General features: G+C 42.9%; 1 protein-coding gene across 1 annotated transcript; it reads left to right on the top strand.

Moving 5' to 3' along the window:
* Positions 1-46,401: 46,401 nt before the first annotated feature.
* Positions 46,402-142,419, top strand: PAPLN (papilin, proteoglycan like sulfated glycoprotein). The gene is made up of 29 exons (XM_077261712.1): positions 46,402-46,608; positions 75,516-75,732; positions 78,719-78,780; positions 82,738-82,853; positions 94,043-94,103; positions 98,538-98,640; positions 102,351-102,481; positions 107,889-108,012; positions 109,744-109,824; positions 110,057-110,229; positions 110,852-110,975; positions 111,062-111,188; positions 112,617-112,676; positions 114,323-114,530; positions 114,631-114,807; positions 115,439-115,595; positions 117,033-117,107; positions 117,339-117,408; positions 123,393-123,483; positions 125,037-125,142; positions 126,105-126,576; positions 130,393-130,530; positions 134,710-134,837; positions 135,269-135,407; positions 135,671-135,802; positions 136,441-136,568; positions 137,462-137,570; positions 137,660-137,835; positions 141,594-142,419. Exons 3-29 carry the CDS (start codon positions 78,724-78,726, stop codon positions 141,755-141,757), a joined length of 3,627 nt encoding a protein of 1,208 aa, XP_077117827.1. The 5' UTR covers positions 46,402-46,608; positions 75,516-75,732; positions 78,719-78,723; the 3' UTR covers positions 141,758-142,419.
* The last annotated feature ends 1,760 nt before the right edge of the window (positions 142,420-144,179 follow it).

The raw sequence follows: 144,179 nt of genomic DNA, 5'->3' as shown, positions 1-144,179 counted from the left end.
GTCTGCAGCCGATGTTGGTGTTCATGGACCCAGGAAGACACCCCTGTACATGGGTAGTTTTCTTCTGGATCCAATTCCAGTTCTGTAATCTTCCGTCCTTTTCGCCCAAACAGTAGAGTATACGGAGTGTATCCAGTTGTACACCCAGACCAATTCAACCACATACTCAGGACATCGTTCTTTCCGATCTTCAAGTATTCTCAACATCTGAATTAGTGTCCAGTAGAAGCGTTCACAGGCTCCATTCCCCTGAGAATGATAGGGTGTCATCCTGAAATTATCAATCTGGTACAGATGATGCAACTCCTCCATCACTCGAACTTGAAAACAGGCACCTTGGTTGGAGTGAATTCTCTTTGCGCAACCATTCACCCGGATGAAGTCTTGGCAGATAGCCTGAGCGGCTAACTCAGCAGTCTGATCCCGAGTCAGTCACCACAGCAAACTTGGTGAAGTGGTCGGTCATCACCAGACAATGTTCATACCCAAGATGAGCTGGTCCCACAGTCAAGTGGTCGATCATCAATAACTCCAAGGAGGCAGAAGTCACGATGGTCTGTGTGGGGGCTTTCTGCTCCGGGTTTAGCCAGCTCACAGCTCTGACATTGCTGACTGGCCTCTTCAACTGCAGTCTTCAATCGGGGGTGATATACCAACTTCTGCAACCACTGGAAGGTCTTCTCTGGGCCAAAATGAGCTCCTCATCTGCCTCTAGCCACCGCATGGATCAACTTCTCTGGGAGCACCACTTGCCATGTGATCCCCAACTCTTGTACCAACTGCACTTTTCTATACAGTAAGCCGTCCTCTAATTGGAGCCTCTCCCACTGCCTGAGAATCTGCAGAGTCCCCAGGAACAGAATTTCGCTCTCACTCTGGCTGGGGAGGCGTTTCAGGGCTACCCGCTGTTTCACTTGGGCGAGTTCCCTATCTTCCTGTTGGAGCTTCACCCAGTCATCTCAAGGTCATCCCAGCACCTGCTTTCCTTACGCCACTCCAATCTGTCACTGCGTTGCCGCCAATTACCTGGCGAGGTCCCAAAAGCCAGGAATCTCTTCTGCCTCCAACTCTTCGTCTTGGTCGCGTCCAGGCCGCTCATGGGTCACTCTTGACAGAGCATCAGCATGTGTGTTCTCGGCTCCTGCCCGATATGCGATCTTGTACCGATACTTCACCATGCGAGCCACCCATCTTTGTTCCAAGGCCCCCAGTTTCGCATTTTCCAGGTGGTCCAGTGGACTATCGGTGCGCACCAAGACTTCGGATCCGGACAAGTGTTTGGCAAACTTTTCAGTCATCGACCACACTAACACCAGCAATTCCAACTTGAAGGAACTGTAGTTATCCGGGTTCCGTTCTGAGTCATGGAGAGACCGACTCACAGGTAATCACTCGTTCCTTCCCTTCCTGCATTTGGGATAGCATGGCCCCCGACCATGTAGACTTCCATCGGTGTGTAGAATAAAGGGCTGGGAGAAGTCTGCATAGGCAAGTATTGGGGCCTCGGTCAAGGCCATCTTTAGAGCTCGGAAGGCTTCCTCCTGGCTAACTCCCCACTGCATGGTCCAATTCCTTGCACCAGTTGGCACTCCTTTTAATAGTTCCAGCAGCAGATTAGCGATGCGAGTGAAATTCTTCATGAACCTTACCCAGTAAGCCCCAGAAATGCTAGAACGTCCTTCGGGGTGGGCCAGTCCTGTACCGCTGCTATCGTCTCGCTAGCAGGTCTCACCCCTTCAGCAGATACGATGTGTTCCAGGTACACAATCTGCTTACTGAAAAGGTGACACTTTTGGGGCTTCACTTTCATGCTGAGCTTCTGTAGTTGACTCAACACTTGTTCCAACTGCCGGAGGTGTTCTTCGAAGGTGGCTGCGTAGACGATGACATCGTCCAAATAGATGAGTGTAGCTACAAAGTTCAGATCCCCAAACATCTTTCCATCAGTTGCTGAAACATCCAAAGAGCGTTAGGCCGAAGGGTGTCCGATTGAATTCAAACAATCCCATGGGCAATTTGAAGGCTGTCTTCGGCCGATCGTGTTCAGCCATGGGCACCTGCAAATAGCCGCTGGCCAGATGCAGAGATGAGATATACTTCGCCTTACCCAAGGCGGACAGTGACTCCTCAATTCTAGGTAGGGAGTAGGAGTCCCGCACTGTGCAGGCATTCAGTCACCGACAGTCGACACACAGTCCAGTCCTTTTGAACTAGAATGATGGGAGCCGCCCACGGGCTCTGACTCTCCCATATGACTCCACTCTGCAGCATGTATGCCAACATTTCTTTCACCTCCTTGTAAATCTGGGGTGGGATCTATCGATATCTCTCCCGAATCGGTACGATACTTCCTGTGGGTATCTCGTGGGTTATGGCTGTGGTGCACCCAAAGTCATCTTCGTGACAGGTGAATACATCATGATAACGCTCCAGTAAAGCTTCCATCTATTGCACCTGTTGCGGTGAGAGTCCCGTCAATTCAGCCCACATCTATTCCAGAATTCGATGCCCTTCCTTCATACTTCCAAGCGGGTGCTCTGGGGTCATGGTAACGGCTACAGTCCATGGATCTCCTTGTTTTATGGCCAACTGGACAGCCTCCGGCTGCATCAGTTCTTCCGGCATGCCCAGCACCTGTGCCACTTCACTCTTGGGCGAGATAGTAAGATTATCATCCCCCAGGTTGACACACCGCACCACCACGTTACCATCATGGATGATGGCTAATGTCCAAGCAATGAGGAGTCCTGAGGGTATTTGGTCCATTAAGGTTGCCTCTATCTGGACTTCCACCCCTTTGAATGTACAAGCTCGTACGTCCAGCACGAGCACAGTCTGACCAAGCGATAGAACAAGTTTAGCAGCGGCAGGGACTATCACTTTTCCTAAGACTGTCCCTTCACTCGACATTTCTTGGGCTTGGGCAACCCATATAAATTGTAGAAACACTTTCCTCTGGGGCGTTCGGGGGCTCCATCGATTCAGGAAACCTCTGGTGACTCGCTGGTCAAGAGAGTCCCGAGTTCCTTCAGCACATTCATCCCCAAAGTCACTGCAGAGCCATTGCCAGGGTATCCGGCGGTCAACAAAACTCCTTTTTGGCCCACATCTTTGCCGCACACTGTAATTTGCATCCATACCACCCCTGTGACTGGGATGGGCAACTGAGTGGCCACCGTTAACTTAATCACTGGGCACCATTTGGGTCACGTCGCCTCAGGAAAATGACATCTAAAATACGTTACTGGCATGATGGTCACTTGCGAATCGGTATCAACTAGACAGCGGACGGCTCGACCATCCATTTCAGCCCATACGAGGGGGCTCAGGGAAATTAAACTTTCAAGACTGCTTTTCTTCTCCTTGGCTGCTCAGGCTCCGGGTGTTTTCCACCGGCCACGGAGCCCACTAGTTTAACGGCTGCCATGTAAGAGGTCTCCCCATTTTGCACTCCCTCGGGCATAGTGTCCAATGTCCAAACACTTTAAAGGGACTCTGTCACCTGAATTTGGAGGGAACAATTTTCAGCCAAGATTGCCTTGTGCAGGCATGTACTACGGAGGACAGAGAATGAACTTCAATCCAATAATTGCAGCCAGCACGCAGCCAGCGGGTAAGGAAAGGGTGAATCAAACACCCGAAGACCCCGCCCCTATGGCTGAAAATTGTTCCCTCCAAATTCAGGTGACAGAGTCCCTTTAAGAATGTGGCTAAGTAAAAGTAGTAAAGATAAAAGAAATGCACTGTACGGTCATAATTAGAAAAGGATAGGAGGAAAGGACTGAATGTGCATTTCCTTGTCAGATTGCAGATGCTAAGCAGGTTGAGGCTGGGTCAGCACTAGCATGGGAGACTGGCTTGGAATCTCTGGTTATGACATTAATAAAGAAAAGATAAAAGGGATCAATTCATATTTTCTTTGTGCTCTTATAGTTTTTGAATAAGAATTTTATATACTACCGTATAATCTGTTATTAGTATTTTTAGATTGTGTATGAAATATGTAAAAAATGTTTTGTAGGTGATTAGGTGGTTGAATCACTCTTAAATATATTATCTTTAGGTCAAATTTTATATTTTATTTTATCATGATACTGCTATATTTCACATTTTTATATTTATATATATATATATTGTACATTTTATATTATACATCACTTTATTTCCTGATAATTTTTTTTCTTGGTTTTATTGCTGCATTTCTGACAGCTGACTGCTTGTATAGAAAGGGTTAATTGACATAATTGAATCCTTCCATCCCATTGGTCACCACCCCTATTTAATGTGTCACTTCCTACACTGTCTGTAAATCCACCTGAGGAAGGTAGCAGTCCACTGCCGAAACGCGTAGTGGTTCAATAAAAGGTTTGTTCACCACTAATCTATTGCAGTGTGCTCTATAGCCATAGCGCTCCTTAAATTGACCAAATTTTTCAAAAAAAAGTCCAAACACTTGAAACAGGTCGGTTGTCTCTGCTCGGGATTGCCCCATTTCCTGGCGAGGCGCAGTGGGTAAGTGAGACTTGGGGTCAGTCCTGTCTCTGGATGGATTTGGATCCACGGGGGGCTCTTCTGAGGCCAAACCACTTTTCCTGCATTTCCTTTATTTCCTTCCGGATCTCTCTGGCTCGGCATCGGGCTTCCGCCATGATTTCTAAGAAAGTCAAGCACGGATTAGTACCCAGGCGCTCCCTCAAAGCTTGCTTCAGCAGCGCATCCCTGAGGCCTGCTACAAGTTGATGTCTCAAGATCACATCAGGAGGCCCCACGCCCACATTGTCCCGCTTGGTGATCGCCGCGTGCACCTCTTGTAATGCATTCATGTATTGGATCTCGGATTTCCCCCCCTCTAAATGCAGCTAATCAATCGCATACTCAATTCGCCGACATCAGGGGGGTCCCCATGCATCTCCTCCAAAATTTGCAACACCTTGGTGAAAGTGTTTAGTTCATGCGGGGGCCCAAACATTACGGAACAGCTTCTCCGTCCAGGGCCATCACAGTAATCTCTGCTTGCACAGCGGGTGTCATAGGTTGCATCCTTAGCATGCCTTTAACCCGCTCAGTCCAGTCCCACAGCAGTGAATTGCTCTCTGTAAACTTTGGGAGATTTCTGAGCATGGTCCCCAGCGGCAAGCTGGCCCTTGGGGCACCCATGACAGCTTGGTCTGCTGCCTCTGCACCCGTGAGCTGCATCCTGCCAACTACGCCAAATGTAAGCAAGTTGCGAGATGCAGTGACGTAATGGAGGCAAAGCAAGGGTTAACAGATAAACAATTTAATTTGGAACAATAAAGAGGCTCCTCGCAGGGAGATAATAGTTAAATTGAAAGAGAGAGTTTATACTGTAACAGTCTAGTTATGAAACTTATCATGTCCTTAGGTTCCTCAGCCACAGATGATCCATTGGGGGTTGTAGCAGCGTAATGTCCTCAGATGGGGTCCCAAAACTAACAGTTCAACTTCTGGCGGCAACGGGCAGTCTCTGGTTTTGCACTGTGCAGCTAATGTAAAGATAGCTGCAGAGATCCTGGTATCAAACATGGGCTGATGCGCGCTGTCCAGCAGAGGGTACCGCAACTTAAAGGGAACCTGTCACCCCCAAAATCGAAGATGAGCTAAGCCCGCCAGCAACAGGGGCTTATCTACAGCATTCTGTAATGCTATAGATAAGCCCCCGATGTATCCTGAAAGATGAGAAAGAGGTCATATTATACTCACCCAGGGGCGGTCCCGCTGCGGTCCGGTCTGATGGGTGTCGCGGTCCGGGGCCTCCCATCTTCTTACGATGACGTCCTCTTCTTGTATTCACGCTCCAGCGCAGGCCTACTTTGTCTGCCCTGTTGAGGGCAGAGCAAAGAACTGCAGTGCGCAGGCGCCGGGAAAGGTCAGAGAGGCCCGACACCTGCGCACTGCAGTACTTTGCTCTACCCTCAACAGGGCAAAGTACGCCTGCGCTGCAGCGTGAAGACAAGAAGAGGACGTCATCCTATGAAGATGGGAGGCCCTGGACCGGACCGCAACGCACATCGTACAGGGACCGCCCCTGTGTGAGTATAATCTAACCTCTTTTTCTCATCTTTCAGGATACATCGGGGGCTTATCTACAGCATTCCAGAATGCTGTAGATAAGCCCCTGATGCTGGTGGGCTTAGCTCATCTTCGATTTTGGGGGTGACAGGTTCCCTTTAATGTCCTGTAACCGGCTCACGTTCTCCTGCACAAGCACGGTCTTATCCTCGTCTGGGCGCACAGCGCATCCCACTCTCAAAACCCTGCTGAAGTGTCCGGGAGGTCTCCGCCACAATGCATCACGGCGCTGCTGCTCTGGGTGCAGAGCGCACTGCTCACCCTCCTGCACTCTCCCTGATGGCGGGAAACTGTCTGCACATTCGCACGCTTTTTGCTCTGTATTCTGTATAGACCCGCCCCCTCTTCCCAGGTCATGGGGCCTGTAAGGTCACCTAGTCCATACCCTGGGCAACCTGGGACCAGCCTCTACAGTTCCAGACCCGGCTCAATACAGGTACCCGCAGCCCGGTCTTCCTCCTTACACCTTTAGTGGTATTCCAGAAGTAATTTAACATGCAAGAAAGCATGTATAATATGACAGAAGCTCTATTAATCACTTTTATGATAGATTTATTTTTATGAAGGAGAAACCAGTTTTGTGGCAGTTTTTAAATTTTGAACATTTTTTTTTTTTTAAAAGGCAGGGTGTGGGAAATATCACAAATCTCAAAATACTGGAGTTTCAGATGACTTTGCAAATAGCAATTAATTTAAAATAAGTTGGCAACCAAAAAATGAGAAGACTTTTAATTTTTTTTAAATGTTTACCCTTTGTCATAGCAAAGCAGTTTCTGATTATATATACCAACCACTTGCTCTGATGGCTAAAAGAAAGGGGTATGGAAAATCATAATGGACCTTTTTGCATTTTTTCTGAAATTTCTCCGTTACCGACTTTGGATATATAGAGATTGCAGCAAAGGCCAATTTGCCAAGGAGTTGGTAGCATGTGTTCCTCCGAAAGATTGATCTTGCAAGGGGTGGATGTACCTGCCATTTAGACAATGCTTTGGTTCACCTCCTGTTGAAATAGGAGACCATCTGCTGAGAGAGTGACTATTGCAAGCATCCTAGTCTCTGGGAGGGACTAAGCATAAGGTACAAAGGTATGGCCAGCCTAGTCAGCAGCAGCAGCAATTCCTGAGGAACAAGCATTGTAGGAAAGAGGGGGCATATCTAAAGCAGAATATAATGCTGTCTACAGAGCAGGGCCGGAGTCAACACCCGGTGCACCCGGGCAAGTGTCGGGGCCCTGAGCAGGCAGGGGGCCCACTTGCTGTCGGGGACACTGGCGTGCTATAGTGCCGGCCCCCGTGAGTGGACCCCCCGCCTGCTCCGGTGTTATGATCCTTAGTGGTTGAGGATCACAAATTACTCCAGCTAAGTAACAAACATAGGACAAGCTCTAGGGAGGTGGCAAACTGGACTGACCGCAAATCTGAACCTATCCAAACACACTAGAAGTAGCCGGTGAACGTGCCTAAAAATCCTAGACGTCTCGAGCCAGCCTGAGGAACTAACTACCCCTAGAGAGAAAGAAAGACCTCTCTTGCCTCCAGAGAAATAATCCCCAAAGATATAGGAGCCCCCAACAAATAATAACGGTGAGGTAAGAGGAAGGCACATACACAGGGGTGAAAGCAGATTCAGCAAATGAGGCCCACTAATACTAGATAGCAGAAAATAGAAAAGGGAATCTATGCAGTCAGTAAAAAACCCTTACAAAATATCGACTCTGAGATTTCAAGAACCCCCACACCAACTAACGGTGTGGGGGGGAGAAACTCAGTCCCCTAGAGCAACCAGCAAGCGAGGAAATCACATTTTAGCGAGCTGGACTAAAAACATAATGAACGCTGATAATCAAAAAATGATCAAACAAAAACTTAGCTTGTCTTGGAGAGACTGGAAGCAAGGTAGCCACAAGGAATCTGAAGAGCAATGAATACATTGATAGCAGGCAAGGAACTGAGTATCCAGGTGAGCTAAATAGGAAACCAACCAAGGATAACGAACCAGCTGATGCTGCAACCTGCAGAAAGACAACACTACACAGTACCGCTTGTGACCACTAGAGGGAGCCCAAAAATAGAGTTCACAACACTCCGGGCCCCGGCACTTGCGATACTTACCTCTCCCGGTTCCAGCGATGCAGCGTCTTCCATCCTCTGACTGTGACGTTTAGGTCAGAGGGCACAATGACATCACCAGTGCGCGCCCTCTGCCTGAGCAGTCGCAGCACAGAGCAGGAAGACGCTGACGATGAGGAGTCCAGAGCAGAGCAGCGACAAGCAACGAGTGGTGAGTATTTCATTTTTTTTTATTATTTTTTTTTTTTTATTTGGAGCAATATATGGGGACCATCAGAAAGGGCCCATATATGGAGCATTATATCAGGCTAATTCTATATGGAGTATCTTATGAAGCCAATTCTATAGGGAGCATTATATGGGGCCAATTTAATATGGAGCATCTTATGGGGCCAATTCAATATGGAGCATTTTATATGGCCAATTATATATGGAGCATTATATGGGGCCCATTATACATGGCATTGTACTATACCTATATTTCTCTGCCGTATCTGTGCATTATGAATTGTGGTATGTGTTAAAGGGGCCCACCGGGACTCTTTCGCCCAGGGCCCATGAAAACCTGGAGCCGGCCCTGCTACAGGGAATGCAGAGCAACAGAAGAGCTAAAGCCAGTAATGAAGTGAGGCTTGCAATGGAGACCAAAATCAACAAAAAAAAGTATTTTGGGGGGTATGTCAAAAGCAAAAGAAAAGTCAAAGATACCATAGGATTTTTACAGGATGAAAAGGGGGAAGTGGTCAAATGTGATGTTGAGAAGGCCGAACTTTTAAATTCCTATTTTACATCTGTGTTCTATAAGAAAGCAATTGTAACATCAACTGACCTTCACAGTACTATCAAAGGAATAAAAGAATCCACACTATCTATAAACAGAGAGATGGTTGGCAAACGCTTCGCTAATTTAAATGACTAAATCTCCTGGTCCATATGAATTACATCCTAGGGTACTGAAAGAGCAGAGGAAATTGCAGAACCACTAGCCAGGGCCGGCTCCAGGTTTTCATGGGCACTGGGTGAAAGAGTCCTGATGGGCCCTTTAACACATACCACAATTCATAATGCACGGATACGGCAGAGAAATATAGGTATAGTACAATGCCAAAGCTTTCACTTACATTACACGAGTGATCTATATTGTGCATTCTACATTAGCTCAGAAACCGGACAGTATAGTCCTCTATACAGAATAATGAGCCCCATATATTGCCCCATACAGTATAATGGCCCCATATAGTGCTCCATACAGTATAATTGGCACCACATAGTCCTCTATACAGAATGAGCCCCATATATTGCTCCAAACAGAATAATGAGCCCAATATTATGTTCCAAACAGAATGAGCCTCATATAATGCTCCATACAGTATAATGGGCACCACAGAGTGCTCCATACAGAATGAGCCGCATATATTGCTCCATATATAATGGGCCTCATATAATGCTCCATACAGTATATGATCGGCCCCATATTTGTAGCAAACAAGTCATGCCAGACCAATCTATTTTCCTTCTATGATGGAATCACTGACTGGGTAGATCAGGGAAATGCAGTAGATATAGTATATCTCAACTTCAGCAAGGAGAATTTTATAAAGTATCTTATACTATCCTTATTGAAAAAATGACCTAGTTTGGGATTGACAAGGCTGCGGTCTAACAGGTGGAATCATAACTTGCTCCGTTATTGTGCTCAAAGAGTGGTAATAAATGGTTGCACATCCAATTGGAAGTATGTTTCAAGTTGAGTACCGCAAGGCTTTGTCTTGGCCCCAGTGTTGTTCAACATTTTTATAAATTATCTAGATAAGGGAAACTTATCTAGAGAAGGTAAATTAATCAAAGATACAGACAATGCAAAGCTAGGAAGGATCGCTAATAGTGATCAGCGAGTATACTCGTTGCTCAGGTTTTCCAGAGCACACTCGGGTGGTCTCCGAGTATTTGTGAGTGCTCGGAGATTTAGTTTTCGTCTCCACAGCTGCATGATTTGCGGCTGCTAGACAGCTTGAATACATATGGGGATTCCCTAGCAACCAGGCAACCCTCACATCTACTCAGCCTGGCTAGTAGCTGAGACCACTCGAGCGTGCTCGGGAAAACCTGAGCAACGAGTATACTCGCTCATCACTAATCGCTAACACTATAGAAAACAGAAAGGATTCAGAAGGATCTAGATAAGCCTGAACAATGAGCAGTCACTTATAGAATGTTATTTAATATGGAAAAATCCAAGATTCTTCATCTGGGCAAGAAGAACAAAAATGACAACTACAGAATGGGAGGAATAGAACTAAGCAACAGCACATGTGAAAAAGACTTGGGTATACTAATAGATCAGATACTAGATATTAGACAACAGTATGATGCATCAGCAAAAACTGCAAACACAGTTCTGTGATGTATTAAGAAAAGCATTACATCTAGATCATGTGAAATAATTAACCCCCATTTACTCCTCTTTGGTCAACCATCTTCTGGAATTCTGTGTCCAGTTTTGGCCACCACATTTAAAAAAAAAAAGACTTTGAAAAACTAGAGCAAGTTCAGAGAAGAGCTACTAGGATGGTGAGCGGACTGCAAAGAATTCCCCATGAGGAATGGTTAAAGGATGTAGGAATGTTTAACTTGCAAGAAAGAAGGCTAAAGGCTGAGTCACACATAACGATATCGTTGCAACGTCACGCTTTTGCTGACGTAGCAACGATCCCGCTATCGATCTCGTTATGTGTGACAGCGACCAACGATCAGGCCCCTGCTGGGAGATCGTTGGTCGTTGAGGAATGATCAGGACCATTTTTTGGTCGCTGATCACCCGCTGTCATCGCTGGATCGGCGTGTGTGACGCCGATCCAGCGATGTGTTCACTTGTAACCAGGGTAAATATCGGGTTACTAAGCGCAGGGCCGCGCTTAGTAACCCGATATTTACCCTGGTTACCATTGTAAAAGTTAAAAAAAAAAAAACACTACATACTCACATTCTGATGTCTGTCACGTCCCCCGGCGTCCACAGGGTTAAAACTGCTTTTGGCAGGAGCGCTGCTAGTGCACGTGCTCCGGCTGAGAGCTTCCCTGCACTGACTGTGTCAGCGCCGGCCGTAAAGCAGAGCACAGCGGTGACGTCACCGCTGTTACTGCCGGTGCTGACACATTCAGTGCAGGGAAGCTCTCGGCAGCACAGCGGCCCTGCACTTTGTAACCCGATGTTTACCCTGGTTACCCGGGTGCTGCAGGGGGACTTCGGCATCGTTGAAGACAGTTTCAACGATGCCGAAGTCGTTCCCCTGATCGTTGGTCGCTGGAGAGAGCTGTCTGTGTGACAGCTCCCCAGCGACCACACAACGACTTACCAACGATCACGGCCAGGTAGTATCGCTGGTCGTGATCATTGGTAAGTTGTTTAGTGTGACTTAGGCTTAAGAGGAGACATAATAGCTGTCTGCAAATATCTGAAGGGATGTCACAGTGTAGAGGGATCATCCTTATTCTCATTTGCACATGGAAACAAGAGAAGCAATGGAATGAAACTGAAAGGGAGAAGATACAGATTAGATATTAGAACAAAAGTTTTGATGGTGATGAATGAGTGGCACAGGCTGCCACGAGAGGTGGTGATTTTTCCATCAATGGAAGTCTTCAAACAGAGGCTGGACAGACATCTGTCTGAGATGGTTTAGTGACTCCTGCATTGAGCAAGGGGGTTGGACACAATGACCCTGGAGGTCCCTTCCAACTCTTAACATTTTATGATTCTATGAGACTTGACAGGTCAAGTAAGCAAGTGGATGCAATTCCGTAATGGACCTTTTTGGGGGGGTATGTTTAATTACATGTATTTGGGGCTAAAAGTAATTTTTGCAATTAGGTTTCTTTAAACATTTTGCACCATTGCCTTTCTAAAACTTATATGATGCACTGCCTATTGCTGGATGCAGAATGAGTTGACTGAGAATCTGTCTTGGTGTCCCTTCTGACATAGTTTATGATGACTTCTCTTTCCTTTACTGAAGTTTTCTTAGCTGAGTTTTGGTCACATGAAACTGCAGTTCCTTTTTTAGTTTAATAATAAATTGTAACAGGGAAACTCTGAAAAAGAAAAATGTGTTACAGAATTTTTGTCACACCCAGCTCACTGCAACGTGCAGGGAAACAAAAAGTCAGGAAAAGCCAAGTGGTGCAAAATTTTTAATTGAATGCAATAGCAAAAGTTATTTTTAGCCCCAAATATATGCATTTAAGTGGGGGGAGAGAAAGTTGCCCCGAAAGTGTCCACATCCTTTAACCTCTTTACCCCCAAGGGTAGTTTGCATGTTAATGACCGGACCAATTTTTACAATTCTGACCACTGTCCCTTTATGAGGTTATAACTCTGGAACGCTTGCATGGATCCCGGTGATTCTGACTTTTTTTTATTTCATGACATATTGTACTTCATGTTGGTGGTAAAATTTCTTTGATATGACTTGCTTTTATTTGTGAAAAAAAAAAAGGAAATTTGGTGAAAAATTTGAAAATGTTTCAATTTTCCAACTTTGAATTTTCATGCCCTTAAATCACACAGATATGTTGCACAGAATACTTAATAAGTAACATTTCTCACATGTCTACTTTACATGAGCACAATTTTGGAACCAATTTTTTTTGTTAGGAAGTTATAAGGGTTCAAAGTTAAACAGCGATTTCTCATTTTTACAAAACCATTTTTTTTCTAGGGACCACATCACATTTGAAGTCACTTTGAGGGGTCTATATGATAGAAAATACCCAAAAGTGACACCATTCTAAAAACTGCACCCATCAAGGTGCTCAAAACCACATTCAAGATGTTTATTAACCTTTCAAGTGCTTCACAGGAATTTTTGTAATGTTTAAAAAAAATGAACATTTTACTTTTCTTCACAAAAAATTTACTTAAGATACATTTTTTTCATTTTACCAAGGGTAATTGGACCCCATAATCTGTTGTGCAATTTGTCCTGAGTACGCTGATACCCCATATGTGGCGGTAAACCACTGTTTGGGCGCATGGCAGAGATCGGAAGGGAAGGAGTGCCATTTCACTTTTCAATGCAAAATTATCTGGAATTGAGATCGGACATCATGTCGCGTTTGGAGAGCTCCTGATGTACCTTTACAGTTTTTACCCCCACAAGTGACACCATTTTGGAAACTAGACCCCCAATTAACTTCTCTAGATGTGTGGTGATGAGCACTTTGAACTCCCATGTGCTTCACAGAAATTTATAACATAGAGCCGTAAAAATAAAAAATTATATTTTTTCCACAAAAATTATCTTTTTGCCCCCAATTTTTTACTTTCCCAAGGGTAAGAGGGGAAATTGGACCACAAAAGTTATTGTGCAATTTGTCCTGAGTATACTGATACCCCATCTGTAGGGAAATACTACTTTTGAGGTACAGTGCAAAACTCAGAAGGGAGGAGGTGCCGTATTGGAGTTCAGATTTTGCTGGAATGGTTTCAGGGTGCCATGTCACATTGGCAGAGCCCCTGAGGTGCCAGAACAACAGAAATCTTCTATATGTGAACTCATTTTACAAACTACACTCCCCAATGAATTCATATAGAGTGCAGTGATCATATTAACACCACATGTGCTTCACAGAATTTTATACCACTGAGCGGTGAAGAAAGAATAAATTAAATTTCTACCACTAAAATGTTGTTTTAGCCTCAAGTTTTTAATTTTTCTAAGGGCTAATAGGATTTTTTTTACAGCAAACTGAGGTTCATTTTTTCCTGAGTATGCCAATACCCTACATGTAATCGGGAAATATTTTTCAGGCACAGTGCAAAGCTCAGAAGGCAAGGAGCTCCACATTTTACTGTTATGGTTAGCAGGTGCCATGACCTACTGGGAGAGCCCATGAGCTGCCAGAACAGCAGAACCCCCCGTAAGTGACCCCATTTTACAAACTACTCCTCTCAATGAATTCATCTAGGGATGGAGTGATCATATTGACACCATGGGTGTGTCACAGAATTTTATACCATCGCGAAGTGAAGACAAAATAACTACATTTTTACCACCAAAATTTTGTTTTAGCCAAAGATTTTACATTTTCACGCAAAAAGTGGGTAAAAATGGCACCAAAATTTGTCTCACAATTTCTACTGAATGTGGCAATACCCCATATGTGGCTGTAACAGTACTACTTAGCCATACGGAGAGACTCAGGAGGAACGGAGCGCTATTTGCCTATTCAAGAGAATGGATCTGTGCACGTCAGTGTGTTTCCAAGGGCCGTGTGTCTAAGCAAAACACGCTGACATGTCAGTTTTTTAATGTCCGCACGGACCACAAAATGTCCCGCATATGTGCATACGCATAACACACATGGATGTCATCTGTGTGACATGCATTGGCGCCCAGGAAGAAGCGTTACAGTAAGTGCTGTTCCCTGTCTTCGGGTGCTGAACATGGCTCTTATCATTCTCCCCTGCTCTGCGAGCGAGAATGATGAGAGTTACATTTAAGTGATAAAAGAGCAGGCGGCTGCTGATGGGACTATTACTCCCATCAGCCTATCCCTGCTGCTGCTAATAACAGTGACTGCAGGAGTGGCTGATGGGGGTATTTTTCAGCCACCACCTGCGCTATAAATAAATAATTGAATAAAAAAAACGGCTTGGGTTCCCCTGTATTTTCAATAACCAGCCAGGCAAAACTCACAGCTGGGGGCTGCAACCCTCAGCTGTCTGCTTCAGCATGGCTGGTTATCAAGAATAGTGGGGTCTCAATGCTGTTTTTTTTAAGTTGTTTAAATAAATAATTTTAAAAAACGGCATGGGGTTCCCTCCATTTTTGACAACCAGTCTTGCTAAAGCTCACAGCTGGGTGCTGGTATTCTCAGTTTGGTAAGGGGCCATGGATATTGCCCCCCCCCCAGCCTAAAAATAGCAGCCCACAAATGCCCAGAAAAGGCACATCTATTAGATGCACCAATTCTGGTTCTTTGCCTGGCTCTTCCCACTTGCTCTCTAGCGGTGGCAAGTGGGGTTTATATTTGTGGGGTTGATGTCACCTTTGTATTGTCAGGTGACATCAAGCCCATTTAGAAGACACCTATCCATTACTAATCCTATAGTTATATGTTAGATAAAGACACAGCCAGAATAAAGTCCTTTAACTGAAAAATTACACAGACTCCATTATTATTCTCAATTAAACCATACTTACTGCAATGCCTAATTCCTGCAACGCCCTCGATCTCCTGTAATAAAAATAAAATTAAAAAACAACAATATACCATACCTGTCAGTTGTTGTGTCCCACGTCGTAATCCATGTCGACAAACCAGAATAACAGAAAACTCAATGCAGATGTGAACAAATGTGCCACATGTGGACATGACCTTCAGCTCAGAATATAACAACAAGTAAAATCGGCTAGAAGAGGTTGTACCAAAATAATTTACGCTATTTTTGGATAAAGTGAGTTTACAGATGCAGTAATTGCTTGGCTACATATTTATAGAATATAATTTCTCTAGTTGCAGAGCAACAAAGAATTGAGAGAGAATATATAGAAGCTATTCACAGCAGAAAGCTAGCAATGAACCCTTAGGACCTTCAAGCAAAGGGAGGGCAACATTGGTTCCCTGGAGACACATAAATGGTAAAAATATGTAAGTCAATCCATAATTGACTAACTGTCCAGCCGAGAAAATCTCCCAATATTATGCGCGCAAAGGTTTTAGGCAGGTGTGTAGAAATGCTGTAAAAAAAACAGAAGAGTTAGGGTACCGTCACACAGTGCAATTTTGATCGCTACAACGGCACGATTCGTGACGTTCCAGCGATGCATTTACGATATCGCTGTGTCTGACACGCTACTGCGATCCGGATCCCCGCTGAGAATCGTACGTCATAGCAGATCGTTTGAAACTTTCTTTCGTCGTTTAGTGTCCCGCTGTGGCGGCATGATTGCATTGTGTGACACAGGTTGTATACGATGTGCGCACAGTAACCAACGGCTTCTACATCGCAAATACGTCATGAAATTATCGCTCCAGCGCCGTGTATTGCAACGTGTGACCGCAGTATACGACGCTGTAGCGATACTTATACGACGCTGCAACGTCACGAATCGTGCCGTCGTAGCGATGAAAATGGCACTGTGTGACGGTACCCTTAGTTATTTTTATTCACGAAATGTAAAGGAAATGAACAAAAGAGAAATCTAAATTGAATCAATATTTGGTGTGACCTTTTTTTGCCTTCAAAACCGCATTAATTATTCAAGGTAAACTTACACAACGTTTTTGAAGGAACTTTAAAGGAAGGGTGTACTAAACATCTTGGGGAACTAACCACAGATCTTCTGTGGATGTCGTTTGTGCAAATCCTTCTGTCTCTTCATGCAATTCCTGACAGAGTCAGTTTTGAGATCGGTGCTATCTAGGGGCCATATCATCATTTCCAAGACTCCTTGTTCTTAGGGTATGTGCACACGTCCGGATTTCTTGCAGAAATTTCCTGAAGAAAACCGGAAATTTTCTGCAAGAAATCCGCATTTTTTTTTGCGTTTTTTTCGCGTTTTTTTAGCATTCTGCAAGCGTAATTAGCTTGCAGAATGCTAAAGTTTTCCAAGCGATCTGTAGCATCGCTTGGAAAACTGACTGACAAGTTGGTCACACTTGTCAAACATACTGTTTGACAAGTGTGACCAACTTGTTACTATAGATGCTGCTTATGCAGCATCTATAGTAAAAGATAGAATGTTTAAAAATAATAGAAAAAAATTAAAAATGGTTATACTCACCCAGACGATCTCCTCAGCGGCGTCCGTTCCTATAGATGCCGGTGTGGTTCAGGACCTGTGATGACGTCGTGGCTTGTGATTGGTCGCGTGAGTCACATGAGTGGTCACGAGACCAATCACAAGACAGTGACGTCATCACAGGTCCTGAACCACACCATCTATAGGAACCGAAGAGAGAGCATGCACCGGAGAGGCGGGAACACTTCGGCGGCCATCAGAGGGTGAGTATAGGACTATTTTATATGGTGCCCAGTCCGTGGAGGAGAGTCTCCTCTCCTCCACCCTGGGTACCAACCGCACATAATCTGCTTACTTCCCGCATGGTGTGCACAGCCCCGTGCGGGAAGTAAGCAGATCAATGGACTCCTAGGTGTGCGGAATCCCCGCAATCCGCATTTTTTAATGAACATGTTGCTTTTTTTTCCGCGATGCGATTTTTTCGCGGAAAAAATCGCAACATTTGCACAAAAAATGCGGAATACCCTCTAAATAATAGGAGGCATATGTAAGCGTTTTTTTCGCGTTTTTATCACGTTTTTATAGCGAAAAAACGCGAAAAAAACGCGAAAAATCCTGAACGTGTGCACATGGCCTTAATTACACTGAAGATAGTTCTTAATGACATTGGCTGTATGTTTTATGTCGTCTCCTTGATGGTATTGCATGATGGCTAAGTATCTGCCTGCAATTCTCAACATTGAGGACACCAATTATCATGGCCAAATCCCCAACCACATTTGGTGAAATCCAGCTCCAAAGAACCGCCACCTGCTTCACTGTTGCCTGCAGACTCTCCTTACTTTGCCGCTTTCCAGCTCTTCATTGAACAAACTGCCTTCTATTACAGCCAAATATTTCACATTTTGACACATTGCTCTACAGCACCTGCTGACATTTTTCTGAACCTCAGTTCCTTTTATCTCATGCATAGTTGAGTCACTTGGCTTTGTTTCCATGTTGAAGGTTTGGTTTTTGGCTGAATTTCTTCCACAGAGACTAGTTCTGGCCAGACTTTTTCTAACATTAGATTGATGTAGTTGAGTTCCACTGGTTATTGCCAGTTCTGAGCTCATGCCACTACTGGATATATTCCAATTTTGAAAGGAAATAAACATGCTGCATCTTTCATCTGCTGCACTGTTTTCTTGGCAATTCTTGCCTCTACGTACTCAATGCTGCCCATTTCTTGGTGCTTCTTCAAAAGAGCCATACTTTGCTTTGCAGACATAGTAAGATTTGACCTCCTATAGCGTTTGTGATGTTTATCGTGTACTGAAGAATGGTCTTATGGTTGTGCAGGTGCCACTTAATGAGTGTGGAAACTCTGCATTGTATCTTAATTAACCAGAAGACTATTTTTAGGAAGCCAGATGGAATAGACTATCTATACGTTGACTTTTTTAATTTAAGTGTTTGTCTGGGTGGTCAAGAAAATACTTTTGTTTGCATTTAATTGTAACATATTGTGCTCTTATCCTTGATGACTAGTGATGTTTACTGATATGCTAATTACTCATTGTGTAGGCCAGATAGTTCATTGATTTTTAAAACCGAGGGGAAAATCTATGAAAATAGATTACATAATCAAACAAGGCTATTCTTCCCCTTATATGTTATACAGGACTAAAGGACACTTATTAAACATAAAAAGAGGTGATATGCCTCTAAGAGTCAGAGAGACAGCCAGAGATTCAGCCAAGAAATCCAAAGGGCCAAAGACAGCACAGTAGCCAAGACATCATGGCTCCATCACGAGGGACACATTTATTATTGTATAGGATGTCAACCTAGAGGACTCCGACCTCGGTTGGATGAATACAGATCTGTGTTGTGAATTCTGCTTTTGGGCTCCCTACGGTGGTTGTAGGTGGTAATGCAGTTGCCCCTGAGTTGCAGTCCTGGTCAGGTGTTTCTGCTGATTGCAGTTCTGACTGGGGTATTTAGGCGTGCAGGATTCATTAGCCCTTGCCAGTTGTCAATTGTTGTTGGGAGGTGTAGGACCTCTGCCTGGTTCCTCCAGCCTTTCTGCCAAATCAGCAAAGATAAGTGTCTGGTTTTTTTTTCCTGTGGCACACATGTTGTGTGCTTCACAATTCAGTGCTATTCTTTGTGTTTTCTTGTCCAGCTTAGATTGTGTCAGTATTTTCTCAGTCTTGTTGGATTCTCTGGAGTGGCAGATATACATTCCATGTCTTTAGTTAGATTGTGGAACTTTTTGTATTATCTGCTGTGGATATTTTTGGAAGGGTTTTAATACTGACCGCCTAGTAATCTGTCCTATCCTTTCCTATTTAGCTAGAGTGGCCTATTTTGCTAAATCCTGTTTTCTACCTGCGTGTGTCTATTCTTCTCCTACTCACAGTCATTATTCGTGGGGGGCTGCCTATCCTTTGGGGGTCTGCTCTGAGGCAAGGTAGCATTCCTATTTCGATCTATAGGGGTATTTAGTCCTCCGGCTGTGTTGAGGTGTCTAGGGTATGTTAGGCACACCCCACAGCTACTTCTAGTTGCGGTGTTAGTTCAGGATTTGCGGTCAGTACAGGTTCCACCGACTCCAGAAAAAGTTTCATGCGGCTCCAAGGTCACCAGATCATAACAGATCTGCTCCATTGACCATTGCTGAACCATGGATACGTTTGGAGAAAGCCAGAATTGGGACCACCGGTTGTGTGGCTCCATGGAGATGTTTGGAGAAGCCAGGTTGTGCCCCTTGGTTCAACTGGCCTTATACGTCAATGAACTGTCATCTTCTTAAGCTTGTCGTTACCTCCTCTCTGTGTGTGCCAAAAGTGGGGTCATCGACCCTGGAAGATGAAGCCAGGTTGTGACTGGCCTTGTATCTGAATGGACTGTCATCTTCCTATGCTTGTTGTTACCTCCTCTCTATGTGGGTGCCACAGGTGGAGTAGTCAATCCTGGCGAGTCAGCGGAAGGGTGAGACTGTAATGTGCACCATCTTGGGATGTTTTCCTGGGACTGTTCTATGTGTTATCTGCCTGCTTTGTGGTTCAATGAAGCATTGCCACACTGTCTTATCCTCACCATGTGTTGTCTGAGTAGCATTATGCCCACGTTAAAGGGAGAGCGTGTGTTCAGCGGGACGATCCCTGGTCCATGCGGTTTTGGCTAGCGGACTGGGGCGCCTGCCGACCCCCCGTCATGTCTCCACATTATGGTATGAGCCTATATGCCAAATACTGATAGACTGTTTTGGGGACTTATTGAGTAGAGTTGAGCGAATATGTTCGGAATTGGTCACCAAATCTTAATTTGCCATACTTGTGCCATATTGTTACCCTATTCGTGCTGAATTTGTTTGATGATCTGTTCCAAATATATGCAGTTATTTCTACTCCCATTGACTCCAATGACATTCGGCTGTTTTTGGCGAATATTGCAAAAACAATATTCGCTGCCGATCATAATTAGAACCGAATTTTGAAAAATTTGCTCGACTCTACTACTGAGTTCATTATTAATTGATTCTTTTTTTTTTTATTTCATATTAATTACCCAGTCTTGTCTGGCACATCACTTTAAAATTATCCACCATTTCCCTTTAACCCCTTCATGGCCCTAGCTTTTTTCGTTTTCCGCTCCCCTCCTTCCCAGAGACATAACTTTTTTACTTTTTCGTCAATATGGCCATGTGAGGGCTAATTTTTTGAGTGACAAGTTCTACTTTTGAACAACACCATTGGTTTTCCCATGTCGTGTACTAAAAAACAGGAAAAAAATTCCAAGTGCTGTGAAAAAGTGAAATCCCACACTGGTTATTTGTTTGGCTTTTTTGCTAGGTTCAATAAATGCTAAAACTATTTTTTGCGTGCCGACCTGACTTTTCTAATGATGCCATTTTGGTGCAGATACGTTTTGATTGCCCGTTATTGCATTTTAATGCAATGTCGTGGCGACCAAAAAAATGTAATTCTGGCATTTCTAAATTTTCTCTCGCTAGGCCGTTTAGCAATCAGGGTAATCCTTTTTTTTATTGATAGATCGGGCGATTCTGAATGTGGCAATACCAAACATGTGTATGTTTGATTTTTTTTATTGTTTTATTTTGAATGGGGCGTGATTTAAACTTTTTATATTTTTTTTATTTTTTTCATATTTTTTAATAACTTTTTTTTTACTTTTGCCATGCTTCAATAGCCTCCATGGAAGGCTAGAAGCTGGCACAACTTGACCGGCTCTGCTACATAGGAGTGAAGCATAGATCGCTCCTATGTAGCAGAATTACAGGCTTGCTATGAGCGCCGACCACAGGGTGGCACTCACAGCAAGCCCGCATCAACAGCCATAGAGGTCTTCAATAGACCTCTGTTTGTCATGCCGATGCGTTACGTGACCCCCGATCACGTGACGGGGTCAGCGATGCGCTCATTTCCGGTCCGATGGCCGGAAGCGCTAGTTACATGCGGCTGTCAGCCTTTGACAGCAGCATTTAACTAGTTAATAGCGGCGGGTGAATCGCAATTCCACCCACCGCTATTGCGGGCACATGTCAGCTGTTCAAAACAGCTGACATGTCCCGGCTTTGATGCGGGCTCACCGCCGGAGCCCGCATCAAAGCGGGGGTTCTGACCTCGGACGAACTATCCCGTCCGAGGTCAGCAAGGGGTTAAGTGACAAATATTTCTATGCTACGCTGAGTCTGCATTTTAAGTAATTATTCTTAATGCAATTGCTACTTTTGCAATGCGCATGGTAACACTTGCACTACTATGGTTTGATATAGGGTATTCCCAGCATGGAACTACAACATGGGCACTGACATTTTCCTTGCTGTTCCCATGACCAATCTGATGTACACTACCTTATTATGTGATGTGCATGTGCGCATGCGCACACAGGTGGAGTGATTCAAACTAACTATGGTGACTGAGCCATCATGCGCACTGTATACTAGTATGATGTCTCTTGATGTGTCTGGATTAGGCCATTAATCTCTTATTTCTGTACATGTAATTCATTTTTACATAATGTGAGGAGATGGCCTCTTACTAAACACCATAGGACAAATGAACGTAGAGCGGAGTCCACAGCTCTAAGAGATACAGACTCTTTCTAGCACGTAGCACTGGTTACATCAATATTATTGTAATTTAATAGTTACCGTATTTTCCAGCATATAAGACGACTGGGCGTATAATACAACCCCCCAACTTTTCCAGTTAAAATATAAAATCTTCTTAAAAGTCGGGGGGCTTCTTATACGCCGTATGTCATTTTATAGGGCCGGTGAATATGTGCCTTTTGGCGTGGGGAGTGGTCCCAATGACGAAGAGAGGGGGCGTCTCACAGTAAAGTGTGAGTGGAGTATATCCCCCATTACCTCATTGCGGCAGCGTGGGGGGTCTCTGTGCTGGGAGCGGCAGCTCCTCTTCGTGCCGTGGGTGCTCTGTGCTGTGGGGCGGCGGCGCATCTTCGTGCCGTGGGTGCTGTGGGGCGGTGGCGGCGCATCTTCTTGCAGCGTCGGGGCTCCTCCGGCATCTCCTCCAGGCCCGGAGGCACCGGCAGCCCCATTGCTCTGATGCGGTGGCCTCCGGGAAAATGGCCGCTGCTCAGATTCAGATCTCGTCTCCCGAGATCCCGGGAGACGAGATCTGAATCTGAGCAGCGGCCATTTTCCCGGAGGCTGTGATGCGGTGGCCTCCGGGAAAATGGCCGCTGGGGGCGGCGCATGCTCAGATTCAGATCTGAATCTGAGCAGCGGCCATTTTCACGGAGGTCACCGCATCACAGCAATGGGGCTGCCGGTGCCTCCGGGCCTGGAGGAGATGCCGGAGGAGCCCTGATGCTGCAAGAAGATGCGCCACCGCCCCACAGCACCCACGGCACGAAGATGCGCCGCCGCCCCACAGCACAGAGCACCCACGGCACGAAGATGCGCCGCCGCCCCACAGCACAGAGCACCCACGGCACGAAGAGGAGCTGCCGCTCCCAGCTCAGAGACCCCCACACTGCCGCAATGAGGTAATAGGGGGATATACTCCACTCACACTTTACTGTGAGACGCCCCTCTCTTCGTCATCGGGACCACTCCCCCCCCACCCACTATATGCACATTTTATCTGTACCCGGCGTATAAGACGACCCCCGACTTTTAAGAAGATTTTGAGGGGTTAAAAAGTCATCTTATACGCCGGAAAATACGGTAATTTGCTTGATGAGTTTTATTAGTTATTTGCTTGCTCATCAGTTCATTCTCAGTAATCAATTATTATATTAAGTGACGGCAAGTAGACAAAGATGAGCAGGTTGGATCTTATGTATACCTAAGGCCAGATTTGTCCACATTGAGTTTGAGGAAGCGAGAGAAGGAGGATATGGCTGATAGTCACTCCGGGATTCTGGATAGCAGGGAGGTGACGTCTGGGCCAGAAAGGAAGATCTGAGCGTCATCAGCATAAAGGTGGTATCCATGAGACTTTGAGTTGTCCCAGGCCAAGTGTAGAGATTGAGAAGAGTAGGGGTCCTAGAACAGAGCCTGGGGGACTCCAAAGGTATGAGGAGATCCAGGATAGGGCGAGGTCTTTGATGCCAAAGGAGGAGAGGATCTGTAGTAGGAGGCAGTGGTCAACGGTGTTGAAAGCAGAGGACAGGTCTAGAAGGAGGCGTACAGAGTATTGTCCATTAGCTTTGGCTGTAAGTAGGTCGTGAGTGATGGGGCGGAAGCCAGATTGTAGATTGTCGAAGAGCAAGTTAGATGAGAGGTGGGAGGAAAGTTCAGCGTGGACGTGCTGCTCCAGGAGTTTGAAAGCAAATGGGAGCAGCGATATTGGTGATGGCTGGACATAGCTGTTGGATCGAGGGTTGGCTTTTTAAGGATAGGCGTGATTGTGACATGTTTGAAAGCAGAGGAGCAGGTGCCAGAAGTTAGTGATAGGTTGAAGAGATGGGTTAGGGATGGGATAAGTGTGGTGGTGAGGTTGGGGAGGAGGTGGGATGGGATGGGGTCGAGCGCACAGGTGGTAAGGTGCGATTTGGAGAGGAGACGATTAAGCGCCCTTCAGTGATGTTGGATAGGGAGGTTATGAGGTTTAAGCATTGGTCTGGTATCCAAAGGGGTTGTGGTGGTTAAACAACAAAGACTTGCCTTGTTTGTTTGATCTTATTTTTAAAGTGTGTGGCAAAGTCCTCAACAGAGATGAGGGAGGTTGGAGGGGGCAGTGAGGGGCGGAGGAGGAAGTTAAAGATTTTGAATAACTGTTTGGGATTGTAGGATAGGGAAGGGTTGTGAATTAGGCCTGTTTAGCAGAGGTGAAAGCAGATTTAAAAGCGAGTGTTGCCTGTTTGAATGCAGTGAAGTTATCTTGCGAATGTGTTTTCTTCCAATGCCGCTCTGCAACCCTGGACACTTGCCGGAGGTTTTTAGTGGTGTTATTGTGCCAGGGTTGTCTATTGATACGTCGCACTCTGCCATGAATGAGAGGGGCAACCGTGTCAATAGCTGATGTGAGAGTGGCGTAAAGCAGAGTCCACAGCTCTAAGAGATGCAGACTTTTTCTAGCACAGAGCGCTGGTAACATCAATATGTATCAATTGTACCGTATATACTCGAGTATAAGCCGAGATTTTCAGCCCATTTTTTTGGGCTGAAAGTCCCCCTCTCGGCTTATACTCAAGTCATACCCGGGGGTCGGCAGGGGAGGGGGGGCGGGGGCTATCTAATTATATTCATCTACTGTTGGCACGGTCCCTGCGCATCCCTGCTTCTTCCAGCGCTGCATATTCTTCCTGTACTGAGCGGTCACATGGTCCCGCTCATTACCGAAATGAATACGCGTCTCCACCTCCCATAGAGGTGGAGCCGCATATTCATTTCGGTAATGAGCGGTAACTGTGACCGCTCAATACAGGAAGAAGATGCAGCGCTGGAAGAAGCAGGGACGCGCAGGGACCGCGCCAGCAGTAGGTGAGTATACAGCGCTGCGCGATATTTACCGCTCCTCGTTCCGGAGCGGCTCCATCATCAGCATCCTCTGGCTGTGATGCTCAGGTCAGAGGGCACGGTGACGTAGTCAGTGCGCGCCCTCTGCTGAACGTCAGTGCTGAAGACAGAGCCGCACGAGGAGCAGGTAAATATTGAAAGTGCCGGGGGTCCTGAGCGAAGAGAGGTGAGTATGTGATTTTTTTTTTTTAGCGCAGCAAAAGCATATGGGGCAGTGACTGTACGGATCATCTGTATGGGGACATAACGATTGTGCAGCACTATATGGGGCAGTGACTGTACGGAGCATCTTATGGGGCCATAACGATTGTGCAGCACTATATGGGGCAGTGACTGTACGGAGCATCTTATGGGGCCATAACGATTGTGCAGCACTATATGGGGCAAGTGACTGTATGGAGCATCTTATGGGGCCATAACGTTTGTGCAGCACTATATGGGGCAGTGACTGTACGGAGCATCTTATGGGGCCATAACGATTGTGCAGCACTATAATGGGCAGTGACTGTACGGAGCATCTTATGGGGCCATAACGATTGTTCAGCACTATATGGGGCAGTGACTGTACGGAGCATCTTATGGGGCCATAACGTTTGTGCAGCACTATAAGGGGCAGTGACTGTACGGAGCATCTTATGGGGCCATAACGATTGTGCAGCACTATAATGGGCAGTGACTGTACGGAGCATCTTATGGGGCCATAACGATTGTGCAGCACTATATGGGGCAGTGACTGTATGCAGCATCTTATGGGGCCATAACGTTTGTGCTGCACTATAATGGGCAATGACTGTACGGAGCATCTTATGGGGCCATAACGATTGTGCATCACTATATGGGGCAAGTGACTGTACGGAGCATCTTATGGGGCCATAACGATTGTGCAGCACTATATGGGGCAGTGACTGTACGGAGCATCTTATGGGGCCATAACGCTTGTGCAGCATTATATGGGGCAAGTGACTGTATGGATGATCTTATGGGGCCCTTATTACCCTTTATGCAGGGTTATATGGGGCATATTTTAATATGGAGCATCTAATGGGGCCCATCAAACTTTATGGAGCATTATATGGGGCTCCTGATTCAATATGGATATTCAAAAACACTTAACCTACTGATGTCTCAATTAATTTTACTTTTATTGGTATCTATTTTTACTTTTGAAATTTACCGGTAGCTGCTGCATTTTCCACCCTAGGCTTATACTCGAGTCATTAAGTTTTCCCAGTTTTTTGTGGCAAAATTAGGGGGTTGGCTTATACTCGAGTATATACGGTAATTTAATAGTTAATTTGCTTGATGTGTTTTATTAGTTATTTGCTTTCTCATCAGTTCGTCCTCAGTAATCAATTATTCTATTCAGTGACAGCAAGCACAGGAAGACCAGCAGGTTGGATCTTAGGCTAGGTACACATTTGTGGTTGAGTCCACAGCTTCTCATCCGCAAACGTAAACGCATTGCAAAATGCATTCAAACACATGATAACGCTGCATGTTTTTATCCGCATCAACTTATTCATGAAGGATAAAAAATGCAACGTTTGCATGCGTTTTTGCATGCATTTGCATTTTTTATGTGCATGCGTTTAATAGGAAAAATGGTTTCAAGCAGAATTTCCTTCAAACAAGCCACGCCAAATGAGCGAGGTTCATGGGATTTCTCTATATAAAACCTTGTACAGATGAAATCCTCACATTTTGCTCCTGTATCCTGGGTCAAGATGGATCTTCGCATGGAGAGTTTCTATCGGAATTTGGATGTCAACTTGTTTTTTTCCTTTGCATTTGCTTGAGAGCAAGAACGGAAAAGAGAAAAACAGAGAAGACGCGTTGGTTCTTTTGGCAACACCCAATTCTTGAACTACGACAGAGCCGTGGAGCCTACCACTCCTTATTCAGTGAGCTCCGTGAAAACCCACAGAAATATTTCGAGTACACAAGGATGTCTCAAGACAGTTTTATGGAATTGCTGGACCAGGTACAAGGAGCCATCAGGAGGCGGGACACCCAGCTCCGTAGAGCAATTCCTGCTGAGGAACGTCTGCTGGTGACACTAAGGTACATAATATTTAAACATGAACGCCTGTCATAATTATTATTGCTCTGCAATGTACTTAATATGTTTCCCTTTTTTTGTTTTGCTTAAATACTGTCCTAAATATTATTGTTATAAAAGCCATGTTCTTTCTTTTTTTTTTTTTTCTTACTTTCTCTGTTTTGCAAAACTCCAAGTCATAAAAATTATTGTTCTGATGTATATTTTTCTTTCTCTTTTCGGCAGATTTCCTGGTTACAGGAGAGAGCCTATCATCGCTCCATTTCCAGTTCTGGATAGGAATTTCCACACTCTCTGGGAATATTGCAGACACCTGCCGGGCTTTGTGGGATATTCTCCATGCAGAATTTATCCCCCTACCCAACACGGAAACCTGGCAGCAAACTGCAGACCAATTTTTTAAAGTTTGTAATTTCCACAACTGTTTGGGAGCAGTGGATGGAAAACATATCAGGATTACCAAACTGGCTGGAACTGGATCCAAGTTTTTTTTAATTATAAAAAATATTTTTCCATAGTGCTCATGGCGATTGCAGCTGCGGACTGTAGGTTTGTCGCCGTGGACATTGGATCTTTTGGCCGTGGTAATGGGCCAACGGTTGTATGGGAATCATTTTAATTTCCCCCTGCTACAACCTCTTCCCAACACTCGAGGGCTGCCAGTGCCATTTGTTGTGGTTGGGGATGAGGCCTTTCAGATGTGTGGAAACCTCCTGAAATCATACTCCAGTCGGGACTTGAACCACACAAACAGGAATTTTAACTACAGACCGACCAGGGCACAAAGAACGGTTGAGTGTGCCTTTGGTATAAATGTCTCAAAATGGTGCATTTTAGGGACAGCCATTAATCTCAAAATTGAGACAGTCAATGAGGTGGTCAAGGCGTGTGTGGTTCTGCACAACTACATTATGGCTAAAGAGTGACCCAACATTGAATTTGATGAGCCGGTTTCTAACCCATTTCCAGATTACCATCATCACCCTTTCAGGACAACAGTTGAAGTTGCCCAAATGAGGGATACATTTGCGTCCTACTTTGTTTCTGAGAGTGGACGTCTGTCCTGGCAAGATTACATGGTTTAGTGTTCTTGTAATGTTGTGCAATGTTATGTACCTGTAATTATTTAAATTTACTTTAATGTTTGCTGACAATAAAACCCCTCTAGTTAAACTTAAACACCTGTTCCAAGTGTCCTCTATATTAGAATAATTATTTTTAAAGTTTTAATGAGGTGATCACCGGTTCGCAACTACAGTTTTTATATAGTCCACTCGCTGTATCATGCAGATTGCATGAGACAGGGATTGGATTATAGCCAAATTGGGTTATGTAACCCATGCTTTATACTACACCTCTTCTCTCTGAGGTCAGTGCTATTATGGTAGGTGACATTGGATTAGCTCCATCGTCTCTTCAGTCTGCATTTCTATATTTCTATATATCACTGCAGACTGAAGAGATAATGGAGCTAATCCACCTCATATCTTTACTCACCTGCCCGTGTGTCACAACTAGTGCAATCAGGATGCAGAAAACACTGCATCCTGAGTGCACTAGTGCTGACACCTGGGCAGATGAGCATTGTTGACCCCTGACCTTTTTTGTTGTATTAATATATATTTTTGGAGGATTTTTAGTCCTCTTTGTGTTTTTGCTACCTCATAGCTCCGATACACACACAAGAAGCAAAGCTGCTGTGTAATGCAAATAAAGAAGAGGGGCAATAGATTGTGTGTCATGGAGCTATGCGGTGGCTAAAAACACAGTGTGTATACACGGCAACATGTGTGTTGACGGCGCACGGTGTGTGCTGACGGCGACGAAAGAGACAAAGATCAAGCAGTGATTGGGGAAAAACACCACAAATTTATTTAAAAAAAAAACATAAAAAAACAAAAAAAAAATATATTGAGAAAAAAAAATTAACTTTTACGAACCGATGAGGGGGAAATGTTATGGACCTGGGGTGTGTGGAGCAGGGAGGATTGGCTATGGGTGGATGATGAAGGGGTTCCAGGGGAAGGGGTAACTAAACTTGTGGGGTCTGGGAGGTCAAGGATAGGTGTAGACACATTAGGAATGGAAGCATGGGACGGGAGAGACATATTGGAAGGGAGAGAAAAACTGGACAACCCAGACACATTGGGAGGTGAGGGTGGAGGTAGAACAACACTTCTGCTGCCTCTAGTCCTTTTTGCTTTTTGTCCATTTTTTCCCCCGACATCCTCCTTTTTTTTCCGTCTCCTTGAGAAGGTGGGAGTGGTGGGGTCAGCAGGGCGTGTATGAACTGGACCCAGCCTGGTGGTGGGGTGGACAGCCATGCAGGTTCTTCTGGCGGCCTACTGGTGGTGGCGGTGGGCAGCCATGCAGGATCTTCTGGCAGCCTACTGATGGTGGCAGTGTGCAGCCGTTCAGGAACAGGACTCGGCATGGTGGTGGTGGAGTGGATTGCAGCAGCACCCGACATGGTGGTGGCGGTGTAGTGGTGTGCGGCAGGACTGGGCATGGTGGTGGCCATACAGTGGTATGCAGCAGAACTTGGTATTGAGGTTAAGTATGTAATTGATGGCACAGGATGAAATACCACCAGTGCCTGGTGGAAGTACCAAGTCTGCTGCATAGCCTGAACCTAAGCAGCGTTGCAGGCCTGCATCACGTTGTGCTGGAGTACAGGCGTATGGTGTTCCGACATGCCCTGCTCTATCTTGTTAAAAAAAAAAGTGTGCTGATCTCTGGAGGTCGGCTTCCAGACGGTTAAGGTGTTGGCTGACATCCTGGAAAAGTGTGTTAATATGGGTCAGACCACTTTCCAGTCTATCTCCCAGCGTCTTTAAGCCCATTCTGGAAGACCAAGCTCAAGTGAATAAACTCGAGCATGAGTGACCTGTCCGAGGCCTTCTGCCGCTGGCGGGAAAAGCCCCCCCAAAAAAGAGGCAGAGGACTGGGACAGGGGAACACCTGAAGGACCAGCTGCCTGTTCTCCAGCCTGTGACGCCAGCCCACTTGCTGCTTCGCTGGTGGATGGCTGGGACTGGTCTGTGGCAGTTCGATGAGGGACTGCTCCAGAGGATGATCCAGGTTCGAGGGTGCTGCTACAGGTTCTGTGAAAAGAAAAGTAAAACATTACTACCAAAAAATAACAATTGTAAAAGCGCCAACTCCTGTAGAATAGAAAAATTCAGATTAGTGAATACAACACAATGGAACACAAAAATATTTATGTTCTCTGAACAAGGACAGGCCTCAGGAAAGCCAGCAGCCGGTGGTACTTGTATTTCCCTATCCTTGCTGCAGCACCACTGCAAACTTGGATCTCCTGTCTCATGTCCTTGTTGAAGCGATCCTTCATCGAACGCCAATGGGTTTTTACTTTGATCACTGTGAATATGGATACAAAAAAATGTTAAACAATGCACTTTAGGCAGAGATCACACAACAGTGTGTGATGCGACAAACTCGCAGGAGTTTATCGCATCACACTCGGTTGTGTGATCCTGGCCTTTAGGTTCACTGCTGCATCAGACCACACTGCAATACTTACGAAAAGCCTTTCTGACTCTTGACGTGCCATTGTCCCAGTCATCCATCAGTGCTTGGTCCATCTCATTCTACAGCTACTGAATCACCACAGTGCTGCTGCTCCCGGGTGTCCCACAACGGAACTTACTCCTGCACCATGGTGATGAGGAGGTCGTTATCCAGGAATTCCTCCTCCCATTGTGGGACCTAGAAGTGAAAAAAGACATTAATGTTGGAAAGATAAAACACTAGGGAAGAGGCACACTGCCGTATTTCTCATGCGAGAATCACATTGTAAAACTTGTACTGCCTGTCGGCTCTCCGGACCTGAGGTGACAGCTGCATAGTAATCCATCATGCTGTCATGCTTGGGTCAGGAGAGGTGTCGGCCAGTCCGTGCAGTGCGATGCGATTATCGCACAAGAAATACGGCAGTGAGTCTCTGCCCTTAAAATAAAAACAGTCAAAAAGAAAAAAAAAAAAGTCAAGCGTCCCAAAAACAGTCAAGAATAAATTAAAAAAAAGGCAAGAGTACCAACAACAATCAAGAATAAATAAAATCAGTCAAGAATATTTACACGCCGTCTTGCCACCGGAGCTTGGGCCAGAGTCTGCTGCTCCTGCTCATCTGCACTGGAACCGTTCTGTAAAAATAAATATTTTGCCACATGTGTAATAGTAACAGTGAATACTTACCAATCAGCAGCGAATGTACTCACTTCAGTCTCCTGTCCACTGTGTGAGCTGTGATCTTCAGAGGAGGACATGATGAGAAATGCTGCAAGGAAGACAGAAATGATTACAGACTACAGGGAGAAAAACAGACAGGCAGACATATAGCTTGTATACTTATATTTTGATAGTCTTCCAAACTTGATGCTGCAATGCTATTATCACTTCCAGAGCCTTGAGAGTAATGGACTTCCACTGCCCACACCTTCTTTTATAACCTTTGTTTGGGGGTGGCTTAAAACAAGTTCCTAGACATGCTTACTCAGAAGAACACATGCGTACGCAAACGCAAGCGAATGCAAGTCATTGCGTTCGCATGCGTTCCCTGTTATGACCTGGTGGTTACGGAGAAGCACTGATATGACCTGGTGGGTAAAATGAGTCATGGGACAAGCTCTGTGAGGTGGTAGCTTTACTGACCGCAGTTCCTAATCCTAACACCAACACTAGAAATAGCCATGGGACGTTCCAGTCACTCCTTAGACGCCTCGTCACAGCCTAAGAACTAGCTACCCCTAAAGATGGAAACAGAAAACTATCTCGCCTCAGAGAAATTCCCAAAAGGAAAGATAGCCCCCCACAAATATTAACCGTGAGTAGAGAGGGAAATGACATACACAGAAATTAAATCAGATCTTAGCAAAGGAGGCCAATTCTAATCTAGATAGACAGAAAATAGAAAAGGATACTGTGCGGTCAGTATTAAAAACTAAAAATCCACGCAGAGTTTACAAAAATGATCTCCACACTGACTCACGGTGTGGAGGGGCAAATCTGCTTCCCCAGAGCTTCCAGCTAGCCTGAATATTTCATAATGACAAGCTGGACAAAAGAAACATAACTTAACTGAGCAGTAAGGTCCAAAGCAAATGGACAACCAAAGAACTAGCAAGAACTTATCTTATGCTGAAATGGACAGGCCATCAGAGGAATCCAAGTAGAGATCTGAATCCAACCCAGAGAACATTGACAGCTGGCATGGACTACAGACCAGAGCCAAGTTAAATAGCAAGGCCAGTGGAGCCGATTAGTGAAAGCAGCTGCTGCAGAACCTCAAGGAGCAGCAGCTCCACTCGAAACCACTAGAGGGAGCCCAAGGGCAGAACTCACAAAAGTACCATTCATAACCACAGGAGGGAGCCCAAGAACGGAATTCACAACAGTGCCCCCCCTTGAGGAGGGGTCACCGAACCCTCACCAGAGCCCCCAGGCCGATCAGGACGAGCCAAATGAAAAGCACGAACCAAATCGGCAGCATGGACATCGGAGGCAAAAACCCAAGAATTATCCTCCTGGCCATAACCCTTCCACTTAACCAGATACTGAAGCTTCCGCCTCGAAAGACGAGAATCCAAAATCTTCTCCACCACATACTCCAACTCCCCCTCAACCAACACCGGAGCAGGAGGGTCAACGGAGGGGACCATGGGCACCACATATCTCCGCAACAAAGATCTATGGAACACATTATGAATGGAAAAAGAAGCTGGAAGGGCCAAACGAAAAGACACAGGATTGATAATTTCAGAAATCTTATAAGGACCAATAAAGCGAGGCTTGAACTTAGGGGAAGAAACCTTCATAGGAACATGACGAGAAGACAACCAGACCAAATCCCCAACAAGAAGCCGGGGACCAACGCACCGACGACGGTTAGCAAAATGCTGAGCCTTTTCCTGAGACAGCGTCAAATTGTCCACCACATGAGTCCAAATCCACTGCAACCTGTCCACCACAGAATCCACACCGGGACAGTCCGAAGGCTCAACCTGCCCCGAAGAAAAACGAGGATGAAAACCGAAGTTACAAAAAAAAGGCGAAACCAAAGTAGCCGAACTAGCCCGATTATTAAGGGCAAACTCGGCCAACGGCAAGAAGGTCACCCAATCATCCTGATCAGCAGACACAAAGCATCTCAAATAGGTTTCCAAGGTCTGATTGGTTCGCTCCGTTTGGCCATTTGTCTGAGGATGAAATGCTGACGAAAAAGACAAATCAATGCCCATTCTAGCACAAAAGGACCGCCAAAACCTAGAAACGAACTGGGAACCTCTGTCAGACACAATATTCTCTGGAATGCCATGCAACCGAACCACATGCTGAAAGAACAATGGAACCAAATCAGAGGAGGAAGGCAACTTAGGCAAAGGTACCAAATGGACCATCTTAGAAAACCGGTCACAAACCACCCAGATGACAGACATCTTCTGAGAAACAGGAAGATCAGAAATAAAATCCATGGAAATATGCGTCCAGGGCCTCCCAGGGATTGGCAAAGGCAAAAGCAACCCACTAGCACGGGAACAGCAGGGCTTGGCCCGGGCACAGGTCCCACAGGACTGCACGAAAGAACGCACATCCCGCGACAAGGAAGGCCACCAAAAGGACCTGGCAACCAAATCTCTGGTACCAAAAATCCCAGGATGACCAGCCAATACAGAACAATGAATCTCAGAAATTACCTTATTAGTCCATCTATCAGGAACAAACAGTTTCCCCACTGGGCAGCTGTCAGGTTTATCAGCCTGAAACTCCTGAAGCACCCGCCGTAAATCAGGGGAGATGGCAGAAAGAATAACCCCCTCCTTGAGAATACCAGCCGGCTCAAGGACTCCCGGAGAATCAGGCAAAAAACTCCTAGAAACGGCATCAGCCTTCACATTCTTAGATCCCGGAAGATACGAGACCACAAAATCAAAACAGGAGAAAAACAGAGACCATCGAGCTTGTCTAGGATTCAACCGCTTGGCAGACTCGAGGTAAATCAGATTCTTACGGTCGGTCAAGACCACAACGCGATGCTTAGCTCCCTCAAGCCAATGTCGCCACTCCTCAAATGCCCACTTCATAGCCAACAATTCCCGATTGCCGACATCATAATTACGCTCAGCAGGCGAAAACTTTCTGGAGAAGAAAGCACACGGTTTCATCAAAGAGCCATCAGAACTTCTCTGAGACAAAACGGCCCCTGCCCCAATCTCAGAAGCGTCAACCTCAACCTGAAAAGGGAGAGAAACGTCTGGCTGACGCAGTACAGGGGCAGAAGTAAAGCGACGTTTAAGCTCCTGAAAGGCCTCCACAGCCGCAGAGGACCAATTCACCACATCAGCACCTTTCTTCGTTAAATCGGTCAAAGGTTTAACCACACTAGAAAAATTAGCAATGAAGCGGCGATAAAAATTAGCAAAGCCCAAAAATTTCTGAAGGCTCTTCACAGAGGTGGGTTGAGTCCAATCATGAATGGCCTGGACCTTAACAGGGTCCATTTCAATAGCCGAGGGAGAAAAAATGAAACCCAAAAAAGAAACCTTCTGAACTCCAAAAAGGCACTTAGACCCCTTCACAAACAATGCATTAGCACGAAGGATCTGAAATACCATCCTGACCTGCTTCACATGAGACTCCCAATCATCGGAAAAAAACAAAATATCATCCAAATATACAATCATGAACTTATCCAGATAATCCCGGAAAATATCATGCATAAAGGACTGAAACACAGATGGAGCATTAGAGAGCCCGAAAGGCATCACAAGATATTCAAAATGGCCTTCGGGCGTATTAAATGCTGTTTTCCATTCATCGCCCTGTTTAATACGAACAAGATTATACGCCCCTCGAAGGTCGATCTTGGTAAACCAGCTAGCCCCCTTAATCCGAGCAAACAAATCAGAAAGTAAAGGTAAAGGGTACTGGAATTTGACCGTGATCTTATTGAGAAGGCGATAATCTATACAGGGCCTCAAGGAGCCATCCTTCTTGGCAACAAAAAAGAACCCCGCTCCCAACGGTGACGAAGACGGGCGAATATGCCCCTTCTCTAAGGACTCCTTTACATAACTCCGCATAGCGGCATGCTCTGGCACAGACAGATTGAAGAGTCGACCCTTAGGGAACTTACAGCCAGGAATCAAGTTAATAGCACAATCACAGTCCCTATGAGGAGGCAGGGAACTAGACTTAGGCTCATCAAATATATCCTGGAAATCCGACAAAAACTCAGGAACTTCAGAAGAAGGGGAAGAGGAAATTGACATCACAGGAATATCACTATGTATCCCTTGGCAACCCCAACTAGTCACAGACATAGATTTCCAATCCAGCACCGGATTATGTAGCTGTAACCATGGAAAACCCAGCACAACTACATCATGCAAATTAGGCAACACCAAAAAACGAATATTTTTCCTGATGTGCTGGAGCCATGTACATGGTCAACTGTGTCCAGTACTGAGGTTTATTCTTGGCCAATGGCGTAGCATCTATCCCCCTCAAGGGAATAGGACTCTGCAAAGGCTCCAAGGAAAAACCACAGCGATTGGCAAATTCTAAGTCCATTAAGTTCAGGGCAGCGCCAGAATCCACAAATGCCATTACAGAAAAGGACGACAATGAGCAAATCAGGGTAACAGACAAGAGAAATTTAGGCTGTACAGTACTAATGGTAACAGACCTAGCGACCCTCTTAGTACGCTTCGGGCAATCAAAAATAGCGTGAGTAGAGTCACCACAGTAAAAACACAGCCCATTCTGACGTCTGAATTCCTGCCGTTCTGCTCTAGTCAAAATCCTATCACATTGCATAGGCTCAGGACTCAGCCCAGAGGACACCGCCATATGGTGCACAACCTTACGCTCGCGCAGGCGCCGATCAATCTGAATGGCCAGAGACATTGATTCGTTCAAACCAGCAGGTATGGGGAACCCCACCATAACATCTTTAAGGGCTTCAGAAAGACCCTTTCTGAAAATAGCTGCTAGGACATCCTCATTCCATTTTGTGAGCACAGACCACTTTCTAAATTTCTGGCAGTATACTTCTGCTGCTTCCTGACCCTGACACAGAGCCAGCAAGATTTTTTCTGCCTGATCCACAGAATTAGGTTCATCATACAGCAGTCCGAGTGCTTGAAAAAATGCATCTACATTGAGCAATGCAGGATTCCCTGGCTCTAGGGAGAATGCCCAGTCCTGCGGGTCTCCACGCAGCAGAGAAATGACAATCTTCACCTGCTGAATGGGGTCACCAGAGGAACGGGGTCTCAAAGCAAAAAACAATCTGCAGTTATTTTTAACGTTCAGAAATTTAGATCTATCCCCAGAAAACAAATCAGGAATAGGAATTCTAGGCTCCAGAACCGGAGTCTGAACAACATAATCTTGGATACTCTGTACCCTTGCAGCGAGCTGATCAACACGCGAGAACAGACCCTGAACCTCCATATCAGCACCAAAATCCGGAACCACCCAAAGATCAAGGGGAAAAAAAAGACAAAACAAGCTGCAAAGGAAAAAAAATGGCTCAGAACTTTCTTTTCCCTCTTTTGAGATGCATTCAACACATTGTGGGCCAGCTGTACTGTTATGACCTGGTGGTTACGGAGAAGCACTGATATGAACTGGTGGGTAAAATGAGCCATGGGACAAGCTCTGGGAGGTGGTAGCTTTACTGACCGCAGTTCCTAATCCTAACACCAACACTAGAAATAGCCGTGGGACGTTCCTGTCACTCCCTAGACGCCTCGTCACAGCCTAAGAACTAGCTACCCCTAAAGATGGAAACAGAAAACTATCTCGCCTTAGAGAAATTCCCAAAAGGAAAGATAGCCCCCCACAAATATTAACCGTGAGTAGAGAGGGAAATGACATACACAGAAATGAAATCAGATTTTAGCAAAGGAGGCCAATTCTAATCTAGATAGACAGAAAATAGAAAAGGATACTGTGCGGTCAGTATTAAAAACTAAAAATCCACGCAGAGTTTACAAAAATGATCTCCACACCGACTCACGGTGTGGAGGGGCAAATCTGCTTCCCCAGAGCTTCCAGCTAGCCTGAATATTTCATAATGACAAGCTGGACAAAAGAAACATAACTTAACTGAGCAGTAAGGTCCAAAGCAAATGGACAACCAAAGAACTAGCAAGAACTTATCTTATGCTGAAATGGACAGGCCATCAGAGGAATCCAAGTAGAGATCTGAATCCAACCCAGAGAACATTGACAGCTGGCATGGACTACAGACCAGAGCCAAGTTAAATAGCAAGGCCAGTGGAGCCGATTAGTGAAAGCAGCTGCTGCAGAACCTCAAGGAGCAGCAGCTCCACTTGAAACCACCAGAGGGAGCCCAAGGGCAGAACTCACAAAAGTACCATTCATAACCACAGGAGGGAGCCCAAGAACGGAATTCACAACAGTTCCCATAGACTGTAATGCGTTTATTTGACGCACTCCTTCCGCAAGCATCCGCATGGGTATGGCGGCGGAAATTTGCCTCCACAAAATTCTAACATGGTGCTTCAGCCACACCCAGCCGCACACCGTGAAAATACGCATGCGTAAGCAAACGCGGACTAACGCATGCACTACAATGTCTACAATGAAAAGATAGGAAATCAAGACGCATGCAAATGTATGCTTCCGAAACGCTGCGGACGCAAATGTGAAGCCAGCCTTATGTATACTTAAGGCCACACTCTATCAATTTCACCTGAATCAAGGTCTGACTCCCATTGTACTCCCAACCCTAGACCCATTGTGTGGATGGAGATAGTAGACCTAGGGGAGCTGTGACCACAGGGGGTCTCACTTGCAGTCCCAGGAGATGGAATATGCTTTGTTCTGTGAGCTAAAGGAAAATGTTTAAGGGGTAGGTGGAAAAAGACACATGGGTTGAATCAGTTAGTTGTTGGAGGGACTTCAAAGGGAGAGGATCCAAGCTGGGATGGATGATCTATAGAGTTTTGGAGATCAGTTGCTGGTGGGAGGGGTATCCATGAGCTACGGTTGTGATATCCGTTGTCTGGAGGAACATAGGCTGTGACTGCACACTATACTGGCTGGAGATACCAAAAGTTGGGAGACAGTGGGTATCGCCTGGTACGGGGTCAGTGCAACTACCGAACTCAGATCGGGAACATGTAGACTCAGGACATTGTATGTTGGCCATCTACCTGGATTTGTTGTACAAACATGGATGTATGGAATAAAAAATAGTTGCATCGTCAACCTGCCTATGTGATTTTTATAACTCACAATCTTACATCTTCACACATAATATTGCGTTTATATATTATGTGAGATAGATGTTGTATAACTTTACGTGGTACATTATGCATTATTGCACTTTTCTGAATTGCACATGATTTTCTTAGCTTACACAATATTTTTATAATCATGCGATTAATGTAACTTACTTGATTCTTATCCCTGGTTGGTTAGTGTACTACTGGACTTATTTGAAAAGGACTCATTTTTGGAGCTGTTACATAATGTGAATATTTTAGATATTTACTAAAACATATTCAAGACGCAGATATATAATAATCAATATGGGCTTAAAATGTAGACTCTCAGCTTTAATTTGAGGGTATTCACATACTAATTGGAAAGAATAGTATCGCCAAGCATAATATAGTGGAAGAAAATGGAAGAAAAACCTCCACTAATATCATAAATATCAATGAATAATGTAATAAATAATTCCACATATCATATGGACTAGAATAAGGGCCAACTGCAAAAAACAACATATACAAAAGGACAAATGAGAAAAAGTCACAAAGCCCATTAAAAATAACCAAATATGAATCTTTATTAATAACAAATATTGGAAAAGCGGCAAATGGGGCTAAAAGAGTAAAATTGATGTTAATACAGCATCCAGAAATCGCCATAGGGAGGTAGGTCACAGATATCAAGTACACATGAAAAAGATAAGTATGTACAATCCATAGTAAGAGGCACTCCAAAGTATAAGCAAATAGTAATGAATACTAGTACCTTAATAAATTGCAGTAACAGGATCGCTATGGCATACCCACCTACCCCGATGCGCGTTTCGGTCAAAAGACCTTTCTCAAGGGGCATGGAGCATGTACTAAAGTCGCAAGTTTAAATATATAGAAGCTGGAAATAGAATACCGGAACAAAGCGCCGCGTTGTCATGGCCACCACCACAACCATCAGATCACACACAGCGCAGCAGCCTTAACCGGAAACACGTGGGGCCCCATGTGATCCAGAAGCAGACGCGTCACTGGAGCACAAACCGGTGAATGCAGGGGGAGCCACGAAGCATGCACATTGTGATACTAGAGGACCAGTAGCCATGCCAGTCACTGGTAAATAAAGCAAACACAATTAACTCCTATTTTTTACAGAATACATGTTGAAGTATGCAAAAAACAATATAACAAAAAATAATAATTAGCAGAAGAATGCATCAATGGCTACTTATATCTGGACAACAATATATGGAAAACATACATTAAACAAAACAACATGTATAGTACAACTATTAACCCACATAGGAATATTAGATATATGGCATACAAAGATAATCATGATAGTATGGTAGCAGACTCAAAAGATCTTCCAATGGGAATATATAGTGTAATATAATAATGATGTCAATATTCTGGTATAAAACATATCAATATTCTAATCAATCCCAAAAATCTATATATATAATTGTCTAAGGTCCACTTGTGTCTGTTTGTCTGTCACGGAAATCCCGCGTCGCTGATTGGTCGCACCCAGCCGGCCAATCAGCGACAGGCACAGTCCGGCCGCGAATTGGCCCCTCCCTACTCCCCTCCAGTCAGCACTCAGCGCCCACATAGCGTTTTAGCAGTCCGTTAAACGGACTGCGTTACACAGCGGCATAACGCGGTGTAACGCAATCCGTTAACGCTGCCATTAACCCTGTAAGTGTGACCAACTCTTTACTATTGATGCTGCCTATGCAGCATCAATAGTAAAAACATATAATGTTAAAAATAATAATAAAAAAATCATATTCTCACCTTCCGGCGTCTGCGGCAGCCTTTCCCGCTCCTCGCGACGCTCCGGTCCCAAGAATGCATTGCGGCAATGACCCCAGATGATGTAGCGGTCTCGAAAGACTGCTACATCATCACGGGTTATTGCCGCAAGGCATTACTGGCAACGTAGCGTCGCGAGGAGCATCGCTAAAGGCCTTGGCTGGATCCGGGGGCCGCCGGAAGGTGAGTATATAACTATTTTTTATTTTAACCCCTTCACCCCCGGAGCTTTTTCCGTTTTTCCATTTTCGTTTTTCGCTACCCTCCTTCCCAGAGCCATAACTTTTTTATTTTTCCGTCAATTTGGCCATGTGAGGGCTTATTTTTTGCGGGACGAGTTGTACTTTTGAACTACATCATTGGTTTTAGCATGTCGTGTACTAGAAAACGGGAAAAAAATTCCAAGTGCAGTGAAATTGCAAAAAAAGTGCAATCCCACACTTGTTTTTTGCTTGCCTATTTTGCTAGGTTCACTAAATGCTAAAACTGACCTGCCATTATGATTCTCCAGGTCACTACGAGTTTATAGACACCTAACATGACTAGGTTATTTTTCACCTAAGTGGTGAAAAAAAATTCCAAACTTTGCAAAAAAACAAAACAAAACAAAATTGCGCCATTTTCCGATACTCGTAGCGTCTCCATTTTTCGTGATCTGGGGTCAGGTGAGGGCTTATTTTTTGCGTGCCGAGCTGGCGTTTTTAATGATAGCATTTTGGTGTAGATACGTTCTTTTGATCGCCCGTTATTGCATTTTAATGCAATGTCGTGGCGACCAAAAAAACGTAAATCTGGCGTTTCGAATTTTTTTCTCATTACGCCATTTAGCGATCAGGTTAATGCTTTTTTTTTATTGATAGATCGGGCGATTCTGAACGCGGCGATACCAAATATGTGTAGGTTGGGGTTTTTTTTTATTGATTTATTTTGATTGGGGCGAAAGGGGGGTGATTTAAACTTTTATATTTTTTTTATTTTTTTCACATTTTTAAAAACTTTTTTTTTTTACTTTTGCCATGCTTCTATAGCCTCCATGGGAGGCTAGAAGCAGGCACAGCCCGATCGGCTCTGCTATGCAGCAGTGATCATAAGATCGCTGCTACACAGCAGATTTGCAGGTGTGCTGTGAGCGCCGACCACAGGGTGGCGCTCACAGCCACCGGCAATCAGTAACCATAGAGGTCTCAAGGACCTCTATGGTTACCTTCCTGACACATCGCCGACCCCCGATCATGTGACGGGGGTCGGCGATGCGCTCATATCCGGCCGCACGGCCGGATGCGGTAGTTAAATGCCGCTGTCTGCGCTTGACAGCGGCATTTAACTAGTTAATAGCGGCGGGTGATCGCGATTTCACCCGCCGCTATTGCGCGCACATGTCAGCTGTAAAAAACAGCTGACATGTCGCGACTTTGATGTGCGCTCACCGCCGGAGCGCACATCAAAGCGGGGGTCCCGACATGTGACGTACTATACCGTCACATGTCGGGAAGGGGTTAATTATTTTTTTTAACAGGGATATGGTGCCCACATTGCTATATACTACGTGGGCTGTGTTATATACTGCGTGGGCTGTGTTATATACTGCGTGGGCTGTGTTATGTACTACATCGCTGTGCTATATACTACGTGGGCTGTGCTATATACTACGTGGCGGTGCAATATACTATGTGGCTGTGCTATATACTATGTGGCTGTGCTATATACTACGTGGCTGTGTTATATACTGCGTGGGCTGTGTTATATACTGCGTGGGCTGTGCTATATATTACGTGGCTGTGTTATATACTACGTGGCTGCTGTATACTATGTGGTCTGTGTTATATGCTACGTGGCTGGGTTATATACTGCGTGGGCTCTGCTATATACTACGTGGGCTGTGCTATATACTACGTGCTCTGTGTTATATACTGCGTGGGTTGTGATATATACTACGTGGCTGTGTTATATACTACATGGCTGCAATATACTATGTGGCTGTGTTATATGCTACGTGGCTGTGCTTTATACAACGTGGGCTGTGCTATATACTATACTATACTACGCAGCTGTGCTATATACTACGTGGCTGTGCTAATACTACGTGGGCTGTGCTATATGCCATGTGGGCTGTGAGACTCTTTCGCCCGGGGCCCTCAAAAACTTGGAGCTCGCCCTGGCTTCACTGATTGGTCGCGCCCGGCCGGCCGCGAACAATCAGGGACAGACGCAGTCCGGCCGCGAATTGGCGCGGGATTTGAACCACGCTTCGCTAATTGGTCGCGCCCGGCAGGCCGAATCCTGTGTATTCATTGCATTATTCTGAAATCTTCATAAATAAACTACATACATATTCTAGAATACCCGATGCGTTAGAATCGGGCCACCATCTAGTAGATAATATGCAGATAATAAAAATCACCAAGAATCATGGCCATATAAGGAGCATATGAGTTGAATATGCTCAGAATATACGGGAAAGTAGTGCAGAAAATATGCAAACATCATTTGTAACAAACAATAATACCAGATATAGCCAAGAATGTAAAAAAATATTATGTGTTCCATATTGCTTCTTCCAGTAGTTTATGCATAGTATAGTCCGTCTCGGCATATTCAACAAAATTCAAATACCGGATCAGATCACTTACAAACCTATGCAAAAAATAGCAAAAATTAAAATCACATAAAATAATAGGATGTGGGAAGATACTCAAGTGTGCAGCAGTCGAACAGTCAAAGGAATGGCACAAAGTTTAAATTTTCATTAAGACCTAGGGGTTGGGTCGTGCGGAGGGTCCAAACCCATCGCATTTCCATCTGTCCAAGCCTTTTAGAAAGATTATCACCTCTGATACTGATATTCAGAGAATCAATACCACGCGCCCTCATCAGGGTACCATCGCACCCATGGAAGTACTTGAAATGACGCGGTATTGTCTTAAGGGTGGAGTCATCCGTGTGTGTCTCAGCAGCCTGTATCCCAAGGAAATGTTCTCTTATGCGGACCTTAAGCTGTCTAGTTGTAAGACCAACATAAATAAGTCCGCATGGACAGGTGGCATAATATATAACGTACCTAGTGGTAAAGGATATCCGTTTTTTTTATCTTAAACTGTCTTGTACCACTAGAGTTTGAAAATGAATCACACCTGTCCACATTGGAATAGTTGATGCAGCGACCACACGGAGAACAACTACCCCTTACAGGAAAATCATCCAAAAATGTCGTCATATATTGCCCTATATAGTGACTATGGGTCAAACAGTCACGTAAATTATTTGCTCGTCTGAACGTAATTGATGGCCTAATTGGAAGAAATTTTTTAATAGGGTCAACCTGTAAATGGGCCATACCTTCTCCAGTGCAGATCACACCCTGCCGGAGTGCGGATGGTAGTTGGTAATGAATCTTAATTGTCCATCCCTGTCAAGATTGGCACAGGGCTGAGTTTTATATAACAGATCATGCTGTACTGAATATTTGGCCCGATTATAGGCTTTTTTGATTATACGTCTGCTATATCCCCATGCTAAAAAACGCATTTTTAGTTCCTCCTTCCATTTCTCAAAATCACTATCGGCTGAGCATATACAACGCAAGCAGAGGAACTGGCCAACAGGTATGGATTTAATCATATGATGGGGATGACAAGAGGAGGTGTGCAGCAATGTATTCGTTGGTGTTGTCTTCCTGAAAATGTCCGTCTGGAAATTCCCAGCTAAATCCTTTCTGATGGCAACATCCAGAAAGTCAACCTTCTCAACATCACACGTAAAGGTGAGATGAATGTTGAGGTCGTGGTTGTTCAGATTGAGGATGAGCTGTTGAAGGTCGACGGCTGTGCCCTGCCAGACAAGCAAGATATCATCGATGTACCGCATCCAAAAAGGGACGCGGGCCATCGGTGTCTGGTTGTCTGACAGAAAGAGATCCCTCTCCCACAGCCCCAGGAACAGATTAGCATAGGACGATGCAAAGGCCACACCCACAGCTGTCCCCTGGAGCTGTAGGTAGGAGGACCCCTTGAAAACAAAAAAAAAAATTGTGTGTGAGGGTGAACTCCAGTAGGTCCAGCAGACGCTCCCTCAACCCATGGGACAATGGAGATGTCTCCAAGAAATACCATACAACGGCAATGCCGACTTTATGTTCTATATTAGTGTAGAGGGATTCCACATCTGCCGAAACTAGTAGAGAATCTCCCTTCAGATACAGTCCGTCGACCTTGCGCAACAGCGCACCAGTGTCTTTGAGGTAGGAAGGAAGATTAGCTACTTTAATTGGAGTAAGGGTTTAGGATTTACAGCTGTTTAAAATTGTAGCTGCCTTTTTTTCAAGGGATCAAAAGAAATTGAATAATTATCTTAAAAGCTCTTTATTGGGCTGCACAGGCTTTTCCTTCATTAATTCATTGTCTATTAAGGAGGTTAAAGGTCTAGAGCTGATTCTAGGTGTGGCATTTGCATTTGGAAGCTCTTGCTGTGAATCCACAGCATGCAATCAAAGGACCTCTCAATGGAAGAGAAACAGACCAAAAATAGCAGAAATGTTAGGAGTGGCAAAAATCAACAGTTTGGTCAATTCTGCAAAAAAAAAAAAAACTTTCTGGTGAGCTTTGGAACTCAAAAAGCCCTGGATGTCCATCTAAGTAAGACAACAGTGGTAGATGATCGCAGAATTCTTTCCTTGGTGAAGAAAAACCCCTTCACAACATCCACCCAAATGAAGAACACTCTCCAGGAAGTAGGTGTTTCAGTATCTAAGGCCACCATAAAGAGAAGACTTCATGAGAGCAAATACAGAGGGTTGACCACAAGATACAAACCATTAATCAGCCTGAATAATAGAATTGTAGAAAGGCCAGATTAGACTTCTAAAGAAACCCCCTAGTTCTGTAATAGCAAAACTCAGATCAACCTGTACCAGAATGATGGAAAGAAGACAGCCTGCAGAAGGCTTGTAACGACTCATGATCCAAAGCACAGCACATCTTCTGTAACACATGGTGGATGTAGTGTGATGGCATGGGCATTCATTGCTTCGAATGGCACTGGGTCATTAGTGTTTATTCATGTTGTGACTGAAGAGCCGGATGAATTTTGAAGTGTACTTTCTGTTGAGTTTCAATCAAATACAGCAAGGTTAATTGGACGTCGCTTCACAGTACAGATGGGCAATGACTCAAAACCTACTGCGAAAGCAACACAGCAGTTTTTTAAGGCAAAGAAGTGTAATATTCTGCAATGGCTGAGTAAATCACCAGCTCTCAACCCCATCGATCAGCATTCAACGTGCTTAAGACAAAACTTAGGCACTATGTGCAGGCGGCATTGCATATAATCTGTAGGCAGCAGAGACCTGTAGGAACTCTTTAATGGCAGATAGTGTTCAGCCCCTGGCTTTGAGCAAGGGGGCTGTGTAGCTTAGCCAGTTAGGACAGAGTGAAGTTCTAGCTCAGCAGAATTTGATTAGATGTATCTGCCTAACTTGTTACTAGAACCACAGCCTGATTTACTAGGTGTGTCAATTTGCTGGATGAAGCAGAGTTGTGGGTGCTTGAGCTGGTGAGTGACCTACCAAGATATGAGATTTAGCTGAGAGCGAGATGAGCCAGGATCTCTTTCTGTTTGGAAACTGCATGGGTTAGGTAGGAAAGTTGAGCAGCCTGTGTGTTGGAGCTGCAGAGAAAGATGTGGAAGCTGCAGCTTGACATTCATATTTAATTTGTGTGCATTTAAAATTGCAATGAGTAGGAGAAGCTATGCAACTTTTTTGCATATGAGAAAATAACTAAACAATGATGACAATGTGATCCAAAACACTTCTGAAATTCAGTCTATATTTTCATGCGCAAGAGAAACAAAGGATGTCTGAATAAGGCCCTAAAGTATTAGTAGAAATCCATATTTAGCTTGCATGTTATGGCAGAGCATTTGGAGATGGGCTAATTTTTTTTTTTTATTGCAAGGACTTTTGTCGGCTGATCACTACCATGTTTGATTGCCCCAATGATTGGCAAAATTCTTCTGATTATCATTCCGTAGACATTACAAATAAACACGAAGATCCTGGCCAAAATACTGCATTGTGAAAGTGACCCTAATTTTTCTTTGTTTTTGTTAGATGAGGAGTGTTCCTCAGTCAGATACTTCCTCATTCTCCCGAGAGCTCTGCACAGTATAGAGCTGCCTTCAGTCCCATCTGTCTAATGTTTCACTATGATTTCTTTTCCACCCTGGGCTACAATAAACCAGTGCAGTGAGTCCCACCCAGAAAGGATCTTTGTGAGCTGCTGGGAAAGGCAAAAGAAAAAAAAAGCTTGGGGGGGGGGGTGAAAACACCTTTTTCTGCAAAGTGGAATCCACTCTCCCACAAAGCACTGAGTGAGTTGGCTGCCTGCCTTATCTGCGCTCTATGCAGTTGGTTTTCACTAGGAAATAAGAAACACCGCAGATCTCTGGTCTGAGACCTAAGCAAACCTCTTATTACTGGTGGACGCTTGGATTTCATTAGGAAGTTTAGGATCCAAGGAAACGGAACAGCTGCCTTTTTAGAACTCTGCCCCCCAGGCAGGCCCAAGGTAAGACGCTTACTAGTGAATACCAATGTCAGAAAGTTACCTGGATGCCAGACTTGGTAACGAAAACTCCGAGAAATGCCTATGTTGTGTAGGCAAATACACCGACACGGGGATGCATATAGAATATTGTGGTTTATCGACTTTTTTGCTTATATTAGACAATTGATTTATCAGAATGTTGCATAGAATTATATATTTCAGGGGGGATGTGTATTTTAGTGCATTCTCACAGAGGTGCAATGTGGACTCCTAGGCTTTGAAGGCTGCATTATAGATCTCTACAATGTGGATCCATACCGCAGCCATGTAAGCGAGTAAGCGACACCTTACTAGCAGACTGATTCTCATAAAGAATGCCATGGGTGACTGTACGGCAGGTGGTGGCCATACTTTGCCATATAACATCAGCCTGCAGCTCTGGCAAAAATTAAGAGACCACTGCAAAATTTTCAGTTTATCTGATTTTTCTCTTTATATGTATATTTTTGAGTAAAATGTAAATTGTTCTTTTATTCTATAAACTACCGACAACATGTCTCCAAAGTTCCAAGCAATAAATTTTGTCTTTTTTTCTGAAAAGAAGAAATGGTCAAAATAACAAAAAAATGCATTGCTTGCAGACCTCAAATAATGCAAAAAAAGAAGTTCATAATCATTTAGAAACAACAATACTAATTAGTGATGAGCGAATATACTCGTTACTCAAGATTTTTCGAGTATGCTCAAGGGTCCTCCGAGTATTGCTCGGAGATTTAGTTTTCAGCACCTCAGCTGAATGATTTACATCTCTTAGCCAGCATAAGTACATGTGGGGATTCCCTAGCAACCAGGCAACCCCCACATGTACTTATGCAGGCTAACAGATGTAAATCATTCAGCTGCGGCAAGAAAAACTAAATCTCTGAGCACTAAAAAATACTTGGAGGTCACCCGAGTATATTCGCTCATCACTAATACTAATGTTTTAACTCAGGAAGAGTTCAGAAATCAATATTTTGTGGAATAACCATGATTTTTAATCACAGCTTTCATGCGTCTTGGCATGCTTTCCACCAGTCTTTCACACTGCATTTGGGTGATCTTATGCCACTCCTGGTACTAAAGTGTAAGCAGTTCTTCTTTGTTTGAAGGCTTGCGACTATCTATCTTCCTCGTCATTACAATCCAGAGGTTTTCAATGGGGTTCAGGTCTGGAGATTGAGCTGCCCATGACAGGGATTTGATGTGGTGGTCCTTCATCCACCTCTTGATTGACCTAGCTGTGTGGCATGGCGCATTGTCCTCCTGGAAAAACCAGTCCTCAGAGTTGGGGAACATTGCCTGAGCAGATGGAATCAACTGGTAATAATAATAATAATAATATATTAATTAAATATAATATATTTTATATAGCGCTAACATATTCCGCAGCGCTTTACAGTTTGCACACATTATCGTTGCTGTCCCTGTTGGGGCTCACAATCTAAATTCCCTATCAGTATGTCTTTGGAATGTGGGAGGAAACCGGAGTACCCGGAGGAAACCCACGCAAACACGGAGAGAACATACAAACTCTTTGCAGATGTTGTCCTTAGTGGGGCTTGAACCCTCCAGCGCTGCAAGGCTGCTGTGCTATCCACTGCGCCACCGTGCTGCCTCTGGTTTTCCAGGATAACCTTGTATGCTTTCATTCATATGTCCTTCACAAAGAACAACCTGCCCAATTCCAGCCTTGCTGAAGCATCACCAGATCATCATCGATCCCCAACCAAATTTCACAGTGGGTGCAAGACACTGTGGCTTGTACGCCTCTCCAGGTCTCCGCCTAACCATCAGACGACCATGTGTTGGCCAAAACTGAAAATTAGACTCATCAGAGAAGATTACGTTACTCCAGTCCTCTATGGTCCAATCCTTATGGTCTTTGGCAAACTTCAGCCTGGCTCTCTTTTGCTTCTCATTGATGAAAGGCTTTTTTTCTAGCTTTACATGACTTGCGTCCTGCCTGTAGGAGCCTGTTACGAGCTGTTCTTGCCATGCACTTCACCCCAGCTGCCATATGCCATTCCTTTTGTAGGTCACTTGATGTCATCCTGCGGTTGCTGAGTGGCATTCGAATAAGATGACGGTCATCCCGGTCAGTTGAGAGTCGTTTTCGCCCTCTGCCGGTCTGTAGCTTTGTTGTCTCCAATGTCTGCTGCTTGACCTTGTTGTAATGGACTGCCGTCTTAGAAATTTTAAGGATGGAGGCAACATGACGCACACCGTGTCCCTCTGCTATTAAAGCTAAAATTGAGCCCTTCGTTTTCTCACTCAAGACTTTTCAACTCCTTTGGCATGGTTAAAAGTTATTGTTTCATTCCTATTACTTTTGGGCTATTACTAGCACTTGTTTTGCCATCCAGCTTGTCCTACTGCAAGAGGATTGTGAACACCACAGCAGTGTTTTTTATACTTTCCTTCATTAACTAAGATTTTGTTCAGATGATCACCTAATCAGAAGCACAGTAAGTAGAATGAGGTGTACTCTGGTTGGAATTCAACTGACAATGGAATGGAATGGCTGTCAGACATGTAGAGAAGCTGATTTTTATAAAACTGTGCAGTGGTCTCTTAATTTTTGCCAGAGCTGTATGTTCTAGAAATGGGTCGAACAGAGAGGTTAGCCGGATGCCCCAATAGCAAATACCCTCTATCCAAAATATTCCTGGTTGCAAGGGGCGCAATGGAGAGGATAGGGATGCTGAAATATAGCAGAACATTGCTGATAAAGCTGCTCCATCATAAAGTGGCCGTACATATATTTCCATGATTGCTTTCCGTACAATCAGAATTCTTCTAATTTCTGGCAATGTATTGGCTACATTAAGGTAATTAGCCACTTTAAATATGAGGGCACATGTATTAACATTGCCAAAAAAGCCACAAAATGCCAGTTTGTGTAGTTCTACAGAAAGGAAGGGTTATGGAACGAAGTTGTTCTTAGGTTAGGGTCACAAAAGTGTATATTCTGTCATTCAAGAGAATTGGGTCAATTATGCAAATTACATTCTGATCAGAGTGTAATCATAGTGTGATCCGATTCTCTCGGATGTGGAGAAGATGGAGAAAAAACATGTCTCCATCTTCTCCATTTTATTGGTATGTGGAAATTGGACTGCATTCAGATGTCGTCCGAGTGCATTCATGTGCAGGAGCCCTTAGGGTGAGCCCGCAAAGTCAGGATTAGCTCAGGTTTTTAATGCAGGTGTGAGAAAACAACAACAAAACGAGGCGCTGCAGCATCTGTGCATGTGTCCCTAAGGACACACAAGTTTTTCCTGGTCCAAGTATGTACTGCGTGCGATTCCTGGACTGGCCGCTAATCTCCTAATGTGAACCCGACAGACTCATGGGCGTATATGAGGCTATTTAGTTTGGATCAGGAGTAGAGTTGAGTGAATATGTTCGGAATCGGTCACCGAATTTGAATTTGCCATATTGTTACCCTATTTGTGACAACTTTATGTTTGATGATTGGTTCCGAACATATTCATTCATTTCTACTCCCATTGCCTCCAATGATGTTGGCTGTGTGGCTTCATAGTAAGTGCTCATTCAGATGTCTCTACGGGTTTTTTTTAAATGCGCAAAGTTTCATCAGATTTTTATCTCAGTTTTTCTTGGATGAGAAAACAAAGGTTCTGTAATTTCTTTCTCACATTCCATGAAAAACCAACAGCACACGGATGGCATCCAAGTGCTGCCCAATTTTTCCATGAACCCATAAATTTACTTTGCTAATCTTTATCCAATGTATTAAACCTATTTCCGGGATGTTATGCAAAAAAAATAAAATCAGACATGTGAAAATCCTCATGGAATATACTGGGTACTATCTCGATCTGTGAAAAACGCAGATGTGTCAGAAAAAAAAATAGCAATTTGAAGGAGTCCTTAGATACAAAAAGTTTCTGGACTTTTTCAAGTAGATTATAAATCAGAGCTGCGCTCACCTGACCTGTTTCTCCGGCACATGCGAGTTCTAATTGCTAGAATTATGTGAATTGCTGGTTACAGGATTATCATGTTAAAAGGATTAGACTTCATGCATGGCAGAGTGGTGTGCGGTGGGGTGGTGGGGGGATTGGGGGCATGTGTTACGGAGCTATTTACTTGTGTAAGAACTCTGGTCATACTGAGATATTTTAAGTGGAAAAATGGAAATACCCCTTGGGAGGACGGGGTTGAAGTTGAACCCATTTGCTGAGAGAAGGCGGTAGTCAGCCACTCTAGTACGATAAAGGCTCCACTGAATGTTATGGGAGCTTTAGCAGCACGGTGGCTCAGTGGCTAGCACTGTTCTGTGGCTCAGTAGCTTTGCAGCACTGGGGTTCTGGGTTGAAATCCCACCAAGGACAAAATCTGCAAGGAGTTTGTATGTTCTCCCCGTGTTTCTGTAGGTTTCCTCCGGGTTCTCCGGTTTCCTCCCACGCTCCAAAGATATTGCTGTCCCTGTTGACAATTTCTTTAAAGCGCTGGGGAATATGAAGGCGATTGTGTAATAAAATGGAGACCTGTCTTATTTTGCTCCAACTTGCCCCATTTCAAGTGAATGGGACCACACATGCATGTGTGTGTCGTCTGGTCTTCAGTGAACGTTTTGCTAGGAGAAACTTGGCAAACAACCATTTTTTTATTTTTTTCCGCATTTGCTTATAAGAAAAGCTACTTAACACACGGACCAAACATGGATGAAAATCTGATCCAGCAGGCTGATTGAAACAAGAAGAAAAAAATGGAGTTCCCCTTGACTAATTGATCTCTCTCTGCACAGAGGAGAACTGTCAGCCATCAGGAACAAGGCAGGGAGAATTCGGGCAGCATGAATAACTGGTTCCCCTTTAAAATGTAAGGCTAAATTCACATACAGCAGCAATGTCTGCAAATAAAAATATATTACATTCATTTGATGGTTTTTCCGCAATATGAGCGCGGATTTCTGCAAACTCCATGCAGTTGATTTAGGAAAGTCATACCAATGTCTGCATCAGATGTTCCATTAGTCTACGTTCCCATGATGAGTTTTTGGTGAGGTTTTTTTACTCTGCTTATTTCTTTTTTTAAAGGCAAGTAACCTATGTTACTTAATGGGTGCAGAAATGCCGCAGAAAATCTACAGCACCAAAAAGCTCATTTTGTCAACGTATATAATTTGTCTTTTTGCTCTTTTTAAAGAATGTACTTGAGAAGATTAAAATGGATATATCTTTATGTAATTGACACAAGCCTTTAAGTTTAGTTTTTTTTCTTGTTATTCACACCAGTGCGATAAGAGAGAAAGAATAGCAGGAAATTGCGTTATTGTTGGAGAATACAAGCGCTTTCAACACTTTTTGTGACTTTCAATAGGTGTTGACATGTTAAAAGGCTCCAAATGTTCTCCTGTGGTCAGAAATTGTTGTTTAAAAGGATACATTTCATTTAATCCAACATTTACTAAAACTGACAAGTCCTATATGTGGAAACAAACTGTCAGAACACTGGGAATAAATATTTACCATATGATGTTGAAGCAAGTGGTTGATAAATGCCGTTTGTTGTTACTCCGAGTGCTTGCAGTTGTCTCCGTTGTTTCAGGTCGTGTCCCGATTTGTATTTTTGGACAGATGTTAGAATGGAGAATTACGTGTTTGTCCTCGGGGAGGTTTTGTCTTGTGCTCATATATGGCCGCAGTATTTGTCCTTATTTTTAGAAGCCACGAAATACTATTAAACTTTTGAAATTAAAATATTCTTTTTGCTGGGGTGAGATTCCTCTGTAACCATTGTAAGTAGAGGGCCTATACGGCGGTCTACCTGGTTATTTTTATACAAGCACTCCTTCTGGAAGATGTATAAGATTGCCGCACAAAGGGTATATATTAAGGTAAATTCTTACACTGTATCATTGCAGAAATGTGAGTAACATTAATCTCATCAGTTCCACTCCATAATCTGCATCTCCATTGACCTTAATGGGAATCTGCACTGTAGTTTTATAATTTTTGACATGTTTCATATCCCGTTGTAAAGCCACATTCCCCAAAATGCACGTATTCCCTTCTTCATCAGACTCTGATAAATTGAGACCCCAGACTCCAAATTACAGCAGATCTTGCCGCACAGACTGCTTGAGGAGCAGATGCCTCCTTGGTTTATGCCCTGGTCATTTCTTTATATAGCCCAAGTGCCTGCACGGCACATTTCGGCTACCATTGCAAAGATCGGTCCACGTAACACCAGGCACAGAGAAACATTGATCTACATAAAACAAGCATGGATTCTTTCTAAGACCTTTCAACCACAGAACTGGAGCAAATTATTATTATTATTATTTTTTCTTGCTTTTTTTATTTCTTAATTTGCACTCAATCAAATTTATACAAATAAAATATTCATAGTACCAAATTCTTCTTGGTAATATATCTGGATAATAAGCAGCCTATCTGGGATATTAGATATTATTTGCTCCTTTGTCTAATAAATCGTGAACAAAAAAAACACCATTCAAAACACCTCAAGGATAATCTCTATCTATAAACCTCCCCTTTAATTAATCTACTTGTTTTTTAAAACAGGCGTCATTATTATTGATTAAAAAACAAGTAGATGAATTAAAGGGGAGGTTTATAGATAGAGGTTATCCTTTAGGTGTTTTGAATAATGCGGAAATACAAGTCAATAAATTTACCCAAAGAGAATTGCTGCATGGCAGATCCAAGCGGAATAACGAGTCACTCTGTTCAGGGACACAGGAAAAAAATTTCTACTTTTGTTTTAAACATACGTCATTAGATAGAACAATTCATGCGTCTATCCGAAAGAACTGTCATGTTTTAGAAGCAGATAATGATTTAACTAAGCAAAGAATAATAAAACCCACGAACAAATAATTTGTCAGATCTGTTGGTCCAAAATCGAATTGAGAATTCAGAAAATAATTGGTTAAGTACATTAGTTCCTAAAGGAAATTATAAATGTGAGAACTGTAATTTCTGCCAATACCACTTGACAGGCTATTCTTTAAAAATTGGGCATATTCAACATGTAAAACTAAAAACGTGGTATAAACTATTTTTTGTCCTTGCTTACACTTTTATATAGGCAAAACCATAAGACCAATGTTCGTAAGATTTCGAGAGCATTTTCACTCTATTTCAACAGGCAAATGGTCTCCACGGCTTATAAAGCACATTCAGGAGGTACACGGCTCTAACCCCCAATGCCTGCGTTTTGCGTTCATAGAAATGGTTACATTTCCAAAAAATGGGGGTGACCATAATAAAATCCTCCAATGGCAAGAAGCCAAATGGATAATAAGAACGAACGCACAGGGCCCTTTGGGTCTTAATGAATTATTCGATTTCTCGTGCTTTCTATAAAATTTAATCAGAATCTAACTAGTAAGTCTATGCCTTGAAATAACGTGTTATATATTAGGCTGTGGATTTCAAGTCCTCAACGAAAGTAGATATAGTGGTTGTTGTTTTTATTTGTGATTTATGCATGTTTTAAATGCTTTTAATTTATGTAAATGAAGTCATGTGATGACGGCTTAAAAAGGAAATGACATACCATCGGTTATACTAGGACCCGTTGAAGCGTGATAAGAGCGAAACTGCAGTAGTCCTTCTCCTGTACCGGCTTTTTCTGCAGTCGTCCTGCTGCCCCTTGTAACCATGTCCATGTTACGGTGTATGAAATAAAGGACAAAGGTTTTTTACTACACAGAGGATTGTGCTGTGCGGCGTTTCTTCTCATTTTTGGATTATTGCAAACTTGACTACGAGTTTGTTACAAAATGTACCTTATTTACGGTAATTGTATTGTATTCTGTATCCGATCATTTTACTAAGCAGCTAATTCCCCATTGGAATTACCATAAAAAAACCTCATCATTATCTTGGAAAAGTAAATATTTATATACTAAGAAAACAAGCACAGATCCATGTTTGTGTAAGAAGATACATTATTGCGGCTCCAACATTCTAATTTCTTTTAATGGGAGAAGGAGTCAAACATTGTGAAATTCTTATACAATACTTAAGAAATATTTCTGTCTAAAACATTTTTAACCATTCATAGGAGACCTATGTGTTTTGCGCATTTTTTTTTAGTTGGTTCAATACCTGCCACTCCTTGCTAAATCCTTGCTACTGAGTTATGGCTAGCAGTTCTTCAGGCAATCGCTGAATTTTCTAGCAGTCAGACCACCATCAGTTTAGCATTGATGACAATTTTTAATGGAAAGGAGTCGGAAAGAGCTTTAATTTCTGTTGTATAGATATCTGCAAATAAGATCTAAGATGGCTTCAGATTTGTGCAACCTGTTTGACAACCGAGTCACAGAAGGCCCTTAATTTACCAGATCCTTGACTTGAAACCGTAGAGCTCGGGGTTTTTTGTCTGATTGTCGAGGTTCCCCAAAGTCTGATGGTGCCCATGTAGCAAGAAGAAATATTAATTTTACATTTGCGTGGCCCAGGGGGGAATCCATGAATCCCGTGGTGGGCCCCTAGGCAGAACTAATCTCTGCACCCCTCTATAAGAACAATAGTTAACACAATCTGTAATTTGTATGTAACCCCTTCTCATGTACAGCACCATGGAATCAATGGTGCTATATCTAATATATAAAGCTGAATGTATGTGTGTATGTCCGGGATTGGCATCTGCACCGTCGCAGCTACAGCCATAAAATTTTGCACAGTCACACGTCTGGAGCCCGAGAGCATCATAGGCTATGTTGTGAGGCAAAATTGTAACCCCGCGCATTCCAATTCACCAAACAATTTTGCCCCTATCTACATAATGGGGAAAAAGTGAAAGGAAAAGTGTTGGAGGCAAATTGACAGCCTGGAGGAGATGGCATACAGGTATATACTATATACAGGGGAGATGACATACATGTATATACTATATACAGGAGGAGATTACATACAGCTATATATTATATACAGGAGGAGATGTAATACAGGTATATACTATATACAGGGTAGATGACATACAGGTACATACTATATACAGGGGAGATGACATACAGGTATATACTATATACAGGGGAGATGACTTCCAGGTATATCTAATATATAAAGCTGAATGTGTGTGTGTGTGTGTGTATGTGTGTATGTCCGGGATTGGCACCTGCACCGTCGCAGCTACAGCCACAAAATTTTGCACAGTCACACGTGTGGACCCTGAGAGCGTCATAGGCTATGTTGTGGGGCAAAATTTTAACCCCGCGCGTTCCAATTCACGAAACAATTTTGCCCCTATCTACATAATGGGGAAAATGTGAAAGGAAAAGTGTTGGAGGCAAATTGACAGCTGCCAGATGTGAACAAGGGGGACTTAAAGAATGAGAGCGATGGCGCCAAAGAGTATATACCGTACAGCTGCTAAGGTGGGGCCCCGACATGGGATACTCACCACACATGGGGATATGAACACACACAAAATGCGCCACACACTACCACGTGCTTGAACACATATACCACCCTCAGCACACATTTTACCACACATGCACCAACCTCTCCACATAAAAGTAGAAACACCAAAGTCGCCACTCAAAACTCGCCACATGCAAAATTTGCCACATGCAAAACTCACCACATGCAAAACTAGGCTCACGCAAAACTAGCCGCACGTGCAAAACTCACCTCATGGAAAACTCGCCAGACGCAAAACTTGCACACGCAGAAAAATTGCCACATGCACAAAAGTTGCAACACATGCAAAAGTTGCCTCACACAAAACTTGCACATACTCAAAACGCACCACACATAAAACTCGACGCGCAAAACACACTAACCTGTCACATGCAACTCGACACACAAAAAGGTGCTACACGCATGTCGCCACACAAAACTCATGTCACAAAAGTCGCTACATGTATGTCACCACACGCAACTCAACACAAATTGACACATGAAACTCGCCCTAAAACACACACAAGTCTGGTATTATCCTTCAAAAATAAAAAATCTGATTAATAAGCAGACAAACTACAAGAGCAACAAATGTACCATATAGGAAATACGACAGATGTCAGTCACATGACCTGTCTATTATGTGTATGTGTGAGCTAATATATACTGCCAGGGGAGAGGGCTTCCTGTTGGCTGGGATTTATCAGGCTGCCAATAGCAACCAATCACAGCTCAGCTTCTACTTTGCAACAGTTAATTAATCTGAGCTCTGATTGGTTAATATAGGCAGGACATTCTCAGTATAACAAAGCTTGTGTGAGGTAATAGCATGTCAGTTAGGGTGTGTTGGTGGAAAGGCTGAGGTCAGTCACATTACCTCTATGTGAGAGGATATAGAAACTGCCAGTTACAGACTATTTTTACCACAATAATGCCTCATAAGAAAAGGAATTCCATAGCACGAATGTCGGCTGATGCGAAAAGAAAAGCTGCATTACGGGCCAATGAAAAATGTGAAGACCGAGAAACAAGGCTGACACACATGAGAACAGCAGCTGCTTCCTCAAGAGCCAATGAACTTTCTGAGCAGAGGGAAGTGAGGCTTGCAGACAAGAGAATAAGAGCTGCTTCCTCAAGAGCCAATGAACTTTCTGAGGAGAGGGAAGCGAGGCTTGCAGACATGAAAACAAGAGCTGCTTCCTCAAGAGCCAATGAACTTTCTGAGGAGAGGGAAGCGAGGCTTGCAGACAAGAGAACAAGAACTGCTTCCTCAAGAGCCAATGAATTTTCTGAGGAGAGGGAAGCGAGGCTTGCAGACATGAAAACAAGAGCTGCTTCCTCAAGAGCCAATGAACTTTCTGAGGAGAGGGAAGCGAGGCTTGCAGATAAGAGAAGAAAAGCTGCTTCCTCAAGGGCCAATGAGTCATCTCAGCAGAGAGAAGGCCGACTTGCCACTAAGAGAATTGCTATTTCTTCCAACAGGGCACAGGAAATGGTTGGAGATTTGAAACATGCTGCCTTTTGTTACCAGTCAGACATAAACTATCAGGATAATCCTAAAGTTCAGATAGAAAAAATGGATGTGGTCTGCATGTACTGCAGTGCCCTAAAATGGAAAGATGAACCGCCAGGTTTATGCTGTGCAAATGGCAAGATAAAACTTCTACCTCTCCTGTCACCACCAGATCCCCTAAAGTCTCTGATGACAGGTACCAGTACAATATCAAAGCATTTCTTGGACAACATCAAGAAGTACAACTCCTGCTTCCAAACGACATCATTTGGTGCAACAAAAGAAATGTTTACAACAGGATTTATGCCGACATTTAAAGTTCAAGGACAGGTTTACCACTCAATTGGCTCACTGCTTCCATTACAAGGAGAAGAACCTCAATTTCTTCAACTCTTCTTCATGGGAAATGCAGAAGCAGAGGCTCAGCGGAGATGCTCTTTAATTCCTAACACTCGCCTTGATATTGTCACTATTTTGCAGCAGTTCCTTCACTCCAACAATTCATATGTTCAACTTTTCAAGACTGCACTTGAATGCATGCCAAATTACAAGGTTGTCATTCGAGCTGACAAAACACCACAAGGTGAGCATCAGCGACGTTTCAATGCTCCCACATTTGATGAGGTAGCCATCTTGATTGTAGGTAATGATTTTCAAAGCCGTGACATTGTGCTTCAGAAAAGGAACAATAGTTTGCAATGAGTAGCAGAAACTCACAGGTCCTATCGTGGTCTGCAATATCCAATCATCTTTTGGCAAGGACAAGATGGCTAGCACTTTTTAATACCTCAGACAGATCCTACAACAGGCAACCCTTCAGGAAAAAAAGTGTCTGCCATGGACTTCTATGCATACAGGATCATGACAAGATTTGCAGAGGAAAATCACATCTTGAAATGCAAACACCTCTTCCACCAATTTATTGTTGACATGTATGCAAAGATTGAGAGTGAACATCTTTTATATATCTGACTAAATTAAAAGGAGCTCAGGGCAGAGGAAATATTCACCTTAGAGATGCTGTTGCAAATTATGCTGATCCAAAAGAGTTGGAGAAAATGGTTATTCTTCCATCAACTGTCACTGGAAGCCCACGACACATGCATGAATACACACAGGATGCAATGACTTATGTGAGAAAGTATGGCCGTCCAGATCTTTTCATCACCTTTACTTGCAATCCTGCCTGGGAGGAAATTGGAGGGCACCTGTTGCCGGGCCAAAAAACAGTGAATCGCCATGACCTTATTGCTCGGGTTTTCAAAAAGAAAGTTTCAAAAATGACTAATCTCATCACAAAATCACATATTTATGGTGAGACGCAGTGCTGGATGTATTCAGTTGAATGGCAAAAAAGAGGCCTTCCTCACGCCCACATCTTGATCTGGCTGAAGCAAAAAATACAGCCTACCGAAATTGACAATATCATCAGTGCCGAATTGCCAGACCTTCAGATTGACCCATTGCTGTTTGACACATCACAAAAAAACATGATCCATGGTCCATGTGGGAGTCTCAACAAAAATTCTCCCTGTATGATTGATGGCAGGTGTTGAAAGCATTACCCACGATCCCTGGTCCAAGAAACCCAAACAGGACAAGATGGATATCCAGTCTACCGAAGAAGAAAGCCAGGGGTTGGTGGTTTCACAGCAAAGCTCAAAATGCGTGTTGGATCATCACTCCAAGAGATAGAAATTGACAACAGGTGGGTAGTGCCTTACAACCCTTTGCTCTCAAAAACCTTCCAGGCCCACATAAATATCGAATCTTGCCACTCTGTGAAATCAATCAAGTATATCTGCAAATATGTCCACAAAGGAAGTGATCAAGCAGTTTTTGAACTCCAGAAAAAATGGACCTATTATTGATGAAGTGGAGGCATTCCAGATGGGCAGGTACATAAGCAGCAATGAAACTGTTTGGAGAATACTAGGATTCTCTATTCATGAGCGCTACTACCCACCAGTTGTGCATCTGAGTGTGCCCTTGGAAAATGGACAGAGAATTTATTTTAACCCAGCAAACTTGCAGCAGCAGCTCCTAACACCACCTAAGACCACCCTCTTGGCATTTTTTGAGCTGTGTCAACAAGACCCTTTTGCAAAAACAATTATCTACTGTGATTTACCAAAGTACTACACTTGGAATGCCTCCAGAAAAAACACTGGAACGGAGGAAACAGGGGCTTGATATTGAAGGCTATCCAGGGGTGAAAGCAACTGATACGCTTGGTCGCGTCTACACTGTTCATCCGTCAAATGCAGAGTGCTTCTACCTGCGCATGTTACTTCATGTTGTCAAAGGCCCTACATCATTTTCTGACCTGAAGACCGTCGGAGGCCATGTGTGTGAAACATTCAGGGAAGCTTGCCAAAGAAAAGGACTTCTGGAAAATGATGGACACTGGGACATGACCCTCAGTGAAGCAGCAGCCACACAAACCCCAAAGCGACTAAGACACCTCTTTGCTATTATTCTAACAACCTGTAGCATTTCAAATCCTCTTGAGATTTGGACAAAGTACAAAACTGATCTCAGTGAGGACATCCTCATGCAGATTAGAAGGGAAAATCCTCAGCAACTCATCAACTTCCTGAGGAAATGTTCAATGAAACTTTAATGCTCCTTGAAGATCAGTGCATAGCGATGTCAGGAAAAGCCTTTTAGTTGCTTGGTTTGCCTGCTCCAATAAGAAATCCTAAAGGCATCCAAATGTGTAGAAAGATTTTCATAGAAACAAACTACAAAATTGATGAACTGACAGCATTTGTGTCTCAGAACGAGCCAATATTGGTACCAGACCAAAGGGACGCCTATAACTACATTTTAAGTTTCAGTGAAACCAACAAAGGTGGGATTGTCTTCCTTGATGCTCCAGGTGGAACAGGAAAGACATTTGTAATCAACTTGCTCCTGGCAAAATTTCGACAACAAAAAAAGATTGCACTTGCAGTGGTATCTTCTGGAATTGCAGCTACGCTTTTAAAAGGTGGCAGGACAGCACATTCGACATTCAAACTACCACTTAACCTGTCTCATAGTGACAGCCCCATGTGTAATATTGCCAAGGGATCAGGATTGGCCAAATTGCTTCAAAAATGCAGTGCCATCATTTGGGATGAATGCACCATGTCACACAAAAGGGCTCTGGAAGCAGTGGACAGACTGCTGCAAGACCTGCGTAGCAACAAATATATAATGGGAGTAGTTGTTGTTTTGGCAGGTGACTTCCACCAAACACTACCTGTTATTCCAAGATCAACCCCTGCAGACGAACTTAATGCCTGTCTCAAAGCATCGTACCTTTGGAGAAAAGTAAAGAAAATTTCACTGAACACAAACATGAGGGTCTACATGACAGGCGATGTTTCTGCTGGACTGTTTTTGAGCCAGCTGTTGACTATTGGAGATGGCAAGGCACCAGTAAACTCAACCACTGGACAGATCACCTTCCCAAGCAACTTTTGTTGCATTGTGACTTCCATTGATGAGTTGAAAGCAAAGGTTTTTCCAAACATTCAACTCCACTTCAAAAATTCTGGCTGGCTGTGTGAAAGGGCTGTTCTAGCTCCCAAAAATGACAGCATCAACAAGATCAATCTTCAAATTCTAAATCTCCTTCCAGGTGTGTGTACAACCTACAAGTCAGATACAGGAATAGACCCTGCTCAAGCATTATTTTATCCAACTGAGTTCCTCAATTCCTTGGAGCCACAAGGACTTCCTCCTCACAACCTCTTTCTAAAACCTGGAGCACCTATTCTGCTATTGAGAAATTTGGATCCACCAAAACTGTGTAATGGAAAAAGACTCTTGATTAAGAACCTGTTTCCACATGTAATTGAGGCAACCATTTTGACAGGATGTGCCACAGGAGAAGATGTTTTCATTCCAACAATTCCTCTCATTCCATCTGATTTGCCTTTTGATTTTAAACGCCTCCAGTTTCCTGTTCGACTGGCATTTGCTATGTCCATCAACAAGGCTCAGGGACAGTCCTTGAAAGTAGTTGGAATCGATTTACTATCTCCATGCTTTTCTCATGGTCAACTTTATGTGGCCTGTTCAAGAGTTGGAACAGCCAAAAATCTGTTTGTCTTTGCACCTGAAGGAAAAACTAAGAATGTCGTTTATCAAAAGGCTCTCGAATAAGTAGTAGAAGATTACTTCACGTTACTTGGCCAATTTAGTTAAATCTGTGTGGAATATCTCTGGTGTTGAAATATATGTTGCAAAATGCTTCTATTAGCTTAGATTTTGCCTTTTAACAATTACATTTCTATCTACTTGTTTTGTCGTTTTTGTGTGCAGAATAAATTTTTGTTAACACATTCTATTTTGCTAACAGCAGTTATTAACCCGGGCGAAGCCGGGTAGTACAGCTAGTAAATAAATAATAATAATACACTCGATTCGCTAAGTACATACAAAGGCAGCATCGCATTCATTAAAAAAAACTATCTAGTTTCTTACATAGACGCATAGATAATTTGTGAATGAGGGTAATGTAATACTTGCACCTAGCTTATTAGTGGCTCCCCAGGGTCAATGTTACAGGAGGCCCCTTGGCACTCCAGTTTGATACTATTTGCAGTAGTGGCTAAAAGAGTTTGATCTTGAGCTCCTGTAGATCAAGCATAGGCCTCTCATGTTGTGTGCGCTGGAACAGGAAGCAATGATGTTACATCCGTCAATCACCTGATGCTGATGCCTGTGATTGGCTGCAGCGGTCAAATGACTAAAGCAGAACGTCATTAGATGTTCCTCCTGAGGAGGAAACAGATTACTCCGGAGGTATCAGATGACTATTTAGGGCTGATACAGACTCTGTTATATGAAGATTTGTGTAAAAAAAAAAAGTTCTAATTATTCCTTGTTGTTAAATTGGGCTAATCTGTTTAATATAAGAAAACTATGCAGCTCTTAATGACCAATGGGCAACCGGTAAAAGCTGATAAGAGGTGGCCATTGCTTTTTTACACTTGCCGCCTGACTTTGGACTGTCCTTTATGCTCTGATTGAAAAATCTTGGACAGAGTTTCGTTGGACAAACATTGCTGCATGTCAAGTCAATAAAATCCTCTTTGCATTTGGATCTTTGTGTTTTTGTACAGTGATTCTGCTTGTTTGAGTACAGGCATTTTACTTGTGTCAGCATATGTTGTTTTATCTCTATAATACCTCTTTGTTAAGTTGTGACATGCAGAGATGTCTTGCTGCGCCAAGTAACAATTTCCATATCTATAGCTGTATGGAAACTGGAATAAATAGGTCTATGTCTTTAGTGTAGATCCCTACTAAACAAGCATGTCTACATTCAGGGTCAGTGGTGGGCTGATTACGGTACAACCTATAGTTGTTTATGTAAATATACACATCTCTGCCTCCCAACTTCCTGCTCCTCGGAGGTGGGGCACTCCTGAAGATTGACAGTTCGGAGCAACGGCGTTGTTGCACTGCTGGTGCGCACTGTGCTCTCTCGGATGCTCCTAACAGATAATCATTCACAACTACGCTCTCCTAGCCTTGGAAACTGGCCTCCTCAGATACACTGAAAAGGTGGCCTATTACTTGGGTAATGAGCAATAAGCAATAGAATTGAAAATCATTCCATTCTAGAGAATCTAGAGGAATTTTAAAAAGTTAGGTTTTAACAAGCTTTTTGCAAATTTTATCCATTTCAGGATGGAGACAACCCTTTTAAGAGAGCTTGCATAACAATGGCCAATCTAACGTGTATGATGGCAGCTCAATGGCACCCTGAAGTTGACTCCAGTGTATGTCTGTAGCATTCTTATTTCTGGTATTTGGAATAGTTCATGCTGTAGGTCTCTTCAGAATTCATAATTAAAACTGGAATATCTGTTACTCACCTGTTCAGGTACAATTGTCAGGCCTCGCTCCCTTCTCCTATGGCAGCCTCTCTTTACAGAGTCCACACCAGGTTTCTCAAGTAACCCACAATTCTTTTGACGTAATTACACTAGACCTTTTTAAGACTCACGCACCTGGCCTCTAACAAAGCTAGCATTAAGTTGCGTTGTTTCAGTTTCCTCAAGTTTCAGAAGTTTTCTGCTGCTTCACTTGGTCCAGCTCGAGGCAGGTGTTGTAGTCTCCTCAGCTTCTCTTAACTTTCATTTTACAATCAAAGATGTTTTCAGCCTCAGCTGAGTTTACTTAGGTGTTGTCCACAACAACCTCTCAACAAGTTACCAAATCTTCTAATTCTCTCAACTGTTCACACCTGGCCTCTGCAAAAAACAAAAACAAAACATGTTTTCAAGCTAATCTCCAGTTTGTCTACAATTAATCATTGCCTTGTTGGAAGACACCAGTCTGCATTTATTTATCTGTTAAATCGCTGCTCTTAACCATTGCCCTGCTGGAATATACTACACTGCATTTACTTTTGTTACATTCATGCTATTAATCATTGCTCTGCGGGAAGATGACAAATTGCATTTACTTTTTTGTATTACATTTCTGCTGTTAGCCATTCCCCTGCTGGAAGACAACTAGTCCATTTAATTCTCAGTTTATCCTTTGTTTAACTATTGCGCTTCCAGAAGATGTTAGACTGCATTTCTCTGATTAACTACTTCCCTGCCAGAAGATCCAATATTCCTGTGTGAATCCATACAGCTTACTCTGCTTAAAGGGAACCTTTAAGGGAAAGGGAACCTGCTAGAAAGCCTCAATACATGTGAGGAATGCCTGTTTGTTAGGGAATCGCCACATATATTCAGGCTGTCCAGCAGCCGCAAATCATGCAGCTGAGGCGGCGAAAACTAAATCTCTGAACACACTAAAATACTCGGAGGACACCCGAGTGTGCTCAGGAAAATCTGAGCAACGAGTATACTCCCTCATCACTAATCCCTACTACTGATAATAATTTAACTTTATTCCTCCTGGAAACTTTTGTGTGAATAACAAAAAGGTCCTATTTTAGTAGGCCAATAGATAAGTTGTGGAAGCACTTAAAGTGGATGATGATGATCAAAATGTAAAAAAAAACAGTAGACCTGGAAGGGTAGGGCCAGACTGAACTGCTGAGGCATAGCCAAAAACAGCAGTGTTCAGCAGCCACCATTTTTCAAAATGCTCCTTAAACAATCTCTTGATTTTGCAGGTGAAACCATTCTAATCCTACAAAAATCCAATGTTAGGGAACAAGTTTTTGGCCATGACTAGTGTGCGCCCATCTGGCCTTACTCTAATGTCGGATTCACTCATCCATGTGTTTCGTGGTCCTAGTTCAGACCGGACTGATTACAGGTTTCCTAACCCGAACTTAACAGTTTTATATATGCCCATGAGGCTGCTGCATTTGGGTTGGGAGACCCGCCGCCAGTCCATGAATCATGGATCATGACATTCGGGTACGTGAATGTGGCCTCGGGAGGAATGGACAGCAGGAGTAGATTCTAAAGGGAGGAAAATATTTTCTACCTATGGAAACATCAGTTCTCAGAAAGGTTACATACTTTTTCCTATAAACACAATATAATTTTTGCATTTGTTACATTTGCGTTTTCATTTTTGAAGTTCGAAACAATTTTATAAAGGATGAAAAGAGAAATTCAGGAAATTCAAAATCCTTCCTAAACTTCCAGAATGCAAACATCCCATATTTCTATCGTAGGTACAACATTTTCCACGTCCTTGTGATGTTTTCTCTAACAAAAATATCTCAGGAATTTTTTTGTGTGTTTTCTAATAGGAAAGTAATCAGAAAATAATGTATTGTTGAATTTTTTTTTTATTAATGGGATTAAACAGATCTTTCGAATAACAACAAAATGCTTCTATAGACAGTAGATGTAACGGGTATACTGGTGGAACCACTGTGCCATGAACCGAGGAGAGCCTGGAGGGGCTTTACTAGGCAAACACCTTTCTTAGAGCCCCTGAAGGTGTGGTTAGACTTGGCTCCAGATGGATGTCAGCTGCTACTCCAGGACAGACCTCAACACATGGAAGCTGACCCCGAAAGAGGCAGGAAGCTGGAACGGCCAGGAATGGGTGGACTTTGACAAGTACAGGCAAGCACGGCAGCAATACTGCAAGACAAGGCAGGTGTAGACCGGTACGGCTGGTATACAGACTGGCAGGCAGGTACGGCTGGTATAGATACTGGCACGGCAGGTACGGCTGATATACAGACCGACACTATGTGTACGGCTGGTATACAGACTGACTTGGCAGGTGCAGGTAGGTACGATCAGGAACAAATGGGTACTGGTAGGTACTGACAGGAACTAGCGGGTACTGGCAGGCACTAACAGACAGGCGTCCTGAGAACTAGCAAGTGTGCAGACTAACTGACTTAACACGTGGAGGTGCCTTAGCGCCTCCTTGCCTTGACACTTTTTGATAGTGTCTGTCTTTTTAAGAGACGCAGGGCACACGTACCCTAAGCGCAGTGCCTGGGGATTTGCCAGGCAGGCACAGACCCCGGCAAACAGGAGGAGGAGGGCGCATGAGACCAGGGTCGGGGCAGTGTTTGAGTCGGCATCCCTGCCGGGTGAGGGGAGCGTGCAGGAACGCCAACACTACAGTAGATAACAAATGATCCACCATTCACAATAGGCGATGGTCACAGATCACCTTCTCTCCTCCCTTCCTATTGACCTTTGTTCAGATAATGCTTTTATACAAACATAAAGTCTCATCACTGTATTGTTGAAAAATTAAAAAAATGTTTAAAAATTATATTTGACATGAAAAGCTTCATTTTAAACAATAGGTTATTCTCTGTTGATACATTCCCCTTAATAAGAAATGTATGGCATGTATACTAATATACTACAGTACATATCAATTAGATCCCTATGGTAAAGTCATGGGGATATATTGTATATATTTCTAGACCACAAAGCCTGTACAGCAGCACACGGAGGTTGCTCTGCTGCCTACTATGTAGCCATATAGGATCTGTCTGTGCCATATTTATGGAGTTATCCTTCATAGAAAAGTACTTCTAGAGATGAAAAGCAAATGCTCTATGAATTGAGACAAACAGTGGACATGAAATACGTCCATGTGCACGCCGCGCCCATATACTTGAAAAGATGACTTTCCTATCTTTAGAGATGTAGAACGAAATAGGTATTTCCGAAACCCTGTTTTTTCACGGAAATTCATTATATTGTGTCACTACATTTGGAAGTAATTTATAAAACAAAAACAAAGCTTTTTATTTTTCCATGAGAAAATCTTTTTCGTGCTTTGACTATGGTAATGAGTTAAAGGGCCTGGACCGCTAAATGAATGAATCAGAATGGATCATTGTGCTTTTTATTACATGGATGTATTTTAGGGGCACTAATGCGAACAGAATGTACGGTACATTGTGTTTTATTTTTCTTATTTGTGAATGTGGCCTTATAAAGGAACTTGCTGCTAAACTAGGAACACTATTTTAAGGATTTTTATAATAGTCATAATTCTGCATAATGTCAGTGCTGATATATAAGGACATCTTCGAGTTCAGGGCGCGTTTGTGTTACCTTTTGGGATGAGGATACATTGAAACATTTTTTGCAATTTTAGCATCAAGTGACTGTAATCCATCAGGAGTCACTTTGTTGCAGGATGCACCCTGTGCTCCTCGGAGCAGCCTCTCTAGCTTTAAGAGTAAAGTTCTATATTTTAAACAGTAATTTTTCGCTTATAAATCAATAGTATTCATGAAAATAACCAACTTTGTAATATATCTTGTCAGAAAAATGTGCTTTTTTATCTCCTTAAGTTATTTTTTTAACTTTCAATTCCTGGGTAAAATCTATATTCAGTGAATAAATTTCTGAGATAGGAAATAATTGGTGCTTTAAGATTCTGTGGAAAAGGAGGAGTTTGATTCAGACACAGACATTCCGCTAAAAGTTCTACTGAAACCACAGTTACAGTTCTCCATAGGACATTATGAGCACCAACTGTCATATCCTACCTTTGGAACTGCAAATTCTATATTCACTGATGACAATTTTTTCCTGTATTCATAGTCCAAGTACTGCCAGGAATGTTTGGATGTAGCACGGGTCTCTTGACTCAAACTCAACACCATCACACATGCCTATATGAGTCAGAAGACATTGCAGCCTGTACCATGATTATCAGACATGATCTTATACAGTCCTGACATTTTTCTGTATTTAAAACAGACTCCCATCCCATTTACTATTCCTGAAGATAGTACAAACCTGAAAAAAAGTAAATACCGGTAATAACTTCAAGTTACTTTTTTTTTCTTTTAGTAGAAAGTAATTTGTCAAGTTGCTGCACATTCATTCTGATGTGTGATGTAATTCTAACAGGGAGGAGGTTTTGTGGTTATTGCATCTCCACCGCTGTTGGGAACTGGATTATATCACTGTCGTGTTGTAATTACAATATGATTTACATTGCTGCAGTTATATGTTTACTTAATGTAACAGGCAAGTTAACACATTGTGCAATCCAGAGACCTTAAAGGGATTGTTCAGGTTCAGGGCTCAAGTGTGCAGTCACTTTTTATGTTTGCAGACTTTTTTATCTTCACAGCACGCACAATACACACTGTCTGGATTTTCCGATGCCGGGAGCCACCTTCCGACTAGACATGTCCGTCCTTGCTCAATTCACTTGTATTGAACAAAGCAGCTCACGTCTAGTCAGCATGTGACTGCATGTATGCAAATCACTTACTTACGCCCACCCATCCTCAGCAGCGGAAAATTCTGATTGCGCACTGTAAGGATTCACAAGTCTGTAGTCACTTAGAGTAACTGCAGTCTTCATCCCCAAGCCTGAACAACCCCTTTAACAAAGCAGAATACAAACATTTCAATGTTTTATGTACTAAATGTTACTTTTTGTATGAAATTATTAATTTAATAAGATACATTTACTGTTGAGTGACTAAGGAGTCATTCTCAAGCAAAACGTTGTTCCATTAAACCTCCCAAAACAGCCCTAATGTAGGGATAGTAGGCTTCATTGTAAGTCTGTTGTGTGTCTGTCTACTTGAAATTTCTGGAGGTGTTTATTCCAGAGACGGTCACTAGAAATGTGGCTTCCAAACTCTCTGCGCTGTATCAAATGCAGTAAGCCGCAGTATTATGGGATGTCGCTAGGGGTCTGCAATGATCTTGGTCAATAGATGAGTCTCCAGGAGTCTTACTGACCCTGACACAAGTGAATGAGACTTTGTTGCAGTAACATTTAGTAAGCGTCCTGTGTACTAGATATGTAGATGGAAACTCTGTCCTTTAATGCTAACGATTTCTGAAAGTTCTTGGAATCTGAGTCACACTGATTAGTTAATCTTATTAAGTAGGAGAATACTTAGTAGGAAAGAAGAATATTATCATATTGTATCAGAAATTCTTCATAACCTCTCACTTGCAAATGAGTTCTCTCCTAGAAGGAAAGAATGCTCTCTCACTAGTGCCACCTATTGGAAGCGGCTACCATGTAACTAAACAGCTGTTAGTAGACAGTTGTTGGACTAGGTCAATATCGCTAAAGGTACCTTCACACTAAACGACTTTGCAACGATAACGATAGCGATCCGTGACGTTGCAGCGTCCTGGATAGCGATATCGTTGTGTTTGACACGCAGCAGCGATCTGGATCCCACTGTGATATCGCTGGTCGTTGCTGAAAGTTCAGAACTTTATTTGGTCGTCAGATCGGCATTTATCGTCGTGTTTGACAGCAAAAGCAACGATACCAGCGATGTTTTACAATGGTAACCAGGGTAAATATCGGGTTACTAAGCGCAGGGCCGCTCTTAGTAACCCGATATTTACCCTGGTTACCAGTGTAAATGTAAAAAAACAAACAGTACATACTCACCTTCTGATGTCTGTCAGGTCCCTGGCCGTCTGCTTCCCGCACTGACTGTGAGCGCCGGCCGGCCGTAAAGCACAGCATATCGGTGACGTCACTGCTGTGCTCTGCTTTTACTTTACGGCCGGCCGGAGCTCACAGTCAGTGCGGGAAGCAGACGGCCAGGGACCTGACGGACATCAGAAGGTGAGTATGTAGTGGTTTTTTTTTTACATTTACAATGGTAACCAGGGTAAACATCGGGTTACTAAGCGTGGCCCTGCGCTTAGTAACCCGATGTTTACCCTGGTTACCCGGGGACTTCGGCATCGTTGGTCGCTGGAGAGCTGTCTGTGTAACAGCTCCCCAGCGACCACACAGCGACGCTGCAGCGATCGGCATAGTTGTCGATATCGCTGCAGCGTCGCTTAATGTGAAGGTACCTTAAGGCTTTAAGGCTTGTTAAAAAGTTGAACACTGACTTATATAGGTAGCATCAGAGATAATTTGTATGTTTCTTTTTCCTTTTCTGTTTAATAAATATACCCACTGGGTTGTGATGTTTGCAGGAAATGTGTGTCAGAGGGTGTACTAAGTTTCTTCCAGAATTAAATTTGACTTTTATACTATTGTTCCTTTTTTTCTCCTTTATTTTTGTTACTTACCCATGGAATGGTTTATAGAAGGTTGGAACATGTTCTGCTAAGTAATAATAGCACTTACCAATGGGAATAAGTTAATTATTAGTATTGTTACATGTCTGTGGATAATTAAATATGTCTACTATATATCATACAAGTAAGGGAATGCTATATACCATACCAGTAAGGGACTGCTTTATACCATACTAGTAAGGGGCTACAATATACCATATTAGTAAGGGGCTGCTATATGGCATACTAGTAAGGGGCTGCAATATGCCATACCAGTAAGGGGCTGCTTTATACCATACTAGTAAGGGGCTGATATATACCATATTAGTAGGGAATGCTATATACCATACTAGTATGGGACGGTTATATACCATACTCGTAAGGGTCTGCAATATGCCATACCAGTAAGGGACTGCTATATACCATACCAGTAAGGGACTGTTTTATACCATACTAGTAAGGGGCTGCTATATACCATACTAGTAGGGAATGCTATATACAATACTAGTATGGGACGGTTATATACCATACTAGTAAGCGACTGCTATATACCATACTAGTAAGGGACTGCTATATACCATACTAGTAAAGGACTGGTATATACCATACTAGTATGGGGCGGTTATATACTATACTAGTAAGGGACTGCTTTATACCATATTAGTAAGGGAATGCTATATACCATACTAGTATGGGACGGTTATATACCATTACTAGTAAGCGACTGCTATATACCATACTAGTAAGCGAGTGCTATATACCATACTATTAAGCGACTGCTATATATCATACTAGTAAGCGACTGCTATATATCATACTAGTAAAGGACTTGTATATACCATACTAGTATGGGATGGTTATATACTATACTAGTAAGGGACTGCTATATACCATACTAGTAAGGGGCTGCTATATGCCATACCAGTAAAGGACTGCTTTATACCATACAAGTAAGGGGCTGCTATATACCATATTAGTAAGAGACTGCAATATACCATACTAGTAAGACACTGCAATATTCCTTACTAGTAAGGGACTGCTATATGCCATACCAGTAAGGGACTGCTATATACCATACCAGTAAGGGACTGCTTTATACCATACTAAGAAATAACAGAGAATCCGAATACATGGCAAACAAATCCGGAAAAGAAAGTACTAGTGACTATGTGGGAAGGTAGCCCGGATTGTAAAATTCATCGCTCCAAACATAAATATCAAAAAAGGGAGAACCAGGAGCCAGAAGTATAAATATATAAAAAGAATCTTTATTAATGCACAATATAAAAATCAGGACATAGGTGCTAATGCCAAGCATACCACAGCATTACATAAAAGGGGAAAGAAAACGGCCCCGAAACCAATACACCCCAAAGCTATGCACAGTAAGGACATAAACAGTAGTAAGCAATTAGCCCTATATAGTGACCCCTATAACGAAAAGGGGAGATGATCTCCCCTTGAGGAAGCGGCGCGTGTACGCCGCGAAACGCGCGTCGGGGCTATCCACCGGCGGGATCCCTTCTCCTCTTCCCCCCTCTGCATGGGTAAGCATGGTGTTCACATTTTGTGCGTCTGTGTCAGGACCATTTAATACGATATATTAGTGCACTTGCCTTAAACTCTGTTTGCCGGTCACTGACACAGTCATCTCATTTCTGTGTCCCTTACTTCCCATGCGTTTACTACTCTTAGCTATGTAGTGCCCATTGCCCATACCGCTGCATTGTACCCCTTTTCATTATAGGGGTCACTATATAGGGCTAATTGCTTACTACTGTTTATGTCCTTACTGTGCATAGCTTTGGGGTGTATTGGTTTCGGGGCCGTTTTCTTTCCCCTTTTATGTAATGCTGTGGTATGCTTGACATTAGCACCTATGTCCTGATTTTTATATTGTGCATTAATAAAGATTCTTTTTATATATTTATACTTCTGGCTCCTGGTTCTCCCTTTTTTGATATTTATACCATACTAGTAAGGGACTGCTATATACCATACTAGTAAGGGACGGTTATATACCATACTAGTAAGGGACTGCTATATATCATATTAGTAAAGGCCTGCAATATACCATACTAGTAAGGGACTGCTATATACTATACTATAAGCATATACTCCACTTCAAAGGCCCATATCCAGAGTAAAGAAGCAAACCATTTATTAAAAAAAACAACTGTTTATTGAAAAAATATCTCAAAATATTGCGTTTAAAATTGTAACTGAGTGCCCTGTCAGGGGAACACATTAGCATCCATAGTACTACACTGCTAAGGGGCTATATACCATACTGGTAAGGGACTGCTATATACCATACTAGTAAGGGATGGCTATATACCATACTAGTAAGGGACGGCTATATACCATACTAGTAAGGGACGGCTATATGCCATACTAAGTAAACCAACGAAACGGGCAAGCAATACATAAGCTCCGCCATACAAAATTCACAGAGAACCCAACAAAAGAAATGGACACTTGAGCTAAAAAATACTTGTAAATTTATTAGAAATATTCTAAAAGTTAATAAAAAAACAATCATAGATAACCAATGAATGGAGACATACAAATAAGAGACACAATAGGTAAGATAAACAGACAACACACTAATGCCACGTCCAGGTGAGAGATGTCGCAGGATTAATCAAAATAGCCACTTAATAGTGTAAATACACTGCATGCATGAATTAATAATCTCAAAATTATTTTATATAATAAATATAAAAGATAGCAGAATTTAGTATATAGGCTAACAGTTCATGGTAACAAATCAAACCCTAATAGCCGGACTAGTATTCCAGTAAAAATAAAGTGTACAGTGTCAGCAATGTAGTAAATATAACTCCACAATAAGACCCCATGAGTTATACCAAAAAATGATAGTTAATTAGTAAGGAGCTTATTCAGACCAGAATAGTTGTTATAGAGAGTAATTAATAATATTTACTGATACTAAATAGCCAGTACGCTGAATGTAAGGTGCAAAGTGCCAGTAGTCCAATGTGCATGACCCCAAAAAATAAAGCCAAAATAGCCAAATAAATAATTTGATGGAACATATAAATGACCAATTCAGATAAAGCAAATCTGAGTAAATGAATCATATAGTAAAGTGCAAGAGCTGCAATAAACTAATAAATATATGCAAGAAGGAAAAACATGGGGCCAACGATAGTAAGGGGAAATGACAGGTACACATGAACCAACCTGCTCCTGGATGCGGGATGGAGAGCCCCGACGCGCGTTTCGCACACTTGCTTCCTCACGTGTCATGTGACACCCGCGGAGGGTCTCCAGCCGTCCACCACCGCACCAGGGCACAGAGAATGTACAGGCTTTACAGCCATGGTGATTCCTACATCGCTAAATTTCCTTATACAGATTGGGCTTGAAAAAGGCATTTTGTTGCCGAAACGTCGCAGCTGAAGTATATCTGTACATACCAACGTTTTGCTTTTCCCTTTGTATTTGGTGGATGTTTTTGCCTCTTTTTTTCATTTTGAATATTGAACAATAAATCGTTCTCACTGAGTGCCGAAGGTCATTACTTAAGGTATTCCTATCTTCAGCCAGTTGTCTTACCATGTCACCAGTTTGTCTGCTTATTAATAGAGATGAGTGAACATGCTGGGATAAGGTATTATCTGAGCATGCTCTGGTGTTGAACATATTATTCGAGCATGCCGAAAACACTTGAGTCCCAGCGGCTGCATGTCTCGCGGCTTTTCGACAGTCACAACACATGCAGGCATTGTCTAACAAACAGGAATTCCCTGCATGTGTTGTGGCTGTCCAACAGCCATGAGACTTGCAGCTGTGGAGCTTGAACATATTATTTGAGTACGCAGAAGACACTCGGTTAGTGCATGAGCATGCTCAGATAACACCTTATAAATAAAGGTCACTTTTATAATGCACCAACCAAACTGAAAAAATGGTTTCCTTCCTGCTTGCAGAATCAGATTGCATACTCGTTTATTTGAAGGGGTTTGCAAGTTATGAGAAAATCCTTGTGCCCCCAGCTGTAGATTGTTTACAAAAAAAAAAGTCTTTTTCTGACCATCCGCAGATCCAGTACTGACTCTCTGCTGCTGCTCCCGATGTCTGTTATAGTCTGGACAGCGCTGCAGTCAATCGGTGAGCTCAACAACTTTGCCTGTGTAGATGGCATAAGATGCTCAGAGACGCTGAGCTCGCCGACTGGCTGCAGCGCTGTCAATGTGACATCAATGCTGAGGATTATAAGATAACTGGAGCAGAGGCAGAGACTCCGCACAATACTCGGGGAGGGTATCACTGAGTTTATTGCTCTTTGTGGCCTGGTCGATGTAAATATTTTACTTTAACCTATTCCCAGATTATTATCTGTACTTTGTAGGGTAAACCTATTCCATGGGGGACAAAAAAGACATGACCATTCAAAGAAATTATTTTTCATGTGGCATCTTCAGTAACAACATAACAATATCATAGTGCACCCAAGAAATACCACCAAACAATGTTGAAATAACTGTGCTAGACAATGCTTCCGTGCACACTAAACCCAGAAATAAATTCTGAAATATATGGGCTCAGTCAGAGAACCGTATAAGTTGGACCAAGATCGGGCCGCAGTGCACGGACTGGCTGGCAGCTCTCCTGACAGATTTCTATTCAGCTGTCACGTTCGGGTCTGGAGAGCCGCCAGCCAAGCCAAGCATTGTGATCCAATCTCAGTCCGATTTATACAGCAGTCTGATCATGTCGTATAAAAGAAATCTAGATGTCCCCACTGTTTATTAGTCTGTAGCCTTTTCTGTAAGCTCCCGAAACAGTCAGTCTTGTAGAAATCCTGCACAAAACAAGGTGATTAATCTGATCATTTCCATCTTTAGTTGGTGGTTGAAGCCATGTATTCTTTGACATGTGCATGTGGCTTTTTAATCTTTTGTCCTACTGCCCCTTGCAGGACCCCGAAACACAGTGTTTGCAAATTGAGATCTGGTTTGGCTCTAATCCTAAGTCATGTGACAAGGCTCGTTAAAGGGTCGACATTGACAGTTAGGATTGCTACTTCCAATAGGTGGCACTAGAGTTCTAGTCCTCTTCCTCTCTGAAGAGACAATTTCCATGTTCTTAGTTTGTATTGCAACATGGGATTATAAAAGGAGGCGATTGAGGAATAATTAGATTTTTTTTATGTCTCTTTTTATGTTTTAAATTTTGGTTTTCTATACAGTGTCTGCACCCAAACAGTACCATTTTTAGTTTAGCACAGCTTACTAATGTATAAAACCTGTAAGTATGCTCAGGGCGCCTGTGGCTGCAGAGATTAGTAGACCCCTGCTGTGAATTATAGGGGGACTGTGGAAGCCCAGGGGGATTCTGTAAATGTAGCGCATAGAAGATAAAGCTAATTTCCTACAGCAATGAGTTCTGATGTACTGACTCTCGTTTTGTGTGTATTGCACTGTATGAACCGGATGTTTGAACATCATCTTTCTTTTCCATTCCTAGACTCAAGTCATCAGTTTTACAAAACATCTGGACGTGTATTTGTTGGAGACTCTTTCCTGTGTGACCAAATAGTGCGGACGCAAGCCAAAAAAGCAATGCTTCTGAACCTGGCAGGCCTGTAGGACTGGGACTTTGCTCAAAGCTTGGTATGAAACGATCTGCCATTCTGCATGTTGGCGCAAATACAGAGCCAAAGGCAAACATTTGGGAAGAACAGGTAAGGAACCTGCGCCAACTGTATAATACATACATCAAAGCTAAAAACCCACCAGCAGGTATTATTGTTCTCAGTGAAGATGCCTGAGTCTTATGTATGCATGCTGAAAGACGTGCCGGGGACGTCTGGTGCACACGCTACATCTGTCTCCGATTTGTATGCCTCGTCATTCTTGGTCTTTTGTTTTGTCTGAAGTTAGAAATTATTACAGGGTTTGTCCAACAGTAATTGTTACCATCATAGTCTATTTCTATGTAATAATACAACCAGGAAAGTATTATCTTAATGTCATGGATAGAGTTTTACAGAACTTTTGAAGTTAGTAACAGTAAAGTATGATCAACGCAAGTGCGGCAGCGCAACTGTGCTCAGCAGAAGCCATCATGCAGTTATTGTGGCCCATTCAGTAAGCTATTCAGACATGTGGGCTTGTTCATACAGCCCAATCCACAGGCAGCATGAATCGGAGCCTGGCCGCACAATTGCATCTACAGTGCTTGCAAAAGTATTCACCCCTCTTGGCTTTTTACCTATCTTGTTATATTGCAACCTGTGTTTAAATATTTTTGTAATCTGATTTGTGTGTGACCCATCAGCACTAAACAGTTTAAGTTGGTGAAGTGAGAAAAATATAATTAAATATATAAAAATTATATTAAATATACATTTATATAACATTTCTGGAAGCAAATAACAAAAAATTGGCATGTGCCTATGTATTCACCACTTTGGCTATGAAGCCCCTAAAACCTTCTGGTGCAAGCAATTACCTTCATAACTCACATGCTTAGTGACAGGACATCCACCAGTGTGCAATCTAAATGCACATGTCTGTCAGTATATACACCTTACCTTTTCTGAAAGGCCACAGTGGCTGCAACACTGTTAACAAGAGGCACCACTAACCAAACACCATGAAGAACAAGATCTCCAAACACGAGGGACAACGTTATTGAGAAATACAAGTCAGTGTTGGGTTATAAAATAAATAATATCCCAATCTCTTATGATCCCCCGAAACACCATCAAATTCATTATCACATGGAGAGAACCTGGTACCACAACAAAAAGAGAGGGTCGCCCACCAAAACTCTCAGACCCAGGCAATCAGAGACGCAGCACAGAGACCAAAGATAACCCTGAAGGAGCTGCAGAGTTCATGAGAGAACACTGGAGTATCTGTCCGTACGACCACAATAAGCCATACACTCCATAGAGGTGGCCTTTATGGAATAGTGTGAAGAAAAAAAGACTTAAGGCTTGTTTTGAGTTTCTCAAAAGACATGTGGGAGACTCCCCAAATGTATGGAGGAAGGTGCTGTGGTCAGATGAGACCAAGATTGAACTTTTTGGCCACCAAGGTAAACCACTATGTCTGGCACCAAACCAACACAGCTCATCATCCCAAGAACACCATCCCCACAGTGAAACATGGTGGTGGCAGCATGATGCTGTGGGGATGTTTTTCGGCAGCAGGGACAGGGAAAATGAACCGAATCAACGGGAAGATGGATAGTACGAAAAACAGAAATATTCTTGAGCAAAACCTGCTTGAGACTGGGACGAAGGTTCACCTTCCAACAAGACAATGACCCGAAGCATACTGCTAAAGCAACACTCAAGTGGTTTAAAGGTAAACCTGTAAATGTTTTTGAGTGGCCTAGTCAATGCGCAGACCTTAATCCAACTGAGAATCTGTGGTCAGACTTGAAGATTGCTGTTCACCAGAGGAAACCATCAAACCTGAAGGCGCTGGAGCAGTTTTGCCTTGAGGAAAGGGCAATAATCACAGCGGCAAGATGTGGAAAGCTCATAGAGACCTATCCAAGGCAAATTGCAGCTGTAATTGCAGCAAAAGGAGGTTCTACAAATTACTGGCTTTAGGGGGGTGAATAGTTACTGTATACACACTGAAGTTTTTAGGTGTTTTGTCCTATTTGTTGTTTGCTTCACAATAAAAATAAAACCAAATGTTCACAGTTGTAGACATGTTTTTTACATGAACTGATGCAACGCTCCCAAAAAAAGTGAAATTCCAGGTTATGAGGTAGCAAAACATGAAAAATTTGCAAGACTCTGTAGATATCAGACAAAAACATTGTTAGGAGATCTGGCTGGAGACCATAGGGAGAGACGAGACTAGTCCAGTGCCGCCCCTGCCGTGATCTCCTACCGATGCTAGAGATGATTGATGGGTCTCTCCCATTGCAAGACCTGTTAGGGTATGTGTCCACGTTCAGGAAACGCTGCGTTTTTGACGCTGCGTTTTTCCGCAGCGTCAAAAACGCAGCGTCCAGATGTTACAGCATAGTGGAGGGGATGTCATGAAATCCCGACTCCACTATACGTTAAAAAACGCATGCGTGGTGCGTTTTTTTCAAAACGCAGCATGTTGCTACAATGAGCAAAACACGCAGGCACATCGCAGGTGACCTGCCAGTGACCTCAGGTGCAGTTTTGGTCAGGATTTTACTTGCATAAAATCCTGACCAAAGCCTGAAGCAAGCCTGAACGTGGACACATACCCTTAGTGTATGTTCACACGTAGGTTGGATCTCTGCGGGTTTTTCCGCACCTGTTTTCGTAAATCCGCAGGTAAACCGCACTGCGGATTACCTGCGGAACTACCGCAGATTTACCCCGGTTTTTGTGCGGATTCTATCTGCGGTTTTACACCTGCAGATTCCTATTAAGGAGCAGGTGTAACCGCTGCGGAATCCGCACAAAGAATTGACATGCTCCGGAATAATCAATGCAGCGCTTCTGCACATTGTTTTCCGCAGCATGTGTACTGCTGAGAATCCGCAGCGTCAAAACCGATGCGGATCCGCAGCAAAACCAGCAGTGTGTGCACATAGCCTCAGTGATGCTGTGAGAAGTTTCTACTGGTTGTGTGTGGATAGATCTTTTTCTTTTTAGCTCAGCACTTTCATAAAATTGTGCAGATTTTTTAATTTTTTTTATCTACATCTAATTTATTTGATAGGTAAAATGAAGACCCCATTATTGCTTCTTACCTTTACGTTGGTACTGGACTCTGTTTTTTTAGTAAGTATGACGTATATTTACTTTATGGCCCAATACTGAAACTTCTGTTACTCTGAACGCCAAAAAATGCTCAAATTTGTTTTCTTTATATTCAGTTTTTTACTCAGTCTGTTATGCCTATAAAGCTGTTGAGCAGGAGACCAGCGATCAGTCTGGGCATTGTGGTCCATACATGGACTACGGCCATCTGAACCTGGCCTTGGGGTATTTCACACCCGCATTATCACATTTTAGTTTGTCTGTTCGTTTTTTTAGAAGTATAAAAACAAAATTAATGTCTAAGGGCTCATACTTGCGAGCAACTCGGATAAGTCTCGCATGTTAAAATCCGGCACTCAGATCGGAGCGTGCGGCCGCATAGGAATACATGCAGCCGCACGCTCTGCTCCTCTGTGCTAGGTGCAGTGCCGGGTATCGCCGTGCGAGACTCATCCGAGTTGCTCGCAAGTGAGTATGAGCCCTAAAACTGATAGAAATGGAAGCAGAAGGACCCCATTGATTATTATGGGGGGCGTCTGGGGTCCGCTATATTTCTGTGTTTAGAATAGAATTAAAAGAGCATAGTGCAGAAACTTTATTTTCCATCCTAAAACTGACACATAATGGATCCCAGATGCACCTCATAATAATCATGGTTTCCATTTGTATTAATTATGCAACTAATTAATTTAAGACATTCTGTTTGTTTCTAAAAACAGAACAAACATAATGTACATCTGCAAGTGTGACCGTAGTCTATGATTGTCATCTGTTTCATTCATGGTTTTTGCCAACACGATGCACTTTTTTGTTTCAAAGCTTATGGCTGGGGGCCTGGGCCCCTGATCTTTTCTGACCCTAGTAACACCCATATATTACAGTGAGAATGGGTACATGGCTTACGGTACCTCCTGAGACACACGGAAGAAGTCTCTTTATATTTATTTAATTGTAGTATGAGACCAGATGGGTTCAAAGAAAGGGAGAATTTTTTCCTGCATTTTCTGTGGTTTGTTTCCCTTTCAAGAGAATTTGCCAGCAGGATTTCACACCCCAAACTATATGCACATGTAGCTCTTTCAAAGACAAGTCCATGATGAGGATGGAGAAACCAGGTGAAAGGCTCTCCCACGGTATCAAATAAGAATAAAACCAGGAATATACTAAAAAAATTAAATTTGTTTTAAAAACACAATGCGTTTTGTTTGTATCCAGCCTTCCTCAGGTATCAAGTGTTAGACACCTGAGGAAGGCTGGATGCAGGTGAAACGTTCTGTTTTTTACTTACATTTTATTTTTGGGTTTATTTTTGGTATTATTTTTATCTAATACCATCGGAGCTCCTTTCACCTGGTTTCTCCACCCTGATGATGCACTGCCAGAGCTCCCTTGGAGGAGTTTCCAACAGCACACTAGGTCAGCTGCACCTATTGGATCTAGTACATATGCAATTTGGGGTTGTGCCCTACTATGCACAACTCCATCAGGTGAGCAACGTCCCTATTTTGGGGTTTTAATCCTTTTAAGTGTACTATGCTCAGAAAGCACCATCTTTCTCTTCCTTTCCCCTAAAGGAATTTCACTATTGGCAAAGACAAGTCCAGCAATTACTTTTCATGACCGGTCTGTTCCTCCATTACTAAAAAATCAGCATTTGAATTGATATGAAAATGAGGCTGAAGAGCTATGGTAGATCTGAAGCCTCTGTCACTCCAGCTCTATTCCTCGCTCAGTGCGCCTCCTCCTGTGTTGCCTGCTCCTTTGCCTGAAGTCACACAACAAAGAGTCTGTCAGTTAAAGGGGATATCCAGGACTTTAAAAAAATAAAAAAAGGCATGTAGTTGTTAACAGAGGCAACTACCTGTCTGTTGTACCCGGTGATGTTCATTGACCACTCCTGCTGGAGATTCAGCTACTCCTAGTCAACAGAGCAGCAGTTTCTCTTCCTGTTGACTGTCCCCAGTTAGGCATCGGAGAGCCGGCTGTCAATCAGCATGACACCAATAGTCCCGCCCTGTCAACAGGAAGAGAAATGGTCACTCTGTTGACAGGCAGTAGCTGGATTTCTGGCAGGAGCGGTCAGTAGGCGCCGGGTACAACAGACAGGTAGTTGCCTCTGTTTTTTAAAAGTCCCAGATATCCTCTCTAAGCAGGAGTAGGCGGCACTGGGGGGGAATAGAGCTGGAGTGACAGAGGCTTCAAATCTAATGTAGTTCTTCAGCCACATTTGCATATAAATTCAAACTCTGATTTCTAAGCAATGGAGTAACGGACTGGCCATGTAAAAATCTCCATGCACATATATATACAGCTCTGGCAAAAATTACGAGACCACTGCAAAATGTTCAGTTTGTCTGATGTTTCTCTTTATAGGTATATTTTTGAGTAAAATGTAAATTGTTCTTTTAGTCTATAAACTTCTGACAACGTGTCTCCGAATTTCCGTGCAATAAATTTTGTATTTTTTTTCTGACAAACAAAAATGGTCAAATTTAAAAAAAACAAAAAACAAAAAAAACAAACAGTGCTTTCAGACCTCAAATAGGGCAAAGAAAACATGCTCATAATCGTTTAGAAACAACAATACTAATGTTTTAACTCAGGTGGAGTTCAGAAATCAATATTTTGTGGAATAACCATGATTTTTAATCACAACTTTCATGCGCCTTGGCATGCTTTCCACCAGTCTTTCACACTGCTTCTGGTGCAAAAATGTAAGCAGTTCTTTGTTTGATGGCTTGTGACTATCTATCATCCTCTTGATTACATTCCAGAGGTTTTCAATGGGGTTCAGGTCTGGAGATTGGGCTGCCCATGACAGGGTTTTGATGTGGTGGTCTCTTAATTTTTGCCAGAGCTGTAGACTGGAGGGAAGGGGTGGTGAAATCCTGCTATTTCCTTATAGGTGGTCAGTAATTTTACAGATATGATAAAATTGCCTTTTTTTTGCCAGCGTTTCCAATGTGTTTTTCTTTTCTCTTTCTACTTAATTCCCACGGTGTAATCCCATGTTATTTCAGTAGCTCAGGTAATTGCTTAGCAATTACTTTTTATGCCAAAAAGTGAGCTCATCTTGCCTGTGGACAATATATGTATACGTTCCCACGAGTGTTCATCTGTAGATGCGTATCTGCGGGGGCATGTCTAGCAGAAGCTCATTAGTTACTGTCGTTGCTTGGCGTATACGAGGACTTGTCTGATTAGTCAAATGCAGATATGTTTGATAATTGTGCTCTAATTCTTGGAAGCCAAGATTTCAGATGGTCTCGTATTTGTTGCCTCCAGCTCATGCCGGAGGTGAACACAGATAAAGGGACTGTATAGTATAAATTAGCATCCATTATCCTAATGTAGCAGCATTCCATGCAGAGCCACATTATTGGCTCTGGAGCTCTCCTACAAGCTCCTTGAATGCTCGTCCATGTTGCGTTGAGATTGATGGTGGGTTGATTGAACTGGGGCCCATGGAGTTTTAATATTATGTATTAAGTGGCCAGCTTATAGAGCTTGTCCATCTTTGGGGACATTTAATTTTTTTCTGGAATGCATGTATTTTTGGAGTTAAATTGAGTTTCATTAAAAATTTGACAACACAAAAGTTATAAATGACAACATATTGCTGGCTGAGAATCCCTCAGTGAGCTCACTGTGACAGACAACTGTGAGAGTTTCTATCGCATTTTTTTTTTTTTAGCTACTGTGAGATGATTTATGAATGATGATTTCATTCATCAAAGTTTAATGTGCAAGGAGAGAAAAGCCTAAATGATGAAAATCTTTAACGCAACCAAATAGCAAAAATAATTTTTAGCCTAAGTACATGTATTTTTTATAAAAAAAAAAAATATATTCTCAGATGTGGATAATCCAGTGCTTTGCTGTCATAGTGATTCTATATGCCATAAGTAAGATAATTACCTGATATTGGTATTAGAATACTCTGTATTATACCTTGAGCCTGACTGCCATGTTTCACAGGCTAGAAAGCATAAAAGACAGAGCGATTTTTGGGACAATTGGAGTGACTGGGGAGACTGTAGTCGTTCCTGTGGCGGGGGAGTAAGTTTCCGAGAGCGTCAATGTTACTCTCGCAGGTAAGTTACCATATTCAACTACTTTACTTTTTTCCCCCCACTAGTTTCAATACTACATAGTGGAATATTGTGGAATACACAGGTGTGAGGCCGATGCTTAACGAGAATCAGGGCCGGTGTCAGCACCCGGGCAAGTGCTGGGGCCCTGGCGAGACGGGGGGCCCATTTATGGTAGTACACTACATCCCTGCTGTGTGTGACTACAGTAACTCAGTCATTCAAATCCCTCATCCCCGGCGCCTCGGCAGCAGGCAGCACAGAGCTCTGAGGGTTTCGCTGGCGCCTGGCACTGCGCAGCTGCAATACTCACCTCCGCCGGCCCGTCACCATGGATACAATACAAAGAGAGTCACTTCCGGGCAACGCCGGGTCATCTGTCCTGTCACTTCCGGTCGGCTCGTCATCCTAAGAGCCGGCAAGAAGAGCTCAGAGAAGATCATCCGTTCGTTGTTCCATTCCACGTCCACCGTCCACGACAGGTCCAGCAGCGGCAGCGCCAAGCAGGAGAAGACGAGCAGCAGCTGCAGTCAGGTGCACGGTCGGTGCACCCTCTCCCTGTGTCCACAACGAGGGCGACGGCCCCGAGTGAAGCAGTGAGTGAGTGACTCGTCTTCGGTGACGGTCCCAACTCTGCGCATTGCGGGGGTGGGGGGAATGGGATGCAGCCTGCTGAGCCTGGGCTTGCTGCGTGCATCCTGTAACGCCAAGCTGTATTGCTTCATTCAGAGTTTGTGAACCAGGCCTTTCCTGGTTTCTGATCCTGGAGTCTGAGTTAGCTCTCAATGGGAAGATCATGTTTAGGTCATCATGTAGACTGAGGCTATTTCCCCTCCCTATTTTATCCCCTCCCCCCCCCCCCCCGTAGATAGTCAGGAGAGAACACTGACCCTTTTACTTTCCAAATCTCAAATGTTGCATCATACAGACTAAAGGCATAGACTACTGACTGTATATACTAAATGGCTGGCTGTGTTATATACTACGTGGGCGGTGTGTGTTACTACGTCACGGGGCTGTGCTATACTACGTGCGCTGTGCTGTATACTACATGGGCTGTGTTATATACTGCATGGGCTGTTATATACTACGTGGGCTGTGCTATATACTACATGGCTGTTCTATATACTATGTGGGCTGTGTTATATAATATGTGGCTGTGCTATATACTATATGGGCTGTGCTATATACTACGTGGCTGTGTTTTATGCTTACGTGGGCTGTTATATACTACATGGCTGTGGTATATGCTACGTGGCTGTGCTATATACTACGTGGGCTGTGCTATATACTACATGGTTGTGTTATATGCTACGTGGGCTGTTATATACTACATGGCTGTGTTATATGTTACATGGCTGTGCTATATACTACGTGGGCTGTGTTATATACTACATGGCTGTGTTATATGCGATCATGAATCGTGGTATGTGTTAAAGGGGGGCCCACTGAGACTCTTTCGCCCGGGGCCCTCAAAAACCTGGAGCCAGCCCTGACGAGAATGGTCGGCAATTCTACAACTTCCATCGATTGAGCCGCTGAGTTTACATTTTGAAGCCTCGCAAAAATCTTCTTGTGGTCATTTCCCTTGTGCTTTAAAAAATGATAAAATATTCATAAATTGTGCAGAGATAATAAAAAAAGGATTTTGATCTGAAAAAGTTTTATTTTCAATAAAGAGACACTCCTGTTCATGGCCTGTCAATCTGACATCTTTTTTCTTAACCTGGACAATCTCTTTAAAGTTATTTGTAAATTGCACAACTGAGTGTTACACCAGCTCATAATAAGGATATCTTGTGTCTTCTGGACTTAGTAGGCATTTTAGGTCAAAACTACAATTTTATTATTTGTTGAGATCAGTGTGATATTCTAAAAGTTGTTGGCACATATGCTTCCTAATAAATATATATATATATATATATGTATATATATATATATATATATATATATATATATATATATATATATATATATACACATACACACACACACACACACACACACACACACACACACACACACACAATGTGTGTGTGTGTATTTACAACAGGTGAAATAAGTATTGAACACGTCACCAATTTGAGAAGTAAATCTATTTCTAAAGGTGCTTTTGACATGAAATTCTCACCAGATTTCGGTAACAGCCCATCCAATCCACAGAGGCGAAGAAATCAAACCATAGATGTCCTTAAAATAAGTTATGTGTAATAATGAGAAATGATACAGGGAGAAAGTATTGAACACATTTACTTAAATTTATTTAAGAGCTTATGTTGGTGATGACCGCTTTAGGATGCCTCCTGTATGGAGAAACTAGTCACAGACATTGCTGAGGTGTGATTTTAGCCCATTCTTCCACATAATCACTCTTTACATCCTGAAGGTCCCCTGGTCTCCTTCTATGAACTCTGAGCTTTAGTTCCTTCCGTAAATTTTCTGTTGGATTCAGGTCTGGTGATTGGCTGGGACACTCTATAAGCTTTGTTTTTTTCTCTGAAACAAATTGAGATTTACCTTGGCTGTGTGTTTGGGATCATTGTCTTTCTGTAATGTCCACCCTTGTTTTATCATCATCATCCTGGTAGATGGCTGAAGATTTTTATTAAGAATGTCTCTGTACATTTTTCCATTCATCCATATATCCTTCCTTCAATTATACAAAGTTTACCAGTGCTATATGCTGAAAAACAGCCCAAAACCATGATGTTTCCATCTCCAAACTTCATTGCTGGTATGGTGTTTTTGGGGTGATATGCAGTGCCTTTTGGCCTCCAAACATGGTGTGTATTATGGCATCCAATTAGTTCAATTTTGGTCTCATCTAACCAGACTATATTCTCCCAGCATTTCACAGGCTTGTCTAAATGTTGTTGAGCAAAATGTAAACGCGCTTGAAAATGCTTTTTGTTCAGCAGTGAAGTCTAGCAGTGGAGGTTTAGTGCATTACTAATTGTTTTCTTTGAAACAATCGTACCTGCTGACTACAGGTCTTTCTGTAGCTCTCCACAAGTGGTCCCTTGGCTTTTGGACAATATCTTATAATTCTTTTCACTCTTCTGCCTGAAATCATGTGGGGAGCACCTGGTCGTGAATGGATTATGTTGAAATTATGTTTTTCCCACTTCCGGTTTATGGCCGCAACAGTTCTCAGTGGAGCATTCAGTAGTTTAGAAATTCTTCTGTAACCAATGCCATCAGTGTGTTTTGTAACAATAAGGTTGCATAGGTCTTGAGACAGCTCACTTGTTTTTCCCATTATAAGATGTTTCTTGTATGGCACCTTGGCAATGAGACACCTTTTTTATAGGCCATCAGCTGATATTATTTTTCCCTAAGTGGCAGAATTGCTTTCTAATAACTGGTAGATTTCAGCTGGTGTCATGAATTTCCATGGCTTTTTGCACCTCTCTTTCTTCGTGTTCAATACTTTTTCCCTGTGTCATGTCTCAATATTACACATAACTTAATTTATGGACAATTATGGTGATTTCTTTGCCTGTGTGGACTGGATGGGTTGTTACTGACATCTGGTGAGAATTTCATGTCAATAGCACCTTTAGGAATAGATTTTGTTAGGAAATTGGTGACGTGTTCAGTACTTATCTCATACGCTGTGTGTGTATATGTATAATATGTGAGTGTTGGCATGTTATCAGTGCTATATCTGTGTGTGAAGCCCCCTTCTCTATTCAAGCATTGGCCATGACAAAATGGTTCATGCTTAGGTATAAGGCATGACCTCATATCTGAGTACTCAGCCAGCCCCCTTCTCACACCTCTGACAATATGCTGACTCAGGGATCCAGCAGCTCCACTCCTGGTTCTGTGCTCAACAACCACATGAGTGGAACTTTGATAAAAGAAGTGCAAAAATCACTTAAATATCATTACGCCATTGTTATTTCTTTTTAACTGGACATCCCCTTTAGTTGGAAACCTAGATACAGCATTAATTATATCTCTGTTCTATGTCACATGTAAAATATCCGTGCGCTCCCCTGAGGCCTCATTCCTGAGGTAGGATTGTCACGGAATGCCAGCTGTGTCCTAAGGGTGCTTTCACAGTGTGCTTATCTTCACGTTCACGTTCATCATATGTGCATTTTAGGAAAAATAGAAAACTGTCCCCAAACGTGGACAGCTCATAACTACTGTTGAGCACCAAGTATTTTAAGGGATTAATTGAAACCTTAGAGGTTTACGGTGATAAAGTATCAATGCCAACAATTCCTGGTTGTTCGGGACATTCTGGACTTTTTACTAAGCCAGGAAATGGAAGAAATGAGTATCAGTAAGAAGGTACAGGACATGAATGGAGTAAAGTGTGACTGCTTGGTCAGACTACACAGTTTGTAGTCTGTCACCATGGAGACACATTGGTCACAATAGGAGCTGTAAGCACAACTAACATAATGCAATTCTTCAAATCATGAATTGTTTCATCTTTCTCAGATCTGGAATACAAAATTTCTTTTAACCAACTTTTTTACGTTTTCTGTAACATTAGCTAAGGCCTGCACCTGTAACATGGGAATTCAGAAACACTCAAGCCTTACATGTTATCTTCTAAAATAAACCTTGGACAGGGTTATGCCAATAATTAGTATAAGATTGCTTATGTGTTATGTGTCTTCTTAAAGAGTAACTTTTTTTTACATAAATCAAGTATTTATGTGAAAATAAGAACCTTTATCATATATCTTTTCAAAGAAATCCATTTATTTCTCCCCCTGCACTGATAATTTATTCTCAAAATTCTCAATTCACGGGTAAAATCTGTCTTCAGTGAATACAGACTTTCCTATTACTGAGATAGGAGAAAACAGTTGGTGCTTATAAAGTTCTATGGAGAATTATAACTGTCGCTTCAGGAGAACTTGCAACAGTATGTCTGTGTCTGCCTCTAGCTCCTCTTCATCTCCTCCCCTTTCCATAGAAATAAAACAGCAACTGTCCTCTATCTCACAAATGGGAAACTTTGACTTCACAGGTTTTACCCATGAATTGAGAATGAATGATCAGTCCAGGAGGAGAAAAAAGCAGATTTCTCTGATAAGAAATATTACAAAGTTTCTTATTTTCGTGTGTACTATTAATTTATTAAATAAAAATGAAAATGATTGCGACACTTTAACCCCTTCCCGACCCGTGACACAGCGTATGCGTTATGAAAGTCGGTACCAATCCGACCTGTGACACATATGCTGTGTCACAGAATGATCGCGTCCCTGCAGATCAGGTGAAAGGGTTAACTCTAATTTCACCCGATCTGCAGGGACAGGGGGAGTGGTACTTTAGCCCCGGGGGAGGGGGGCGCGGGGTGGTGGCTTTGCCCCCATGTGGCTGCAATCGCTCTGATTGGCTGTTGAAAGTGCAACAGCCAATCAGAGCAATTTGTAATATTTCACCTATGAAAAGTGGTGAAATATTACAATCCAGCCATGGCCGATGCTGCAATATCATCGGCCATAGCTGGAAACCCTGATCTGCACCCCCCCATCGCCACCGATCTCCTCCCCAGTCCTCTGTTCAGTGGTCCGCTCCCCTCCGTCCTCCTGTCTGCTCCCCAGTCCTCCTGTCTGCTCCCCCCGTGCTCCGATCCACCCCCCTGTGCTCCGATCCACCCCCCGTGCTCCCCCCCAGCCCCTTACCGAGCCTCCCGGTGTCCATCCATCTCCTCCATGGGCGCCGCCATCTTCCAAAATGGCGGGCGCATGCGCAGTGCGCCCTCCGAATCGGCCGGCAGATTCGTTCCATGTACATTTTGATCACTGTGATAAAACCTATCACAGTGATCAAAATAAAAAAAATAGTAAATGAAACCCCCCCCCCCCCCCTTTATCACCTCCATAGGTAGGGACAACAATAAAATAAAGAAAATATTTTTTTTTAATTTTTTTTTCCACTAGGGTTAGAACTAGGGTTAGGGTTAGGGTTAGGCTATGGCTATGCACACGTATTCTGGTCCTCTGCGGATTGTTCCGCAGCGGATTTGATAAATCCGCAGTGCAAAACCGCTGCGGATTTATCGCAGATTCACTGTGGTTTTTCTGCGGATTTCACTGCGGTTTTACAACTGCGGTTTTCTATTGGAGCAGTTGTAAAACCGTTGCGGAATCCGCAGAAAGAAGTGACATGCTGCGGAATGTAAACCGCTGCGTTTCCGCAGCATGTGCACAGCGTTTTTTGTTTCCCATAGGTTTACATTGAACTATAAACTCATGGGAAACTGCTGCGGACCCGCAGCTGTGGAAACGCTGCGGATCTGCAGCGTTTTCCGCAGCGTGTGCACATAGCCTTAGAATTAGGCTATGTGCACACGGTGCGGATTTGGCTGCGGATCCGCAGCAGATTGGCCGCTGGAAAACCAAATCCGCTGTGCCCATGGTGCGGAAAATACCGTGCGGAAACGCTGCGTTGTATTTTCCGCAGCATGTCAATTCTTTGTGCGGATTCCGCAGCGTTTTACACCTGTTCCTCAATAGGAATCCGCAGGTGAAATCCGCACAAAAAAAACTGGAAATCCATGGTAAATCCGTAGGTAAAACACAGTGCCTTTTACCTGCGGATTTTTCAAAAATGGTGCGGAAAAATCTCACACGAATCCGCAACGTGGGCACATAGCCTTAGGGTTAGGGTTGGAATTAGAGTTAGGGTTGGAATTAGGGCTAGGGTTGGAAATAGGGTTAAGATTAGGATTGTGGTTAGGGTTATGGTTAGGGGTGTGTTGGGGTTAGGGTTGTGGTTAGGGTTGGGATTAGGGTTAGGTTTAGGGTTAGGGGTGTGTTGGGGTTAGGGTTGTGGTTAGGGGTGTGTTTGGGTTATTGTTGTGGTTAGGGTTATGGCTAGAGTTTGGATTAGGGTTAGGGGTGTGTTGGGAATAGTGTTGGAGTTAGAATTGAGGGGTTTCCACTGTTTAGGCACATCAGGGGTCTCCAAACGCAACATGGCGCCACCATTGATTCCAGCCAATCTTGCGTTCAAAAAGTCAAATGGTGCTCCCTCCCTTCCGAGCCCCGACGTGCGCCCAAACAGTGGTTTACCCCCACATATGGGGTACCAGCATACTCGGGACAAACTGGGCAACAACTATTGGGGTCCAATTTCTCCTTTTACCATTGTGAAAATAAAAAATTGCTTGCTAAAACATCATTTTTGAGGAAAGAAAAATTATTTTTTATTTTCATGGCTCTGCGTTGTAAACTTCTGTGAAGCACTTGGGGGTTCAAAGTGCTCCCCAAATATCTAGATAAGTTTCTTGGGGGATCTAGTTTCCAAAATGGGGTCACTTGTGGGGGGGTTTCTACTGTTTAGGCACATCAGGGGCTCTGCAAATGCAACGTGACGCCCGCAGACCATTCCATCAAAGTCTGCATTTCAAAACGTCACTACTTCCCTTCCGAGCCCCGACGTGTGCCCAAACAGTGGTTTACCCCCACATATGGGGTACCAGCATACTCGGGACAAACTGGGCAACAACTTTTGGGGTCCAATTTCTCCTGTTACTCTTGTGAAAATAAAAAATGGAGGGCTAAAAAATAATTTTTGAGGAAAGAGAAATTATTTTTTATTTTCACGGCTCTGCGTTATAAACTTCTGTGAAGCACTTGGGGGTTTAAAGTGGTCACCGCACATCTAGATTAGTTCCATGGGAGGTCTAGTTTCCAAAATGGGGTCATATGTGGGGGAGCTCCAATGTTTAGGCACACAGGGTCTCTCCAAACGCGACATGGTGTCCGCTAACGATTGGAGCTAATTTTTCATTCAAAAAGTCAAATGGCGCTCCTTCCCTTCCGAGCCCTGCCGTGTTCCCAAACAGTGGTTTACCCCACATGTGAGGTATCAGTGTACTCAGGAGAAATTGCCCAATAAATTTTAGGATCCATTTTATCCTGTTGCCTATGTGGAAATGAACAAATTGAGGCTAAAAGAAATTGTTTGTAAAAAAAGTACTTTTTTATTTTTACGGATCAATTTGTGAAGCACCTGGGGGTTCAAAGTGCTCACTATGCATCTAGATAAGTTCCTTGGGGGGGTCTAGTTTCCAAAATGGGGTCACATGTGGGGGAGCTCCAATGTTTAGGCACACAGGGGCTCTCCAAACGCGACATGGTGTCCGCTAACGTTTGGAGCTAATTTTTCATTCAAAGTAAAATGGCGCTCCTTCCCTTCCGAGCCTTGCCGTGTGCACAAACAGTGGTTTGTGACCACATATGAGGTATCGGTGTACTCAGGAGCAATTGCCCAACACATTTTAGGATCCATTTTATCCTGTTGCCCATGTGGAAATGAACAAATTGAGGCTAAAATAAACTTTTTGTGAAAAAAAAGTGCTTTTTCATTTTTACGGATCAATTTGTGAAGCACTTGGGGGTTCAAAGTGCTCACTATGCATCTAGATAAGTTCCTTTGGGGGTCTATTTTCCAAAATGGGGTCACTTGTGGGGAGCTCCAATGCTTAGGCACACAGGGGCTCTCCAAATGCGACATGGTGTCCGCTAAAGATTGGAGCCAATTTTTCATTGAAAGAGTCAAATGGCGCTCTTTCCCTTCCAAGCCCTGTCGTGCGCAAAAACAGTGGTTCCCCCCCACATATGGGGTATTGGTGTACTCAGGACAAATTGTACAAGAACTTTTGGGGTCCAGTTTCTCTTTTTACCCTTGGGAAAATAAAAAAATTGTTGCTAAAATATCATTTTTGTGACTAAAAAGTTAAATGTTCATTTTTTCCTTCCATGTTGCTTCTGCTGCTCTGAAGCACCTAAAGGGTTAATAAACTTCTTGAATGTGGTTTTTAGCACCTTGAGGGGTGCAGTTTTTAGAATGGTGTCACTTTTGGGTATTTTCAGCCATATAGACCCCTCAAACTGACTTCAAATGTGAGGTGGTCCCTAAAAAAAAAAATGGTTTTGTAAATTTTGCTGTAAAAATGAGAAATCGCTGGTCAAATTTTAACCCTTATAACTTCCTAGCAAAAAAAATTTGGTTTCCAAAATTGTGCTGATGTAAAGTAGATATGTGGGTAATGTTATTTATTAACTATTTTGTGTCACATAACTCTCTCTCGTTTAACAGAATAAAAATTCAAAATTTGAAAATTGCGAAATTTTCAAAATTTTAGCCAAATTTCCATTTTTTTTTTACAAATAAACGCAAAAATTATCGACCTAAATTTACCACTAACGTGAAGCCCAATATGTCATGAAAAAACAATCTCAGAACCGCTAGGATCCGTTGAAGCATTCCTGAGTTATTACCTTATAAAGGGACACTGGTCAGAATTGCAAAAAACGGCCAGTGTTGTGAACTCTGTTTCCGGGCTCCCTCCTGTGGTCGTGAGTGGTACTGTGTGAGTTCTCTCTTTGGGCTCCCCCTGGTGGCTCTTTTTGTTATTTTGCAGGTTTCTGGCTGGGATCAGCTGTCTCGTCATCTGCTAGTCAGGTTTCCTATTTAATCCACCTGGTCCTTCATTCCTTGCCTGTTGTCGTTGTATTCAGTGCTATTCTGATTGCTCCTGTCTACATCCGTTATCAGTCTCTCAAGAGAAGCTAAGTTTTGTTTGCTTATTTTTGCTCATCTGTGTTCAAGATGTTTCCTAGTATATGATGAGTTTTGTCCAGCTTGCTAATATGTGATTTCCTTGCTTGCTGGTGCTCTGGGGTGCTGAGTTGCTCCCCCCACATCGTTAGTTGGTGTGGGGGTTCTCGCATTCTCTGCGTGGATATTTTTGCATAGGGTTTTTTACTGACCGCACAGATCCCTTGCTATTTTCTGCTATCTAGCGTTAGCGGGCCTCATTTGCTCAACCTGTTTCATCTCTGCGTTTGTCTTTTCCTCTTAACTCACCGTTATTATTTGTGGGGGCTTCTATATCTCTGGGGTTATTTCTCTGAGGCAAGTGAGGTCTTTACTTTCTCTTTAGGGGTAGTCAGTTTCTCAGGCCGTGAAGAGACGTCTAGGATTTCAGGAAACGTTCCACGGCTGCCTATAGTGTTTGCGGTTAGGATCAGGTTTGCGGTCAGTCCAGTTACCACATCCCCAGAGCTCGTCCTATTATCTTCTACTTAGCTGGTTAGATTTGTGATCCTAAGCCACTGAGGATCATAACAGGCCAGGTAATTAAGGTCAAAATAGGCTGGGTCATGAAGGGGTTAAAAAGAGGACCTGTCACTTACTGTAAAAAATGGAGTTAAATACCACGTAAAAATCCCTAAGCTCCCCTGATTCTGCCGCTCTTTTCCATTTTCAGCTGCGTCGCTCCTTTGCAGAAATATTCACATTTGTTAATTTTGTAGCGCGGTATGTGAAATCTCTGTTTGTAGTGCAACTGGAGGTTTTTTTCATTTGTTCAGAGACCTCTTTGGGGGTGCTCTTACAACCCTTCCTCTTAGATGCGATCAATCACAGCTCGATAGTACCTAAGACTCACCATCATCATCATCGATCAACTGCTGACTAATGGGCAATCTAGACCCGCATTACGGCCATCAAACAGCAGCCCAGTTCATGTTTATGCTTCCACAGTTTTTCTCTGAATATTCTGTCTTACTCCAAAGCTAAGTAACTGGAGTGAGTGCTTAGAACCTATGTACAAGTCTATAGAATATGTTAGTGCAATATAAGCAATAAATAGAAGATTTTGTTCTCCTGGAATATGCTTTTTCTTTCACAGTTAATACTAGCATTATAAATTAGGTACGGTAAATATGGGATTGTGGCAACATTTTTATTTATTTTGAAGTCACTGATAAACAATGATAATCCATCGTGCGCAGAAAATGATATGTACGGTATTCACACACACAAACATTTATAGCCAAGTTTGTCCTTGCGGCAAAAGTTTGAAGAGCATTCAGTAATGTGTAGCATGCTTAATTAATTGATTGTTTTTATTTCCTATGTGTTTAATCACCTGGAAGAAAAATACAATTAATCTAATGTTACTGTTTGCAAGTAAACATGGAAAGTAATCAGCTAAAAAAAATGCCATGTGCTGCCTTTTTGTGGTTCACCGAGTATATTAATGACTAATCAAGGTTAGAAAATGTTATATTTTTATGAAAATAGCATAAAAATATAATATGTATTTTGCAATGATGTGCTAGTGAGTGTGTGATCATTTTCGCATTCATATATGGTGATTCATGAAATATCTTGTTCTAAATGCAACTTGGAATCTTCTCCCTTAGGCCAGATGGCGGATCCAATTGCATTGGACCAAGCAGAAACTATCGCTCATGCAATGTGCAGGTAAAAGCCTTGGATATGAGGGTTTTTTTTAATCCTAAAGTATATTTATAGTGTAGTGGTGCATATATTCCGTCCCATGACCCATCCTGTAAAGTCAAATGTTATTGCTCATTGACATTGTTTCACATCTGTCATCTACAGTATAGTACCGCAGTTTGTAGAGAAAAGCAGTGCGGTAGTACGTTCTTTTTTTTTTTTTGTTAGAACAAGCTATTTTTCGTTTTATTTTAGGGTTTTATAATGCTTTGTATTGTCTTATTTCATACATAGAAAATAATATGGAGAAAGCGTAAATGCTTGAATAAATCCTAGGCACCAAATGGAGCTGGAGGCAAAACTTCCTTTAATCACCCTCGATGTTATGATTATTTTATGCAAAATATGCAATTTTATCGTATACATCTTTTGTCTTTGGATGATCATAAGTTGTACTGAAGAGATTTTTTTTTAATTTGCATGATGATTGATTACTCTGCTGCCACCTAAGGATAATATTTGATTTCTGGACAGTGGAGTATTATGGTTCGCCAATCTGATACAATCACACAGAAGAACGACTGCAGCATACAACGCCAGGATGCACTGTCTTAATGGCAATGCTCTGCAAAAACTATTCAGGAATGGTTTGCCAAAGATAACAAAGCGTGTCCATGGTGTGCACTTGGCCTTCAAATTCTCCATGACCTAACAAGATTGAGCTTCTGTAGGATGTGATGGAAATACAAGCCAATCAAAGTACATGTCTGGTGGCCTGACCTTTCAAATTTCTTGTGTGTGTGTGTATGTATGTATATATATATATATATATATATATATATATATATATATATATATATATATATATATATATATATATATATATATATGTATATATACACTCACCGGCCACTTTATTAGGTACACCATGCTAGTAACGGGTTGGACCCCCTTTTGCCTTCAGAACTGCCTCAATTCTTCGTGGCATAGATTCAACAAGGTGCTGGAAGCATTCCTCAGAGATTTTGGTCCATATTGACATGATGGCATCACACTGTTGCCGCAGATTTGTCGGCTGCACATCCCAAAGATGCTCCATACAAGGCAGGATGGATCCATGCTTTCATGTTGTTTACGCCAAATTCTGACCCTACCATCCGAATGTCGCAGCAGAAATCGAGACTCATCAGACCAAGCAACGTTTTTCCAATCTTCTACTGTCCAATTTCGATGAGCTTGTACAAATTGTAGCCTCAGTTTCCTGTTCTTAGCTGAAAGGAGTGGTACCCGGTGTGGTCTTCTGCTTCTGTAGCCCATCTGCCTCAAAGTTCGACGCACTGTGCGTTCAGAGATGCTCTTAGGCCTACCTTGGTTGTAACGGGTGGCGATTTGAGTCACTGTTGCCTTTCTATCAGCTCGAACCAGTCTGCCCATTCTCCTCTGACCTCTGGCATCAACAAGGCATTTCCGCCCACAGAACTGCCGCTCACTGGATTTTTTTTCTTTTTCGGACCATTCTCTGTAAACCCTAGAGATGGTTGTGCGTGAATATCCCAGTAGATCAGCAGTTTCTGAAATACTCAGACCAGCCCTTCTGGCACCAACAACCATGCCACGTTCAAAGGCACTCAAATCACCTTTCTTCCCCATACTGATGCTCGGTTTGAACTGCAGGAGATTGTCTTGACCATGTCTACATGCCTAAATGCACTGAGTTGCCGCCATGTGATTGGCTGATTAGAAATTAAGTGTTAACAAGAAGTTGGACAGGTGTACCTAATAAAGTGGCCGGTGAGTGTATATATATATCCATAGTAACTTAGTGGATGAGCACTCTGTTGGAAGAACAATCTTGTGCAACTCTAGATGGGTCACCGTGGTCATTTCCACTGTTGTCTTGATTTCAACAAGTCATCGGTTTTCGTGTCTTCTGCTTGGCCTTGTTCTCTCTATTCTTTTGACCTTTTTAACTAAAGGCCCCGTCACACATAGCGAGATCGCTAGCGAGATCGCTGCTGAGTCACAAGTTTTGTGACGCAACAGCGACCTCAGTAGCGATCTCGCTATGTGTGACACGTACCAGCGACCCGGCCCCTGCTGTGAGATCGCTGGTCGTGTCAGAATGGCCTGGGCCGTTTTTTGGTCGTTGAGGTCCCGCTGACATCGCTGAATCGGTGTGTGTGACACCGATCCAGCGATGTCTTCACTGGTAACCAGGGTAAACATCGGGTTACTAAGCGCAGGGCCGCGCTTAGTAACCCGATGTTTACCCTGGTTACCAGCGTAAATGTAAAAAAAACAAACAGTACACACTCACCATCTGATGTCCGTCAGGTCCCTTGGCGTCTGCTTCCCACACTGACTGAGCACCGCAAAGTGAAAGTGAAAGCAGATCACAGCGGTGACGTCACCGCTGCGCTCTGCTCTCACTGTACGGCGGCACTCAGTCAGAGCAGGAAGCAGACGGCGAGGGACCTGACGGACATCAGAAGGCGAGTATGTACTGTTTGTTTTTTTTGGTAACCAGGGTAAACATCGGGTTACTAAGCGCGGCCCTGCGCTTAGTAACCCGATGTTTACCCTGGTTACCCGGGTGCTGCAGGGGGACTTCGGCATCGTTGAAGACAGTTTCAACGATGCCGAAGTCGTTCCCCTGATCGTTGGTCGCTGGAGAGAGCTGTCTGTGTGACAGCTCCCCAGCGACCACACAGCGACTTACCAACGATCACGGCCAGGTCGTATCGCTGGTCGTGATCGTTGGTAAATCGCTATGTGTGACGGGGCCTTTACTGAAAGGATCTGCTGCTAACCTCTCCATATCAGATACCAGAGAACCCCATCAGAGGTCGGTGCTTTGTATCACAAGACATGTGTCGGGAGTCCTTGATGATTCAGAGTTGTTTTGGCTTAGGGTACTGTCACACAGTGCAATTTTGATCGCTAGGACGGCACGATTCGTTACGATCTCGCAGTGTCTGACACGCTACTGCGATCAGGGACCCTGCTGAGAATCGTACGTCGTAGCAGATCGTTTGAAACTTTCTTTCGTCGCTGGATCTCCCGCTGTCATCGCTGGATCGTTGTGTGTGACAGCGATCCAGCGATGCGTTCGCTGGTAACCAGGGTAAACATCAGGTAACTAAGCGCAGGGCCGCGCTTAGTAACCTGATGTTTACCGTGGTTACCAGCGTAAAAGTAAAAAAAAACAAACCGTACATGCTCACCATCTGATGTCCGTCCGGTCCCTTGCCGTCCGCTTCCCGCTCTGACTGTCTGCCGGCCGGAAAGTGAGAGCAGATCACAGCGGTGACGTCACCGCTGCGCTCTGCTCTCACTGTACGGCCGGATCTCAGTCAGAGCAGGAAGCGGACGGCAAGGGACCTGACGGACATCAGATGGTGAGCATGTACGGTTTGTTTTTTTTAACTTTTAGGCTGGTAACCAGGGTAAACATCGAGTTACTAAGCGCGGCCCTGCGCTTAGTAACCCGATGTTTACCCTGGTTACCCGGGGACTTCGGCATCGCTCCAGCGCCGTGATTGCAACGTGTGACTGCAGTCTACGACGCTGGAGCGATAATCATACGACGCTGCGACGTCACGAATCGTGCCGTCGTAGCGATCAAAATTGCACTGTGTGACAGTACCCTTAATGCAAGGGACCTATGCAATTTTACTATTTTAATGTTATGGCTGATTCAGGTGTATCACAACTTTTGGAGATGTGGAAATGTACCAGTGTCCCCACTCATAACAGAGGAGAAAACAAAGCTCTTCTATTCTTTACAGTTGGGCAGAGAATGGTACTGTTAAAGCATTATCCCAAGGGAGGCCTCTGGCCCATATATACCATTTACCTTACCTTGGGGCTCAGACGTGAAAGCTGCCAGTTTGGCATTATTGATACACTACATACAGGTTAAAGGGCCACCTGACCCATCAATCGAGCATGGATCACTATCGATCAGTCGAGCATGGAACGCTATCGATCAGTCGAGCATGGAACGCTTTCAATCAGCAGAGCATGGAACGCTATCGATCAGTCGAGCATGGAACGCTATCGATCAGCCAAGCATGGAACGCTTTCAATTAGCAGAGCATGGAACGCTATCGATCAGTCGAGCATGGAACGCTATCGATCAGTCGAGCATGGAACGCTATCGATCAGTCGAGCATGGAACGCTATCGATCAGCCGAGCATGGACCGCTTTCAATCAGCAGAGCATGGAACGCTATCGATCAGCCGAGAATGGAACACTAGCGATCAGTCGAGCATGAATCACACTGATGCTTGTTTTTAAAGCTATACAAATATATTTTTTCCCCTAAAAATTCTAGTTACAGGGTTCTTGACTGAATATGATTCATTAATTTAAGTGTCTAATACACTGGAGAAATCGTATCTAATGTTCAGCCCATGCAGAGCTGACTGGAGTTTTCTCTTCATTCTGCTTCTCAGGATTGCCCTGAAGGCTTTCGAGATTTTCGTGCTGAGCAGTGTTCGGAGTACGATGGGATGGAATTCCAGGGAAAAAGGTACAAGTGGCTGCCATATTATGGAGGTGAGGAAATACAGATTTGAATATACTGCATTCAGTTCATTACATTTTTTATTAATATTTGTATAAGATTGCTGATGAGTGATTTTTAATAAAGCCTTTTCTTAGAATATGAAATATTATTTATGATAAAAATCATCCGTGTCACAGAGGAAAGTATTGAAAATACTACTTTGAAATGCCACATAGGTAGACAAATATGTTAGTATAAATTATGCCATATTACTTGTGTGTTATCCAGAGTGTGCAGATGATATACAAAGTCTACGCATCTCTGTTAAAATGACATTTTTTTTTCATGTAAAAACAAAAAAAATAATACCAAGAAGAATAATTTCAGAACTTTTTCCACCTTAATGTCACCTATAATCTGTATTCAATTGAAAAACAAACAAATTATTTTGAGGGGGAAAATAAAAATATCAAAACTAAAATGTGGTTGCATGAGTGTGACATGCTCTTATAATTTCGGAATGTGATTGTGTTTATAAATAGCCAATCACATTTAAACTCAAGTCAAATAATACTAGATAGTAAACAGCTGACATCATTTAAAGGGACTCTGATTAACCCCATATAAAGTTTAGTGGCTTTAGTCATCTAATCTCTTATACCGCACAAGGAATGGTGTAAAAAATAAATAAAACCAATTCTTCATTTGCTGTTGATTTGTTCATTCTGCCTTCCAAAGATTGCAGTAAGGTTTGGCACACATTTATCCTGTGCTCTGTACTGAGCGCTTACACCGCGGTTTCCGTGCAAATCTCTGAAATATGTGATTCAGTCAGAACCTCTGGCAGAAGATTCCCAATAATGAGACAGATGGAGGCACTGTGGACGCTGTCTGACCTGTGATCTGGTGGTGTCTGTTTTTAGGCAAACAGAAAAGTGTGGTTGACAACAGTTTTGTGCACTTCTGAAAAGGACAATGCTGAACAGAGGCCAGACGGAGTCCAGAATAACTCTGCTGCCTCATTATAGTGAATGGATCCCTTGGGGGGTTTCATCTAAATCACGGCACTTGGAGATTTGGATGGAAACCTCAAAGAAAGTGCTTAGTGTAGAGCTCTGGATAAATGTGATCCCAAATGTTCCCAATAAAAGCTTCAATTAAATACACAAAAAAGCAAGTCCCCACTCAGGCCTGTCATCTGTTAACAGAAATATAGGGGCTTACACATTACTGGTAGCACAAAGGCTCTGGAAAAGCAATTCTTCACCTGCTGTTGATTTGGTTTTTTTTCTGCCTCTCTTAAATCACAGTAAGGCTAGGCTCACATTTAGCCTGTAATCTACGCTGAACATTTACACTGGGGTTTCCATGTAAATCTCTGAAATAAGTGATTCAGATGGAACCTCTGTTGGAAGATTCCCTGTAATGAGGCAGAGTGAAGCACTGTGGACGCTGAGATCTGGCAGTGTCCGTCTTTTTATTAGGCGTGCATAAAAGTGCCGTCGGCCACAGATTTGTGCACCTCTGAAAAAGGGCACCGCTGAACAGAGGCCTGATGGAGTCCAGAGTAACTCTGCTGCCTCTTTATAGTGAATGGATCCTTCAGAAGTTTCACCTGTCACTTCACTCAGAGATTTAGCTGGAAACCCCAAAGTAAGTGCTCAGCGTAGAGCCCCGGGTAAATGTGATCCCAAACGTTATGCAAAATGTTCCAAATAAAAGCTTCAAATCAATCCACAAAAAATACAAGTCCCCATCAGGTACAGCATGTGTTAATGGGAATATAGGGGGCTTCCACATTACAGTACAAAGTCTCTGGAAAAGCAAAATGGACCTCGCCCCCCTCAAAAAATTCAGCAAATTCTGTGCTCCTAAATCTAAATGCCCCCCTCCCTTCTCAACTCCACAGTGTGCCTAAACCACAATTAGTGTCCACATGTTTGGCATTTCTGTAGCTACGAGAGACCGCCTAATTTATGGGTTCATGATCTGGACACAATGTAAGGGCACTACAACATACTGGTCCCTACAACATACTATCATTACAACGGCAGTTTGCAATTTTCACTCAGCAACATCCCCTGACGAGTCTAGCTTCCATAATGGTATCACTTGTGTTTTTTTTTTTTTTTCCACTGTTTAGACACATCAGGGGCACTTCAAACGAGACATGACACCGGCAGACCATTCCATCAAAGTCTGTGTTCCAAAACGTCACTACTTCTTTTCTGATCCCTGCCGTGTACCCAAGCAGTAGTTTTCTCTCACATACGGTGTATCCGCATACTCAAGAGAAATTGCACACCAAATTGTATGGTGCAATTTCTCATGTTACTATATTACCCTTGTGAAAATGCTACATTTTGGGCAAAAACATTTTTGTGGGGAAAATTTATTTATTTTTTTAAATTATTTTTACCGATCAATGTTATAAACTTCTGTGAAACACCTGGGGTTCCATGTGCTCACCGTACATCCAGATAAATTCCCTTGAGGGGTTTAGTTTCCAAAATGGGGTCACTTGTGGGCAGTTTCCACTCAGGGGCTCTCCAAATGCAACATGGCGCCCACTAATTATTCCAGTAATTTTAACATTAAAAAAGTCAAATGGCACTCCTTCCCTCCCGAGCCCTGCCGTGTGCCCAAACAGTGGTTTTCCCCCACATATGGGGTATTGGTATGCTTAAGAGAAATTGCACAACTAATTTTGGGGTCCAATTTTTCTTGTTACTCTTGCAAAAATAAAAAGAACTTGGGTCCTAAAGTAATTTTTTTGTGACAAAAAGTGAAATGTTTATTTTTTTCCATCCACATTCCATTACTTCCTGTGAAGCACCTGATCGGTTAATAAACTTGTTGAATGTGATTTTGAGCACCTTGAGGGGGTGCGGTTTTTAGAATGGTGTCACTTTTGAGTATCTTCTATCATATAGACCCCTCAACAAAGTGACTTCAAATGTGATGTGTTCTCTAAAAAAATGGTTTTGTAAATTTTGTTGGAAAAATGAGAAATCACTGCTCAACGTTTAACCATTATAACTTCCTACCAAAAAAAATAATGTTTAAAAAATTGTGCTGATGTGATGTAGACATGTGGGAAATGTTATTTATTAACTATATTTAGTGATACATCTCTTTGATTTAACAAATAAAATGTTTAAAAGTGCAAAATTTGAAAAATGCTCACCAACTTATGTTTTTTTCCCCACGAATAAACGCAAGTCATATCGAATAAATTTTAGCAATACCATGAAGTACAATATGTCACAAAAAAACATTTTCAGAATCACCAGGATCCGTTGAAGCGTTCCAGAGCTATAACCTCATAAAGGGACAGTGGTCAGAATTGTAAAAATTGGCCTGGTCATTAATGTGCAAACAGCCTTGGGGGTAAAGGGGTTAAAGGCTGTGCATATTTATGCAACCACATCATTATTTTGCTTCTTTATTTTTACTCCTAAAAAGATTTGATTTTCTGTGTCAGTTGAATTGTACAGATACAGAAAAAGTTCTTGCTATATTTTTTTTTTACATCACAAAAACTTGGCATTTTAACAGCAGTGTGTAAACTTTTTATATCCACTAGATCTGTGTCTCTTGGCGGTCTGATGAGCGGGCATTTTAGCAGTTAAGAAGGGCTTGTCCAATAGTTGTCAGGATCTTAATGAGTGTTTTCCACTTTAAAAACTATAGGTTTAAGTCTACAGTAAATAAATTTGGTGAGAAAATAAACCATGCTCTACATATTTTTTTTTAAAAGCATCCAATAAGTGTGAGTTAAATTGCATACCCAAAGGAGAGAACTTTTACTACCGACACAAGATGGCTGTGCTTGACGGAACACCGTGTGAACCAGGCCTAAGAGATATTTGTGTTGAGGGTGTATGCAAGGTAGGACACAGCTCTAATGTTTGTTAGAACTTACCTCTTACTTTAAGACAATATATTGCTTGGCTTAAAGGGATTTGTAGGCTTAACAAAAAAAAACAACAAAAAAACGTTTTCTTCCCGTAACCATGCAAGACCTCTACAGATACAGTAGTTTTGCTGTTACAACTCAGTCAACCAATGCACATATGTGGTACTGTTTTTATGGAATAAAGCAGCCATGATTTTCTAATCATAGAAAACCTGTTTAACCAATTAGTGCCACGAGGAGTTAATGCAGCATAGTTAACATCTGATGCCATAAATACATGGCCAGGAATGGTGCAGGTCGTGGAGCTGTGAACACATCAGCAGCTGGTGCTGGCTGTATATTACAGCTGTCGCTCTGCTACAGTGGTCAGTATTGAAAATAACTCCTTTAGGCCATGTGCACACGTTCAGTATTTTTCGCGTTTTTTTCGCGTTTTTTCGCTATAAAAACGTGATAAAAACGCGAAAAAAACGCTTACATATGCCTCCTATTATTTTAAGTGTATTCCGCATTTTTTTGTGCAAATGTAGCCTTTTTTTCCGCGAAAAAATCGCATCGCGGAAAAAAAAGCAACATGTTCATTAAGGGTATGTGCACACGTTCAGGATTTCTTGCAGAAATTTCCTGAAGAAAACCGGAAATTTTCTGCAAGAAATCCGCATTTTTTTTTTTTGCGTTTTTTTTTCCGTTTTTTTAGCGTTTTTTTAGCATTCTGCAAGCGTAATTAGCTTGCAGAATGCTAAAGTTTTCCAAGCGATCTGTAGCATCGCTTGGAAAACTGACTGACAGGTTGGTCACACTTGCCAAACATAGCGTTTGACAAGTGTGACCAACTTTTTACTATAGATGCAGCTTATGCAGCATCTATAGTAAAAGATAGAATGTTTAAAAATAATAAAAAAAATAAAAAAATGCTTATACTCACCCAGACATCTCCTCACCGGCGTCCGGCTCCTCTTCCTATAGCTGGTCTGTGCGCACAGGACCTTCCGTGACGTCACGGTCACGTGAGCGGTCACATGACCGCTCACGACCAATCACAGGACAGTGACGTCATCGGCAGGTCTTTCGCCGCACATCAGCTACAGGAACCGAACGGCAGCGTGCAGTGGAGGCGGGAAGACATCGAGGGTGAGTATAGGACTGTTTTTTATTTTAATTCTTATTTTTTGACCACTTATATGGTGCCCAGTGCGTGGAGGAGAGTCTCCTCTCCTCCACCCTGGGTACCAACCGCACATAATCTGCTTACTTCCCGCATGGTGTGCACAGCCCCGTGCGGGAAGTAAGCAGATCAATGGACCCCTAGGTGTGCGGAATCCCCTGCAATTCCGCATTTTAGGCCATGTGCACACGTTCAGTATTTTTCGCGTTTTTTTCGCGTTTTTTCGCTATAAAAACGTGATAAAAACGCGAAAAAAACGCTTACATATGCCTCCTATTATTTTAAGTGTATTCCGCATTTTTTGTGCAAATGTAGCCTTTTTTTCCGCGAAAAAATCGCATCGCGGAAAAAAAGCAACATGTTCATTAAAATGCGGAATTGCAGGGGATTCCGCACACCTAGGGGTCCATTGATCTGCTTACTTCCCGCACGGGGCTGTGCCCACGATGCGGGAAGTAAGCAGATTATGTGCGGTTGGTACCCAGGGTGGAGGAGAGGAGACTCTCCTCCACGCACTGGGCACCATATAAGTGGTCAAAAAATAAGAATTAAAATAAAAAAGTCCTATACTCACCCTCGATGTCTTCCCGCCTCCACTGCACGCTGCCGTTCGGTTCCTGTAGCTGGTGTGCGGCGAAAGACCTGCCGATGACGTCACTGTCCTGTGATTGGTCGTGAGCGGTCATGTGACCGCTCACGTGACCGTGACGTCACGGAAGGTCCTGTGCGCACAGACCAGCTATAGGAAGAGGAGCCGGACGCCGGTGAGGAGATGTCTGGGTGAGTATAAGCATTTTTTTATTTTTTTTATTATTTTTAAACATTCTATCTTTTACTATAGATGCTGCATAAGCTGCATCTATAGTAAAAAGTTGGTCACACTTGTCAAACGCTATGTTTGACAAGTGTGACCAACCTGTCAGTCAGTTTTCCAAGCGATGCTACAGATCGCTTGGAAAACTTTAGCATTCTGCAAGCTAATTACGCTTGCAGAATGCTAAAAAAACGCGAAAAAAACGGAAAAAAAACGCAAAAAAAAATATGCGGATTTCTTGCAGAAAATTTCCGGTTTTCTTCAGGAAATTTCTGCAAGAAATCCTGAACGTGTGCACATACCCTTAGATGCCACCACATTTTTGCCCCCTGAGACCCGATTTTGAGTTTCTGTATTTAGTCACTTAGTCGCAGCCTCTGGTAGTCCAAATAATTCACTTTCACTGTAATGTTATTTATTCTGCACTGTAAACTCTAGAAGAAGAAAAAAAATGAAACCTACAACTAACATTTTTGCTTTTGTTTGTTTTTGTCACCTTTTAAAAAAGTAATAAAAGTTAATCAATAATCTATATAAACCCTGAAATGGTATCAATTAAAGTGATATCTAGTCCTGCCAAAAAAAAAGACCTCACAGACCTCTGTTATGACTTGGAAGATGTTGACACAAAAGCGATTTTACTTGAAAAGGTTTGTCATTGCTCAAGATAGACAAAACAAAAACATATTATTCCCATAGTCCTATATATAGCAATAGCTAAAGTCACTCCATCGTTACATCAAGACATATTCTGACGTGGTGGGTGCCACAAAAGAAAAGAAGTGAAAAGTTCAAGTTCCCCTCGCCCGACAAGCGCGTGGCCACGCCCCTTGAGAAAGCTACTTGCGAAACGGCGCTTGTCGGGCGAGGGGAACTTGGAAAGCACTCTTACCACAGTGCACAGATTCGGAATAACACTGCATGTGCAGGTAGACTATTCTCTTTTTGGTCTTTATATATCCGTTTTTTGCAGAATCAGAGATATGCAGCATAAGTGCTTTCAGCACTCTCCTAGGTATCTTTTAGCATAACATTGCATATCTCGGCACATCTGCCTCTGTATTGCTACTAGGGATATACAGGTCCTTCTCAAAAAATTAGCATATAGTGTTAAATTTCATTATTTACCATAATGTAATGATTACAATTAAACTTTCATATATTATAGATTCATTATCCACCAACTGAAATTTGTCAGGTCTTTTATTGTTTTAATACTGATGATTTTGGCATACAACTCCTGATAACCCAAAAAACCTGTCTCAATAAATTAGCATATCAAGAAAAGGTTCTCTAAACGACCTATTACCCTAATCTTCTGAATCAACTAATTAACTCTAAACACATGCAAAAGATACCTGAGGCTTTTAAAAACTCCCTGCCTGGTTCATTACTCAAAACCCCCATCATGGGTAAGACTAGCGACCTGACAGATGTCAAGAAGGCCATCATTGACACCCTCAAGCAAGAGGGTAAGACCCAGAAAGAAATTTCTCAACAAATAGGCTGTTCCCAGAGTGCTGTATCAAGGCACCTCAATGGTAAGTCTGTTGGAAGGAAACAATGTGGCAGAAAACGCTGTACAACGAGAAGAGGTGACCGGACCCTGAGGAAGATTGTGGAGAAGGACCGATTCCAGACCTTGGGGAACCTGAGGAAGCAGTGGACTGAGTCTGGTGTGGAAACATCCAGAGCCACCGTGCACAGGCGTGTGCAGGAAATGGGCTACAGGTGCCGCATTCCCCAGGTAAAGCCACTTTTGAACCATAAACAGCGGCAGAAGCGCCTGACCTGGGCTACAGAGAAGCAGCACTGGACTGTTGCTAAGTGGTCCCAAGTCCTTTTTTCTGATGAAAGCAAATTTTGCATGTCATTCGGAAATCAAGGTGCCAGAGTCTGGAGGAAGACTGGGGAGAAGGAAATGCCAAAATGCCTGAAGTCCAGTGTCAAGTACCCACAGTCAGTGATGGTGTGGGGTGCCATGTCAGCTGCTGGTGTTGGTCCACTGTGTTTCATCAAGGGCAGGGTCAATGCAGCTAGCTATCAGGAGATTTTGGAGCACTTCATGCTTCCATCGGCTGAAATGCTTTATGGAGATGAAGATTTCATTTTTCAGCATGACCTGGCACCTGCTCACAGTGCCAAAACCACTGGTAAATGGTTTACTGACCATGGTATTACTGTGCTCAATTGGCCTGCCAACTCTCCTGACCTGAACCCCATAGAGAATCTGTGGGATATTGTGAAGAGAAAGTTGAGAGACGCAAGACCCAACACTCTGGATGAGCTTAAGGCCGCTATTGAAGCATCCTGGGCCTCCATAACATCTCAGCAGTGTCACAGGCTGATTGCCTCCATGCCACGCCGCATTGAAGCAGTCATTTCTGCCAAAGGATTCCTGACCAAGTATTGAGTGCATAACTGAACATTATTATTTGATGTTTTTTTTGTTTGGTATTAAAAAACACTTTTATTTGATTGGACGGGTGAAATATGCTAATTTATTGAGACAGGTTTTTTGGGTTATCAGGAGTTGTATGCCAAAATCATCAGTATTAAAACAATAAAAGACCTGACAAATTTCAGTTGGTGGATAATGAATCTATAATATATGAAAGTTTAATTGTAATCATTACATTATGGTAAATAATGAAATGTAACACTATATGCTAATTTTTTGAGAAGGACCTGTATACAGCACCTCCTTTTTACAAGCATAGTTCTGTGCACTGAATACCACTTGGTACATTTCTCTGAGCTATATGGCATTAATGACACATAAGATCTGTATTGCAATATTCTCTTAGCTCACTGTATTGTTTCTGGTACTGTGCTCAACAAGTCTCCCCTGGTATTTGGAGGTTTCCGTTCCCCCATTGTCTGTCTTTTACAATTGTTTCATATTTTAAAAAAAATCTTTTAAATTATTCAAAATAAATATTTGGTTTTACTTACATCTTCTTTTCACTTCGTTTCTTTTGTGGCACCCACCACGTCAGAATATGTCTTAAAACAAAAACATAACCTAAAATTTTGAATTGTCATAATTGCATTGTCAAGTAAAATCGAGAAATCATCCATTTATACTAAATAGGGAACACCATACTGAAAACAAAAAACAAATATACGATATATATATATATATATATATATATATATATATATACCCCAAGATTATATAGATATTGTAGCATTTCAAGTATGATATGCAAATGGTCGCATTCTGGTATCCACAAAATATGTGATCACAATGGTGGATATATTGATGATCTTTTATAGTGTTGTTGGCCTTCTTATTGGTTGATGTATTTTTATACAATAACTATGATAACAGTGGCTAAACCCAAATATCCGATTTGTTTATTTTCCCCTACAAATTATTATATATGATATGAAAAAGACGGTTGGCTGCGATAATATGATGGATTCATCCAAAAGAGAGGACCGCTGCTTGGTATGTGGAGGGGATGGCAGCTCCTGCTATGAAGTCAAAGGATCTTATGATTCTCCCATGTTATCTAAAGGTAGGTGCTGTGATCTGGTCATTCAGAACTGGTACATATCATCATTTACTTGTAATGGCAGGGGGGTATTTTCATTGTTCCGATATCGCAAGAAACGTATGTAGCTTTCTTCAGTAGTAGTGATGAGCGAGCGTGCCTTTTGACAGTCGCCACAGATACAGGGATTGCCTAACGAACAAGTAATCCCCGTATGTGTTGTGACTGTTGAAAAGCCGCGAGACATGCAGCCGCGGCGATTTGAGTAAAAATACTCGATTAGGACATGAGCGTGCTTGGATAACACCTTATCTGAGCAGGCTCGCTCATCACTATTCAGTAGTAAAAGAATAACAAACCTAAAATCTACATCTGCTGTACAGTTTAGAGAGAATCTGTGTTTTTTATATGTAATCTGAGGACAGTATGATGTAGGGATTAAAACACTGACTTCATCGATGTGTCACTTACCAAGCTTTGTGCTGATGTTTACTTATAATGAATGTTTTATCACTAGGACATAATCATTGTTGGGCTACAGCAGCGCATGCTAAGTTATACGACTCCACCCCCTCCTGTGATAAGCAGCTCACTGTCAATGTACATAGAGTCTGGTGTGGGCGGGGTTAGCTTTCTCAGCTGTGCTGCATTTTACATCTAAAAACTCTGATTGTGTCACAACTGCTTCACCCAGTAAACTAAGTGATACATCGCTGGGGAATCAGGATCTCTTTGCCTACATTATGCTGCTCTCAGATGAGGTAGCAAAAATCTACTGAAAGATTCCCTTTATTACCACATTCTCAATGAGTTTACTTAAAACAATGATCATTTTGTTTATTAGATCTCAAATTGTGATTAGGATAACAACATATAGTAAATTATGGCCATCTAGTGTAATACATAAATAAGACACGGAGGAGGAGGGGATGGGGCTGCAGGGTCTCTCCCTCTGACTCAGACTGTGAGTGGGGAGTGGCGAAGCAGAAATCACATTGATTTGAAATACACAGGATAATTCATCTATCACCTGAGGAGGAGCCGGCCCACTCACTAAGTACAGATAGTCATAAGTGATCAAAAGATTTTCCTTCTGAAAAGCTGATTGTGATTACATTAAACTGTAGAAAAAATATTGTGTTCTAGGCCATGAACATTATGTTTTACTAGATGGAGGCCCGATGAGTTTACTTTGTGCTGAACAATATTTTATAACACCTGATATTGTGAAGTTTTTTAATTAGTATGCTTTAATTTGCATTGTTAGCCCGATCTCACGATTACTTGTCATAGGTGGATATTGTCAGTGCTCATAAAAAAAGCACTTTTGCAATTTACTGCTTATTAAAATTTCCCGCTGTTCTTGAGATATTAACACTTTTCCTTTACAGCTTGTTGCCTAGGAGACCGACCACCACTGTTGTCTAGCTTCTAAGCACTGTGTTGCAGCCAAACAGGAATTGGAGCTAACTGTACACGCTCCTGCGACACTGGCCAGCTTCAAAACATTGCTTACAAACTCAATAGACAAAAAAGCTTGGAAGTACTGCGCATGTTCTGCTGTCTAGCAGCGGGGGTCGGTTTCCAATGGCAACAAGTTGTAGACAAGAGAAAAGTGTTACTATCCTAAGAAGGGTTGAAAATTTTAATAAGCATTAAATTGCAAAATTGCTTGTATTTACAAGAACAATCCAATGACCTCTATTTATGAAGATGGGAATAACCCCTTTAAGACTGTTGTCTTTGATCTTTCAGGGTACAGTCAGCTTTTCACCATTCCAACCAGAGCCATCAATATACAAATTAAAGAAGTTTCACCTACAAGGAACTTTTTAGGTAAGAGGAATTAAAATCTAAAAACTATAGAAGGGGAAGGCTTGGTGTTATCAGCATGTCCCTATACGTAGGCAGAAGCTTATTAAAGTGGCTGTCCACTATTCAGAACACTCATTCTTAATCACTATATTTCATCAATGTAAAACAATAGGAGCTATACATGGGTGGTCCGAGTAGTGTTCAACCCCCTTTAAGCATTTCTATCCTATTATCACAATTCCCTATGTTGCAGCTGTAAAGAATGCACGAGGGGAATATTACCTGAACGGACATTGGACTATTGAATACAGTCGTGCCCTGCATGTCGCCAACACTGTCCTTCATTACTATCGAGGAGCTGAGGGAGACCTGGCACCTGAAGTGCTGACAGCCAGGGGACCCACTACTGAGCCGCTCGTTATTGAGGTACCTACCTCTTCCCATATACTATTTTGGATAAACAATTATAGGGGTATTCCCATCGCCAAGATCCTTACTCAATATGTAGTCAGTGGAATAATAATAATATTGGCAAATACCTCCAATTAGAAATGTAGTATAGTCCTTCTGATTCGCTATGTCACTTACACAATGTGCAGGACATTGCAGTAGCTTAGGTATCCATGGTTACAACCACTTATATAGTGACAGTTAGTAGTTGTAACCATGGATACTTAAGCTAATACAATGCCTGCACATGGTGTAAGTGACATAGCGAATCAGAAGAACTATACTACATTTCTATTTGCAGGTATTTGCTAAAATTATTATTATACCTACTACATATTGGGATAGGATCGTGAAGATGAGAATAATCCTTTAACTGTTTGTTAAGAAACTGTAAAATATATTGAATGCTTTTGGGATTGCTACAATCCTCTCCAATTAATTAGTTATATATTGGATGGGAAGCATTTTAGATGCCTGAACCTGTCCTTCACCAAAAAAATGGCGCCTTTGTTGCATCTGCCTGCATCATCCTGATCCGTGGTGAATGGCTTTAGGAGAACACAATAAACTGTTAATTAATTGTACTTTCCAATCTCAGCTCATCGGGCAAGAGCCCAACAAAGGAGTCTATTATCAATACTACCTACCCAACAAACTTCAAGAGGAGGACTATCAGTGGAGCTACGGATCCTGGACTGAGTGCAGCGCAGAATGTGGTGGAGGTACGGCCAGACAGAAATACCAATAGATTTTGTATTATTCCTCTCTAACTATTACTGCTGTAATTCCATTATTTTGCATTTGGCAGGATACCAGTCGCGTTTGGTGTTCTGTACTATAGATAACGAAGCATATCCAGACTATATGTGCGCAGGGAAACGTGCGCCGTCAAACAACAGAACTTGCAGCACACAGCCGTGTCCACAGATGAAAAGGTAGTCATTGTTGTTGGACTTTGTAAATGTATTGTTTATCACTAGTGTGCGTGAACGTGCTGCGGTAAGGTGTTATCTGAGCATGCTCTGGTGATAACTGAGCGTCTTCAGCGTGCTGGAATAATATGTTCGAGTCCCCGCAGCTGCATGTCTCACGGCTGTTAGACAGCTGCAGTACATGCAGGGATTACCTAACAAACAGACAAATAATCCACGTATGTGTTGCAGCTGTTATTTAAAAAGTTATTTAAAAATGTATATAATAAAAAAACAAACAACCAACAACTAGACTGTCTTTTTCTGATGGTAGCTTACATTTAAAGGGATCGTGCAAGACTACAGTGCCAGTCTTGTCCATGCTTTGTGTGGTATCATAGTCTTAGCCCCTATTAAAATGAATTTGGCTCAGCTGCAGTGCCATGTACAGTCTATGGACCGTTACTGAACAAAATATGGCCCCTAAAGGCACAATTGCGGTAGTTAAACCATTGCCAATTGGCTACTTGAGAGCCGCTCAGTGGTTATCTTACCGCCTAGTCACAGACTTCCAATGTACACAGAATGATCCGCAATTGATTGTTCTGCGCGCATAGACTGTTGTTGTTCTCAGCAACACATGTCCTGTTTACACAGCATGTCCTGTTTACACAGCATGTCCTGTTTACACAGCACTATGTGCTGCAGAGGAGGTTTTTTTAAGCAAATAAATATATTCACCTTTAGGATGAGCGTTTTTCCTGTTCGTCAGGTTATTGGAAGCCTGTTTGCACTGCCGATTATCGAAATATCAGCACTCATAGGCGTGCTCGCTCACGATAATTGGCCATTGTAAATGCACCTTTAATTCTCTTTTTCGTTTTACCTTTTATTTTCATCTGTTCCGATATTCCGATTAGCCCAGTCTCATTCCTATGTTCCAGAGCTCTTATTTGGCCATTGTATCACTAAAAAGCCTAAACTGTTCTGATCTTACTTATGGTCTGGACACTCCTCCATTTGGCCGAACAACCAAGGTCTTATGTCATAACTCGAGTTGAGCGAATATTTTCGGAATCAGTCGCCAAACCTGAATTTGACATATTGGTACCTTATTTGTTTGACTAGCGATTCCGAACATATTCAATCATTTCTACTCCCATTGACGCCAATGACGTTCAGCGAATGTTGCAAAAACGATATTCACCACTGATCACAGTCGGAACCAAATTTTTTAAAATTCACTCAACTCTTCTCATAAGCCAACATAAATTAAATCCTTTTTTTGTGACCAAGGGACTAATTTTTCATCTTCTTCACATGTGACTCAATGATTCATCTACTTAATAGCCAAGAATCTGATTAACTTTAATCTGCAAGTGAAATATTGTTGCAACTATAACTATAGACGCATGAATTCATAATGTAACATCTGCTTATTCTGTGCAAAAGGATGTCTTACTTGTATCAGCCGACAATGTGGAGTCGCATAGTGAACACAAAAATGACCAGGTAAATAGGAGTCGGGTTATTGTTATTGTTCAGTTCTACTTTGGACTAACAGGTTTTCTTTAAAGACATTCTACAGAATCTTACTAAAAATCTAAGATGCTTGGGTGACCATTGGATCCCTTCTTCCTTGCATTTGATGCTTTGCTCTAGCAATAAAACTCCTCAGACCCTAAATCTCCATGTTTTACAACTTTTTTTGGCAACTTTTTAATTCTATATACAACAAAACATACAATGTGGGCAGAGTTTAAACTTCTGATAACATATCAGTTGGCCAGTTGACCAGTTAATTGATACAATCCTCTGATAATGAGCCATTCTGGCTGGAAAATGTAGAGATCAGCCAAACATTACAACAATGTAACCACACGAGACAATTAGTGAGTTTCCATGGCGGACCGGCTCTGCATAGTCCATATGCCCAGACAGGTTAAAAAGTAATTGATCATGGATTTGTCTCAAAGATTTTTTTTCAACATCATTTCTGCCTTCTCAATTTGGCAGATTTGTCAACTTTGTATTGGTCTCCATAGCAGCCAATCAAAGTGGAGTATTAAGGAAAGCCTCCGCCTCCTCCCAACAAAGTTTTTAGCCTCTTAATATATTGCAGTCATCATATTATACTGTGTACTTACAATTGTTCATTTTGTCTTTCTACCCAGCTAATTATTCTCTTTTCTCTGCTGTATGTAAAAACAGGAAGTCTCTTTTCCCTGCATGAGTCATCCCTACTCTTCAACTCTTGACCCAGCTGCTCTTCTCCAACCCCCTACAAGTAGAATTGTAGTTCCAATGATGACTCACGCAGTGAAAAGACACTTCCTATTTCTACATAAAGCTTAGAAGGATTTAGCTAGTCACGTGATGTCATAGACCTAATGGAAAAATGAAGAATTAGCTGGGTAGAAAGGCAAAATGAGCAATTGCAAGTACACAGTGCTATATAATATGATTGCAATATATTAAAAGGATAAAAATTTTGATGGGAGGAGGAGGAGTGCTTCCTGAACTTTACCTAAGCTGCTTAGGAAATTAAAGCTTAGCTGCTACTGGATGCGATGGGCAGCAGAGACTGATTTTATTTTTGCACTTTTGATAAACTGGGACCAGTGAGCGTTCGCATTGTGCGCACACTTGGAGCATTGGTGCTGCAATTCTGGGCCTAGCGATCAGGACTAGTCTCCTCTGCAATAAAATATTAAACACCCACTATGTCTACAAATGCAAACATTATCCTGAGAAACCGTATAGACTAACGCATTTGGTGCAAGCCTTGGGCTTTGGTGACTCTGCATAATGCTGATTACTGGCGGTGGGTCCTGGTGCATAAAGCTTTGTGATCTGCTAGAAAACAATTGGTTTTGCATTAATTTTCCGAACAGAGCATGTTGCAGAAGTGACAAATGTTTCAAACCATTGAATGTGTCATTATACTTTATTGAATGCAAGTTATTGGACCACTTTAGTGTTACCCCCCTTTGTAATAGTCATTTCAATCCAGGTCATTTTGGTGATCTCCTTTAATGTCCAATTAGATGCCTGTCTTGGTATATATTTAATGGTATGATCGTTTTCCACTTGTGCGACATGCTCTGTGCCAGGGACTCTGATTCTTATTGCCCTTGCCTTGTTAATGTCCATTTCAGCTGGAAGCTTGGTGAGTGGGGGCCCTGCTCGGCCACGTGTGGGGGAGGCACGCAGACCCGTACAGTGTACTGTATCACATATGAAGGCAGGGCTTCCCAGCAGGCGGTGAATGATGCCGAGTGCTCTGCATTCACGGAAAAGCCACCAACCCAGCAAGTCTGCAATCTCCGGGCATGTGCAAAATGGAACGCTGGGCCCTGGACACAGGTGAGCCGCCCCATGTCAATGCTGTGTTACACACATATAACTCTCAGCAATAAGATCTACGTATTTTTCTTGTACTGATCTTTGGGTTATTTTGTTTTAGTGCTCAACCGAATGCGGAGAAGGAATTCAGAAACGGACAGTTACTTGCAAAACGGACACTGGTGCCATCGTTCAGGACACAGCGTGCATGCACCAAGTCAAACCGGCTGATAACCAGCTATGCTACGGCGAAAACTGTGTGCAGGAAATCGGCTGGCATATCGGAGAATGGGGTCTGGTAGGAAAAGCTTTCAAACGTTTATTTGATTGCTACTGATTATTCTCCAATGCATGGAACAAAACAATACATTTAGATATAATTCCTTACATTTCGTACCTACCTAACATGTATTGGAATATTGACTGCAGCAAGCAGCCCAGTGAGTGATACATCAATGGATTCAAGGTTTCTGACCCTACATTCTGCTGCTCTCTGATTTGTTAGCAAATGACAGATTCCCTTTAAGCCAAAAAATGTCCAAAGTTCATATCCGTTGTGTTTTATAAGTTCAGACATTCCCCTCAAGGTCCAAACTGAAGGGGTTACAGTGCTCGATACAGTAGTTTCATCCCTTTGCCACCTTTCCTTTTCTAGAAGATGAGGAAGATTTATAATAATTAGTGCAAAGAAAAGTAGAGCAGTTGGCCATAAGATTTGTTATGGTGCCACATTAATGTCCAAAGGCCTTTCGAAAAACAAGGACTGTAATACTTTTTGGTTATGTGCGACATGCTCCATTAAATCTCCCTCGCTGCTCTAGGAAAAGGTCTATAGATTTCGGTGTCTTGTCTGAAGATCGATTCAGACTCAATTTCTTTGACTCCAAATCTGCTGAGCTGTTCACTTTTCTGATTCTTTTCACTCTCAGTGCTCCAAAAGCTGCAACAATGGTATCAGAAAACGCCAGGTGATCTGTGCGGACAACGATCGAAACTTCTATGAACCAGAGACGTGTGAAGCCTATGAGCCTGATAAGCCATCTGTGATTGAGAGCTGCAATATGCAGCCATGCTACCTGCAACAGCGTAAGTCTGATATCATTCTACATTAATAGAAGCAAGAATGGGTAGATACTAGCGATGAGCGAACGTATCGGGATAAGGTGTTATCTCAGCATGCTTGGGTGCTAACCGAGTGTCTTCATCATGCCCGAAGAATATGTTCGAGCCTCCACCCCTGTATGTCTCACGGCTGTTCGACAACCTCAACACATGCAGGGATTGCCTATCAGACAGACAATCCCTGAATGTGTTGCGACTGTCGGACAGACAAACAGACAGTTGAGCAGCCGCGGGGACTTGAACATATTTTTCGAGCACACCGAAGTCACTCAGTTACCACCTGAGCATGTTCACTCATCACTAGTAGATACACAAGGGAGGAACTAAAATGATTTTTTTTTCTTAAATCCGAATAGGTTTAAAATTTATACGCTGAAATATTTATATATATAATATTCTTCGCAGTCGGAGCTTCTTGCATCTAATACAGAACTTCAAATACACTAAATAGACTAGAGTTAAAGAGGTATTTTCACTAGATTTCTTTTGTTTTTATATTTAAACGGAGTCCCTCCTCTAATTGTCGCTGCTCCACTAATTCTGGAACAGTTTTTCTTTTTCTCCTGTGCCCCTCCATTCCAAAGTTATGCCCCATGATAGTAAAGGTGTAACTTTTCTCTTCAAATACATGGGTGTATACCACTTAACTCCTCTGTGGGCGTGGCCATGTTTTGATTGGCCCACAGAGAAGTTCTGTGGTTTACGCCCAGTTGATTGAAGTGAAAATGTTAAAACTTGGACCATTATTACTGGGGGCATAACTTTGGAACAAAAGGGCACAGAAGAAAAAGTAAAACCGTTCCAGAATCAGGAGAGCAGTGATAATTGGAGGATGCACTCAGTTTAAATTAAAAAATCGGTTAGAAGCTCCCCTTTAATCAGTAAAATTGTGTCTGTCTGCAGCCACCACTAAGGGGGGCTTACAGCATACTGATTATAAAGCATTTTCCTTATCAATATAACACAATGCATTAAAGAGTTTGTACTGTCATAGAGAGCAACATATGACCCCTGGGGAAATTAGCTTATTGTCCCAAAACATGCTCCCAGCAGTCCTGGCAAACAGCTGGCTTTAGAGGGGGAAGATACAGGCAGCCAGATATTTCCTTTAGCAGTTACTTAGCTGTCCCATGCAATACAAGAATGGGTTGAATCTGCCAATTGGCAGTAGACTGGACTCAAGACGCTGTCATCATTCCCCATCGCCATTATTAATGGACACTTCACTTGCATTTGCCATCAAACTCCTGATTAGTGTCTGAGGCAGTGGTCTGGCTTGAAGCGACGCTATGCTGTACTAGAGGGAAGACCACAGCTAGAATTTGGATGAAAAAATGTGCCACCAGGAGGTGTGAAAGTGACCGAAATCTTATTTTATTAATTTTTTTTTTGTCTGTTTAGAGGTTCCAAGTATGCAAGATACCTGGGGATATGATAATTCGGATCAGTTCTCTCTCACCCGATACAAGCAGCCCAGTAAGTACATGCCATCATTAACAAGCAATCATGAAATTAAACACATTGTAAAGTAGAACATGTTTTTCAGACATAGGTGCGGAATCGGTCCATAAATAGGTGTAAGATCAACATTTCAGATTTGAACATTTTAAAGACTAAAATTTAGAATTTAAAAAAAAACCCTGTAAGATCAGGTTTTTTTAAATTTAATGTTATATTTATTGATTGTCTCCTGTTTCTAATTTGCAGCTCCGCCCCCTCCTTCTAGAAAAGAAGATAATTTTATTCCCCCAAACCCCAAAGACTGCAGACGCAGCAGGTAGGCACGTCATGGAGTATAATTATTTGTAGTCCTGAAAAAGGTCTATTTCTCCTTCACATCATTGATAGACACAGACCGTGGGTTGTATGCTGCTGCCACCAGGAGGCTAACAATATATAATTAATACACCCTCCTGCTGGCTCTCAGAGAACCAGTTCATGCTTAGTGGTCCGTAGGAGGCACACTGGGGTCTGCTATTCAGACCATACTATTTTATTTTTCAATTTTTTACCTTTTTAAACCTTTTTCACAAGGAAAACTGGGGCGCGGACCCTTTCAAGGGGCCGATCTCCCCCAACCAACAAGAGGCGAGCACGGCGAGTGTCGCCTCCCCGTATCCTCTCCTGCGACGTGGGATGCCATGCCTGAGCTATCTTAGGGGTGACAGTTCCCTTCAGGGCTCAGATCTCCCCGCACCAATAACAGACAGGAACATGGAGTGTCGCCTCCATGTACCCCCTTCTGAGCCAGGCCACAGCCCTGCGAAATCCTACAGGAGTGAACCCTTACAGAGGCCCCTATGGCATCCGTGCTGCTCCTGCTGCACCACCACTGATTGAACAGTGGTGCTGCATGGAGCTGGACAGTCCCTCTCCACCTCTCCTAAAAAAGGGCATGGTGGGTAGAGGGTTCCTTCACCCATCCGCATTGCAACCCTCACCTGCAAGCAGAGTGCTGGCTCTGCCTTCCCTCCAGTTCTGGCAGTAAGTTTGGGACTCGGGGGGGCTCCTGCAGCGCGATCCTCTGGATCTTTTTTCCAACCGGGCATTCTCTCCCCGGCGTGGACAGTCAGGGAGGGGCCCTACAGCCGTCGCCCTTTTTTCCGGTCAGGTGCTGGTAATATAGTTTCTGGCTTCAGCCGCAAGCCGGTAACTTCTGGCAGGCGCAGAGAAATATAGTCCCTGGCTTGTGGCCTGTGCTAGGCCGCAAGCCGGTATCTCCGCCTCTGTTCCGGCGGCGCCGAAAAATGTAGCCGGCAGGCGCCGAAAAATCCGGCTTGTGGAGGCGCCACCCACGCAATGACACGTTCCGGTGGCCCCTTCCACGATCCTGGTGCCTCTTGTTCAGGACGAGAAGCACCCGTTGTGTTCTTGGGGGCAATCTTCCTACACCCCTCATTCCACTTCCGGACACGTGCATCCAGAAGCGGCCTTGTGGATGGATCCTGTCATTGAGCGCTGAGACCAGCACTAAATCTGCATCAGGAACCAATCCAGCCTCCGGACCACAGGACAGAATCTGAGACCCCCCCTGCCCCCCGGTGGTATCCTCTTCTACCATTTTCTGTAAGTAGCCCTGTAAAAGGGCTCATGGAAACGTACTTTAGGTTTCTGTAAAAGTCTTATTATTATTATTATTCATTGTTATAGCGCCATTTATTTATTATTAGAGTTGTTTTAAGGCTGTGGACTGTCTTTTTTATTTCACCTCATGTAAATCCTGCCAGCCTGTGTTTTTCCCAATGCGCAGAACTTGCCGCTCTGCAAGCCTGCGACCCCCTAATACACTCAGGAGCCCCCCATTGTCACCGAGTCCAGGGTACCTAGTCCCCCTAAGCGGGCTTCGTCACTGTCATACTCCATGGATTTTCCAAAGCGATTGGATCCCTCCATGGATCGCAGCTCCCATCACTGAGGTAGATGGATCCTCTCCTACCCGGGGGCTGTCAGCGAGCAGGGGCCGCATGCATTCTAGATACGTGCAGGCATCTAGAAAATGGATCGGTAGTACGCCTACCGAGCTATCAGGTGCCCTAGCATTCGCGAGAACCACTTCTCTCTCTCTCTCTCTCCAGAAGTATGTAGCGAACACGGTTCTGAGTATGATTCGGAGGTTTCCCAGATCTACATTTGTCAGTCACCCAGACAGGGGTGTCCAGACAAGCGATGCACTACATAGGATGCCATGCCTGGGCTGATTTTTAGAGGTGACAGGTCCCTTAAGGACACAGATCTCCCCACACCATCACCAGACGAGCACATGTAGTGTCACCTCCATGTATCCTTTCCTGCAGCCAGGCCTAATGCCGGACTACCAGTCCCATCCACATTGGGGGCTTGAACTCTGGAATGTGCAGACATCCCCCTTTTGGCATCCAGGCAGCCCCCACTGCATCACCACTGTTCAGCGAATGATGCAAAGAGGCGGCGGTCCCTCTCCACTTCCCTGTTTAAGGGATGGTGGATCGAGGGTTCATCACTTCAACCCTACACTGTCCAAAGACAGCAGCGACAGCAAAAGATTGTTTATCCTCCACATGGTCGCTAAAGCAATGGGCTCCTGATCGGAGAGCTTAACTTCTTCGATTCAGCACAGTAACCTTCTCCTGGAGGCAGTACACCTGGCCAATCATATCTCTCGAGCAGGAAACTATGGGGTCCACGCCTCTTTGGACGCGGCTAGTGCACAGCGCGGTCAGCAGCAAATGCCATTACATTCAGAAGGGCATTGTGGCTCTCAGGATGGAAAACGGATTCTGAGTCCAAAAAGTCTCGACATCACTCTCTTATGAGAGGGTCAGTTATTCAGTGAGAAGTTGAAACCAATCCAGGCTCGCCTCTTCCCATTAGGGCATTTCCCATGCAGGTACAAGGGTCGCAGGGTTCTTATAGACTCAACCAGCATTGGAAGAGTTGTCCTAGACAGGCTAGATCTCATGGATCTAGGTTCCAAATGAAAGGAGGGTAAAAGTAAGACCGATCCTGGACCTCAAACTTTTAACAAGTTGTTAAGGCCTGCCATTTTTGGAATTACCTCCATCAGTTCAGGGTTTTGCCTTTAGGTCTTGTTACTGCTCCCAGAGTGTTCTCAAGGAGCAGAGCGATTGTCGCGTCCATCCTTCACTCTGGGGAAATGGTCGTCCTGCCCTATCTGTACGACTCTTTAGTCAAGGGACCGTCCTTCCACTGCTCTGAGTCCATCTGTATCACTTGCGATACCCTTTCTCACTTGGGCTGGCTGATAAACTTAAGCAAGTCTTCCCCATTTCCAGCCCAGCAGATATCCGTTTTGCGGATGATCCTGGACACTTTCAGAAGGTTTGTCATACACGGCCTTTGCCCTCCAACAGAGAGCTTGCACGCTGATTGGCTATGAGCGTTCTGGGAAAAATGGTGGCAGCAATGGAAGCAGTCCTCTTTGCTCCGCTTGTCTCTGTGGGTCAGACAGGTTTTTCAGATGATGGATTCTGAGTTCCTCCCTCAACCAGGGGAAATCCTTTCTTCCAGTTCAACGGTTAGTAGTAGTAGTGACTACCCATTCCAGCCTTCTGGGCTGGGGAGCGTCACCACACTGCTCAAAGCCGCCAGTCAACTTGGGAACTCTCGAACAAGGCTTCCGGAGATCCGAGAGATACGGCTAGCCCTGCGGCAGTTCCACTGTCTTCTGATGGGCCACCCCATCTGAATTTAATCGTATAACGCTACAGCCGTGGCATACATTGATCATCAGGAGGGTACCAGCAGCCGAGTGGCCATGGCCGAGGTGCCATGACAGAGGTCGCTCGCTTTCTCCGATTGGCAGATCAAAGAAAACTGGGCGGCAGATTCCCTTAGCCTCCAGAGTCTCGCCTCAGGCAAGAGGGAACTTCATCTGGAAGTCTTTCAACATATCTGCCTTTGCTGGGGAATTCTGGGTGCAGATCAGATGGCGTCCGGACTTAATGCCAAAGCACTCAAGTTCATAGCTCAGTCTCGAGATTCAGTGTCATTGCAGGGCATGCTCTGGTTCTTCTGTGGTGCCAGTTCCATTTCCCCTCTTCTGCTACTTCCGAGATCCTTAGGAACGGAAATGGTTCCAGTGCTCCTGTGTGATCCGGACTGACCACATCAGGCGTTGTTTGCGGAGCTACTACAATTCATCACCGTTTTTTTTCTGGAGATTGTCGGATGGTCCAGATCCGCTCTCCAGGGTCCGTTTTGTCACTAGATCCCAGGGGTTCTGTGTTTCTCAACTTGGCCGTTGAATCCTGAGTTCTGACCCAGGCGGGACTCTCACAACAAGTGGTCAGCGGCTAGCGCTGTAACCCACCTCAGTATACATTTCGCTTGGGGCAGGGATCTGACGCCTCCCCCTTTTTTCTTAAAAATAATCTGGATTCGGGCTGGGCGTTCAGCTCGCTGGAAGTTCAAACTTTGACCTTTTCGGTCTTATTTTAACAAATCGGCAACTAAGATTTTTTCATGAAGGAAGTTTCACATGTGGTACTTCCCTATCGCATACCACTAGATCTTTGGGACCTTAATTGGTCCTGGAAGTCTTACAGCAGACTTCTTTTGATCCACTTCATGATAATTATATTTCTGGCATGAAAGGTCGCCTTTTTTCGTGGCAGTCACATCATTCAGGTGAGTTTTTTGTTTAGAGCTAGCCGCTGTCCTTTCATATGCTTTTCCTTATTTCTGTCAAGACAAGGTTGTCCTCAGACCGTGCCTGTCCCTTGTTGCCAAGGTGGTATCGACTTCCACCGTTACGAGGACATTGTTCTTTCATCGTCTTGTCCAGCTCCAGTCCACAAAGTGAAACGAGGTGAGAGCTCTGAGAAGGTACGTATCGAGGACGGCGTCTTTCCGAAGGCACGTATCAGGGATGGCGTCTTTCCGAAGGTCGGACGCTTTATTCGGGCTTTCTGATGGTCACGGGAAGGGTTTAGCCGCCTTTTCAGCTATGATAGCCAGGTGGATTCGTTCCCACCTTCCAGCAGTCCTTCCATGTCAGAGGTCAGCTTATCTCAGTGGGGATCAGAGCACACTCCACTCTGTCGATTGAGGTTTCTTGGGTCATTAGGCACCAGGCATCAGCAAAGCATGCCTGCAAGCTTGCGGGTTCGTCCATTCCGCACTTATTCTTGAAGCACTATAATTTTCACACCCACACTTCCGCAGAGGTAAGTCTGGGCAGGCGAACTCTGCAGGCCGCGGTAGCGCATTTTTAGGTAGTGGTTACGCAGGGCCTGATCTAATGTTGTTCCCACGCAGGGACTGCTTTGGGACGTCCCACAGTCTGTGTCCCCCAATGAGGCGAAGGAGAAATAGGGATTTTTGTGTACTCACCGTAAAATCCTTTTCTCCGAGCCATTCATTTGGGGACACAGCTCCCACCCTGTTATCAGCTTGTGCTTGTTCTTTAATTTGACTTGTTATTATACTCTTCTATCTTGTTATGGATCTCCTACTGCTTTTGCACTGAACTGGTTCTGTGAGAGCCAGCAGGAGGGTGTATACTGTAGGTGAGGAGCTAACTTTCTTTGTATTACTTAGTGTCAGCCTCATGGTGGCAGCAGCATACAACCCACGGTCTGTGTACCCCAATGAAAGGCACGGAGAAAAGGATTTTACAGTGAGTACAGAAAAAAAATGACTTTACTCACCCTTCCGCGTTAACAGCGCAGCAGTTCATGCCATGCACATTGGACAGAGCTCAGTTATTGGCTGCAATGCTGTCGTCAGCACTGCAGACAATAACAGACACTGATAGCAGCAGCAGACTCAACGCTGAACCTGGGAAGGGTAGTAGGGTAAGTATTGCACACTTTAATTTTTTTTTAAAGTTTTTTTTATAGAAAAAACTTATCTGAAAGGGAACAACCCCTTTAAATAATGGTTTAGATTATGTTTATAATGGAAGCCGGAAAGCTATGCTGGATCCAGTTTCTGATAAATTCAGAGAAATCAACTTTAGTGAAAACATTGCAGAAATAACAGAAATCTAATCTTGCCTTTTTCTGCTGTTGGGACACTTGGCCTGCAGTAGAAAAATACTGATATTTACATAGGTATGATTTAAGAGGCTATCCATGGCTGCTTTCTTAAAAGAAACAGTGCCACACCTGTCCGCAGGTTGTATGTAGTATTGCAGCTGTCTCTTTCATATCAATACAGCTAAGTTGCAATTACACATATTTTTTAAACTCTTGCATCTGCTTGATGAATTTAACACCTCAGAAATGTTTTTATTTTATTTTTAAATTATCATTAACATAGGTATGGATGCTGCTCAGATGGAGTGACTGCTGCTCAGGGCTCCAACAATGAAGGATGTCCAAGTGAAAGGAACACACGAGCTGATACTTTAGTAAGTAAAATATTACTCTCTCCTAATTGTTCTTTTTATTTATTTGTATTTATTGCTGCAGGTTTACATTTTCATAAGATTTTAAGAAAATATGAAAAAAAAACATTTTGCATTTAGGAAAGGAAAAGCATCATGCATTTTAGTTGTCAACTTGACATTTTACCTATTAACCACTATGGCAGCTGAAATTTGCAACAAAGGATATGTACAAAATATTCCACTGAAACTTATTAGCAAATGGTATAAATAAAGAAATGGAATGGAGAAAAAAATAATAGGAATTTCACTGGCAATTTTCACTTGTGATGTGACTGTAGTAAGTAATCGCTGGGTAAAATAAAAAATCTTTTACAAGGATGTGATAAACTTCGCAAGTGGCGGAGATGAGAAGCTTCATTGTTGCTCCTGAGAGATGTACAAAGCTGGACTGCAAATATAAACATTGCTAGAGCAACATTTACAGACCCGCCAATGATAGTGATGTAGGGGATGATTAGCAAAGATTAATGATAAACTATGGAGGCATTTGAAATTTGATTAACACTAGAAGAGGACGATATACCGTTGTATGGGCTGCACTGCGGTGAATGAGATGTCTTTTGTGTTCCAAAATGTTTCTTTTCTTCATGCGACGCGTTTCGGCACCATCAAGATTAAAAAAGGCAAATATACTGAGTGTGGGTACAGCCTTATAAAAGCTAGAGGCATATCCGATTGTCTCTTGCCTTTATAAAGTTACTCTGTAGCCATACTCTGTATCATTGTTTTTTTCAAGCTTGATAAAGGCACTGAAACGCGTTGGAACAATAAAAAAAAACAACATTTTGGATGCCACTTATGGCTTCTCATTTACAGCGGTGTTGAACGTACATCATGAAATTGTAGTCCTCTACCACTGAGTAAAATGAGTTTAAGTCTGCAACTTTATACTTTTCTGCCTTCTTTTCTGCAGTGTCCATGTTTTATTTTAAAGAAGACTGTTCTAATTTAAACTGAATACATCCTCAATTGACACTGCTCCACTGGAACAGTATTTCTGCTTTTTTCTGTTCCCCTCGGTTTCAAATTGATTCCCTCCCAGTGTTAAAGATTTAAATCTTAATTTCAGCCAACTGGGCGTATACCGCAGAACTTCTCTGTGGGCATTTGCTTTTTCTCCTCCAACGCTGACCAATCAAAACACAGCAAGTTGGGTTGAAAGGAAAACTTAAATTTCCGGTGGGCATAACTTTGGAAAAGAAAAACTGTTCCAGAATCTGTGGAGCCGCAGCCATTTGATGTATTCAGTGTAATTAAAGAAAAAAAAATCCAGTCTTAAACAAAACAAAATAGCATAAAAGACCCTGCTTTTGCATCTAGCTGGAAAGGAGGCCAAAAGTAGTTCAGTTCAAAGTTGCAGATTTTGGACTCAATTTGTCTCTTTATAATCCTGCTTTTTAAAGATCTCACAACTAAATCATGAATATCGAAGGTAAAGGCATTGTAGAAAAACAAAACACTACTCAAGTTGTAAATTTACAAGGAGCCTTTAATTACTGACTGTATAATTGTAGACACCTTCAGATGAATGCAGAACCTCACAGTATGGATGCTGCTTTGATAATCTCAATAGAGCCTCGGGTCCTGTCGGTGAAGGGTGTCATAGTAAACCCAGTTATGGTATGTATTTCTCCTTGATGGTCTGTAAATACTAGTTTCCTATGATTTGGTGTTGCTATTTTGAATACATTGACACTTCGTCCTGCCTTGCTTATTCTCTAGTACACTCCTGGGCAAACTCATGATAAACTGAATCATTTCTACCACAAATGGAAAAAGAGGGATGCCAGTGGTGTAACTAGAATCTAATAGGCCCTGGTGCAAAATTTGGATCTGGGCCTCCACCTGCATGTTGGTCTGATATATGGAGCCCTTGTAGAAACCTAGAACCTATAAAAATATGCTTATTCCATCACCATGTAATAATGTCCCCCTATCATTGCCCCTTCCAGTAATTATATCCCCCTCTCCTGGGCCCTATCTTGAATTATTGTCCCCAGGTGTGGGCCAATTCTTGTAACAATCTTATATCAATGGCCCCTTCTAGTAATAATGTCCCCTACCCTGGGCCCCTTTCTGGTATAATGTCCCCCATCTTGGGCCCCTTCCTTTTATAATGTCCTCCATCCTGGGCTCTTTCCAGTACTAATCTTCCTTGTTCTTCTCCAGCACATTGTAAAAAGAAACAAATGATGATTCTTGCCTTTCCTTTCTCCCACAACCCGTGAAGTCCCCTTCTATAGCTGTCCAGAGGTCGGGCAGCGCATGATGTTACTTCCATGCACCACCTGTGATGTGCAAGCCAGTCTGCTGCTGGCCTCTGATTGGCCGGTGACATGTATTACGGTGCAGGGAATTTCGGATGAATGTACTGTACGTGTGAGGACACTCATCCAGGAGAAATAGGGCATGGGCAGGCCCACATTCTGTATGGGCCTGGTCACGGTTGCACCTTCTGTATCCACGATTGTTATGCCTCTTCGGCTGCTATACCTTCTGCTCAACTCTGACCACAGCCGTCAGCCAGTAACTTCTTTCATAAATTCTCTAATAATCACTTAGTTTGCCTATTTTCCCAACAGCTTATCCAACATTGTGTTTACTTCCAAGTGCTTTGGGGCCTTGCGGTGATTGGACAACTCGCTGGTACTTTGTGCCAGACGTTGGAAAATGCAATCGATTTTGGTATGGTGGCTGTCATGGTAACAGAAACAATTTTGAAACTGAAGAAGAATGTATGAACTCGTGCAAAAAGATTCCAGGAAGGACAACAGGTACCATAGAGTACAGATACCGCAAGCGAGGAATGAAGTGGGATCGCCTGTCACACCAACTCCCGGGAATTGAGGATGGAACAACTTTTGAAAATGAAGGACAAAGCCCTGAAGGGATGGTGAGAACCCTGGACCAAGATGCAGAAGGACGATATCTTGCTGGCCATGACTTTGATGAGCGCAATATGGGTCCGTCAGTAGCTCAACCATCCACACAGCAAACTGGATATGGGGCAGCTGCAGAAGACGACTCTTCAACTCGTCACTCTTCCATTTATAGGTAAAGTTACTTTTGTTTTTACCATTATCATGGTTACTCAGACAAAGTAGATTTGCTGCTAAAAGGTTGTGCAACTGAAGATCCATAACAGTCATATGAATTTTTTACAACCCATTTCTTATACATTTCTACAATCAGTCTGCAATGAGTGAATTAACCCTGACAGAGGCTATCCAGGATTAGGAAATCAGTGACTTTTTTCTGCAAACTATGCCACATCTGTCCGTAGGTGGTTTGGAGTATTGCAACTGAGCTGTATTCCATGCAGTGATATTGCAATACAACTGCAGAAACAAACCATCGACATGTGAAGTAGTGCTGTTTCTGGAAGAAAGTTTATGGTTTTCTAAAGCCAAATTCAGACGTCCGTATATATTATGGCCTGATCAAGGGCTGCGAACAGGGCCAGCATCACCACAAGTCAGGGACACTGGCACACTGTCGTGTGGACTGTAGCGGTCACTTGGTAAAATAGTAGTAATATGAAAATAGTGGTGCTACAAAAGTCTCTAGATAGCCCAGATCTAAAGGGCCAGATTGTAAGACAGGTCCTCTAAGGGCATGATGATTCTTGTCCAATGTAGTAAACCTATTTTTAAATACCCAGTAGGACTAGGCTGAGAGTCAGGAGCAACTAGAAAGCCTTTCCCTCTGGTGGATGCTGAAAGCTTACTGATTTCAATAAGGACTTTGTAATAGTTTAGAAGAAAAAAACAAACAAAAAAACAATAATGTCACAGGTTCCTTCTCCGGTATCACACAATCAACAGAGCAAGAGAATAGTGAACAATTCCAAGACCTTTATTTAGGCAAAACACAAAAGGTCTATATATACGATCCATCACACAAAGGATAAAATATTCCAGAACACGAATGCATTTCAGTAACAGGATAAAAGTCCAACAATCCAGCACAGAGGATAGCAGTCCATATTCCCTTCTTTCTCTCTGATATGCTCTTCACATCATGGTTCCACATCAGACTGATCTCTGTGTCTCACCTCCCGGATATTACAAGTCTCCCCCCTCATTCATAGGTCAGGAGGGGGAAGGTCTTAGGGGCTCATTGTTTCAACAAGCTAGGTCAACATGTAATTAGCATATTAGCAAACAACATTATTCACTGACCCTGTGGAGAGATAACAATACAGAACTGTGGGGGGGAATATCATATGGCAAATAACAACTCATCCTACAAGATACAGTAACACCATGATAATCAGTAAAATAGAAATCTACACAAAATGATACCCACGTAGCATATCACACCATCACAACCTCTCCCCCCTCATAATAAGTGAGCACGCCATTAGGTCTACACAGACCTCTGGCCTGCTCACTTTAGTCCACTTTGCTCCACTGTTTATAGTTCCTTGTACAGTGGCAGGGGTTGCAATAATCATGAGCACTTGTCCATAAATTCCGGGGTCCTGGCTTTATGGTCATACCAGGCTGGACTGGGCCATTCGCTGATGTTCATTAGCCAAGGTAGCTAGCTGGGCGAGACAGTCTCTGAACTCTAGAACGTAGGGAATGATGGGCGTTACGGTATCTGCGATATCTCCCTCCAATTGTTCTTTCAGAAGGAGAGGCCCACAGACCTTCTGCTCCCACAAAATGACTTTGCAACTCCCAAATGTAATTTCCAAGGAGGATATCTGCAGGAAGTCCTCCCATAACTCCAATCCAACAGTTTTTCTCCAAAACCAAAATCCAAAATGTACCAAAGCTCTCTGTATATATTTGCGGACACACCCCGCCAGGACAATGGGAATTCCCGGGCCCTGGTGAATTGCCTCGGGTCGAACCACACGGGGGTCAGCGATAGTCAGGAATGCCCCTGTGTCTCTAAATCCCGACACTTTGTATCCATCAATTATGACATCCTGCAGGTGGCAATGCCGTTGCTGTGTATTTCTGATGGACAAAGGCAGGAGTCCGTACACTCCAGGAGGGGTATCTATGGTGCCGTGGTCGGTGGTCCACTCTGGTGGGGGTGGTAGTTCCTCTTCCTCAGGCGGGATGGAGTGCACAAGAAGCACTGAATGAGGTGGGGCTGCGTGGGGCTCCCTCCGAATCCTTGAGGGACAGCCAGACTGCAAATGTCCAGGTTGCCCACACCCGTAACATCTCCTCTGTGATACCCACAGGTCGTGGTCGGAACTGTTGGGGCCTAGGATTGTGAGCCGTGATTGTCATCAGCCTGCGGCTGGGTGGAGGGGCAGATATAATCGGAGGGGGCGCGGTCGAAGGCCGTGGTTCATTGTTCAGAAGCCTCCTCCATTGCGGTCGGATAGTAAGGGCTTCATCAGCCAGGGCTGCAGCTCTATCCACGGTGCACGGCATGCGCTCCCGGACCCATTCCCGTACCTCTGCAGGGCACTTGGCAAGAAATTGTTCTATAAGGAACGCCTGTATAACATCTTCCACAGTAAAGGCATTTTCAGCTTCCAGCCATCTCCGACATGCCTGGGACATCTTATGTGCATACATCCTAAACGATCCCCCTGTAGTGCATGGGAGGTCTCGGAACTTGGCCCTATATGAGTCTGGGGTGATAGCATGGTAATCCAGGATAGTCTGCTTTACAATGTTATAATCCCGATTCCGCTGTGAGTCAATGGTTCGGTAAGCCTCCGCCAGGCTACTGTTCAGGAGTCCCACTAGCAAACGCATCCAGCCAGAGTGGGGCACCTCCAAAACAGCACACTGGTGCTCAAAGTCCCTGAAGAACCCTTCCACATCTCCGGAAGCCTCATCAAATGGCTTAAACTCTGTCTGGGTGATCCGTACAGGCTCCCGGATCATTGGATTTACATTCCACATTGCGTTACTCCCTCTTTCAAGCTCCATTGCTTCTTGTCTCTGCTGTGCCCGGCGGGCAGCCTCCTCCTTGTACTCCTGAGAGACGCCTGGGCCCAATACCGCCATCTCTTCTTCATACCACACCACCCACTGGCTTTTTGGGGTGGGGGTCCTCGTCTCCAGTGCTCGTCCTTCAGACATATGGGAGTAGGTGGTCTGGCTAGCACCCACAAGTAGATCGATTAAGGCCTCTTTAGTCAGTCCCTGGTAGTTCAGGCCCAGGTCTCTGGCTCTCTCCTGTAAACTGGATATAGTCCAATTTCTGTACTCACTCTGTGTGTGGTTCTCCATTAGGTTACGCTCTGTTGATCCCGCTGCTTGCCACCAGTTGTCACAGGTTCCTTCTCCGGTATCACACAATCAACAGAGCAAGAGAATAGTGAACAATTCCAAGACCTTTATTTATGCAAAACACGAAAGGTCCATATATACGATCCATCCCACAAAGGATAAAATATTCCAGAACATGAATGCATTTCAGTAACAGGATAAAAGTCCAACAATCCAGCACAGAGGATAACAGTCCATATTCCCTTCTTTCTCTCTGATATGCTCTTCACATCATGGTTCCACATCAGACTGATCTCTGTGTCTCACCTCCCTGATATTACAAGTCTCCCTCCTCATTCACAGGTCAGGAGGGGGAAGGTCTTTGTGGCTCATTGTTTCAACAATCTAGGTCAACATGTCATTAGCATATTAGCAAACAACATTATTCACTGACCCAGTGAAGAGATAACAATACAGAACTGTGGGGGGAATATCAGATGGCAAATAACAACTCATCCTACAAGATACAGTAACACCATGATAATCAGTAAAATAGAAATATACACAAAATGATACCCACATAGCATATCACACCATCACAAATAATAATAATGGCGTACAATCAGACAACTTATTTCAGTGCAGTTTGGTTATATCTTTAATCTTTCTTTTATTATTGAAGAATTATTTTGGACAAAGCAGAATCCTCAACCATGGAGGCGTCAACTGGACAAATGATCCGTCTACTTTGCAGGGTCAGTGATTACCCGTTTCCCAGGGTGGAGTGGCAGAAAGATGGAATTCCTGTTTCTTCCACCAGGTCAGATGCCAAAGAAATGATTTGTAAAATTTTAATTACACTTTGAAAGCAGAGACAGTGGGGAAAGTAAGTATGTAATACACTGTTGAGTTTGAGAGTTTTCCCACCGACTAAGAATGGAGAGGTCTTTAACTTTCATCGTAGGAACACTTCAACTATGAGGGAGAGAATCTAAAAATAAAAAACAAAAATAACATTGGATGATTTTTACATAGTTAAATTGAATTTTATTGCATGAAATAAGTATTTGATCACCTACCAACCAGCAAGAATTCTGGCTCTCACAGACCTGTTAGTTTTTCTTTAAGATGACCTCCTACTCTACATTCATTACCTGTATTAATTGCACCTGTTTGAACTCATTACGTGTATAAAAGACACCTGTTCACACTCCAAACTCTCCACCATGGCCAAGATCAAAGAGCTGCCTAAGGACACCAGGGACAAAATTGTAGACCTGCACATGGCTGGGATGGGCTACAGGACAATAGGCAAGCAGCTTGCTAAGAAGGCAACAACTGTTGGGAGCAATTATTAGAAAATGAAGGAAGCACAAGATGACTCAATTTTTCTTTGTCTGGGGCTCCATGCAAGATCTCTCCTCATGGAGTAAGATATTTCTGAGAAAGGTCAGGAAACAGCTCAGAACTACACAGGAGGACTTGATCAATTACCAGAAGAGAGCTGGTACCACAGTCTCAAAACTTTACTGTAACACACTACGCCATCATGGATAAAAATCCTGCAGGGCATGCAGGGTCCCCCTGCTCACACCAGCACATGTACAGGACCATTTGAAGTTCACCAATGACCATCTGAATGATCCAGAGGAGGAATGGGAGTAGATCATGTGATCAGATGACCAAAATAGAACTTTTTGGTATCAACTCTACTCGCCTTATTTGGAGGAAGCATAAGGATGAGTACAATCTCAAGAACATTATCCCAACTGTGAAGCAAGGTGGAGGATCATACCTAGGCGGTACTTTTCTGCCAAGGGGACAGGATGAATGCAACGCATTGAAGGGAGGATGGATGGAGTCATGTATCGCGAGATCTTGGCCAAAAACCTCCTTCCCTCAGTAAGAGCTTTGAAGATGGGTCGTGGCTGGGTCTTTCAGCATGACAGTGACCGAAAACACACAGCCAGGGCAACTAAGTAGTGACTCCGTAAGAAGCATTTCAAGGTGCTGGAGTGGCCTAGCCAGTCTCCAGCCCTGAACCCAATAGAAAACTTTGGAGGGAGATGAAACTCAATGTTGCTCAGCGACAGCCCCAAAACCTGAAAGATCTGGAGAAGATCTGTATGGGGGAGTGGGCCAAAATGTCGGCTGCATTGCGTGCAAACTTGGTCAAGAACTACAGGAAACATCTGACCTTTGTAAATGCAAACAAAGGTTTCTGTACCAAATATTAAAGGGAACCTCTCAACAGTTTTGTGATATAGCAGCTTAAAATACCTTATTCAGTGTCTGCCATTCATTCCCTAAATCTTTATAGAACCCCTGTGACTCTCCTTGTATATTTCCCAAAACCTTTTTTTAATTTCTCCCGCATTATATGGTAATCTTCTCAGTCCAGTCTGATGGGCCTGGTTTTGGGCCTCTTAATCCCTCCCATCAGCTGTTGCTCGTTGTCCTACTTCTTGGATGACACCTGTTGCATCATCCACATTGCTGTGCGACATCTCGCGCCTGCTCAGAAATATTGCATTTTGCGCCTGCGCAGTATGCTTTGCACAACTTGGGGGCAAAGCCGAAAAACAGACGTGTCATGCATCAGCACATGTACTGCCAGCTCATGTACCGGAACTACGTTTGTCAGTGCATGCGCACTTCTGTTTTTCGGCTTTGCCCGCAGTTGGGCAAAGCATACTGTGCAGGCGCAAAACACAAGATTTCTGAGCAGGCGCAATATGGCGCATGGCGATGTGGATCGTTATCCATGTCATGAGGATGGCGACCAGAAGCTGGGAGGAGGGAGGCAGAAATCACGCCCATCGGACCAGACTGAGAAGATTACCATACAGTGTGGGAGAAATTAGAAAAGGTTTTTGGAAGTATACAATGGGAGTCAGGGGGTTATACAAGAATTTAGGGAAAGCATAGCAGATGCTGAATAAAGTGATATTTTTGGCTGCTATGTCACAAAAATGGCGACAGGTTCACTTTAAGTTCTGTTTTGTCTATTGCACCAAATACTTATTTTTACATAATTAATTTATTTGCATTAAATCATGCAATGTGATTTTCTGGATTTTTTTTTACAATTCTGTCTCTTATAGTTGAAGTGCACCTACGATAAAAATAACAGACTTCTCCATTCTTTGTAGGTGGGAAAACTTGCAAAATCAGCAGTGTATTAAATACTTATTTTCCCCACTGTAAATTATGTGACGTAATAAATCCCATGAATATCATGTATCAAAGTGTGATTATTACTGCTTAATTATTGTTCTTACAAATTGTATCCTCTAACTATGTTTTATGAATTTTAAATGTCAGATTGACATTTTACGACTGAGTCCCTATAGATCTTGCTGCACTTGGGGTAGGCCGGAGCTCAAAGAAATTTTAATATAAATCCTTATTTCATGCCTTAATCTAAACTAATTTCTTATATACTTGCATTAAAAATTCACTACTGTTCCCCAAGCACACTAACTGTTATTGTATTTTATTTCCCTACTTCCTGTGGAATGATGCATCATCTGAGAATCCCAGTGCATGCTGGGATACTCAAACGAAGCATCATCAGAGCAAGGGGCAGAGGCTGCTATCATCGCCACAGCCTCTGACCCCTCTCTGAAATGAAGCATCATGAGTGACGCTCATTTCAGGGGCAGGACTAGTCCCTGTGCACTGTCATTGTGCAATGTGCTCAATCACAGTGTGTGCTCTGTGCCGGCTCAGAAGAGAAGTAGCGAGCCAGCAACACAGAGGAGTGTACACGATCAGAGTGCGCTTTCCTGTGTAGCTGGCTTGTTACCACTCATCTCAGCCGACCACAAAGAGCGCACGCTGTCATTGTGCACATTGAACAATGTCTGCATGTAGAGACTAGCTCTGCCCCTGAAAATGATTCATTGATGATGCTTCATCTCACGGAGGGGGCAGGGGCCACCCCAGTGACTGCAGCCTCTGCCCCCAGCCCTTATGATGCTTTGTTTGATTATCCCAGCATGCACTGGGATTCTCAGATGATGCATCATCCCAAAGGAAGTAGGGAAACAAAATGCAATAACAGATAGTGTAGTTAGGGAATTTTTAATGCAAGTATATTAGAAATTAGTTTAGATTATGGCATGAAATAGGTATTGATTTAGATTAAAATTTCTTTGACCTCTATCCCACTCCTTTAATGACTTCTGATTTCTCTAAAAGGGGTTGTCTTAAAACTTACTTTTAAGACTTTAAAAAGTGAATCCGTCACCAGGTGTTTACATCATGCTGCTCACAGGGTAGCAGAGACAGAGACCCTGATTCTTGGGGATGTCACTTACTAGGCTGCTTGCTGCAGTTTTGCTAAAACAGTGATTGTATCAAACTGCATATCTAGCAGTTCTGTGAATACTGAGCTGTGTATAACCCCGTCCACACCCGATTGGCAGCTTTGTGTATTATGTACATAGTTAGAAAACTGTCACTCAATGGTGGAGGCAGGGGTAAGAGCAGCTGTAGAGCCAGAGACCTGCATTCCAGCGATGTGTTAATTATGGGCTACTTTGCTGTAGTTTTGATAAAAATCAATTTTATCAGCAGGAGATTATCACCACAGGCCTAGTAAGCCTGCTACAATGTAGTCCTCCCGAACCTTAAGCTCTGTATAACCACGCCATCTGTGTACACTGCAGAGGCAAAAAGTTGTCAATCAGTGGTGGGGGCAGGGTTATACAGGGCTCTGCATTCGAAGGACTAGTAGATCTACAGCGATTAAACAGTTTTTAATCAAAACTGCAGCAAGCAGTAAATTAAGTAACACACTGCTGGAATCTGAGTCTCTGCCCTACACGATGCTGATCTCAGATGGTGGAAGCAAACATCTGGATGATAAATTCCCTTTGTTTTCTACCTAGCAATAAAAATGAATGTCCCCCAATGATTGTATGCACATGGTATGGGATTTGCAGTTTGCTAACAGTTTGCCATAAATAAACAAATTATGGTATTTTTTTCACAGGCACACGTACCAGTCAGACAGCTCCTTAGTGATCAGCAATGTCCGTCTTGAAGATGCTGGAACTTATACGTGTACAGTTTCAAATGGAAATCGCAGAGAGACGCACAGAGTGCGGCTTCAAGTGAGGGGTCAGTTTAGCAATATAACATGATATACATTTCATGGAATTAATTAGTTTGCATTTTTCGGTTACTGAAACATTCCCACATGCTAAAGATTGCCATACACGTTAGATGGCTCTTCCCCATGTCATGGGACTCAGCTAGCCCGAGTGCTGTGTGTTCTCTAGAAGGAATCTGGCAGCGGCTTATGCTGAGAACAAAGGCATCGGATGATTGAACTGCAACTGCGTTATCCTTATGTCCTCTGACACAATGTATTGGGGGAGCGTCGGGAAGCCCCCATGCACATTAGATGGTTGGGCAGAAACAGGTGAAATCTGCTAATTTGGCCAACTTTTATCTAATGTGTATGAGGACCTTAGCCTATCAGACTACCAGGATTAGATGTCGGTTGCTGATTTGAGTAATATCTTTGCATTTTAATTTCACATTTGTAGAAATGGAAACTAGGGATCATCACAGAATACAAAACCATGGCCACACGAGAGACGGTGACAATGTGCGGAGAACAGACTTTGTTACTGAGACATTAAGGGACAACTCGCAGAGCAGCCGTGGTTCACAGTCACTCAGGAGGTACATGGTCCACTGGAAAGAAAATATTCAGCAGTTTTGTGTATGCAGCTTCTATGCAGACCTCTATGGTTACATACTCAAATCCCTGTACAGTCGTAATCCCATCTAACTCCTAATTCCGGCTCACTTATTGATTGCACTTTGGAAAGAACAGGGTTTTGTAGTTTGGAACTATAGAAAATAAAATGCTCGCACGTTGCTGTTTAATTCTATGTAAGGTGTGATAAAAAATGAATGATAACCATGTGTTATGGTCTTTTTAGGACATTGTTAACCGGGCCTGTGGCACTGGAAGCAAATCTTGGCCATCGAACAAGACTGTCCTGCCATCTTGAAATTTCTCCCAGCACTACAGTAGACTGGCAAAAAGATGGCCTGCCATTGCCTTCCCCTAGGTATGACTGCATGTAATGTAATACACTGCTCTGCAAGAATGCAGCTCGCTGTTGGCACTCTGGTGTAACGTAAACGAGATTGTTCAGACCTGACGATGGCCGACTGACAAGGCCAAGGAGCAGTCATCATAGGATTGTGCAGCCCTATGTTTCCCCTAGTAACAATAGACTTTATATGTAGTCTAAGTCTATGTGCACGCTGTCTTTTAGACGCTGGGGTCCTTTCTTGTAGCTGTCTGTTCTACTCTGTCCAGTCTAGAGCATGAGCAGAAGCTGGCCAAAGAATGAGCATGTCACTACTTTTAACCAGTGATTTCTGAACCCTGAAGCGGTTAATAGAAGGGACATGTGCACAGCAATGTCATTTTTTACATTGCTGTGCACTAGCTTGATTTTATGGGGCTCTTTTGCGCCGCTTTTTCAGGTGGGTTTTGGGTGGAATCTGTCTGAAAAAGATGTAGTGTGCACATAGATTCAAATTGAAGGGATTTAAAGTATTTCTTACCTATTCTATGTGATACTTTGGTTCCTGGGCAGAGTTGGGGAGAAGTAAAACAACTACGATAAGCTTGCAGTGCGGATCTTCAGCATTGCAGCTGTGAGGACCAAGGATTTGGACTTGCCATATCTTTTTGCAGGTACAGAAAACATGCAGACGGTTCCCTTGTCATTAGTCGGGTGAACTCAGAAGATGATGGGCTCTACACATGCGTGACCACAACTGGAGCCCGGAGGGAATTCAGACAAATCCAACTTAAAATCCGAGGTTAGATTAAATCTCTCTGAACGCTGCAAACAAAGAATAATAGTACGGAGTTGTGCTTTATCTTAATCTTAGTGAGGATCAAGCACGCTTTGGCTAATAGTATTCGAGCACACCAAAGATACTCTATGTTCGAGTCGCTGCGGCTATTTGACAGCCGCAGCACAGGCAGGAATTTCCTGTTTGTTAGGCAATCCCTACATGTGTTGCGGCTATCAAACAGCGGCGAGACATGGAGCCACGGGGGACTCCTAGTATTCAAGCATGGCAAAGACACTCTGCTAGCACACGAGCATGGCGGATACCACCTTATCAGAGTACGCTCGCTCATCACTACTTAGCATCCATACTCCTTCAGCAAGTGCAGGACTGATCTTGGGTCTTATGACAAAACTAACAGCTCAGATGACATTGGCAAACTTGTGATGAGGCCACGATTTGCTGATGTCATATAGATGTTGCCACATATTGGCGGTCTGAGTTCAGTTTTTTTTTTTTCTTTAGTGTCATCATAAGTTTTATTTACCCAAATACAAATTCCACTTTGTGAGCAGAAAGTATAATATATATAAGAGGCAAAAATAATCAGATCCTCTTGAAGAAAGCAGTCATCAAGAGATACAAACCTAACTGATGATACGTTGGACACAGACTATAATTGAACCCTTGGCCTCCTTTATACTTTCATTACTATAATATTAAAGGACTATTCATGAATGGCCCTTTAAAAATGTAGAAAAAATTATTTTTCCTCCCCCCCTAGTTTTAAGGATACAGTGTATGACCTAATTAGGTCCTCTGCAAGTGCTGTAGAAAGTTGTCAATTTTTTCACATTTTTTTAATCCTTTTGAAAATAGGAAGTTAATGAAAATTCTAAACATGTTTCTCTTTGCAGGAGAGCTAAAAATCACTGATCCACCAACCAGTGTCACCGTGGCAGAAGGGGCTGATGCCTCTCTGAGTTGTGTGGTGAGAGGTGAAAATGTCAATGTTCAGTGGTCGAGGTAACGCACAGGAAACCCTATCTGAAAATATAAAATGGATTGGTGTGCTCCAGGGTCTGATTTTCATTTTTGGACTGTCTCACCTCTAGGAATGGAGTACCAGTGCAACCAGATGGAAGCCATACCTATGTATCGCACGATGGCAGCCTGGTGATAAGAAACACCAAAGCAGCCGATGAGGGCTCCTATACATGTAATGCATATAGCGGCACACACTCCATCAGCGCCAGTGCCGAGGTCAGAGTGAACAAGCAAATGCCAGCAGGTGAGTCCTATGTGTGACACACGTGTCCAAACATGTTGAACTTTGCAGAGACTTAATATATCCCCAAGCTCATACCGTGCTCAAGGCAAGCATGCTTCACAAAAGCAGTGTTCACATCTCTCATTTTTGCTCCTCCATGTTAAATTATTGCCACAAGTGCAGCCAAAACTCCACCCACGGTGAGCCAATGGGCACCCACTATTGTGTAAGATGCCCAAGTGAGGTAGTCATGGGCGAGCTTTGGTCCTCACTCGCTCTGGCATCCTAAAGACAAGCTGTGTTCCTGTGTCTGTGGTGCTTTCCACTTACTTCTAGCCTGCAGGCCTCTTCTGACTCCAGCAATCCTTCATCTGGAACCAGGGCAACAATCAATCCAGGAGACACAGGGTTTATAAAAACCAAACTTTTTACTGTGTGAATGGCAGTCTGTACAGTTTTTACAGGCCGGGACAAAGAATAAGGCACAAGGTGTTGTCATATTTCCCAGATACCGGACACAACTTTAGCCTTGGCTCTTGGTATAGGTGGCATACCACCCTCTCTGGCATTCCTAGGCTAGGGATCTTCTAGCAGTATATCTGGATTGTGATACCTTCCTCCCTATCTAGTTTGAGTCCATCTTTTCCTGTAGCTTCCCAAGCTGAGTGTGGCTCTGTCCTCCGACATCCATCTCGAGGTTGCCCTTGGCCATTAGACTGAATCACACCAAAGGGTATTTGCATCATTCCACTGCCCCAAATATATTAGGCTCACGTTGTCCCTAGCAGCCATAAGTCTTGCTGCGTACTCACTGCTGCTCTCACATTGACTGTCACTTCCAGCCTGTCACAAACACTCAGTTCCCCCGCCCAATTGGGCTGGCCACGTCAGTTAACCCTGTCCCAGCTAACTGCATCTCCAGGGGGGGTATTATACCTTTACCACATACAAATGCATAAAAAGTACATTTAACCCTTGAGTGTCAGGGAGTAATCCATTAGCTCCCACCACTGTTACAATTGATTCTCAATTGAGCGTCCACTGACCCACTGCGTGTAGGCAGAAATTTGGCCATGGGTCCAGTAGCATCCTTAGGCTGTGATATACAATACAGATTTTTTTTAACTTTAGTCATTGCTTTTACATTTTTTGAAAAAGGTGAGACCTTTAAACCTCATTTATCAAGTATTTAAAATGAAAACTGGCATTGTTGCCCATGACAACCAATCACAGCACAGCTTTCATTTCATAAAGTGCTCTAGTAAACTGAAAGCTGCTCTGTGCTTGCTATTGGGTAACAGACACTTGTCCTTTTAGACATTTTTGATAAGTCTGCTCCATTGTACTCCTTGTGTTCTGATCTTGAATTATAGCCCACCGTAACATCCATGTATATAGAAATAAATAGTAGTGGCACTCACCGGTCCTTTAAAATCCAATTTTTTTTCTGAATAAAAACATGTTTAAAACTGGCTGTAGAGATGGAAGGAGCACATGTGTGGGACAACAGTCATCCCGCACATGTGCTCCTTCCCTCTCTGCAGCCAGTTGTAAACATGTTTTTCTGAATAAAGACATTGGATTTTAAAGGACCGGTGAGTGCCACTACAATCTCATTTTGTGAGCACCTGATACCTGCAGGCTTGATTGCTCAGTCAAAAGGTGGTTTAAGGACAAGTTGACACACAGGTTCAGTGGTGCTAGCTTTCTCCATGTTTTTTTTTTTTTCTACATCCATGTTTATGCCGATTGCTATGGGAACATTTGTTTTGTCACCGCCTGGTAGAAACTACAACCTCCAGCATCCACACTACTTGGACTAACATTGTATATACTTATTATATCCACACACGAACACGAGCCAAAAATAGGAATATACATATTTTAATATGTGTGGAATGTATATACTGAATATATCACTACAAATAGGGAAATAATCTAAATATCTAGTGAAATTACCTTTAGTACACGGCTGCTGATGTAAAGGAAAAAAGACCATAAAAGTTAGCCTTTTGTACATAATCCTTCCCTCCAACAAAAAGTACACCCCCCCCCCCCCCCCGCACGAAAAAAAAAAAAAAAAAACAACACCGACCTGTCCTTTAAAATAAATAAGAAATTAGCGGCAAAGCTGCATCAGTTTGTCACAGTTTTTAAAATCTACATTGTATCTTGCCCCAATTTTCCAAAACTTCTACAAAAGAGGCCAAACTTCGTGAAACAAGCAGTGCACAGTCTACGTATCCATCCCGGGAGAGGTTTGTAGAAGTAAACACTAGGGCTGTGTTCCGACAGTTATCAGGCAAAGGTCGCACATTATGCATTCGCTACAGAATTTGTTCCAAAGTCCCACAACCGTGCACAGTCCTCTGCAAGTGAACGGAGCTGTAGTAATATAAATAGGTTGACAGCGACATTTACCAGTTGTGGGCAGTGCTCTGCTCCACCCACAGCTTTTAGAGGCAGATGATTGCTGAATAGCACAGCCATCATCTGTCAGGAAAGATGCAGGCTCGGCTTGCGAGCCCGCATCAAAGTCAAGGAGCCAGAGTACGTCATACCAGTACGTCATATGCCGGCAAGGGATTAAAACCCCATTGGTTGTAGATTTTCGTAGCAGACTTAGCCTGTTACAATGCATGTAACCCTTGCTTTGTGTTGCAGATTATAAGGCTAGTTTTGTAGAGTATAAAATCCACTACGTGTAAACCCAGCTTAATACAAGCTGTAGTTTGGAATTAGAACAAGGCAAGTAAAGCAAACTGGATTTGTAAAGTTAATCAGTTTCTTAATGTAAATTCTAAAAATCGTGCTAAAAAATAAACCTACAAGGTATTGTGAGCATAAGAGAAACCGGTCAGCAGGTTTTTTGAAGAATGAATAGAAGGGGTGGGAATACAGTAGGGTCATCATACCGTACGTGTGGAGGAATTCACTGTGGGGGGTGTCATACTGTCTTTGAGGGGCAGTTTTGTTGGCATCTTACTTTATGGGGGTAATGAAAGGGCAATCTAGGAACTTCACTAGGAGGACAATTACTTTGCAAGGGCAGCAAAGTTGTGAGATATGCTGTTCTGTGACCCCACTCAATATTAAGGTTTTTTTGTTTTGTTTTGAGGGGGTGTGGGATATTAGAAATCATGGGGGCCCCATAGCAGAAGTTGTATATCGGCGAGGAACTACCCAAGAGTCAGATCACATGACCGGAATACTAAGACCCATTAATTAAAATGTACTTTTCATATGGAAACAAACAAAGGGGTTGTCACCATGAACAAAGTTTCATCGTTCCGTTTGATAAGGAAAAACTTTCTCAATTGTCGAATTTCTTTTTTTAAATATCAATATTGGTGGTCAAAACTTAATGCCAGATTCCCTTTTAAGCTTTGTTTTTTTTAAGTTCCATCATAAAGCATATCCATTTTGCTGTTAAAAGTTCTACAATTTTCTAATACACTGTGATGGCTGGAAGTATACTAGGAAACTTCTTCACTGTGTGAAGAAATTGTCATAATGCATATTTTACCTGTACCTGCTGTAAGATTCAACGGGAAGAGGGGCCCTTCCAAAGAGGATGCTGTAGGTTTTCTACAAAAAAAAATAAAATATATACAAGAAATAGTTTTTTTTTTTTAATGAAATGGTCAAAAATACCGTACTTAAAAAAATAAAAATAATAATAATAATGTGTTTATGCCTTCGCCACCAAGCAACATATGTATTACAAGTGCGTTCAAATACAAATCTGAAAATTATTTATTTTTTTGTCCCCCCTCCAGCCTCATCTACCGATCCCAATAATGAATGCATTGACAAGCCTGAACTGGCCAACTGTGACCTTATAGTTTATGCCCAGCTTTGTGCCAATGAGTACTATGGCAGCTTCTGTTGTGCCAGCTGCTCTAGACATGCCTCAGGACACAGTCGAAGACACCAGGGCTGAGAGACATTTCTGATACAAATCCATAACTATATAATAAACTACCCGAAGCGATCTCGTCAGCATCGATGCAGTCGGAGATGTGAATTATTATACAACAAAAGCTTGAAAGTTGCTAAAAGAGGCATCATTAAAAGTGCATGGACTATACCTAACTGGTGCATTCCTGAAAAACATTACTGTACTGTGATATTTGTGCTTTTTTTCTAGTTCCTCTCAAAAAGACAATTTGTATCCATTAATCTTTATAGCTAAGAGTTTAAGAGATAGAATAAATGTTTAATGCATAAGTTACAGTGATAAATCAGAACGCGAAGAATGAAAAGGTGAGAGTGATGGCAGGGAGATTGTGACATGCTTTGTAGCTCTTCTCTAAATCTAGGATATTGGGACATTTTGCATCGTTTCTGCATTTGTTTTATAATCTGACAAGTAGGAATATTTAATCAATGACAGGGAATGTTGTGCAGTAGAGCTCATTCACACGCCAGCATTTTCCATCAGTGTACGCCAAACCCAGGAGTGGAACTTACAGAGAGAAACCATCAATGAAAGATTGACACCTGTTCTGTGTTTTGTAGACACTCCTGGTTTTTGGCATTTAAATACTAATGAGTGAATAAAGCAAAGAAAGTAAAATATCAGAATTATTATTATTTTTTTTTTTTTTTTTTAAGCATGAGGTTTTCTCAAAATTTCCAAACCCCTCAAATTACTCTATGCATGGTGGTCTTTAACATACATGCCTACAGTACAAAATTTGCCAAAACTGTCCCTAATTTTCTCAAAAAAACCCAAAACACCAATGAATACCATACACTTTCTATGGACGTTCCACTTTTCGGATTAATGCGATCCTTTACCAAAGCTCATGTTGGTAACTTCCATCTTACTCTTGGATGCACAAGCAAGAGGCACAGGGGAAGGAGGTGAGAAAGAGGAATCGAAAAAGGGCTCAAGGAAGATTATACAAGACTGGAGTAGATCATTTCATAAAACATTTGTGTTTTTTCGTGTGATGATAAATACACAGTGTGAGATGAGATTTCTGTATGGAAAGACGATTCGCTGTTAATTCTCCCGTTAGTGTGTGTTTAAAATTAATATTTTCCTGAAGGAGTTTTATTGCACCCTCATTCTTTATCCTGTTTATTGTAATTGCAGGGGAAATGTACAGGGTCAGCTATAGGCGGCCATAATCCTACAGTTATAACTTTGCATCTGGGTGAGAATCTGTTTGAACCAATGGAAATCCTGTAGTAGATTTACATAAAATGTGTAATTATTGGTCAAATACAAATTTGGTTCCATTTTTAGCATAATATTTTACATATATAGTGGATGAACGTTCAGATATTGAACTTTAATTATAGCAAATTATTAAGTATGTGCATAGCTCTGAAGGTGAAGATTCCCTGTTTTTGTGCATTTTAATTTCTTAATAGAATTCTAGTGACTGGCGCTATGGAATACCAAATCCCTCCAGCTACCACTAGGGGGAGCCTCTTCCATAGTTTGTGTTTGCCCATCATTACAGATCACATCCGCTGTATACATCAATTAAAAAATGTCATTTAAATACTAGTCTGCAGTGAAGAGCTATGACCTTTATATAGTATGGTGCCCACTATATAACGATCCACTGAGTAATGAAGAGCAGTAGCTGTCTGCACTACAGGGCCACCAACAGAAATGGCAGGTGTCAGTGTTTCCTTCTGAAAGCTAGCTGATTGGTGGGAGTCTGAGTGGCGTGCACAGTAGCTCCGCTCAGTGTAGTGGCCATTGCTGGATACTACTCCTATTCTTTAGCATGGAAGCTGCACTGCAGTAGTTGGCAGCGGCCACTACACTTTGAGCAAAGCTCCATTAAAAGTGCCTACATCTGGCTGCCACAGGAGCAAAATCCCATTGATCGGTGGGGAACGCTAACCAATCTGACATTAATTCTCTGTCCTGCTAACAGGTCATCAATACCGCAGGACCAGACAACCCCTTTAAATGTATAGTGTGCTACATCAAGTGGATAAAGTAAACAATTTAATACTTATGACTGTAGATAAATAGATCCTGATCACACTATAAATCACAAACAAATGGCGTGAAAGGGTGGACATTCACTTTATAATATATGTATATTTCTTAATCCTTCCATTCATTTTTTTTCGTTAAACTGTGTGGGTTTATATATTTATAGCTAGAAAAAGGAGCATGCTAAAAAAGGAGAGGTGTTGTCTAGGTTACTTTTTTTTTCCTCTTTTTTTTTTTTATACTGGCTCAAGCTTAATTTTTTTTATATAATGTATCAAATTTTAAATAGACTGCAAGTTCTCTCCCATACATATGAATGGGAGCAAGCTTGTGTAATGGCTGTGAAAAGTGCTACATGTGTACAGAGCCGTGCCCTTTAATTAGCTGATCAGTTGGG

This window comes from Ranitomeya variabilis, chromosome 1, assembly GCF_051348905.1.
Source record: "Ranitomeya variabilis isolate aRanVar5 chromosome 1, aRanVar5.hap1, whole genome shotgun sequence".
Classification (NCBI taxonomy): domain Eukaryota; kingdom Metazoa; phylum Chordata; class Amphibia; order Anura; family Dendrobatidae; genus Ranitomeya; species Ranitomeya variabilis.
The sequence above is the reverse complement of the archived record's forward strand: the minus strand, read 5'-3'. Positions and strand labels throughout refer to the sequence as shown.

Bases quoted from the DNA above. Each gene is read 5' to 3' on its own strand.
- PAPLN (XM_077261712.1), top strand. From the start codon at position 78,724: ATGAAGACCCCATTATTGCTTCTTACCTTTACGTTGGTACTGGACTCT. The intron at 102,482-107,888 runs GTAGGACACAGC...GATATGAAAAAG, and splicing joins GTGTTGAGGGTGTATGCAAG to ACGGTTGGCTGCGATAATAT. The intron at 134,838-135,268 runs GTCAGTTTAGCA...TCACATTTGTAG, and splicing joins AGTGCGGCTTCAAGTGAGGG to AAATGGAAACTAGGGATCAT.